General features: G+C 40.9%; 9 protein-coding genes, 1 long non-coding RNA gene and 2 pseudogenes across 13 annotated transcripts in view; 7 read left to right on the top strand and 5 right to left on the bottom strand.

Moving 5' to 3' along the window:
- Positions 1 to 1,003, bottom strand: part of LOC117212517 (cGMP-dependent 3',5'-cyclic phosphodiesterase-like) — a gene marked incomplete at its 3' end in the record, with an annotated part of 2,352 nt that extends 1,349 nt beyond the window's left edge. The window contains exon 1 of the mRNA XM_033457406.1: positions 697 to 1,003. Within this exon, the coding sequence (XP_033313297.1) occupies positions 697 to 900 (204 nt within the window). The remainder of the gene's footprint in view (positions 1 to 696) is intronic.
- A 4,601-nt stretch (positions 1,004 to 5,604) lies between these two features.
- LOC117212519 (RRP12-like protein) lies at positions 5,605 to 7,170 on the top strand. The gene is made up of 6 exons (XM_033457407.1): positions 5,605 to 5,627; positions 5,722 to 5,869; positions 6,135 to 6,360; positions 6,465 to 6,512; positions 6,645 to 6,804; positions 6,876 to 7,170. The coding sequence occupies exons 1-6, from the start codon at positions 5,605 to 5,607 to the stop codon at positions 6,964 to 6,966; spliced, it is 696 nt and encodes a 231-aa protein (XP_033313298.1). The 3' UTR covers positions 6,967 to 7,170.
- Positions 7,171 to 8,872: 1,702 nt separating this feature from the next.
- On the bottom strand, positions 8,873 to 8,994 carry LOC117212529 (annotated as a pseudogene).
- A 1,015-nt stretch (positions 8,995 to 10,009) lies between these two features.
- On the top strand, positions 10,010 to 11,419 carry LOC117212521 (annotated as a pseudogene).
- Positions 11,420 to 23,300: 11,881 nt separating this feature from the next.
- On the top strand, positions 23,301 to 23,967 carry LOC117212522. Its single transcript, XM_033457411.1, has 2 exons — positions 23,301 to 23,797; positions 23,940 to 23,967. The coding sequence occupies exons 1-2, from the start codon at positions 23,301 to 23,303 to the stop codon at positions 23,965 to 23,967; spliced, it is 525 nt and encodes a 174-aa protein (XP_033313302.1).
- A 499-nt stretch (positions 23,968 to 24,466) lies between these two features.
- On the bottom strand, positions 24,467 to 25,195 carry LOC117212523. The gene has a single exon (XM_033457412.1). The coding sequence runs from the start codon at positions 25,193 to 25,195 to the stop codon at positions 24,467 to 24,469; it is 729 nt and encodes a 242-aa protein (XP_033313303.1).
- Positions 25,196 to 25,501: 306 nt separating this feature from the next.
- LOC117212524 lies at positions 25,502 to 26,275 on the bottom strand. Its single transcript, XM_033457413.1, has one exon. It carries the CDS (start codon positions 26,273 to 26,275, stop codon positions 25,502 to 25,504), a length of 774 nt encoding a protein of 257 aa, XP_033313304.1.
- A 15,447-nt stretch (positions 26,276 to 41,722) lies between these two features.
- Positions 41,723 to 42,373, top strand: LOC117212528. The gene has a single exon (XM_033457418.1). It carries the CDS (start codon positions 41,871 to 41,873, stop codon positions 42,207 to 42,209), a length of 339 nt encoding a protein of 112 aa, XP_033313309.1. The 5' UTR covers positions 41,723 to 41,870; the 3' UTR covers positions 42,210 to 42,373.
- Positions 42,374 to 52,781: 10,408 nt separating this feature from the next.
- On the top strand, positions 52,782 to 56,134 carry LOC117212525. The gene is made up of 7 exons (XM_033457414.1): positions 52,782 to 52,948; positions 53,420 to 53,784; positions 53,891 to 54,855; positions 54,940 to 55,324; positions 55,437 to 55,548; positions 55,646 to 55,806; positions 55,905 to 56,134. The coding sequence occupies exons 1-7, from the start codon at positions 52,782 to 52,784 to the stop codon at positions 56,132 to 56,134; spliced, it is 2,385 nt and encodes a 794-aa protein (XP_033313305.1).
- Positions 56,135 to 59,432: 3,298 nt separating this feature from the next.
- On the bottom strand, positions 59,433 to 61,268 carry LOC117212518. Of its 4 annotated transcripts, XR_004488478.1 has the most exons (5): positions 61,241 to 61,268; positions 61,132 to 61,174; positions 60,642 to 60,727; positions 59,628 to 59,771; positions 59,433 to 59,549 (listed from the first exon to the last, which is right to left on the bottom strand). It is a non-coding gene; the product is annotated as an uncharacterized LOC117212518 (long non-coding RNA). The 4 variants fall into 4 exon arrangements; XR_004488477.1 differs by having other exon boundaries at positions 59,433 to 59,748; XR_004488476.1 differs by having other exon boundaries at positions 59,433 to 59,771.
- Positions 61,269 to 74,363: 13,095 nt separating this feature from the next.
- Positions 74,364 to 75,509, top strand: LOC117212526. The gene is made up of 2 exons (XM_033457415.1): positions 74,364 to 74,646; positions 75,007 to 75,509. Exons 1-2 carry the CDS (start codon positions 74,364 to 74,366, stop codon positions 75,507 to 75,509), a joined length of 786 nt encoding a protein of 261 aa, XP_033313306.1.
- Positions 75,510 to 75,940: 431 nt separating this feature from the next.
- Positions 75,941 to 83,084, top strand: LOC117212527. The gene is made up of 8 exons (XM_033457416.1): positions 75,941 to 76,122; positions 76,623 to 77,178; positions 78,081 to 78,722; positions 78,795 to 78,873; positions 79,123 to 79,568; positions 79,670 to 79,857; positions 81,657 to 82,020; positions 82,761 to 83,084. The coding sequence occupies exons 1-8, from the start codon at positions 75,941 to 75,943 to the stop codon at positions 83,082 to 83,084; spliced, it is 2,781 nt and encodes a 926-aa protein (XP_033313307.1).
- The last annotated feature ends 61,095 nt before the right edge of the window (positions 83,085 to 144,179 follow it).

Here is a 144,179-nt window from a genome sequence, read left to right on the forward strand (position 1 = left end):
GCGGCGGCTCGCCATCAGGTCGTTCGCCCATACCGGGGCCCCGTACATCACTCGGGACAGAATAACGCCCTCGTAAAGTCGGCGCACCGCGTCTCCCGCCCCGCCGATGTTCGGTACCAGGCTGCATTAGCCATTAGCGGCCACCGACACTTTCGGAATCAGGCAGTCGAAGCGTGGCTCGAACGTCCACTGGCTGTCGATGACGAGACGCAGGTATTTCATTTGCGATCTCACCTGGACGGTTTCGCCTGCCATGTTTATGCATAGGCCGGGCGGTGGGGTCCCTCGCTGCTTCTTGTCGTAGAACCAGATGGCCTCTGACTTCGCAGGGGAGACCCTCAAGCCCAGGCCGTTGCGATTTCGCCGATGAGCAGTGTCTCGTGCTAGCCACGACACCCGACCAGGACCAGGGTGTCGCCCGCGTAGCACACCATGGCCGCGCCTGGGGGCAGCGGGCATCGCAGTACCTCGTCGTACACAATGTTCCATAGTATCGATCACAGCACCGAGCCCTGCGGGACTCCGCGTTCGACAGGTCGCCTTTCCTCTCTCTCCTTGCTGCTGTAGCAAATCCACCTGTCGTCAAGGTACCTATTTTTTGTAACTAGCGTATCTGCATATAGATGGCGAGCGCGAACTCCCGTTATCATTTTCAACATTTTTGTTATAACAGTTTTGTTCTTAAAGGTAATTTACCTCCATTACAGAACCTTCAGAACTACAAAGACTAGCTAGAATCGTAGAGCGTTTAGTTTGAAATGCATTATTTGATCCTCTATGATCTATATCTATATCATGACATAAATATGACACTAGGAAAACTAAAGCTTCCAAATGTGTCATATAATTCTCATTAATAAAATTTAAATTTTGTATTAATAAGTTACCAAAATGTGCCATAGAAAATGCATGTATTCAGTTATGATATAGCGCATCCCTGTATCCTTTCTTTACATAGAATATAAATCTGTAACATTTGTATGAATTAATATTTTATGAGTTTACAATCCTCAGGAAAGTATTATAATAGTACACTCAATATTCTGGGTTATGGCTGCAGATAAATAAGAAATATATATGTCGGGTTTACACTAGAATTAGGGTTAGGGGCATGAAACGAATCTTCGTTTGGGTTACACGTTGTCGTTATGCAATAGAGAAGACATTGACTAGTGCAAATACGATTATTATAGAACCGGACAAGTAACTGTGGTAGTTAGGTACTCGAGAAACTAACGACAATGATTCTAGGTTCAATAACGAATCCGCGGTCGACGGGATGATAGATGAACGTACTCACAAAATCTAAGTCGGACGCGTAATATTCATTGGTCGTAAAGAGTTACTCCTTTCATCAATGAGATCGCGAGCGAGAATGCCTTTCCCGTCCCGATGATGCCACAGAGGAAAACTATAATGGGGTGTGTCTAAGGATACGAGATCATCGGATTCGTCGAGAAAAGCCTTCGTTCAGAAAGTAAGGGAAATTGTCGTTGCTGCTAATTGGTCAATCTCCATATCGGTGGTTAGAAAAAGATCCTAGCCGCCCTTGAGGGAAAGTTGCTAGTGGGAGACCGCGCTCGTTGAAAAATATGTCTCCCCTATCTTCCCGTAGTTGAGACAAAGACTGTTTGTCTGTTTGAAGGACTTTAGTTAACTAAACCTTAAGATTTATAACGGGCCCTCGGGCTAGCCGAACATGTACTGCGGAGACGCATCGACATCTGGCAATCATCTTACTCGAAGAATAGGGCCTGCGTGTGGCGAGCCACGGGACAGAAACCGTTGGAATATTTACTGTCGCGTGTCGCCACGAATATTTCTTTATGGAGAGCTATAGAATTACTCCGTACCTTTGTTAGGCAAAGCGTTCATCCCGTGACCGCGGCTACGTTCGGCAACTAGCTGTCGCCTCGAGCCCAAGCTCATTATCACAACTCGTGAACAATTACAATCGGATTGAATAACTACAATTGACAGAAACCGTTGGAATGTTTACTGTCGCGTGTCGCCACGAATATTTCCTTTAAGGAGAGCTATAGAATTACTCCATGCCTTTGTTAGACAAGGCGTTCATCCCGTAACCGCGGCTACGTTTGGCGACTGGCTGTCGCCTCGAGCCCAAGCTCATTATCACAACTCTCGAACAATTACAATCGGATTGAATAACTACAATTGTTTAATTACAGCTATAGTAGACTCTAGGTTACAATGTTGCGGGATTATCCAAAATTCCGAAGACTCCGGTGTTCTTTCATCTCCGACATATATGTATTTCCTTGACAAATGTTGACAAATACCTTCACATGAATCTTTGATAAATGATGGAAAATGTCTTTTAGTAGTGTAAGGACATGAAGAACATTTGTAGTACCATCGTACTCGGAGTCAAGTTGACCAATACAGAATTTTGCAATGTATGGAGTAGCTGGATGATATTGCGGTGGGCTTTCACCTTTCATGATATCAACTCCTATAATTAACATCATAATATTAAAGTTCATCAAAAATTGTCCAATTTATTTGAATAATTTCTTTATTCAAATTTGTGCTACCATTTAATGTGGCACATATTCCATGTTGTGCTGATTGTCTTAATTTTGGTTTATAGTGTATGGTAAATGATAAAATAACATCCAACACTTGCATCGTAGATGAACTAGACCATGTGGCTGCTTCTTATGCTCGAAGGAGCACAGATAAACACTGAATACACCGTGAAAAAAGATAGATAGTATGCCTTGGTGTAATATTTAAAATCATATAGAGAAATAGAATGAAAAATGATTTACATGTCGAAGTATTAAGTGTTGTTCCGACGATGCATATTTAACAAGGATACGTAAGAAAATTCCACTTGCAGCTCGAAGTTGGATATTTAAAACATTTTTTGGGACAGTTTTTAGGCCCATGCCTAATAACGAGAGCGTGGCTACGATTGACGTATCCGATCGTTTTGTTGTATCTAGCTCCCACTTAGTCCCTAATACTCTAAATGCTTTTTCTTTCGTACATTTTATTATATGATCCCTTATACGGTGATCAATGATAAGATAAAATGCTGTCTTTACTTGTCCTTTCACTATATCCTTTCACTATATGTTTAGCATATCCTGTCGGACTTGACACACCCCTAAAAATATTATGAGCTGGTGTTCTGCCAGGTTTGGAACTTGCATCTAGTTCTTTCCAAACTATTCCATCGAGCCCAGTTTCGATACGTTGTTTCTTTACTCCAATCTTACGTTCTGCTGTGAATGATAATTTCTTTCTTTTTTGCCCTGGACGTGAAAGCTCATTGATAATATTCTCGTCTTCATTATTGCGGTCTAACTATGATTCGGTTGTAAATAGCTTTTCATGTATTTCCATGCTGTTTTCAGTTGCTGGAGTTTCTTGTTCATCGCATACTGAACAGTCTTCTGCTATGCCCGTTATTTTTAATAATTTTTTTTTGCAGTCTTGACATTTTTAGGGTAAATATTTATCACAGAATAACACTATGTACGGAATACAAAATTATTGTCAAATTTTATATGCTTTACTATTTCTTTTATAACCACTTTACACAAAACACTCCGAGATACTTTCCGTCTGAGTTATAGAGATAACAAGTTTAGATGTCGACTGATTCACTAAGAAACCGACACGTATTCTGGTCGAAAGAAAGATACCAAGTAAAAATATAGTCTCTGACGGCGATATTTATATGAAAATATTGATGGGTACTGGCCATTTTCCATCAATGGTTGTTCGAGGGTGGAATTGACTGTTGAACATGGGAAAACCCCACATTTTCCGTGTTTTACCGGAATGAGCAATAACCCTAAAAACTTTTCGTCTTTTAAAATGTTTGTAACAATTGACTACAAAAATGCTAAATTTTATGGCGGTTCCTTAGGGTCATTATATGGGACTGAGTGGCCCTCTTGATTCAGGGATGAATTATGGTTTATGACAAGGTTACGTGTATAACAGTTGTTATCATTTGTTATTACTAATTTTGTTTGTCATCTGACCTTGATATATCCTTTTCTTTGCACTGATTGTATTTATTTTGAGAATAAATAGAATATTCCATCGAGCTGTCAAATTGACCGCCCACGGTAGGCAAGACAAAATACAAATTTTTCTTGGAAAAGAAAAAAGCAAACTAAAAATAAATACCGAAAAATATATTGTATGCATGTTTTAGGAAAAGTCACGAAATTTGAAGCGATTTGATAACGTTTAAATATGGTTAAATTTGAGTAGAAGTTCTGGAAGCGGTCTAAAAGACCGCGTCGGTAGATTTAGTGTTAAGTTGTCTATGTAAGTGTTCTACCATCCCATTAGACGCGGGATGATAGGCCGACGTGCGTAAGTGAGTGACGCAGAGCAACCGGCATAACTCTTCAAATAGACGCGAATCGAACTGGCGATCGGTCATTATTTTCAAGGGAATGCCGAAACGAGAAATCCAGGTCGAAAGGAGGGCCGAGGCAACGGTTGGCGCTTCCATATCGGCAATGGGAACGGCTTTAGACCAACGCGAAAAACGTTCGATGCACGTTAGACAATATCGATAAGCCTTGCGAGCATTGCATCGCGATAATGTCTAAGTGTATATGTTCGAACCGGCCTTCTAACGATTTGAACGTTCCAACTGGTGAGTATACGTGCTTGGTGACTTTATTGTGCTGACACGGTATGCATTGCCGCGTCCACATTCGACAATCTTTGTTTACGGACGGCTAGACAAAACGCGTCGTCACCAGTTTTTGCGTGGCGCGCATCCTTGGATGGGAAAGTCCATGCAGCAACCGAAATACGGTGTGTCGTAGCTGTGCCGGTACGAATGGTCTTCGGTCGAGAGATGAAAATATAATCCGACATCCTGATCGGGAAATTGCACCTTTATTAATTGCAACGCGCTAGAGCCAGACTTAATTATCTCGGTATCGTTTTGTTGCGCTGCGGCTAGCGTTTGATGATCAACTGATTTCCCGATGGTTTCGATCCGGGATAGAGTATTGGCTACATTGTTGTCTATCCCTTTTATATGCCGGGCATCGGTCGTAAATTGTCCGACGTAGTCAAGATGACAATGTCAAGATGTAACCGTCGAACTCCTGCCTGTTCACATAAGGAGAACAATATCCACTAATACACATAATGTCCTCGACGCTGATGCCAACCACTCCTCTCTTGCTGATCAGCGTCTCAGTAGACGCTTGTCGTCCATTAAAAAGAGTGACCCATAGCAATGCATCCCGGATCTTATCATTGTACCAATACGGTAATTGTTTTTACGGCTCGGATACGATCACTATGTCCACCCTGTTTTCGCACACATATTTAGCTAAAAGATCCTGCTCTAGCCTGCATCTATTCAGGTTAATCTGCAGGACCTTTATCCTCTTAGTCCCTAGTCTCCACCCTGACCATCGGGCGGGCCAGCGAGCTCGTAACGTGCCGAACATTTGCACCTTCCTTTCTGGAGCACATCGCACATCTCGGCTCCTTCGTGCAACCTTTCATTGTGTGTTCTCCACTCCCACACCTCCTGTATAGCTCCCTGCCAGGACATACCACGGTGCATCTCACCACCGTATGCCCTAGCATATGGCACCTAGCAAAGACCTATGGTCTTTGATATTATATTAAATTCTGTAATTCTCTTAGCTTCTGCGAAGCCTGGTATAACAAAGGAAAATTTAAAAAAACATAATGCTATTCAAGGGATTTGTGGCGGATCGGTACCAACAGGACGCCAACAAGTCGAGGCATTAACGTGGTCGTAACACCTCCCGGGCGATCCGGGTACCAACCGCCAACATCAGAGGGCCACTACGACGACAACGAGTCTGTCTATCCCACTAGCGGTCGAGTATACGGGCGCATGATACAAATACCGCACCTAGAGAGACTCCCTCTACGTCTAAGGCAGAGACTACCGGGCATAGCATTACTGACGAATCCACCGGTAGTCCTGGGACGAAACGCTCATTCCCTTTTCACACGGCAGTGCCATAACACTACCAAAATGAATCCAAGCCTGCATTCATGAGAATGAAGAGATCGTTGATCTCGTTGAACCTGCGGCTGCTCGAAATATATCAAGTAAGTCTAGATATTTTTCAAAATTCGATTAGTCGAAGTTGGAATTAAATTTTTTACAAAATAATTTTTTAACAACGCAACCTACAGTCGCTATAAATTCCAAAATAGTAGCTATAAAATGGAAAGATCGTGAATTCAAGGCTACGTCTGATGGCTGCCTTATTATCACAGTAGATAATGAGAAAGATAATGAACTAGAACCCAAGAGGAAGAAGAAATCTGCACTTTTGTTGCACAGTGATTCAGAAGACGATTATGGTAAGAATTGAGGTTAGATTTGGGATTAGGAATTGTAGAAAAATGTAAAGTAATTCAATGAAACAAGTGAACGAAGCCAATGAATTTTTATGTTACATGATCAGAAGATGATGTTCAGTCTGTAGCCATGTCGCAAGCAATGGATAAAAAAAGTAAATATGGCGATAGTTATGATAACATTAGCGTAAGGAGTGGATCCACATAGCAGTATCAAGGTATAATAGTAATATATAATCTATAGTAAATTTTGGTCTGTTGTTTAATAACAATTTTGGTATGCATAGCAGGAGGGTCTGGAATACATCGACCATTGAAAAGATCAAGAACAGAATGTATACCAGGAGCAGAATATAAAGCATCAAAGGCTGGAGGTGATGTGAAAAGGAAAGGAAAACCAGATCCATATGCATATGTACCTCTGTCAAGAGCAGCATTAAACAAAAGGTAATTAATGATACCATGAATTTTCATTTAAATTGAAGATACGCATTGAATTGATTCATCTTTACCTTCAGAAAAAAGAAGAAAAATGCGAGTATATTTCAGAACATTATTAAAGGAGCGAAGAGAGATGCGAAAATTGGAATGAAGCAAAGGAAAAACTAAAGTATAATATACCATAAAAAATTTTAAAAAACTATGATTTGTGGTATGAGTCTTTAATTATGATTAGGTTTCACTGGCTATAAATTTGTACATACATAAAATACATGATACAAAGATATACAGGAAATGACATTCAATTAAAAATCTGTGACGATTTATAACATATGTGGATTAATATTAACAGATAAACACTTGAGAAATTGACATATTGTTTGAAAACAAAGTGACTCCGTTATAGAGCAAAAGAATTCCTATATTATTATTTATTTGCCTTGTGCAATCTGTTGACTACAAATTAGCGCTAACAAGGAGATCCTTTTACACAGATGGTTTAATTTATTGCATATTTCCATAGAACAAATATTGAAATCCTTACAACTGATACAAAATAACTTACAAATAATTATATTTGTCAGAGAAGCGTCAGGAATAGAGTTGTGGGCATTTGCTAGACTTCCATTGGAATGGCCATTGCTGTGTCATAACGACGGTACGGCCTGATACTACGAGTATGAACACTACCGATTCGACAATCAACAGCGGCGATTAGGCAATCGCGGCACTAGTCTTAGGTTCGATAACGAATCCACGGCCAACGGGAGGGCAGCTATACTTGCTCTAACTCAAACGTGTACTGACCGTAAGGCGCTGTTCCCTTCCTCGATGAGGTCTCAATCAGGAATGCCTCTTCGTCCAAACGACGCCACCGAGACAAACTCTGGTGGAGTGTCTAAGTACCTAAGCTCCTCGGATCGACGTCGCTGTCGATTGGTCAATTTGAGACAGAAACTGCCTGTCCGTTTGCAAACCATCTTAATTGCCGAAAAACCCTAGTTTTATAGCGGGTCCTTGGGCTACCGGGACTTGTGCTGTGTACGTGCCTCAACCTCAGGTATATATTGTCCTAAGGAACCGTTAGCATGTTTTACTGTCCGATACCTCTATGGGTAGTTCCTTTAATGAGGGTCATAACACCGCTCCGCACCTTTGTTAGACGGAGCGCCCGTCCCGTTGACCGCGGCTACGTTCGGCGACTGATGGTCGCCTTGAGCCCCAGTTTATTATCACAAATCGCAAACAAGTACAATTGGGAAGAATGACGGCAAATTGTTTAATTACAACTGTAAACTTTAATTACGATTTTACGGATTTTCCCGGAGTTTCAGGGGAAGGTCCGGTGTCCTTCCATCTACGACATATTAATATAGGGACTGGTCTACTTGTTGAAAGAAATTAATTATATGACCCTTAATTATATCCGAGAATTAATTAGATCCTATAATTAAGCACTTCTATTAAGCCAAAAGTATTTAAATATTTATGTAAACAGAAACTCACGTTTCTTTTGCATTAGCTCTTCTTAGGCAACATTCTTTCCAGCTCTCCAGATTCGTTCATTTCTTTTAAAATATCCAATCCTCCAATGAGTTCTCCATTCACATATAATTAAGGATACATTGGCCAATCACTAAATTTTTTAAGTCCTTCTCTAACATCATTATCTTGTAAAATATCAAACGTCTGGTAATCTGTCTTACAAGAGTCTAAAATAGAGACTATTGTTCTTTTTTATTATATTTATATTTTTATTATTATATTTATGAGAGGAAATTCGCACGGACGCCAGGCCGCTTCTGGGGAAAGCGGCGTGGTAGTGTCGGACTCCAACAGACTAAAACCTCCACCATGACCGTCCCGGCTGCGATCGAGAGAGCCCCGGGAACCGGTGTGAGTGTCGCAACCGGGCCTCCCCGCGCGCCTAATACCACCGCTGATGGAGCGATGTGTGGCCATAGTAACACCGCGCTTCGTCGCCGGAGCCGCCGTTCCCCTACCGAATTGCTTGGCGGCCCCGAGGCGCTGAGCCGCCAGCGCCCAAGCCCGAACACCACCGGGGAGCGCGATTCGCCAACGCCACACGGAGTTCCCAGACGATCACCCATCCAAGTACTATTATCCGTGCCCGGCGCTGCGTAACTTTCGTGATCTGACGGGAACGATTGCACTCAGCGCGGCCAGGGCGTTGGCATTTCTATTTTTTACTTAACGTGTTTGTAAGTAGTTGTAGCATGACTGTAATTTGTTGTGTTTGTTGTCTGAGTACTGCATTTTGCTCACATATTTTTGTTGACATTTCAGTGTTTTGATGGATTGCTTGAGCAGTTCCTTGATTTCTGCAGCGTCGTTATTGTGGTTGTTTTGATTTTGGTTGTTTAAGGGTGGTGTTTAGTTAGTTACTTGTGCATAACTTCGGCTACCAACGGTGTTGATGGGGTAGAACTGATGCCGATGGAATTTGACGAAATCGTGATTGTGTTTAAATGTTACATTCATACATTAATTGTCGTAGAATATCGAGACTCAGTGATAAGTAACACACATTTTGAGTCGATTCGTTAATTTTCCCACGATCAATCTATTGTCACGACCGGCATACTTCAAATCCGACGGACTGACGATTGAGATAAAGATGTGGCGGCACTCGGCGACAATGTATATCGCTGAAGTGCCTAATGAACCATCAACATCCTAACGGTCCTTCCATCGAAGGTTCTAGAAGAAAGAGCACGTGGCAACGATCGCGGACGCCTAGCAAATGCATGGACGGTGGGGATGTTGAGGGATGACATAAGAAAGTAATCGGATCCGATCGAAAGTAAAATCATAAGAGTCAGTCTTAGAAAGTCACGCCTAGAGTTCGGAAGTAGATTGTAAAGTGTATTGATGTTAGAAAAAAAATTAAGTTTTCTTTTTTTATTTTTTACCTCAAATTCCTTTTTTTATTTTGTTATTTTACGTGACATTTTGGCGATCCTGCCAGGATAGTGAAAAGTGTTTGTTCGGAAACCAAAACACATTCATCATCTACGGAAGATCGAATTATTTGGGACTTCGGTCATCCGCAACAACAAAGTAACTATCACGAACCAAGTGAAGCAACAATAAAAGGTAAACTGAATTCCTTTGTACGTTACCGTGAAAGAAAATTTAGCTTCAGTAGCCAAGACTCGTCTTCGTCTGAAAATTATAAATCAGCGCAATAATGTCTAAGGCAAACGAATTTCAAACTTCAACCTCAACTGACCCAATGTTGCGAGCAATATGGGACAGTATTCAAAAACAAAACGACAACATTGCCCTTTTACGAGAGGAAATGTTACGTTTGTCTATGCAAAATGACGAAGAGAACAGACACAGGGCAGCAGAAATCGAGAATCTCGGGAAAACCGTCGCATCGCTACGGACTGGGTTCGGATCCCCTGCGACCGATGAATTTGCTTCCATTATCACCGAAGACAATGAAAGTGCGTCGACAGCAATCAATCGCACCGTGAATATGGCAAAAGCACGCAAACTGTCAGGGATAGCAGCTCCAGACACCCCACCTGTCCACCTCGACATCGAACAACCCGAGGTGGAAGAAAGAGGCTATTTTCCGCCCGCTCCTCCCACTCTACGAGCTAAGGATGCAATACGCTACATCCCAACGCTCAACGGAGATGATGATGTAGGAGTTGAAGATTTCATCAAAGAAGTGAGAAGTATGAAGGATCGCTGTATGGAGCAAGATCTATTGCTAAAAGCAATAAAAGTGGAAAAAATCGTGGGGAAAGCAGCCCAAAGTATTCGCAATAATCCTATTGAGTGTTACAGTGATCTGTACGACGCACTGAGAAATAACTTAGCAGCACAAGTGACTTCGGATGAGTACCAAGAACAATTACGAGAGTTGAGACAGGGACGCGAGGAATCAGTGCAAAGTTTTAATATTCGGTTTAGAAGAATACTCAACCGTTTGCTGTACGCAGTAACCAATGAGTACCCACAACCACTAACACGTAAAATTATGACTAAAGAAATCACGAAGAAGACTGTTCGTGTGTAATTAAAGGGACTCAGACGCGACACAGGGCGAATACTATTAAGCAGTGAACCCTTGAATCTTCCGGAAGCTGAAAAAAAGGCAGCCGATGTAGAACGCTACTTGCGAGAAGAACGACAACCTAATTGGTCATGTAATCGCTTACCTTCGGTTAGTAATCGCCCCGACAACCAGCATATGCAGGTGAAGTGCTTCAAGTGCGGAAAGCTGGGACACATTGCCAACAAGTGTCAAAATTTTCTACCACCGAGCCAGCGCGATCGACCACCCGCAAGGATTCAGGCAGTCCAGGAATGGGACGAAATACAAGAAACAACATCGAACCAGGAGATGGACGAACCGTACGAGACATACGAGTCAACATCGCCACGGGAAGACTACTCGCAATACCTTTGTCAACCCGAACCGAAGAGCGAGTATTTCTGGTCGACACAGGAGCAGGGATAAACCTGGTGAAACGTAACAAAACTGTCAACGCGATACAAATAGGGCCTAAACAAAAATTTTCTATGGGACGAGACAAATACGAAACTAACGAATACGTAACGAAACGAATTTTTGGACAAAATCAAATTTTTCACATAGTACCGAACAATTTCCCTATTATCGAAGACGGAATCATTGGGCTACCATGTTTAGAGAAATATAACTATTCAATATCCAATGACAAAATCCGATTAAACGACAAAACCATTTTATTTCAGAAACCAATACATTTGACTCCTGGAGAAAACAGAGTTCAAACAATCTATTTGGAAAGCAAACCAACTAAAGTATGTTTTATCAACACTGGTGAGCAAAACATTGAAATTTCTAGCAATATTCAAAATTCTCATGACTTTTCCAACGTATCGAAACTAAAAAGCCTAGTGAGAACAGATCACATTGAAAAACCAATCCGTGAATTCATCGAAAAGATTATTCTCCATTATATTGACATCTTTAATTTAGAAACCGATCTTTTACCCTGTACTAATTTAACTCAGCACACAATTTCGTTAACCAAAGACAAAATTATTAACACACGATCGTATAGACCACCGGAATGTCACCGTGACGAGATTTCGCGACAAATAGGAGACATGTTGAAGAAAAATATTATAGAAGAATCCGAATGCCCTTATAACTCTCCGGTATGGGTAATTCCGAAAAAATTAGACGCCTCAGGAAAACAGAAATGGAGGATAGTTATCGATTTCAGGAAACTAAATGAACTCACAGAACAAGACGCTTACCCTTTTCCTGATATAGACGACATTTTAACACAACTAGGAAACGCAAAATTCTTTTCGGCACTTGATTTATCCTCAGGATTCCATCAAATTCCAATGAACGAGAAATCTAAAAAATATACCGCTTTTTCGACACCGCAAGGGCATTTTCATTTCAATCGAATGCCATTCGGACTTAAAAACGCACCCGCTACCTTTCAAAGATTAATGGACAGAGCCTTAGCTGGACTTGTAGGAAAATACTGCTTTGTTTATTTGGATGACACAGTGATATTCGGAAAAACGATTCAAGAACATAACGAAAACCTCACGATAGTATTTCAGAGACTCAGAGAATTAGGACTTAAATTGCAACCGGACAAATGTGAATTCGTAAAACCGGAATTAGAATACTTAGGCCATGTAGTTTCATCCGAAGAAGTCAAACCAAACCCCAAGAAATTAGACGCTGTAAAAAACTTTCGATTACCCCGCAATGCCACGGACGTGAAATCATTCTTAGGTTTAGCAGGTTATTACCGCAAATTTATTCGAAACTTTTCCAAAATCGCGAAAAGCCTTACAGACTTAACAAAAAAGGACACACCATTCCATTGGACTGACAAACACCAGATTAGCTTTGATACTTTAAAAGACAAACTCTGTAATTTCCCAATATTAGCTTATCCAGACTTTAACAAAACCTTTACCTTAACTACCGACGCAAGTAACGAAGGACTAGGAGCAATACTGTCGCAAGACGGTCATCCTTGTTGTTACATTTCAAGAACTCTGAATCCACCAGAACGAAACTATACCACGACAGAAAAGGAACTCTTAGCCATCGTATGGCCCGTGAAAAGATTAAGACAATATTTGTTAGGACGACGCTTCATTATTCGAATCGACCACCAAGCTCTTAAATGGCTACACAATTCCAAAGATCCTTCTAGCAGACTGATTCGTTGGAGACTTAGACTCGAAGAATATGACTATGAAATCGAATATACAAAGGGTAAAGATAACACAGCTGCAGACGCTTTATCTAGAGTTCACGCAATAACTCGCGACGAAGTAGTTAACCTCGACCTAGTAATTGATCACACTAATTCATTCAACGCATGGAAAGACAACAACGAGAATCCGAAACTCTTAGAAATTAAACCAAATGACCAAACATTCTACCAATTAACTCGAAACGACTTAGGAGAATACGACGAGACACTTTGGATCAGAAGACTTTACAAAATTCTTAAAGATACAACAAAAATCGGCATAGGAAATAACGATTTCACTGAATTAGAGAAAACACGGATTAAACTCATGCTAATATATTTTAACGACACGTACAAGAAAATTACTTATGAACCTAATCCCATCTTAAAACTAGACGAAAACGAAATAATACAAGCAATAAAGGAAAACCATAACGACACCGTAGGACATTTAGGGATACAGAAAACGTATCAACGGATCAAGGATAAATTCAAAATTTCCGCACTTTTAGAAAGAGTAGAAAACTTTGTGAAAACATGCGACACATGTCAAAAGGAGAAACTAACACGTATCAGACCCAAAGAATCCCCACAAATCTCAGACACGCCACTTAACCCTAACGACAAAATCGCTATGGACATCATAGGACCGATGACGAAAACCAAACGCGGAAACCAATACATACTTTCAATACACGATGAACTTACGAAATATCTGATACTAGTTCCCCTTAAAACGCAACGAACTGAATCCATAATTAACGCGCTCATTGAACACTGTATTTACATATTTTCGGCACCAAAAACGATCCTAACAGATCAGGGACAAAATTTTGTTAGTGATTTAATGACGAAATTTGAAGAAGCTTTTAAAATCAAACACATCAAAACAACTTCATTTCACCCACAAAGTAACGGATCCCTCGAAAGAACGCATGTCTCAGTTAAAGATTTAATTCGTACTGCATTACACGACAATGACAAAGAATGGGATGAAGTACTTAATTTCATTTGTTCAGGGTACAACACCGCGAAACATGAAGGAACAGGATTCTCTCCCTTTGAATTGACCTTTGGGCGAAAAGCTAACTTACCTTCCGCAATATCCAAATTTCCCACACTTACCTATGATGATATGTACTCACTTTGGCAAAAACAGTTGAATAAATATTGGGAAACAGCTCACAAAACACTTATTCAGAATAAGCAACGATACAAGCGAGACCAAGAAAGAAAGATTGTTAAAACTCAGACTGTGTTTAGGAAAGGAGACTTTGTTTTAATTCACAACGACCATAAAAGAGATAAGTTGGACATTGAATGGTTAGGACCCTACAGGATTAACGATGTGAAAACTCCTTATTATATTATTTCTATCGACAATGCTAAGAAAAAGATACATGGTAACCGATTGAAAGCGTACTTTTTTCAGGATAATGCTGAACCTAGCACTAGTAACAATACCCTTAATTAGTTGCCTTAAATTCACGGGATAGGAATTACGCTTTGTAAACAAACCCAACCAATTCACGATCGAAAACTACAACATGATTACGCCTCTGAAATTAGTAGCTTCTCGAACACTAACAAATATTGTAAAATTGCTATATTTAAGATTAACGAAATAACTTTCGTACCATCACATGCAGAAAATCAATTCATTGCGATCCCTGAAAAAAAAGCGTAAACATATACTTTGATCTACATTTAAATAATTCCATTATACTACGATCTTAGAGGACCAAGATCAATCTAACCAGGGGGGTATGTCACGACCGGCATACTTCAAATCCGACGGACTGACGATTGAGATAAAGATGTGGCGGCACTCGGTGACAATGTATATCGCTGAAGTGCCTAATGAACCATCAACATCCCAACGGTCCTTCCATCGAAGGTTCTAGAAGAAAGAGCACGTGGCAACGATCGCGGACGCCTAGCAAATGCATGGACGGTGGGGATGTTGAGGGATGACATAAGAAAGTAATCGGATCCGATCGAAAGTTAAATCATAAGAGTCAGTCTTAGAAAGTCACGCCTAGAGTTCGGAAGTAGATTGTAAAGTGTATTGATGCTAGAAAAAAAAATAAAGTTTTCTTTTTTTATTTTTTACCTCAAATTCCTTTTTTTATTTTGTTATTTTACGTGACACTATCAAGTTACGAGACGAAAAATTTTTAATTTATAATAAAAATGTATGAGATTACCTTCGTTTATCTTCAGAGCGTGTACGCTTTTTCAAAGATCTGCAGCGCAAAGAACAATTCTCTCTCCAATGGTTTCTTTGGTACATATTATAGCATCGCCGAAACACTGTTTACGAAAGACCGACGAAACACATACAGTGTCGCGATAAAGCCTAGGTGCCGACAGGCCGAAAGTTTCGGGAAACTTCAATAGGCCTAATGGCCCATCGATATCCCTTTGGTCCTTCCGTCAAATAATCGGAAGAAGGCGTATATAACCAAAATAGCAGACGATTACGAACACGTGCGTATTGGGGATATTGAAAGATGACAAAGGGAAGAAAATTATTACTGAACGTCTAGGTTACATTATCGAGAATACAAAAAGGAAAAAAATATGTCCTGACCATACAGGATCTATTGACCAAGTGCTCTCTTGAAATTCCTACTGTAGCGGTTCATGGCCATAAAGAAAGTTCTAGGGTTCAAGCGCATGTGCTGGCCTGTAAAATGCGACGTCCGAGGTCAGGACGTCGTCAAAGAATAGACCTTATGACTTACAATAAAGCGTAAGTGCTTTCGATAAAGAAAACTGATTTCCTGCCCCAGAAGAAAATATTCTGTTTCAGGCACCTCGGCAACCTATATGAATGGAAACGAGGAAAGGCTAGAGAGACGCAGACCGATACAACTGATCGGTGAAGTCGAGTAAACGGTAAGTATGCGAAGAACAATACCAGTACGGCCCAGGTAACGCGTGCTGGTAAAACTGTCAGGTCCTCCTCATATAATTAATAAACTCATTGTTAAATCAATCCGCGGAATATTTCTTTGACACTCTTTTACTCTTTTCGTCGATGAGATCGCGAGAGAGAATGAATTTCCCGCCCCGATGATGCCACAGAGGAAAACTATATGGGGTGTGTCTGAGGACACGAGATCATCGGATTCGTCGAGGATACCCTTCGTTCAGAAGGTGAGAGAATTGGGCTTTGCTGCTAATTGGTCAATCTCCATATCGGTGGTTAGAAAAAGATGCTAGCCGCCCTCGATGGAAGGTTGCTAGTGGGAGACGCCGTTCGTTGAAAAATAGGTCTCTCCTATCTTCCCGTAGCTGGGACAAAGACTGTTTGTTTGAAGGACTTTAGTCAACTAAATTCTAAGATTTATGACGGGCCCTCAGGCTAGCTGAACATGTACTCCGGAGACGCATCGACATCTGGCAATCATCTTGCTCGAAGAATAGGGTCTGTGTTACGTCTCGTAACCCTCTACCTAGCCCAGGCCACACACCGCGGGCAATGTGGCAACCAGATGTCTTCGGATACTCACTGCGTACCCTCACTAGTCTCAAGTATCTTCCATAAATCTCAGGAATTTCCTAGTAGAGGTCCTTAAAACCAAACAAACGTCTATTTCCGAAGAATTTCTAAAGACTATTGTCTACCACGGCTTGACAAGGGAAAGTTAGTTTTTCTCACGGATGATGCAACTTTCATCCCACTAACCACTTTCTCTCGAGGGCGGTTAAGACCCTTCGTTTAACCAATTAACAACGAAGCCTATTCCCTCACTCTTCTTACTAAAATCGTCACCAACAAATCCGATGGTCCCGTGCGCTAGACACACCCATCCTTAGCTTTTCTCCGACACAGCATCGTCACTCAACTTCACTTCTTCTACATCGTTGGAAAAGTCAACTACTAAGTCTACCGCTAATACCCATCGGGGCAGTCTAAGCATAACGCGAAAGTCGGTCTCGGTATTGTCGTGCATACATTTCCTCTCCTAAATATCTTACAGTGCTACGTCCACTAATACATTAAATCCAATTATAAGAGCCCTGCTCTAACGTACATATATATCTTATCTTCGTGCGATAAGTGATTATCTATCTATCTATGCTCATGAGTGTAATCTAAGTGTTGGAAATATATAATTTATAATTCTGTGAATCACAGTGTTATACAAACTCAATCACCCCTATTATCTCAACGGAAATCAGGGGATCGATCAATTCGTGGTGTCGATTGTTATAATCGTAACGGGAATTTACGACTCCCGTTGACGTCTCTCCTAGCGACTACGTCTCCCCGCGATTGGTCGAATTACAGTCTGCGTGTGGCGAGCCACGGGACAAAAATCGTTGGAATGTTTACTGTCGCGTGCCGCCACAAATATTTCTTTTAAGGAGAGCTATAGAATTACTCCATAACTTTGTTAGACAAAGCGTTCATCCCGGGACCGCGGCTACGTTCGGCGACTGGCTGTCGCCTCGAGCCCAAGCTCAATATCACAACTCGCGTACAATTACAATCGGATTGAATAACTACAATTGTCTAATTACAGCTATAGTGGACTCTAGATTACAATGTTGCGGGATTATCCAAAATTCCAAAGGCTCCGGTGTTCTTTCATCTCGGACATATATTACACTCTGAAGATCTCGATAACCTTCTAACACGCACGCTTGTTGTCAAACAGACATTATTCTATTTATTCTAGATGCTTCTCATATTCTATTCATATTCTATTCATATTATTCTCATATGCCATTCATATTCTAGATGCTGCTAACAGCTACCAATAGTCTTTTGTCTCAACTAAGACCTGGACGTCCTCTGACGCTTATACACACATTCCCATGTACAGTGTAAATGTATCATTTACCTAACAGTACTACCGCACTGATACATTGTATTGTCACCTATACCGTGACTATAGCCAGTTTTCAATGGTACGAGGAGTATTGTAACTCGTCCAAGGATGACTGCAACGACATAAAAGAGGAAATGACGGAGTGCGTACTCTGCAGTCAAAGCAGTGAACTTTGTGCTCCTGTTTAGCAACTGGAGGTCAAGTTACGCGAATTGCATTTTTCTGTACAAGAAAATGCAAATACGTCTGTAGTAAATGCCGCATATTCATCTAAAAGTAGGTTGTGCATAAGATTATCAATTTTCAAATATTTTTGAAGTGTTCATTAGTTCTCTTCAAGAAGTTTTTGCATCTTACAACCTTTTCCATCGATTGCGACCTCACTGTGTATAGTTTTGTTTGTATTACATAAGCAAATGTGTCATTTGTTCGTTTATGCAAATTGAAACTTGATATTATGTTATATTATTGTTACTATATTCCATTACACAATCCTTGTATTAAGAGAGACAAGTTAAAATTCTGCATATAGTTTCCTTACAAATAAAGCATGATTCTACATTCGAAGTATACAAATGTATTCGTTTGTGAAATAAGGAGGACGTCGTCTTCGTGATTAGGAAATTGATGGGCTGCATCGCGTATCTGACAAAAATAATTGGGTCCATTTCCTTGTGTAAAGTTGTTACAAAACTGTGTGCTATTCACGCGATTATGTGATTTGAGTGCACGAACGAAAGATTAGAATCGTTATAGTTTTCTTCTTTTTATATATGTATCTGTATATAATTCTGCATGTTTTAAGCGAATCACGTTGTTCATCTTTTTCCCCTTACTGTGTTAAACTTCAAACCGCAAATTTTTTCTTTTATTTTTTACTAATAATTATTTACGAGTCTGCCAAATTATTCAAATTCCCCGTCACATAAATATATGTTGGGTTAATATTAGAATTTGAGGCGCGTAGCGATTCTTCGTTTGAATTAGCCATTGTTTTACAAAACAGAGATTATATTTACGCGTATATACAAGATTTTACAAAATATTATGAATATTGAGTTTAATGAATAATAAGATTAACAAACAATAAGTTTAACTAACGATTAGATTAAAAAATAATAAGTTTAACGAATAATAAGTTTAACGAATTATAAGATTAACGAATAATATGTTTTACGAATAATAAGTGTAACGAATAATGAGATTAACGAATAATAGGTTTAACGGATGATAAGTTTAACGAATAATGAGTTTAATAAACGCTATTAACAATGTTCTTGAGTTCAAACGAATCCACGGTCAACGGGATAACTCTTTACTATGCGTAGAATAATTTTAGACACAAAAATACGAATGCTGAGACACTCGGTAAATTGCTCAATGTATCACTTCCCAAGGCGATCACACGAATGAATAGCTGATGAAAATCTTTCTCGCTGTACGACTGCATTTGTTTGTTAAATACTCGCTGGAAGCATCGAGAAGGTTCCAATCGCCGTTGCTAGGCAGTTTCTGCCAAGAGTTTGTTGTATACTCTTTGGAAGTATCGAGGAAGTTCCAACGCCGTTCTGTCTGGAGTTTGATTCTTAATACAACGTGTGTCCCATTATATCGACATCTCCAAAGTACAATTCTATGTGGCCAGGCCCGTTCTTGAGGCCGTATGCCTCCACAACCACATTTCCATGGAGAACTATACAACCGATTCACACCTCCGTCAGGCAAAACGTTTATCCCGTGACCGTGGCTACGTTCGACGTAAATGGTCGGCGACCAGTTGTCACCTCGAACCCAATTTCGCTATCACAAATCTCGAACAATTACAATCAGATCGAATGACAACAATTGCTTAATTACAGCATTGATAAAGTCTAACCTAAAGCATTAGAGGACTTTTCCCAAAATTGCAAAGGGAAGGCTCCGATTTTCCTTTCATCTCCGACATATATATCACAAGTTCAAAACGTGCTGTGTCATTGTCCAATCTGCATAGAGTTTTCGACGATATAATGTCCAATATCTATATCTTTAGATTTGTTATAGATATCTCCAACATATGTCGATATACGATAAATTACAATATAGTAGATAATATATTGTTGGCTAGGAACTTCCTGAATATTCTACAATTCCGTTCAACTAGACGGATTGCATTTCTTTAATGTTTTCTACATTGTATACTGTACAAGTATGTTATGCATTGTATACTGTACAAGTATGCATTGTATACTGTACAAGTTATGAACTCTATACGTTTTTCTTTACGTTGAGATGTGAATGAAATCTAAGGTCGTAGCGTTGCATGTTGCAAATGCTTATATCGCTGCATACAATGCAAACTACATTGTACGGTTTATCGCAAGACCTACTATTTTAGCGAATCCTTTTTTGCCAATGAGACTGCTCTCTGCTCTTTCTTGTTTTATATTTTGTAGCACTTCTAAGCAATTACGTTGCTATCTTTCCATTCCTACTAACAAATTTTGTAACTTCTATAACGGTGTAATTGTTTACTGTAATTGCAGAATTCTGTCAATTTCATTATTATTTAAAAATTTTTCCTTGAAGGGACACTTACTTACTTGCAAATTTAGTAAGAAATAAAAGAATCAAATTTTGTGTAGACTTGTACTCTATTAGTTTGCTTTCAAAATACCTCAGCAGTAATTAATAAAAAATGTAATAGGATTCCCTCTATAACTTTAGATTTTCTTTTATAATTTTCATAATTAATTACAGCGTTTTTCCACATGCTTTGCGCGACACACATAACTTATAGAATATAAACTTGTAAAACTTATGTAAATATTAAGCATGTTCTGTATCATCAATTGTAATGCCAGTTTATAACATAACCAAGAAAAGTGTGTCGAAAAAAAAAGAATGGGAAATGCAAATGAACAATGGAAAAAGGTAAGATATCTCTTGTAAATACAACACAACCCCTACACGTAATCTGCTGTTTCAGTGATCGTACTTTTACATATGAGAAGCAGTTACGATTAATTGCAACCCATTAGAAGGAAATAATTACCTAACCATACAGAATGATTTATACAGAGACTCGCATCTAAAATCGTCCTGTGTGATGCAAAAAATATTTCTAATTGTCTACTCATAAAATATTGTGAATAAAGGTAAAAGGCAAAATGAAGACTTAAAAACTTAAACACATGGCTTAAGTACTGCATGGACCATATTAATTAGCAATAAAGTTAGAAAGATTTGCCGAATAGACATACTGTAAGGTATTAATAGTAAGGTATTAATAATAATATAAGGTAGTAATTAAATAAATAAATAAAAAAAATATATCTGTTGCGGCACATGAGTTACAGAACGATTCGAATTGATACTCATGTTCGATACTCATGTTGTTGTTTTGCCTCGGAGTATCAAGACCGTTAGGTTCCAAGTAATGTAAGAACAAATAAACTCCGGACAAAACAATGTCGCCGCTACATACAACCGTCAAACGTAGACCAATTCGAATTTTCCGGTTCTCCCCGGACCAGTATAAATAAACGGACGCAATCACGAGCGAGAGAGTTCATCGAACAGAGTGGAAGAGCATTAACGTGTAAACAATTATTGAAGTGATTTACAAAGTTTCTCCGAGTATTTATCGGGTATTCATTTCGTAATTTATTTTTGTACCAGCCACTCACAATTCGTCTGTAATTTATTTATTTATTTGAAAATATATTTAACGGATTGCGAAAGCAATATTTCGCTTTCGTTATTTCGCTCAACCAAATAAAGACTAATCCTCCACATTGGTGACCCCGACGTGATCTTGAGATAGCGAAATTAATATTGTGAGTCTGAGCGCGTTAAGGATGTCCAAACAATACGACTACGGTTACGACTTCGCAAATCATCCGCGTGCCACCGCTGAAGCCGCAGAAGATCGTATTTTGGTTCTCTTTATTTGAGAGACAGCTCGCGGCGGCGGGAGACAAGAATGATGAAGAAAAAGCCACCGCCCTGCTCGGGTGCCTCGAACCGGAGTACATAGAGCGAATTGAGCATATTGCATTGGATCTCCCGGCCGGCGGTTAGTATGACCGGTTAAAAGACGAGCTAATACGGAGCCTGGCCGAGTCCGACAGCGAACGGGTAAAGAGGCTGGTAGAAAACGAAATGATGGGCGACAGGAAGCCGTCCCAATTCTACTATGATCTAAAGAAGCTTGCCCGTCTCTTTGCGTCGGAGCAGTTTATCCTCACTCTCTGCAAAAACTGGCTACCCGATCGCATACGGCATGTTTTGGCGGTGATAGACGACATAAAATCTTTTTTTTGCGCGCGAGGAGAGGAAAATGTTGTTACGCATGCCCAGTGACCCGTATCACTGGGTTATGTGGGACTCGGGCAGATGTCGACGCCATACCCACTAAAAAGCCCTCCTCCTTCTTCATCTTCTTCTTGGTCAGACAACCCCGGCAAGACCTTACGACATTCATCAGGATTGTCCTTATCATACCCGTTTATACCTTCCTCTTCGAGCAGTTACTACTCACATCCTTTTCTTAGCCACTTCAGAATAGTTGGCTGTCCTCCTTCTTCCGCACTCGGCTGCCTTATGGCTGCGCTATTCATGCCACGCGTGGTTGTAGCACTCATCCTCTTCCTGGCCGCTTCCATGGCCATCTCTATCTCCCTCCTGTGAGACATGACGGTCTTACAAAATAGTCTAAATTTGTTCCAGTTCTCGTCCTTGGCGGTCACCGTGGCCATGAGGTTGCCCACGCTTATCTTCTCGCCAAGGCCGAGAGGTTCTCTAGTTCGATCCTTCCGTCAGTCCCCTTCGGACAGGTGAAGAGGACGTGCTCAGCGTCGTCGTTGGGATCTCCGCAGTCAGGACATTTACTTTTGGTGTCCTTCCCAATTCTCCTCCTATATGCATCAAAAATTCCATGCCCAGTTAGTAGCTGCATGGTATAGTGGTCGATGTTCTTCTTCTTCTTGGCAAATAGGAGTGCGTTTGGTATTAACTTCTTTGTGAAGTTATCCTTCTTGTACTCATCCCACTCCCTTTGCCATTCGTCAAACGCTTTCATTTGAATAATCTCCAACTCGTTCTTAATCGTACTGTCGTCTCCTACGCCGATCCTGGTCTTATGGATCCTAGTTCTCAGATATATTTCTCTCAACATCTTCACTTTTATGTGGATGGGTAAGTTACCAGTCAACACACATAGCGCTGCGTGGGAGACAGTGCGGTACGCAGCCGATGTTATACACAGGGGTGTTCTTTGTGCCCTTTTTAGCGTTTTCTTGTTTCTGTTGATGTCAGCCGCACCCGCCCACACCGGTGCACCATAGGTCACGATGGATTCCGTCATACGTTGTAGTAGAGCCTACGAGCCAAGCTGGGCGGCCCGTTGATGTTCGGTAGGATGCCCCTAAGGGGGAGCCCAGATAAGCCAGTCAGCTTATCTGCTTTACTACAAACCATCTCGATGTGTATGTCGAATTTCCTATGGGTATCGATCGTGACACCGAGGTATTTGATGTGCTCGCCCGTTACGGTGTCCGAGGAACCCAAATTAAGTCCGATGACTCTCGGCGCCCTCATCCCGGTGAGAAGCATTACCTTCGTCTTTTTTGTCGCCAGCGTGAGACCGACACTCTTGCACCAGTCCTTGACGGTCTTCAGCATGGCGTTGACTTTGGTGGACGCCCCTTCGTTCTTCTCGACGGCACACGTAATGGCCAGGTCGTCCGCGAAGGCTGTTGCCCTGACCATTACCATGTTTTCGAACCTCTCGAGTAGTGGATCATATACCAAATTCCACAGGAGTGGTACGAGAACAGATACCTGTGGAACTCCAGCCGTCACTTCGTGTTCTACTGTGCCATACTGGTTGCTTAGTATAATCCTTCTTTTAGAGAGGTAGTTGCCAATCAGTCTTCTAATCTTCCATGGCAACTTCCTCCTGTCGAACTCCTTGATGATACTCTCCCAACTGAGCGAGTTGAAGGCATTGCTGATGTCCAGTGCGATCATCACGCAGATTACCCTCCTCTGTTTGCAGGTGTCGGCAAACTTCATCACCTGCGTGATGGCACCCACCGTACTCCTCTTTTTTCGAAAGCCGTACTGCCTTCGATGAAACGGATCCTCTCCGATGCATCTTTCTATGATCTTTTTGAAGCATTTCTCCCAGATCTTGCTCATGACTGGGAGTATACTTTATGCCAATACGCGTTAGGAAGTCTAAGATCCTTATCCGGCTTCCTTAGCAATATTACCCTAGCCGTCTTCCAGCACTCGGGGATCCGTCCTGTGTCGGTGATGCCGTTCATCACGCTGGCCACCAACTCGCTCCTGCGGCTCCCTATGAGCCTCGCGATCTCACATGGGACGCCGTCTACTCCTGCAGCCTTCTTCGTATTAATTCTTCGGGCGATGTCTTCGACTTCCTTCGTGGTCCTCATAGCGCGACGGTCCATGTCCTATGGTGAACAGTCTTTTTGTGACCGTTTCCACCATATCGATTGGCATGTCATTGGCCGGCCCCTTGCTCTTACATCTTTTCATGACCGTACAATAGGGTTTGCCTCAAGGGTCACCCTCGAGAATCTTACAAAAATCTGCCCATGCTCTGGCTTTGCTGTGGGCAATCTCCATCTTCAGTTGTTTTCTGATTCTCTTGTTTGTGGTGACGAGGAGATCGGTATTGCCGAAATCTTTCTTTCTCTCTCTCGTCGCCTTCCTTAATGCCTTGTGGGTCTGTGTTCTGAGTTCCGCGATTTTCGCGTTCCACCAATAGTTCGCGTACTTCCTATTGGTCGCACCGCTTACCTTCTTTAACATCACATCGCACGTTCTCTCGATGCTCTTCTGCAAGAGCTCGGCCCTGTCCATTCTGTTATCCTTTTCTTGGTCTATCACCTCCACAATGTCGTCAAACCCATTTAGAAACTCGTCTGGCGCTAGGTTCTTCGTTACATATCTGAAGAACTTTGACGCCCTTCTTGTTGTCCTCAATTTAAAACTATGCATTATATATAGATGGTCAGAGACCGAATACTTGTCCGAGACCACGCTTTCCACGTGCATCTCATTGACCTTATTCAATACACTAATTATGTCAGGACAACTCGTCCTCCCGTTCTTACTGAAGGTATATTTTTCCTTGAGTCTCAGTGGAAACACTCCATAACCGCAGAGTGCCTCCATCAAGACTCTCCCCCTTTTGTCCGTGGTCGTTCCTCCCCAAGAGGTCGACTTTGAGTTGAAATCGCCGGCTACGACAACCTTGTCGTGTCTCCTGGCACCATCCTTCATTACCGATGACAATGTGTCTTATGTATGACGACACATAGTCCTGTTTGCTTAAGTTAGGCGAGCAGTATCCGCTGATGCAGAAGACGTCTCCAACGCATATGCCTACGATTCAGTTATTCTTGACCGCCGTAGTCTCGTCCAGAAGTTCACCGTTAAAAAGGGTGCCCCATATGGGCGCGTCTCCTTTAGTATCGTTAATCCAATACGGAAGCTGTTTGTTTGGCTCGGATATTACCACGATATCCGGTCTATATTCGATCGCGCATTGGTGCATCAGGTCCTGCGCCAGCTTGCATCTGTTGAGATTTATCTGTAAGATCTTCTTTCATATTCTGGGCAAGCTAGCGACCCGGTCACGTGATCAAATCTGATTCCTTCGACCTTGCTGCATATGGCGCAGCACGGCGCGTTAGTGCAGGCAGCTATCGTGTGTTCTTTGCTCCCGCACTTACTACATAGTTCCTTCCCGGAACTTATCGCCGTGCATTTGTTCGCGATATGACTAAACGTATGACATTTGCAGCATTTCACTAAGTTTGGTAGCGCCTTTATCGTGGCTATCGTCAAGCCGGTTCTGATCTTACGGCTTGACACACCCTTGTTTAGGTAAACGTTCGGCAGCGTTACTATTGCCGACTGGGTGCCCCACAGTGCCATTCTTAAGGGTTTCACTTCCATCTCACTGCTATCTTTGATGCCAAGTTGGACTTCTAGCTCCCTGGCTAGTTCCTCCTTGGTCATGAGGGGATCTACTTCTTTTACCTCTGCTGAGGTCTTATCCAGCATTGGTTGCGCTCTCAGTTTTCCTCCTAACGCTATGTTAAGATCCGCCGCAGTCTTGCTGACATCGCATCGTGTCTTCATTTCGATAAGAATGTCATCTAGTTTTGTTTTCCTGATAGCATTACTTTCTCTTAGGGCATTCTTCGCCCCCATCATCTCTTTGTAGGCCTGGATCCATTCCTTATCCTGTCCTACCTTGACAGGGATGGCTTCGGGCTTATTACGCACCCTCTTCAGCCTCTCCATTTTCTTAGGCTTGGCCTTAGGCGCCTTGTCCTCTTTGGCACCTCTATCCATTTCTGTATCGTCCCTTCTTCTTTCTTCTTCTCTCGGACGACGGCCCAATCTTCTCTACCGTCACTATCCGTGTGGTACTCTTTTGCTTTCACCGAACCCTGGACGGCACAAACTTCGGCGTAGGAAACTTCCCTATTCGCCGGTCTCCTCCTTTTGTTATCGTCCTTCGAATCGATGGACGATATCTCCTTCCTCTTGTCTTTCTTCTCTTTTTTTCGATCGGCAGCAGTCGTCGTTCTGATGATTCTAATCGTCCTAGCCCGCTTTTTACTCCTAACTTCATTCAGCATAGCATTTAGTTTGTCTGCCTTGTCCTTGATGGCTTCACTCCTTTTTTTAATATTGGCGTCTTTCTTCGCCATGAGGTACAGCCTATCAGCCAGACCATGTATTTCCAGGAAGACTTCACTGATGATCTACGTCATCGCCCTCCATTCGCTGAGTTTTATGACGATATTGTCTTCCTCTTCTTCATTGTTCTCGGGCCCTGCTCTGTTTACAATGGCCTTTACCCTTATCTGTTCCCTTACTCCGGTTACTTCGCTGCCGCTTTCCGAGACTTCTGCCTGTGTGTCCATCTCCGAGGTGCTGGAAGCTCCTTCCTTCACGTCCTTCGGTGGGCTTCTGGTCAGACTTCTCGTTGGCCTGAACGCCATTTCCTCCTCTGGCGTTCTTTTTCAAGTATTTGACGATTCCATCGCCTTTCAAGGTTTCCTCCTTGACGATTCGGAACGCTTTTTCGCGGGGGTGTTATTCCTTTTGCTGCTTGCGAAGGGGCCTCAATTTCTTCGATGATTTCCGTTATATCCTCATCGAATTCTAGGAATGTCATTTTGGGGATCCTTTTCCCTTCTCCTCTTTAACGAAGCGTATTGCTCCTTGATCCCCGGTCGTGGTTACCGAACGAGAGGAGGCCCTGGGATCGACCTTCCCCTCGCCGTTCGTCCAGTCGCCAGATGACCGTCGAGTCGAGCCTGGGACGCTACTCGAGTCACCGACGGGGCCTGGAGGCTCCGAAACCCCCTGAGCTGTAAGTTTTTACTTTTATTGACTTTATCCATATTTATTATCCAAACAAAGTCCGTAAACGTAGCCAGTCGTCGTAAGGTCTTTATAAGTCCTTCCAAATGTTCCCAGAGTGGAGGAAGCCTGCACTGGAGGTAACCGGCGCGTGTCAGGCATCTCAGCCGTTAGCAGACGAGAGGTACAAAACATCGGTTCGGCCGATTTTATCAGCGCATTCCGCGAAAAAATGAGGCAAATTCATTCGAGAATTGATGCGCTGAGCATTAACGACCGTCGACGAGCACGCTCACGATCTCCTGGAAGACGTCGCCGTCGTTCGAGATCTCGAGACGATCTTTGTTATTACCACGCGTTGTACCGCGAACGTGCGCGAAAGTGTAGAAAGTGCACGTAGAAGCAGGGAAACGGGTCCAGCCGTCCGTAAACGCGGAGAACGTCGACGGCTTGGGAACCCGCGGCATTTTTATTCGGGACCAGCGAACGAAAGTCGCTTATTTAATAGACACTGGTGCGGACACGTGCGTCTTTCGACGCAACAGGGTACGTGGACCTGCGAACAAAAGCGATTACAAACTGTTCGCGGCGAATGAAACCTGTATCGCGACTATGGGACTATGCGGGCAACGTCAGTGAGCATGTACAGTCGGCTCGATGTTAGTTCCTAGTTTTAAGGAATAAAGTCGGGCCGGACCAGATATATTTATTTAGTTTATTTATTTGTTTACACGAGCCGCACTAAGTTCCTTGGAACGAATAAATAAGTAATGGTGTGCCGTGTCATGAGGAGGCTCTGGGACTTACGTGGCGATTAGTAGGTTGGAATATGTAGCGGTTGGATGTAATGCACCGCTTTAATATGTTAATATTTTTATTTATTTTATTTATTCTTTTATTTTATTTTATTTATTTATAATTTTGTATTTATTAACTAGTAGTGCTTTATTTGTTTTATTTATTTATTGTCTATTATTTTAAATTATTTATTTAGTTAGTTATTATTTATTATTTTATATTTATGCATTTATTTATTTATTCTTTGTTGGTTATTTATTTACTTATTTATTCATCTGCCTACATGACTATTTATTTTATTTATTTTTATTGATTTATTTTATTCTTTATTATTTATTGTTCATTATTTAGTATATATTGTTTTGTTATTTATCTATATTGTGGCGTTTGGGCGCGCATCATCGGGTCTTTAGCAGAATGCAGGCGTTAGATAGACAAGTGAATCGCAAATAGCACAATATTACTGTATTTATACTATCATCTGATTGGCTTATTTGTTGACGACATGGCGAGTTTATGGACAACGTTTGGATACTTTCGGGCGGTATATGGGCAGGATGTTGATTAGTTGGCGATGTCTATGGACTATTCAACTATATATAATATGGACAAGGTGAATAAACTTAATAAACGTACGGCGCAGGGGGTTTCGGAGCCCTCCGGCCTCGTCGGGAACACGAGTGGCTTACCAGGCTCGACGCGACGGGCATCAAGTTACTGGAAGAACGGCGGGGGGGAGGGGGAACCCCAAGCACCCCCTTGTGCGGTAAGAGCTACTGGGGAGAAGGAGAAGGAGAAGGAAAAAGAGAAGGAGCAGGGCAAGTTGAAGAAGGTGATAGTGGAAGGAGAGAAACCGAGGATGATTTCTGATGTAAAACTGAATGAGAGTGTGACAATCTCGGTTATTCCGAGGAAAGATGGGGGGGGGGAAGAAAGTGAGGATTTCTGTCCCTTTAAACCGAGAAGGAGGCTTCAGAGGAGCCCTACGATTAGTGAAAGGACGGAGGTAGGAGTGGTCGAGGAATCGGAGGGTTCCTTTGGAATTAGAGGGAGCGACCACAGTACGCCGGTAACAGGGAAAGGACTGGCCTACGCTAGATTCTGGCCAGGAGGGTGGTTGAGAGGAACGTAAGCGCGAAATCTGCGAGATCGACTGTGGCTAGCGAAGCCGAAGATAGTGCAAGAGACGATACGCAGACGAGTGACGTCGACGATGAGGACGTCATGAGTTCCAGGGCTGAGCTGAAAGGATTCACGAAAGCCCTGGCAGGAGCGGTCCAAATTATTAATGTGGTTGTTAAAAAATTAAAGTTGGACAAAGACAAGGATGAGGGGATTAGGGAGATAGGCAATTTGATAAAAGGTATCCTGTCTTCCTTGAAACAATGTGGAGAGCATAAGGATAGAAGGAGAAACAGAAGGAGAGAGCCTGCCGATATAGGAAGAAAGGCAGACAGGACAGAAACGAAGAAGGAAGCGACGATGGCTAAAGACGGATACCCAAAGAGGAAAGTGGTATCGCCAGCTGAAATAACGAGAGTGGAGGAGCTTAAGAGACCCCGAAGAGGAGAGGTCACATCCGCCGAAGCGTGTGGAAGGGAGACCAGAACGACAAGGGGTGAACAGGACTTCAGCGAGAATTCCGAAGGATGGATGAGGGTAGAAAGAAGGAAGAGGGAGAGGAGAGTTCCCTTAGAGCAAGCTACCCCGATGGTGCGTTCGGAAAACAACCGACAGGTTGGTACCGAAGGGAGAGGCGTACCAAGAAATAGGAGGAGGAAGGAAGCCATTTTAGTCAAAGTGGAAGGAGGATGCGAATGGCTTCAAGTATACAAGAAGATAATGGCAGTGAGGAACACATTGGAGGGAGCCACGGGGGTCCGTAGGACGAGAGCGGGCCACATCCTGATCGAACTTGAAAGGACGGTGGTGGTTAGCGAGGCGGCGGCCAAGTTGAGGGCCGCTTTGAGGGATACTACGGAGGTCGCTGCCCTGGTGAACAGGACGACCCTGCAGATAAAAAATATCAATCCCCTCACTAGCAAGGAAGAGCTGGTGGGCGATATTGGGGCGCAATGTGGAATTGTATGCCTTGGTCTGGATTCATCGTCAGATTTGTCGTCGTCAGGTTTACTATGCAAAACGGAAGTGGTTGGACCTTGCTGCTTGGAGCCATATTTTGGCTAAAATATTGGATGAATAATAGCTTGTGTTTTTATAACAGAAGAATACTTTGATATTGTTTGTAATGTTACCTGCGATGTAATCATCTGATCCTCCTTATTCTGTTTCGCTAATAAAATTTTTTTCGCCTTTTCAACCGATCTTCGTGCTAATTTTTGAACAATGGCTTTCTCCGCAATCTTTCCTTTTCCGAAGATTCTGTTTTTCTTCGAGATTTTCAAGTTGCCCGTTCAAATGCCTCAATTCTCCTTTTTACGGACACTTTGGCGTCTGAATCGAATAGAAAATTCGATTTATACGCATTTCTTTTCATTTCATTTTTAATTTCCTGTTTCGTAACATTTACATTAAACATTTCCCCTTCAGGGGATGGTTCATCTTCTGTGAGTAATTGTTCGAACTCTGTGACTCTCATCGCTTCTTTCAGCTGCTGAATCATCTCCTGCAATGTTATTGACGACCGTGATGTAAATTTATATGGTTTTGTTGAAACGTCAAGTGTTGCATCTTTACTCGATCTCGCAGATCTGTTCTGCCGCTTTTAAAAATCTTGTTTCTTAATATTTGCTTGAAACTTTTTCATTTCAAGGTATGACTCATCCTCTCCTTTTAGCTGCTGCATCTTCGTTTTTGCACTCCGTGAAAAAATTCTCCTTCTATTGCTATTTCTTGTTGTCATTGAAAACTTTTTTGGCTGTATTGCATCTTCTGTTATAGAAAGATGATCCTGTGAATGTGTCTGTGAAGTACCCGCGATCCTCCTTGAAATCAAATAGAGAAATAAAGAATAAAGAAGAAATAATGTAGATGTCGCTGCTGAGGTACTGTCGCATTTTCTTCCTATAATATAGAAGGAAAGGACAATCAAAATATAAAATAAAAAAGTACCGTTTTTAAATGGCTTAAATTAAATTACAAACTGTAATATTAAAAACGTAAACCCAATACAAAATATGGTATGTCTACGTCGTACCGTGGCGTAACGGTACTTTTGCCAAAACCACTTACAAACAGAAATTCATTGTTTATTGTTAATACACATATGTAATTTATATTTTTCTTGGACAATAAACATTATATAAGGCGGGTTGCTTTATGATTAAGGTTGGGGTTAGGGGCGTGAAACGAATCTTCATTTGGATTAGTCATTGTTGTTATGCAATAGGGAAGATATTCAATAGTGCAAATACGAGTATTATAGAGTTTGACAAATAACCGTGGTAATTAGATACTCGAGATGATAGTAATAATGATCCTAGGTTCAGTAACGAATCCGCGGTCAAGGGGATAGCGAACTTATGATTTTCGTCAAAGTCTAAGTTGGACTATATGTGACGTGAGACGTCACAGATATTGATGACGTGAGATATTCACAGATCGCACCACGTAATTCGCTGATGAGATCGTACGAGAGAGAGTTTCTCCGTCCCGGTGACGCTGCAGAGGAAGACTATATGGGGTATGTGCAAGGACACGAGATACTCGGATTCGTCGAGGAAAGCCTTCGTTTGGAAGGTGAGGGAAATTGACCTTGCTGTTAATTGGTCAATTTCTATATCGGTGGTTAGAAAAGGATGCTAGCCGCCCTTGAGGGAAAATTGCTAGCGGGAAGCGCTATTAAATATGAACTCTCCACTCTTGAATTGAATACTATCATTAAAATTGTGCATTTAATAGAAATCAATCTTTTATTACTTTGGGCTTACAAAATAATTAACATTGTCATTAAGAACAAATTATGATATTTTATGTGTTGTTCTAGAAGGGATTAAACTAAGGCTTTCTCGAGTCACAATATTGATGATTATTAATGGTATTAATGGTATAAATTAATGGTAAATCGCATCGAATTGCGAGTAGAATGCATGCTGGTTTCTTGGACTCATTCAATCATGTTATAAACTAATAGATCTGAATCGACATGAGTAACTGATGGAATTACGCAGAATTTTTTAACAGAATCACTGTTGCTATTTATTACACTCATGCGTGTAACCTGAGTGTACACTTTCGAGTGGTGCGGTAATGATTATTATTGGCCTCGGTCGCGTCCATACGAGTGTAAACGCGATCGTCGATTCGATAAATCTAAAGAAAGTGTGTGTGTGTGTGAATGAACGACGAACCAATAAGTACTAAGAATAAGTCGCACTTTCTTTATGGGTTTTTCCTTCTCTTTGATACTGTAAATAAGAGTGTACTCCTATCCATAGTAGCCGAATCTCTCTCTCTCTCTCTCTCTCTCTCTGTATAGCTATCCTCTTTACACACTTTTCAGGTAATCCAGAGTGAACGTAACCAGGACAGGACCAATAAAGTTAGAATCCACAGTAAGAATGATAAAGATGCCTGTACATTACATTCAGAAAAATTTGTACGAGTAAGATAATGCAGATAAATAGTGTATGTACATATGATTGGCAATTACAGAACATACACATATTCATTGTAATTATTTGTAAAATAAAATTATACTAAATATGACATTTATTTATAAAGAAAAAGTGCAGTTGCTTTTTTCTGATGCACCGATGCACAAAAGTGTATAAAATTATGCACCACCTGATACCATTCAATTTTCATTTACGACATCCACTTCTATCCTTAACCGTTTAGAAGAGACAGCCTAATCCATTTGCGTGGGACACTCTGTATATGTGTACATATTTAATATGGATGTTGTAACATTCTTAAACATTTTTATTGGAAATTGTAATACATATTTATCAATGGCTCATGATTAATATGTATTTAAACAGTATTTATCAGCACCAAATGAAATACTGTACATGTAAGTGTTATAAATAAATCGAGATTTTATATAATAACTTTGCTGCATCAATAAAAGAAAGTTAGTAACATTATCATTTCCGCGATATCTATAATCTTATCGATTAAATCTAAAAGAACAAGAAATGGGCTAGATGGGGGAATAAAACCATGAATTATGATTTCTGGTCTCATTTGTACTGATTTATCGTATTTCAAAAGAAAATATCATAAAGGACATAAAATCCAAGAAAGACCGAATAGATATTTTTTCACCGCTAGAACATACAAGTCTCCTAACTTCGTTCAATTAACCTACGTTCTTATTCGATAATTACCATCTCATATTACCATCTGATATAAAATTATCTTTTCTTTTCGATCAACTGTTTGCTTATCACATTTGGCAGTAGCTCAATCTTTCGAAAGCAATTTAACATTAATCATTGGTTCAGTTTGATATAATTTGTTCTATTTACACATTTCAATGTTTTGGTTTTATAAATATTCGAGGAAATTTTGGTGGCATTGATGATTGATGATCGATGCAATGCAAATGTGATGACATTTTATTTACTTTAATTAAACAAATATATTTAGAAGTTTGTTTCTTCTTTCGAGTAGATAATTAATCATGTTTATTAATTCTATATACATCATTAACAAATAATTCATAATATTAACTCCATTAATACGGAATAAGACAAAATTATAAATAATTTTTATGATTTATTAAGAGCACTAAGATGGAGAAAGGCAGAATTAATCACTTCTCTCCATTTCGAATACATTGAAAGAGACAATATTGAGACATATAATCTAGCAAGCACATGGGGCGAGAAGTTCTGTTCTATTGTAAAGAAAATTCTCACAAAATTATTGATTCCAATACATTAGGATATACAAAACCTTATCAGATTATTTTTTGTTGAAAGTTTCTGTTGCAAGTAATTATATAATGCGAACAATATATGGCTCTTAACTTTTGTCGCAAAATTTCCCGATTCAGTATTAATCTTACACGAGTCTAACCAAAAAAAAAAAAAACGTTTATGATAGCAATTTCATATGTCATATAACACTGTCATCTTCTTACACTATATTTAATTTCGTCCAATATATCTCAGAAAATAAAAAATACACAGTAATATGAAAGCGATCACAATGTTTCTCAACTTCTGACTATAAGTGTATATCAAATTTATTTTTATTGCTCAACTCTGGTCCATATATCAATCTCTCAAGAGCTTGCATTATCAAACATATACATTTAAGTTTCCCGGACACCAAACAGGAGAGATAAAGTTGCAGATTCCGCCATTGCTATACCGACGAACAAGAGCAATAATGGGAGCGCAGGCCCATTAATTAATTTAAAAGCATGTACAAGACGTTGAAAACTGAAAGAGTGCAGTTCTTTACATTCAAACCACAGGAGAACCATATAAATGAGATTGTAAAATGTATGTGTGAGAAGCACTTCCCGCAAAACGTCTTCGAAGAACTAGTTTTATCATTATTCAGGTCAAAGTTATTAAAGTGGACAGATTTGAAACTAACCATCTTCAACAAAACAATACAAAACTCGACACGTTTATCATGAAACTATCACTTGGAAGTGCGCTAATGAGTCTGTTCCAGAGGCACTATATGCTCGGCAACATAGTGACATGAGATATATATAAAGGAAATCCTACAGACTACAATGCAAGAACAATGGATTACGTTGCAGTGAACTGCAATAGTAAAAGAATAGAATAAGGTGCATAAAGTGTGATGGGCGATCACGCTCCGAACTCATGCCCGATAAACAGATATACAGTTGTGAGCCAACAAACGAAGAACAGGAAGTCAGGTCCTATACAGAAGATACTCGATTCATTTAAAAATCAAGAAGCGTGATGAAATGACAGAGAAGCGGAAGAAGAGTAAAATAAAATCCTTCAACAACTTCGTAAACCCGCCAAAGTCCTTCACGCGTTTTCACCCGTTTACGAACAATACACCTGATCAAGGTATTCCCTTGTCTCAGTAGAGCACACGATGAGTATGGACAACATGGTGAACCTGATGGACAGCATAGACCCCTTCAAGGAATTGTTCCATGTTCATTTGACGGAGATGAACGCATTATCGCTAAGATGGCACGAATAAACTCTGACAGATTTATCACAAGTGACGTCTAACAAACTTCGAAATTCCGAAATCCAATACCAATCCGCTTGTCTCTAATAATCGTAGGTTACTATTGCTGCAGCCCCTGCAAGCTCTCTCGTTTGAAGTGGTCCTGCTGGCAAAGACGAAGCTCACGGAGAGGCATAAGGTTCCGTTCAATGGTCTTCGTTTCGAAAGGCCGTGACCACTTGAACTCGAAGTTCGAGGGCGGAACGGCTTTATCATATAATTCATTTCGATTAACATGGCATTTAACTTTGAAGCGATAGTCACTAAACACGTACAGATATCACGATAAACCTAGCAAACAACGCGGCTTTTCATATATTCTATTTTCGTTGCAGGCTCTTAAGCTTGTGTCTTGTCACAACGTCTTTGCCGAAAAATGAGACGCGCGTTTCACAAAACTCAATCTGTGCGGTACAATTTTATTATTCCCGGTGGTGCTTATAACGCGAGACACGTTCCCTGGTGCAGCACGTTAAATAATAGTAGGTACGAGAACCTGTGACACTGATTTAACGAGTGACAGGTGGATCTGGTCGTCCAGTTCAGTGACACTGATTTTGATGGCATTTGATTTGTCAAGGCGTAGTCGTTCTTGGATTTGGTACTCGCGGAAAAGCTGAATATTTTTCTGCACCGAGCTGTCAGAATTTGTTATCTCTGTCCACGAGGATAGGAACACTGAGATAACAGTCAGTAGTATACAGTCAGCAGAAGTAGAGATCGTCTTCCAGACCATAAATAATAAATATTCCTTCGGCCCTAGAAGCTTCCATTCCAGTTCTCATATAGGAATTTAATTGCTTTGAGAGATGTCTGGATTCCCGCATCGGAGGTTTGCTTCAAAACAAACACAGAATCTCCCACATTTTAAATCGGCTGAAGAAGCGCTTTGGCACACTATGTTACTCTATCCGATCGTTCATGGAACACGGCAAGTGCTATAGAGCCATAAAAAGGCGTATCAGGAAGGCCCCTGATAGATTCACGAGTTCTCTGGATCCAAAGAATTAAAGATTCCAAAAGCATGTTGCCGCAAATTAGACGAATGCTGGGCAACAGGGCTAACCTCATGATCTCCCTCTCAAATGTTCTTCACAGGATTCTCACCATCTTTCACAGATGAACATTTCCTCCTCGCCTAGTGTTACACAGCAGAAGATGCATCGTTACTGGTAACAAGCCGACAAAGAAGTCGAGATCATGACGTCTCCGCTGCCGCTGGCTCCCTAGAACTTACTAGTAACGCGATGAGACGCCAAGAATAAACGTGTACGCAACACGTGCTTCTGTTATTCACGATTGTATGCCGTAATTTCCTTTGAAATTATGAACTGTTCTTTGTACAGGTCCTTAATTACTATTGCACTCGCGTGTTATTTCATCACTTTAAACTTTTTAAACTTTTATCACTCGTTACAATAGCACTTGTTATTTGTATGCAGCGAAGCATTCTTTCTCCGGTCCAAAGCTACTGGGGACAAACTTTGAATGTGTGCGCCGAAATGCGTGTGGAGATATTCTCAGATTCCCAAATTTCATAACCTTGAAAATACAGATCTTCCTTGAATCGGGGCCGCTGGAACAAGGTCTGTTCCTTCACCGGAGGAAACAGCGCTAGTAACCGCTCTGGCTCCGATGTCTTAGAGAACTATTTCACATCGGTAGATTCATTAACTATTCCATTTACATTTCTGAATGGGAAAAGGTTATCTGGCTTGAATATCTTCAACGCAGTACCAATATAGCTCCCGCAAAGGTACACATTCTTCTTCTCCTTGATCATCGATGATCTCTTGAACCTACTTTTCCTAAGATATGGAAGATGGGGAAAGTGGTTCCCTTGCTAGGGAAGGATAAGAACAAACCAAATCCAGCCAGATATAGATCAATGAGTTTCCTGTTTGCAGAGTATCCATTAGTAAGGTCTCTGAGAGGGCGATACAGAGACTCATACTGTTTCATTGTAAAGAGGCTTCCATTCTTTCCGATCATCAATTTGGCTTCCGGGTCAAATACAGTAAGGTCTACGCAATAATAAAATCTGTGTCAGACGTCTGGTGGTAGGAAAACTCTCCTCATAGACCTAGAAAGGGCTTTTGACATATTTCGATCGAGCGGTTTGCCATAAAAGCTAATACGATACGGTTTTCCCAAACATCTATTTCAGATGATTTGGTTTATAATCTCCGGAAGATGTCTCATTGGATGGCAAGTTCGAATGTCGCCTTCGGGCTGCAACAGAGAACGTTCAACATCTCCATCCTGTTTAATTTATAATTTAGTCATGCTTTGAGCCTCCTCCATCTCAATAGCGGTCTTAACCCATGTGCGTTGGTATTTGCTGATGACTTCCCGATTTACGTGGCGGCAATGTATTTGTCAAAAATTAAGTCCAAGCCACAGAAACTTTTCGATCGAATTATGGTTTACTGTGGTAACTGAAAGTTCCGTATAAATACTAGAAAGTGCGAGTCTATTCCTTTCGGGCTGTACATGTCTAGATATTTTAATTTCAATCGTGATGTGACTCGACATTCTCGCTGATTTCTTATCGCCAGCAATAGCCCCTATCCGTTCCGCATAAGAAAATGGTCAAATATCTCGATATATATTTATATTGAAGATTACAGATTTCACAGCATATTAAAACGCAAATGTAAAATAAATCAGAAGACTCTTATAGCAAATAATGGTTCGTTCATCTCAAAGCATCTCTGCGTGAAGTGTAGTCTTCTGCTGTACAAATTGCTGGCAATAATCCTATGCCGACTTATGCCTGTCCGATTTGGTTCAATGTCACAACATGCTAGATGGACCAGCTCAGGAGTTTCAAACGGAAATGCCCGAGGAATTGCATGGGACCGTACCGCTCGAACTATTATACATATCAATACAAATATTTTACATAATTTTATATATTATATATAAATTGCACATCGCTTTTAAATTCCTTGTATCTGTAGGACGCGGCGAGAGTGCCATGGACTCTTAGTTGTCCTGTTCATGTTAGAATTAGCGAAGAATCATGGAGCCAAAGTACGTCTAATCGTCGTTCAACTTTGAAGGCGATTTATCTGATCCAGATCATTACTTATATCATTTTTTTAAATGAATTCAAAGTAAACTATGCACCATCTATATTCTTCTTCGGGATTAATATTTCAATAAAACCGCGAACATGTATAAACTACGATAAATAATTTACGACTGGAACTATAATGCATTTTTATATGCTACTAAAAATACCTACACTTCCTTATATACAGTGTGATGGATCCTCGTGAAAGAGATGGCATTTGTCAGTTATTTGTTATTTGTATCAGTATAAAAGTGTAACGACACTAGTGGTTTAGTACGGGAACTCCTGGAAATTTTAAGAATAATCACCATTTTGAGCAACTTGTCTGAAAGCTAATTTCTCTACGATTTGGATGATATTGAAATATGTTGCGAGGCTCAACGTAGTGGACAATTTTTTCCAATACATAGAACTGGCGATCGTTATTTTACAAATTATATGTCGGGTTATCATTAGGATTTAAGGCGCGTAATGATTCTTCGTTTGAATTAGCCATTTTTTTACAAAACAGAGATTATATTTACGCGTATATACAAGATTTTACAAAATATTATGAATATTGAGTTTAATGAACAATAAGATTAACAAACAATAAGTTTAACTAATAATTAGATTAAAGAACAATAAGTTTAACGAACAATAAGAGGAACGAATAATATGTCTTACGAATAATAAATTTAACAAATAATGAGATTAACGATTGATAGGTTTTACGAATAATGAATTTAATTAACGCTATTAACAATGTTCCGGGGTCCAAACGAATCCACGGTCAACGGGATAACTCCTTACTATGCGTAGAATAATTTTAAACACAAAAATACGATTGCTGAGACACTCGGTAAATTGCTCGATGTATCACTTTCCGAGGCGATCACAAGAATGAATATCTGATGAAAATCTTTTTCGCTATACGACTGCATTTGTTTGTTATATGCTCGCTGGAAACATCGAGAAGGTTCCAATCGTTGTTGCTAGGCAATTTCTGTCAAAAGTTTGTTGTATACTCTTTGGAAACATCGAGAAAGATCCAAACGCCGTTACTAGGCAGTTTCTGTCTGGAGATTGATTCCTAATACAACGTGTGTCCCATTATATCGATATCTCTAAAGTACAATTCTATGTGATTTCTAGGGAGAACAATACAACCGATCCACACCTTCGTCAGGCAAAACGTTTATCCGTGACCGTGGCTACGTTCGGCGACCAGTTGTCACCTCGAACCCACTTTCGCTTTCACAAATATCAAACAATTACAAATGACAATTGCTTAATTACAGTTATGATAAAATCTAGGCTAAAGCATTAGAAGGCTTCCTTAAAATTGCAAAGGGAAGGCTCCGGTTTTCCTTTCATCTCCGACATATATATAAAAAATGTACAGACGAAACTACCGATCAGCTTTGCTAATAGGTAATATTAACCCTTTTGCTCTTAATGCCAGATATATCCGGCATGTACGATGTGACGCAATAAAATCGCTTGTTCTTTGCGACTGCAAGACGGGTTACATTCAAGACTTTCTTATTTATACGGAGGCTGGTACTACTACAGGATCCGAACATAAGGACTGTGGTAAATCAGGAAGTATTGTAATGTTTCTCGTAGAACCATATATAGGTAAAGGGCATACCCTTTACGTCCACAATTGGTACGCAAGCCCCGTATTATTTGGTATATTACATAAAAATTTTACAAATGTGTGTGACACTGTAAAAGAGAGGAGAGAAGGATTACCAGAAATGAAAAATCACAAAAAGGAGAGATGTGCTTTCGCTATGTCTGCAAATATATTAGCCATAATATGGCACGATAAAAAAGAGATTTTCATAGTTTCAACAATACATAAAGAAGAATTTGTGGATGTATCAAAACACTACAGTGCACACAAAATTTTACAGAAACCATCTCGTGTACACGACTATAATAAATTGATGGGTGCTGTATACAGGACCGACATGGTCATCAGCATTATAAATTTTACTCGCAAAACAACGAAATGGTACAAAAGAATATTTCTTCCATTATATTGATATGTATTTATGGAATTCATATTGTTTGTACAAATTGAACACCAACAAAACAATATCAATTGGGAAATTTCAACTGAAATTAATAGATCAAATTTTAATGAAATAACAGAAAAAACAAGCCAACGCCCTATTACATCCGGAAATAATCACTCATCAAGACTCAACGGAAGATATTTTCCTTCACTTTATGAAGCTACAGGAACAAATAGATCACGAAGATGTGTTGGGTGTGCGAAAAACGATAAGAGACGAGAATCTCGTTATCAATGCCAATAATGTGATATTGGCTTGTACGTGTTTGCATGTTTCAAAACATATACAGTGATTAATAATTTCATTCAGTATGATATGTTTTGAAACATGTCGTCAGCGAAGGCCAGGATGGGGATTTCGGTCCGCCGTAGCACCACGACTGAATTGGTCCCTGCGCCGAAAGCGTACGCACTGCACGTGGACAGTTTATCTCGGAAGAAAAGGGACTTTTCTTTACAAAAATATACCCATAACTTAAAGGATATAAACTTATTTAATGGGTATGAAGAGTCTGATTAACGATTAAAAATAGCGAATGAATAATATACAGCGATTAATAATTTAATTCAATATGATATTATTCATTCAATCTAACCCCATCCTGACCGTCGCTGACAACATTGTTTTGCTTGGTGAAGATGAGAGGGTACCGCCGGTAACGTGTACGCAGCGTCAGCGTGGGGAATGGTCCCCCGAACGCGGCGTTCATGGCTAAACGGAGTGTGGCGACGAAGGAGTGGAAGACATTATAATACTTAGAATCGGCTTGCCAACTTAACGGTATCATACCGTGAATATAATGAACCTAAATTTACATAACGGTTGCCAATAACTCTGCAGGAGAAGATTCAGCAGCTGAAAGAAGCGACGAGAAACAAAGAGTTTGATGAATTACTCACAGAATACACAGACTCACAGAAGAAACAGGAAATTAAAAAACGACAAAAGCGGCAGAACAGATCTGCGAGATCGAGTAAAAATGCAACACTCGACGTTTCAACAAAACCATATAAATTTACATCACCATCGTCAATAACATTGCAGGAGATGATTCAGCAACTGAAGGAAGCGATGAGACTCACAGAGTTCGAACAATTACTCACAGAAGATGAGCCATCCCCTGAAGGGAAAATGTTTAATGTAAATGTTACGAAACAGGAAATTAAAAATGAAATGAAAAGAAATGCGTATAAATCGAATTTTCTATTCGATTCAGACGCCAAAGTGTCCGTAAAAAGGAGAATTGAGGCATTTGAACGGACAACTTGAAAATCTCGAAGAAAAACAGAATCTTCGGAAAAAGGACAGATTGCGGAGAAAGCCATTGTTCAAAAATTAGCACGAAGATCGGTTGAAAAGGCGAAAAAAATTTTATTAGCGAAACAGAATAAGGAGGATCAGATGATTACATCGCAGGTAACATTACAAACAATATCAAAGTATTCTTCTGTTATAAAAACACAAGCTATTATTCATTCAATATTTTAGCCAAAATATGGCCCCAAGCAGCAAGGTCCAACCACTTCCGTTTTGCATAGTAAACCTGACGACGACAAATCTGACGATGAATCCAGACCAAGGCATACAATTCCACATTAGGCACAATGTAAGAATTGTTTTACTTAATGAGTTAATAAATATTAGAATGCATGGAGTACTCGAATTTTTATCAATTTTAGCGTACATACGTGAAAATGAACTTGCAATGCAACGATACATTCCGGAGAAAGCAGTCTATAAATTCTTTGATAGGAGAAATTGCACACCAGATTTAACTGAAATGTTTGAAAATATAGATAGGAGTAGATTAAAACTCACGTCCAGTGCAATATGAAAGACACCACCACGTTATTCCATGATGGAAAACGAATAAAAGGTATAATTTGGTAAACTGAATGTTGTTGATTTCAAATTGTGCCTTAGAGCAGGAATACTTGTCATACCTTACGTGTAATATAGAAATGATGTTACATTGCAACTATCACTAAAATATGTATGTGTTCTCAATATATCAATGAACGTAAGACTATTATACTTTTTCTATTTTAGGATGATCATAGGCATATATTATTTTTATTATACTAATCAAATTTTACCATTTTTTCTTATTTATATGTATCTTCTTAAGAATTAATAAATAATTGTTCTGGTACGACTTTTTAATGAAAAGTAAATTTTATTGGATTTGACTTATTATCACTATTGTGTAATAATTCGCGAGATACCAAACTTTAATGTATCCAGCATGGTGTCATAAATTTTTTTAAATGGACTTACTCTCCAATCATATTTTCTGGCTTTATCTTTCCTTTCATATTAAATATTTTGTCGTAACAAAGTATCACGTTACATACAAAAAGTAATCTTATAATAGATAAATAAATAATGTTGTAGAAATTAAATGCATTCCTTTTTTACCTGTTACAAGGAAATGATTTTTAGAATCAGTTGCTAATGCTAATACATAATCACGTTTAGAATGAATAACTGAGAAGGCTTGTAGAAATCCCGCATCAGGGTGATGAGTCCACTCTTGTACATATCCTGAATCAAGAGAAACTAACAATGTTCCAACATCAGGCCTAACCGTCCGAGCATTTAAGAATATCATAGCTCATAAACATTTATCATTATGATTCAGATCTTTTTTTAGAAAAGTACAATTACAATATCATGTTTCGAAATGAATTCTTTCGTAACTTGTTCAGGTTTTTTTATTTTATACGTTATTTCATCTTTGTGGTATCTTATCCTAAATCTATATAACAGTGATAAGTTAGCATTGTTTATTACAGCACGTTATTTCTAGAAGTGTAATTTTTATATTATTTTAACATTTCTCATATTATTCTAGATCTTACCTTGACATTGGTTCGTTAATTTTATATTTTCGATACGGTTGACCCATTTCTAGTCTCTAAAGTGTTATTTCTCTATAAAAAGTTGCACCACGAGTGCTTTTGTTTCGTCTATCCGAGTCCGAGCTAGCTATGGTCGGTCTTGGTGGACTGGCCAAATTCTCCAGGGACCTGGCATTTCTTAAACTCCCTCGCCGGAGAATTTCTCTCTATAAGGTGTCCTGCTCCCAGGGGTCATCGATGTTGAAGCTGTTCGACGTAGAACCGCTATCGATGCCACCCATGTTCTGCGGCGCTTCTTCCTCAAACTGGGGGGGGGGCGGAACCGTTGCTACTCGGTTGCTTCTGTTCCTCTGTTCTACCAGATTCTGAAGCCCGACGTCGCCCAAAAAGCCCTCCAGAAACCTAGACCTTCGATGAGACGTCTACGTTCCAAGCATCAATTCGAACGCGTCTCGGCTGTTCGACTGAGTGTTCGACATATCGCAAAGGCCATGCAGATACAGATTCCTCGTGCTAATCTCTGTCGACGAGATATGAGGCAGAGGATCGGTAGATTTTACCCTCCTCAGAGTATCGGTTTCGTAAAAGTTCTTCTTGTCCACGAGGTCGACTTTGTTGTCGCCCAACCGACAAGTTGTCAACTCAGCCGAGTTGACAAGTCGGTTTCCTGAATTCGGCTGCTATTCACCTAGCCTCGTCTATGTCATCAACTTGAATATGTCTGGGCATTTGCCTGGAAATTGGATTTACGCCCAAATTCTGATATTGTTTGTAATGTTACCTGCGATGTAATCATCTGATCCTCCTTATTCTGTTTCGCTAATAAAATTTTTTTCGCCTTTTCAACCGATCTTCGTGCTAATTTTTGAACAATGGCTTTCTCCGCAATCTTTCCTTTTTCCGAAGATTCTGTTTTTCTTCGAGATTTTCAAGTTGCCCGTTCAAATGCCTCAATTCTCCTTTTTACGGACACTTTGGCGTCTGGATCGTATAGAAAATTCGATTTATACGCATTTCTTTTCATTTCATTGTTAATTTCCTGTTTCGTAACATTTACATTAGACATTTCCCCTTCAGGGGATGGCTCATCTTCTATGAGTAATTGTTCGAACTCTGTGACTCTCATCGCTTCTGTAGTTGTATTCTTTTCCTTCGAAGATGGATTTATGGGTATGAAGAGTCCGAGTAACGATTAAAAATAGTGAATGAATAATATACAGTGATTAATAATTTAATTCAGTATGATATTATTCATTTAATCTAACCCCATCCTGACCGTCGCTGACAACATTGTTTTGCTTGGTGAAGATGAGAGGGTACCGCCGGTAACGTGTGCGCAGCGTCGGCGTGGGGAATAGTCCCCCGGACGCGGCGTTCATGGCTAAACGGAGTGTGGCGACGAAGGAGTGGAAGACATTATAATACTTAGAATCGGCTTGCCAACTTAACGGTCTCATACCGTGAATATAAGGATTGTAACACTTATGTATAAATAAAGGAATCCGTTCCTTTGGTATCTGTTGAAGACCTGGCAATGAAACGGATTATGAGTTGGAATAATTGGACTAATGTATAGATCGCACATAAAAATTAATGTCGGAATCGCAAGTTTGAATAATGCCTCGGATGCAGCGCTTCTCGGTCCTAGAATCATGGCGCAGCTGGTGGGTGGCAGGGTTGCTTGTCCGGCCTGTGAGAAAAGGGAAGTTCATCTTTTCTTCATGACGCTATCGTAGTGGCATATGAGACCATCTGGTCACTTCTGTCGATACCAATTTTTCCATTATTATATGCAATTACTGCCAAAGGTTTCTGTTTCGAAGGACATCCGTGATATGTAGAATTTGAACTTGAAATTTTTGAAGTGGTCACCACTTCTAAGAAAACTTTACATCTGGTCTTTTTTAGTTTTCTCAAGCACTGAAGCCATCGACAGCGTGTAGACAAAAGATTGCGACGAAGACAGACCATAAACAGTAGACAGGCGACTTTGGCTTCGGGGTTTTCAGTTATTAGGTAACACAGCTAGCGTGCGGATCTAGACCAGCTCAAATTGTATTGTTACCTATAATTACACTTCTATTTAAATATATTTTCTACCTTACAATTTATCCACGAATGTTCTCTGTTTACATATCGAATAACCTCAACAGGTTATGGGCCCAGGGCTGTAAATTTGTAAGGCAGCAACGTGAAGTGAATAAATTTTTAAAGTGTTGTGCTTAGTAAAGTAAGGGATAGTGTTAAAATGGAATCAGCAAGTGCGAAGATCGAGATGTTACGTGGCGAAGAAAACTGGCTCCAGTGGCGTTTTGTTATGCGTACACTTTTGGAGGAAGATGACGACCTGATCAACGTGTGCGAAGGGAATCTATGCCATCCAGTTAACAGCGCGGAGAAAGAAATCGCTAGTGAAAGATTTTTGAAGGCAGATCGGTTAGCGAGAAAATTAATTGTGACCTCAGTAGGAAGGAAACCGTTGGATCTTCTTTTATGTTGCACAACAGCACAACATTTCGAACATCTCTCCATTTGAGGATCACAGTACCGTTCTTATGTTCTCGTGCTATCATTTCACCTTTCTTCAACGGGTATAACATTACGGAATGGGGCATATATTTTTTGTTGTGCCGTACAGTTCCAACGACATGCGTCCTAAAATTTCAAAATTTGACTGCTAACTGGTAGCTGGTATAAAAGTTGTCGACGAACAGAGTTCGTCTTTCATTTAGCAATTTATCTGCAAGTTCAATGCAGACGTTTTCAGCTATACCAACTTACTTATTTCCGGTGATTTCTCGTCCAGAATATACTTTTACAGACCATGTGTAACCTTCGGTAGAACACAGTTTGAATAGTTTTATACCACACCTATGTGATTTCGTCGGTATGTATTGCCGGAATATTAGTCGTCCCCTTCAAGTAACCATTGTCTCGTCGACTACAATATCTTTGCCTGGTGAAAAAATTTGTTGGTAATTGTCTGTCAATATGTTTATGAGTGGTAAAACTTTTCCAAGTCTGTTACTCTGTTCTATAGTATCGTTATTTGCAAAATGCAAGTTTGCCAATAGCAATTCGAAATGATTACGGGACATTCTGCAGCGTGGAAACGGAAAATTGTAAAGACGGTTCGTTAACCAACATATAATAAGCGGTGTCTGTACTAGACCCATACAAACCATTAGCTCGATAAATTTTATCATTTCTTCGGAAGTGGTTGGTTTCCACGTCTGTTGCGTCGGGCAACACTCTACCTAAACCAGGCCACACACCGCAGGCAAGATGGCAGCCAGAAGTCTTCGGATCCTTACTGCGTACCCTTAATAGTCTCAAGTACCCTCCATAAAGCTCAGGAATTTCCTGGTCAAAGTCCTTCAGATCGAACAGATATTCTTTCGCTGAATTGTTTCCTAAAGTTTATGGTCCACCACGGGTTGACCCGGGAAAGTTGCCTTTTCTCACGTATGAAGGCCTCCCATTAGCAACTTTATCTCGAGGGCGGTTAGCATCCTTCCTCGCCCACCACCATAGCAAATAGCCAATTAACAACGAAGCCTATTTCCCTCACTCTTTTAGCCAAAATCGTCATCAACAAATCCGATGGTCCCGTGTACTAGACACACCCATCCTTAGCTTTTCTCCGCCACAGCATCGTCACCGAACTTCACTGATTTTCCATCTTTCAAACAGTCAACATCCTTTTGACCAGGTTTACACCCGTAGATCAGTCACTCACTTATCTTATACATACGCACCAGCGTAACTATCTTCTTTACAAAGTTGTTGGAATAAACTGTGATTTATAACTTGTTATATCAGTGTCGTATTCAATTAAACCACCTCTATTATCCTAACCAAAATAGGAGATCGATCATTCTGTGGCGTCGATTATCTAATCGTAACGGAAATTTTACGACTCCCGTTGACGTGCTTCCTCGCGATCGCGTCTCTCCGCGAGTGGTCGAAACAATCTCTTATGTCGAGTTTGACCGGTCACTTCATGTTGGTGTAATTTTGCTCTGCATATCTATTAGTCTCTGTAACTAAAAGGCTTATCACTTTTTCTTTAACGAATAACGAAAACACTTCACTTGCGCTAATGTTAGACGGCAAATCCATCAGAAGTCTGCTTTTTCCGATGAACGAATGGATGTCTGTTGCCTGTTAGCGAATTCATTCCATTCAATATCGTTCAACGAATTATCAATAAAGTCGAATTTCTCTTCTTCGTTTATAGCAAGTTCTTCCAACATGTACCAAAATATGTACTAGAATTGTAAAACAAAGATAAAAGATAAAGATAATATAGGGGTCGAGATCGAACTCCTTAGGGGAGTTAAGCAGGCTCACCCTCTGTCACCGCTGCTATTTAATCTGTGTCTGGAACCGTTGCTGGATGAAATAGAGGAGAAAACCAGAGGCATAAATATAAATGATAAAAATAAAGTCCCAATCTTGGCTTTCGCTGACGACATCGTTTTGTTGGGTGAAGATGAGAGGGAGGCACAATGTCAGGTGGATACGCTCCACAAATACCTGAAGAGCCTGGGAATGTCTATCTCCTGAGAAAAAAGTCCAGCGTTCCAGGTGGTCGCTAAAAAGGACACCTGGTTCGCCAAAGACCCTAAAATAAAATTAGAAAAAGCTCAGATACCAACCATTGACCCGGAGGAAGCCTTCAGATATTTAGGTGCCAAAATGGGGTCTTGGAGGGTATCCATTGTGGCATAATAGTGCCGGAAATTCTGAGCGCGGTGAGAAGAGTCAGAAAGCTCTCTCTTAAGCCATGCCAGAAAATAGAATTAATTGTGAATTACATCTTCACTCGCTACATTTATAATCTGTTGAATAATTCACCAAGCGACGGTGTCTTGAGAATATTGAATAGCGAAGTCAGGCAAGAAATTAAGGCCATGCTATATCTGGTGCCTTCGACAGCCACTGGTTTCTTCTATACTCCGAAAGCATGCGGAGGATTAGGGTTACCAAGGTTTGAACACATTGTGAATCTCGGTATCCTAAACAGCGCAAAAGAACTCACAGGATCCAGCGGCGTCTATCTTGATAAGCGACGAGGAAGATAAAAATTAAAGAAAATAGCGAACTCCCTAAAGATTAATTGGCCGGCCAGTTCTGAGGACATTGAAAAAGCGAAAAAGAGGCTAAAGAGAGAACACGTAAAGCAGTGGCCTGAATTGAAGAGTCAGGGCCAAGGAGTCAAAGACTTCTCAAGAGAAAAGATCGACAATATGTGGTTGATAGAGTATAATTTGTTCAAGCCATCAAGGTTTATAGATGCACTGAGACTAAGGACGAACATATTTGGTACAAAAACTGTATTGGCACCGGCCGAGAAAAGAATGCACGTAGCTTGCAAGAGGTGTCGCGCCCAACCAGGAAACCTAGGACACATCTTAGGGTTGTGCCAATACACCAAAGGTCTAAGAATGAGGAGACACGATGAGGTGAAGTCTCACCTCGCGAATAAATTAAGTAAGAAGAATGAAGTATTTGTCGAGCCTACGATAAATGTAGGAGGTAATCTGTATAAGCCGGACCTCGTAGTTAAAAACGAGGAACGGATTCTCATGGAGATTGCTTCCTTAAAGCGGAGGAGAAGATCGACAAATACTTCACACACCTGAACCACCTAATTGAAAAATACAGTGTGGACGATGGAGAGATTTTACCCGTGGTCTTGGACAATAGAGGGGCCATAACGCCAAAAGCCGTCGAAATTTTAAGGGAACATGGCGTCACGAAAAGTGAAATGAACACGATTGTTATGAATGTTTTAAGAAGCTCTATAGAGATGTGCAACGTATTTTTAGATGGATGAGCAAAATATTATTATTTATTTACTTGTTTATTATTATTTATTTTAAATGTTAAATTATTATTATTATTATTATTTATTTATTTATTTATCATTAACTATTATCATTAACTACTTCTAACTACGAATAGCTGAAGACGCAACTATTCAGGAACTGAGCAAGAATATCTGCTGATATGCTCTGCTATTTTCAACTTTACCTTTCAAGAGCTGCATTTGCCTCACCGACCATCGACTCTTAATTGGAACAATTTCAGTCGAACGATCCACTCAAAACAAGACTCACGCAGCTACCAGAAAAAGAAATCCACTTCAGATTCAGACGAACATGAGAGAAAATTTGAAAATCTCCGTGATGGACGATCCACACAACCAATACTACGGTATCTATATACGGTATTTACCAGAAGCAGGCTCGATATTTGGATGACACTAGACGGTATCTTACGCGTCAAAAAACTTCTTTTATGACCAATGGCCTTAAAGTTCATTTTCTTTTCGAATTCTTACATCTATTTAAGAATAGTTCACTAAAAATAATTTCTTAAATGATGGAACCTTAGTTTTGTGATACGATATGGCTTCATTCTGAAGTTTAGAGAAAGATAAAGACACAGAAGCGTGAAATTCGTAGAACAATACAAACATTACTGTGATCCACGTGAGACTTCAAAGGGAGTAAAATTGCGGATGTTTCTTCTCTATTATTAGCTTATGGTGCCATTTTTTAATAGTTTGAAATCAAAAATCTATTGGACTTGCACATAATAATGCAACTCTTGTATAGAGAACTAATAGAAAGAATAGAACTGAGTTGCTATCAGTTGCTGTGCAAGGTGCAAAAATTGTAGAAATAAGAATCAAATAAAACGCCGTTTTATTTGCTAGATAACTTTTGCGAGAACTAATAAACATTTGAGGCTTGATTTTCGCACACTTTTCAAAATTAAGAAAAGTCATATTTCCAAAAACCTTCAAGTTCGTATACTCAATTGTATATAAATATGTAGCGGCACATGAGTAGAGGACAATTCAAATCACGTTGTTGTTTTGCCTCGGAGTGTCAACATCGTTAGGACACCAGTAATGTAAGAACAAATAGACTCTGGGCAAAACAATGTCGCCGCTACGCATAACCATCGAACAAAGACGAATTTGAATCTTCCGACTTCCCCCCGGACCAATATAAATAAACCGATGCAACCGAAAAGAGTTGAGTATCTACGACTATCTTTCTGTTTCGACGTGCTATCTAAGTGTTATCACGACTTATCTACCGAGTTATCGACGAGCATTTATCGAGTATTTATCCGCGATTTTATTTTGCGATTTATACTCTGTACTAACGATTCAGCAATTATAGGCTGTATATTAATTTATTATTTTTAAATATATTCGACGGTTACGACAACAAATGATAACCTCCAATAAATCTCGCGGTTAAACATCCTATATACCTGCCCTCTACAAAATAAACGAACGCGATCGTAACGTGACCAGTTTTTCAATCTCACTCTCGAGCGATCTTAATAACGATCGACACATAGTCTTAGCGAATCAGTTAGTATCGAGCGTCTTAGCGAACATTCACTGTACCTATTACTTTAAAATATATTTGACGGTTTTCAATATCAAGATATCTCGTCACTTAAAACACGCTACCAATCATCTTCTACAACTGTGTGAGACGGGTTACTGGGTATGCGTAATAGCATTTTCCCCTCCTTGTGAAAAAAATAGGTAATATGTATAAGATACAGACCGAGTGCCGAGTCGAATTGGTAAAACGGCCAACGTGGAAATTCGTATGTGACTCAGGCATAAACAACCAAAAGGAGCAGCGAAACACACGCTCTCAGGACAACAGGTGCTGAATCTTAGTTCAAGATTCAGAACACAGAAGTAAATTCAACCAAGAGGAAACCGTCATGCAAATGGAAGAATAGCCTGCTGTTCGCCCATTCAACCGATGAAAATATCAGTGACTGATACCAAATGTTACTCTCAAGAGAATCAAGAAATCAAATGAAGGTACTCCAACCTATGAGCGGCAATCCGAATTTGAAATATCGCTAAAAAAAGTAACAGCAAACACAAAGAAATTCGTTTCGAGAGATTTCTGTCGCGCTTTATTTTTTCGTCAGTAGTGTACTACATTATTTCCTAACATTTGAGATCGTATTTCAACTAAAATATATAATTCTAGCATTTAGTTTTGGTCAAGTGTAGCACATTGCTTCTATTTTCATATTCAAAACTGGCAATCCTTTTCTCTCACACCGAAAATCGAGGAAAACACCGCAGTAGGGAATAAGCCGTTGCATTCGACTGTCTGTGATGATGATTCTCGGAAAAGAGGGATTTTTCTTCATTATTTGGACTCGATATGTTTATTGGGAAATACAGGAATGTGTAGCGGCACGCTAATAAATTCAAATCTTATTGTTGTTTTGCCTCGGAGCATCAATATCGTAGGACACACACATATTGTATTAATAATCAAACTCCGAGGCAAAACAATGTCGCCGTTACTTTCAACCGTCAAACGCAGTCGAGTTCAAATTTTCCGACTGTCCCCCGACCGATATAAATAAACGAGCGAAATGACGAGCGAGAGTTTATCAAGCGAGAGAGTTTAGCAATCGAAGATATCAGCGCATCAAAGTGTATACGAAGTTTTTCGACAAACGCGCGTATTTATCACGATTAATATTAGACCAGGACTCGTGCTTTGTATCAAGGCATTACAAATAAAGTGCTCACGACACTTAGAATATTATATCGATATTTGAACTACCTCATCCTCTACAAATGAAATACTCGATCCAATTGTAAAATCTGCTTTCTGACGCTCACTGTATTATTGGAAGGAAAGGGAGGAAACTCCAGACCATAAAAAATGAAAGGAAACAGATACTTATGAATGTTCTGTCAACCACGGGAGAAACGTGCAGGAAAATTGAGGGTAGACGCCGTGACTGAAACATTTCGTTTTTGCTTTCAGAAAAATTACATGGCGTGAAATACGTGAATCATATCGATACAAAGGCATTTAAAACATTAAGCGCGAAGCTGATTTTGATGTGCTCTCCGTTCAAGCAGTGTGCAGACGTGGCAGCGGGAGGTGCGAGTTTAAGTATAAGCAGACGATAATACATACATCGCGGTGACGATTTAGTTTCATTTTATACAAATTATAAATGGAAAATAACGAGATGGGGAACTCATTTCAAGTGTGAAAATGAAGTTAAGAGAGCAGTGAAGTTGTTTATCAAAAGTTTACTAGAAGCATCCAGCAAAATTTTTCGCTGACGGAATGAAGAAACTCGTCACGCGTTGCCATGTATGACGCCGACAAACGGCGTGCCGTGGGTAATAAGAGTGTCATAGTTACTCGGGGGAAGGCGAGACCTTGGTCTTGGGTAGGAGTGCCCAAATCGCACTCCTACCTCCCAGTAGTACCACCGGTAACATGCTAAGTCGCATCAGCGCGGGGAATAGTCCCTCAGATGCGGCTGGCATGGCTAAACGGAGTGCGACGAAGCAGGAGCGAAAGACAACCCATTGAATGTCGGTTTGCCTATTAACAGTTGATTAAACCGTGAATTGGATATAAATCGTGAATGTAAATTTATTTAAAAAGGGGAACTCGTTCCCGGGTTGGACATATGACAACAGGCTTGTTATGGTTAAGATTTGGATACGGATGGAGAAATTTAATGATAGCAAACAAATATTGCGAAACAAATTGGATTCGAATAATAATAATGCCTCCGATGCAGCGTCTCCCGGTCCCGGAGGCGCTGTGGCGCATTTATCCGCTTTGGAGGGGACTGTTGATGACGAACCGGCAATGCCCCTGAACATGAATTTGTATCTTTTTCTCGATTGAATCTTAGTTCCATTGATGGGGAATAAAGTTGCCTGTCCAGTCTGCGAAAAGAGGGAAATCCACCTGCTTTTCACGACGTTGCAGGATCTGGACAGACATCTTAATGAACATCACGTAGAGACCCCCATTTAAAGGGGCTGCGGTAGATGTAGCAAAAGCTTCCCTAAGCTCCATGATGCACAGTGTCACATTCCTAAGTGTCGGGACGCCACGGAGCATCGTGAGGGTCAATTCAAGTGTGACGCTTGCCCCAGGAACTTCGGATCCCAAAGAGGTCTTTCGACCCATGAGCGACACGCACTCCCTGCGAGTTAGAAATATTAAAAGGAGGGGAACGCCCCCCCCCCCAACAAATGTGCAAGTGGTCGAGTTTGGAAAGTGGAGGAGATTGCTCCCCTGAAGGAGCTAAATTTAATTTACAAGGATTATAAGTTCCCCAACATACAAATCAGAAAAATTTTGACGACGAAAACAGCGGAACAAATTAGGAACAAAAGGAAAGCATTAAAGATTGGTACTGTTGAAGGAGACCTTCAGAAGGAAGCCTCTGCGACAGAGAGCGGTTGCGATCTCGGTGAACCGTCCATGGTGTCTCCGCGCCAGGAAAGAAGCGTTAATAGCGAAGAAACGGTTCACGAATGGAGGCATTGCCTCGCCGAAGAAATCGAAAGACAAGCCGAGGTGTCCCCTGTTTTAAGGAATGCTTATACTCGGCTGAGAGAGATTTGGGAGAAGGAGAGAAACAATAGGTCAGAATTGATTAAGCTAGTCGATCGATATATTTATACAATTTTAAATGCAGCTCTTAAAAATAAGAGTAGTAGAAAGAACAGCCCTTAGAGAAACAAAAGAACCAAAGATAGGGTGGTGGAAAAAGGAATAATAAGAATAGAACAAAAAGGAACTCCTACGCACGTTGCCAGGAGATCTTTGCCCCAGAAAGTTGGCTGATGCCATAATCAATGATGATCTGGCTTATCTGGAACCAACCAGAAAGCCACCAGATGCGGTGGATGTGAAACAGTTATATGAAGCTCTGTGGGGAAGAACTGGGCCCACAAATTTGGAACTGCCTTCAGAACTGGAGAGAGCTTCAGAACTGTCCTTGAACAGCTATTTTATGCCCGTTACCATCGAAGAGATTGAGGGTAAAATAAAAAGAATGAGAAGTAAAATAGCGGCAGGGCCAGACGGACTGTTGAAAGAAAATTTGTTAATGCCCAGCCTGCCTGTAATATTGGCTAAGTTGTTTAATATATTGTGGTCTAGTTCCTACTTTCCTACCGCACGGAAGGAAAATAGGACAACTTTAATACCCAAAGCCAATAAAAACGGAAATATGGTCGAGAACTGGCGACCAATTACGGTCAGCCCAATTTTGGGTAGAATCTTCTCATCAATCCTCGATGGACGGCTAAGACGGGGTGTAGACCAGAGCTCGAGACAGAAAGGCTTTATATCCGAAAGCGGATGTAAGATTAACATTGAACTACTTAATGCGGCTCTAAACTATAGCAAGAGAAATCGAGGGGGAGTGTTCACAATAGTGGACACTCCTAAAACATTCGACACTATACCCCATTCTGCAATAAAACCGTGTCTGGCTAGAAAAGCCGTTCCAACTCCCATAATGGAATTAATAAGCGAAATGTACAATGGAAATAAGACAACTATTAAACCGAATAATAATAAAGGGGTTGAGGTAGAAATTCTCAGAGGAGCTAAGCAGGGCGATCCTTTGTCGCCACTGCTTTTTAATCTATGTCTTGAGCCGCTGCTTGAAACAAACGAGAAAAATACCGGTGACATTAATATCAATGAAGCAAACAAAGTCTCGGTACTGGCCTTCGCAGATGATAACGTCTTGCTTGGGGAAGATGAAAGGGAGGCACAAAGCCAGATGGACGAGCTTCACAGATACCTGGAGAGGCTTGGCATGAATATATCAGCCCATAAAAGTTAAACATTCCAGGCGATAACCAAGAAGGATACCTGGCTTATCAAAGACCCCGCAGTTAAAGTCGATAACGAAAGGATATCTGGTATAAATCCAGACCAAGCCTTCAGGTATTTGGGCGCTACGGTAGGGCCTTGGAAAGGCGTTCATTGCGGCATTATAATGCCCGAGATTCTGAGCATGGTGAGGAGAGTAAGGAAGCTCTCCTTAAAGCCATACCAGAAGATAGAACTGCTAACAAAATATATATTCCCTCGATACATACATAATCTGCTAATAAATCCCCCGAGTGAAGGCGTTTTAAAACTTATGGATAAGGAGGTCAGGCAAGAAATAAAAGCTATACTGCATCTATTACCATCTATTGCCACCGGGAGATTTGAACACATAGTGAAGCTCGGTACCCTTAGGAGCGCTTTAAAAATCAAACCCTCACTAGACCCAGTAGCGGCCAGTTTAATTGGAGACGATGAAGAGAAATAATTAAAGAAAATTGCGAACAAATTGGGCAGCCAACTTGGAAGATGTGGAGAAGGCAAAGAGAAGATTAAAAGCAGAGCACATTAAGGAGTGGGCAGGATTAAAAAGTCAGGGCCAGGGTGTCGCTGACTTTGCGAAAAAAAAGTGAGCAACGTGTGGCTTAGAGAGTACCATTTGCTAAAGCCACCCCGCTTCATCGATGCCTTGCGTTTGAGAACGAACACCTTTGGTGAACATGCAGAAGGTGCCATGCCCAGCCGGAAAGCTTGGCACATGTGCTAGGACTATGCCAGTTTACAAAGAGCCTACGCATTAAAAGGCACGATGAAGTAAAGGACTTACTGGCCAATAAATTAAGAGAACAAAATGAGGTGTTTGTCAAACCAACAGTAATAGTGAGGGGTAATCGTTACAAGCCGGACCTTGTAGTTAGAAACGAGGAACGACTTCTCGTAGTCGACGTTACCGTCCGCTATGAGAATAATTACCCCAAAAAGCAGTCAAAGAAAAGGTGGACAAGTACTCTTCTTGTCTAAAAGAATTAAAGAAAAGATATGGCGTCGGTAATGGAGCCGTTCTGCCGGCGGTGCTAGGCAGTAGAGGAGCAATAACGCCGGAAACAGTTAATAATTTTAAAATGATGGGAATTCCCAATAAAGATACAAAAACGATAGTTTTGAATGTGTTGAGAAGCTCTGTGGAGATGTGCAACTTATTTTTAGATGAATGAAAAATAATCTATTTATTTAATTATTTATTTACTTATTATGTATTTATTTATTGCTGTATGCATTGATGCAAATGGCAATTATATCGAAAAACAATTAACATATTTTATAGGTAATGAATTGAATTTTCATTTCCTTTCTATTTCATTTCAATCAACCGAGTTCTGCCCGAGCAGTCGAGCTATACGGTCAGTGCTTCCGTAAGTACGACAAGTGCGAAAACAAAGTGACTTATAATAGAACCAATCGCTAAAGGATGGAAAACATGCAAAAAATACCACCAATAAAAATTCTAAATAAAGGCGAAACATATTCAATAAACAGAGCTGTAGACAAAACAAACACAAATAAACCAACAAGCGAAGTTCAGGATTACTCAGCTATAAATGAAATAGAAATGGAAATTACACAAAATAATGACGAAAAGAGCAAAATCAACAACGATCTACCACAATAGAACCAACGCTGGAAGACTGTAACTCCCAGCAAAAAACGAAAGATAACTTCAAACACAAATGCTAGGAGGGCTATGGAAACAGAAAGGCAACAATGGCTACAGGAAATTCCTCGACAAAACTCCTTCAGCTCATTGCCAGAAGAGATGGATTCAGACCCAGCTGAAAAACCAATAACACACATTCCCAAACCACCATCAATCTACATAGATGCTAAAATAATAGACCCCCTCGTCGATCTGCTAAAGAGCACGGCAAGAAAAGAAAATTACACCATTAAACAACTTAAATTAGATCAGGTAAAAGTACAAACTAATACCCCAGAAATCTTTAGGAAAGTGACAAAAGTACTAAATGAAAAAACGCTGGGTATCATACTTACCAACCCAAAACTGATAAAAGCTACAAAGCAGTAATCAGAGGTTTACACCCAAAGACAAACACAAGTAACATATGCGAGGAATTAGCCAAAATCGGACATCAGGTACGAACAATAAATAATATAACCAGATTTGATACTAAACAACCATTACCGCTATTTATAATAGAGCTTGAACCTAAAAATAATAACAAGGGAATTTTCCGGCAATGTATGCGGTGTCAACAATATGGACATACAAGAAATTACTGCAACAGAAACCAGGAAAGCACCTAACAATGAATTGCCCACACACGGGAAAGATAAATGATGTAAAATGCTACAATTGCGGTGGAAACCAAACGTACAGCATGTAATGAACATCAACCATAATAATCACAACACCTTTGGTAGCCGAAGCTACGCGCAAGTAGCCAAACAATCAATCCTTAGATAACCAAAACCAGAACAATAACATCAACGATGCTACAGAAATCAAAGAACTGTTAAAGCAATCAATCAAAAACATGGAAATGTTAACAAAAATGATAAGCGAACAAAATGCAGCCCTCAGACAGCAAACGCAACAAATAAAACTCATGCTGCAATGACTTACAAACATGCTAAGCAAAAAATAAAAATGGACACGCTTAAAATAGCAGCCTGGAACTCTAACGGCCTACAACAAAGGGCCCTAGAAACTAAAACATTCCTGTACAACAATAATATCGATATACTACTTGTTTCAGAAACACACTTCACTATAAAAAACTATTTAAAAATACCGTACTACACCATATATGATACCAAGCATCCCTCAGGAGAAGCACACGGAGGGACCGCAGTAATAATAAGAAACGACATCAAACACCATTTACACAGCCAAGTTAGTAAGGATTATATCCAAGCAACCATCGTTACAGTACAGACTAGCAGCAACCATTTACAGTTGTCAGCAGTATACGTACCACCGCGACACAAAATTACATCACAGGTGAGGGAAGAGTACTTTCAACATTTAGGTGTCACGTATATTGCAGCGGGAGACTACAATTCAAAGCACACATTATGGGGATTAAGAATCACTATACCTCGAGGTACAACCTTGGAAAATACATTAGAAACAATAGCTTCAATATATTATTCACAGGAAGACCGACATACTGACCGACAGACCTGAGCAAAATACCTGACCAACTAGATTTTGCAGTTACAAAGGGACTAAACGCAAATAAACTAAATATAGCACTTGATTTGACTTGATCAATGGAAAAATCTTAGAAAACCTTCCCCCAAAGGCAATAAAACTAACAACGAAAACATCCAACGCAATTCTAAGAATATAGTACTTTCCTGCACTATGGAAAATAACACAGATCGCAATGTTCTCACGTGTTACGCCACGAGGCTTACCACAGGCTGTATTTCTAACCGTCGCTCGCGGTCCTACAGTGTCGCAGACAGATCGTCTTATCTGCCCGACGGAAAATATACAATGTATCGACGAGCGTGTGACATTAATCTCATCTCAACCATAAGATATCGACTCGGGTTTCGGACTCCTTTGGATACATCACCACCTTATCATCATAGCCTACACCAAGCCTGTGACGCACCTTAGTCCACATCATAGATAAAGGCTTCGACCCCTGACATTGGACGCATCACCGGCTACACAGAAGCTATGACACACCTTAGTCCACATCATAGATAAGACATCGACCCCAGACCTTCGGACACTTTTCACATCATAACCTACGTCGAGCCCCTTCAACATCCTCAAACCAAAAACGTATATAAACCGAGGCTTCACCCAGCTCGGACGGTTCTTGTTCTAGTTGCTGTTCTCATACCAACCCCTTTTCTCCGGTTCAGTGTTATTCTTGTAAGTGTTAAAATTTATAGTAAAGTTTTATAAAGGAAACTTAGCAGTTGGGGTTACGACTCAGTCTTCTTACTGCAATCCAAGTATCAACTTTACATGACAAGCGCATAGTTGTCACCAAGCAGCGAGTTCTAGAAACGTCGATTTCGGTCCGTTATTTCATACACATAAAGAAGGTGGCAGACATGAGCATAGGCGCGAACGGTGGCGTGATCCGAGCGTGTGGGGGTCGTCTCCCAGAGAAGACAACGAAAAGGATCGAAGGGCAATTAGCCCCTTTTGAAGAGTCAAACGTTATACATCGAGAGGTCTGACGATCAAAATTAAAGTCGCATAGTCTAACGAACTCATTGAGAGATATCGTAAAGTCATATATTTATTTTAAAGTTTATTTATGTTTAAAGATATGTTTCTGTAACACATTAACTGTATTCATCGCTGAGTAATTTGTGACGTTTTTATTATTACATTCATTATTGTTAAATATACAAGCTATATTAACCTGTTAATACAGTGTTAAATTTATTGAACCACCTTTGTTATTTTAATCGAAACAGGGGAACGACTAATTCGCGGCGTCGATTATCAGAATCGTAGCGAGAATTTACGCCTCTCGCTGACGCGTTTTCCTCGCGACCGCGTCTCTCCGCGAACGGTCGTAACACATACATTAAAGGAAGAGGTTTGAAACAGGCGGATTTTTCGGCTACATTTTTATACTACAATATAAATATACGTAACAATAAGCATAGTTAATAACTATATCAAAACGATATATATAAACAATATATACATACGTTCATCGCGGAAAGTATGCTCACATCCTACAACGTGACCTGTTTGATGAGAGATTCGGAGGTAAACGAAAGGCTCGTCCTTCCGAATCGATTCTTTCTTGTTATTATTCTTTTCTTCTATCTACCAATCAGTCGAAACTCGTGCTTTGTAAGCAACAGTGGTGTAACCGATATCATAACGTTTCATATCATATACAAAAGTATTAACCTATTTATGTCGAAAAGCTGTTAGTTTAGATTATATCTTAAGTTTAATTTGTCGTATGAAAGATAAGCATAGGACACGAAGCGGTGTTGTATTTATATTAAAACAAACGAAAGACAAGGACAACGTAAACACAAGAGTACCGTTTCGCGCCCTTACCTGTTTCTCATACGACGAATTCAAGTTAAGATATCTGGTGAACTAACAGTTCCTTTTAATTTTTTCATAAGAAATACGAAGATAGATCGATGAATTATTATGAATGAATTATATTAAAAAATATATGGTTCCATTTGCAAAAATGAAGTTGAAATGGGACTTTACCACTGGATCTATAAAAAAAGTAATTTGCACCGTATGTGATGTCTTCTTTCGAACTAAACAATTTTTGTTAAAACTATTTTTGATGGCATCAATATTACGTGAGATATTCTACCGCTTATTGTTTCACCATTGGTTAAATATTGAGACTAGGTTTCTATGTATAATAAATTTCTATGTGTAATAAAATATCTACACATAGGGCACATAGAAAAATAGAGTTTTAGACGATTTTGTAGATATCAGATATCGGTATATTATTTAAATCATGTCCATATCTAATTGTAATGACTTGCAACAGAATCTGAGAACTGAGATTTGTATTTTTTCATTCATAATTTTTGGTTAATAAATAGCAAAGATAACGAATGAATATACTGTATCGCGTTTCTTAAATGAAAGAATGCATTTTGCGATTAAAATGCAGACATTATAGCAAATAATACAGTAATAGTAGATAATAAAAAAGAAGTAGGGAAAAAACTTACCTTAACAACATGGAAACGAATTTATGAAGAATTGTGTTACTGGAATAAGCTTCTTTGTGTATCACGAAGTGCATCAGAGAAGGATTCTTAAACAAATTTCGTAAAAAATTACTATCTATCAGATAAATATAATACGAGATTCGAAAAATAATCAATATTTACAAAAACATAATTATTTTATAAGAACATAATATTCAATTATAGAAATAATTATGCGTTAAGTTCTGTAATTAGTAACCATTATCGATGACCGACTTTATTCTTGGTTCTCAATAAGCATTACTTTTGATGAAAACATTTTTTAGCGGAAGAAAATAAAATAGGAAGAACGACCTAACTTTTATATAAAAAGATATAATAAATACGTTTAATTAAAACTAAAACATAAATATGTATATCATCACTCTTACGTTAATATAAATGAAAAATATAATAAAAATAAAAAAAAAGAAAAATAAATAAGAAAACTGTGTTGGTTTCTACGACTTACTTCCACATGTGGAATAGTCTATCTGGTTGCCATATGACCCATCCTAGGGACAGAACAAAGTTATTAGATTAAAATAATCCACAGAAAGTTTTTAATTCATAAAATTTACAGGTACAAAGTGTTTATCCCGAATAAATCCTTTTTTAGAAAATTGCAAGTCAACTTTCGAATAACCAGATTTTATATTTTATCTAGCAACTAGCACATCTTATTGCACAAACACTTGCTAAACACAAAAATTGTAACGTTTAAATTTCGTAGCGCGAAATATTTACCTCCACACTCCCGCGTTTCGAATATGAAAGACTGTTGAACAATACCGTCCCTAATAAAGGCAGATTCGTACTGCTTGTTCATTGTCTACGCTTCTGGACTGCAAGCGAATCCTGTACGCTGCGCAAATGTCTCTGCGCCGATTATATAAGGTTGTCCGAAAAGTGTCTTTTCTTTACAGTCACGTCTTTTACAACAACGCATTTTTATACAAACATAAAACCTAATGCCACAAACGTTGTGATTTTTATCGTGATAAAACAAAATGGATCGTACGTAATTCGATAAAATAATATAAAACGAAAGATGTTGTGCATCCATTATTTCCTTATAAAACGAAACAAATTTTTCGGACGACCTAATATTTCTATATTACTACATATAACGACAATAACGACTTTACATTTCGAAAATTGTCATTATTACGCGGCTGATTTTTATATAAATGTTATCTATCAAAGTGGATAAAATATGTAAATGCAAAATATATTCAAACTATGTAATAATTGTACAATATTTTACAGAAAATAGTTAATTTAATGATTGTTCTCCCGTGAAGCGTAAGTAATGCTAGAGATATTTGGCAAAAAATGGAGGCTATAACTGCAATCGCCACTGAAAATTGTGTAACCGCTACACACATACGTAAGTATAATACATAGCATAAACCGCTACAATGCTTATAGCTATATCGAAGAAGATACTCTATACGTAACTATTCTCTAATTTCCACATGACCAAACTATGACCCTGGGGAACAGTGTATATAAAGCTGTATTATACATGTACGATGTATATATACATATTTTGCTCACTGTCAACAATATACAAGAAGGGTACTTTTACGTATCCACACGACAATTTTTTAAAAGCAATTTTTGTATCTCAATACTTCAGATACTGGAGGTAATACCAGAATTCTATTAGATATTTTGTTGTACGTAACAAATATAGCAGGGACAGATTTAGCAAACAAGAAAAAATGTTTATATAAATATACATATACGTGATGTGATCTTACTTTCGAGTTATTTATGGTTTATTCTGCCACTATTCATTTTTACCAGTTGTAGAGATACCATTGAAATCAATTCATAAGTGAGAATTTTTTATTGCATAAAGACGAATAAAAATTTTCTCTATAATGTATCGAACATGATAATTTAGAAAAAAAACGGACGAATAAATGTTCTTTAAAAAAAAAATTAATGAATAATGAATAAGAATGAGAATAAAATTTTAAATAATAAATTATTTAAGAAGTTGCCGACAGCTTGAATTTCCATGATATGTTGTAGAAATCAACATTTTCAACAACTTCTTCCTTGGCATTTTACCACCGCTCGGTCTTAGTTTCCGAGATATTCGCAAAAACTGTCGGTAACACTACATGTATATCTCTAACAGAGTCGCAAGCATAGCTGACACGTTCGCCGCTTTGTTCGTCGTATTGCTTGGCGATTTGTTTATTTCCATTCATTAGACATTGATGCTTTTGTCTTTGAACTCTACTTTCCAAATCCAACAATAATTAATTACTTAAAACTGCGTATTCGAGACTGTAAGAATCATTGTTGATATTGGCTGAAATGTATTTGGGTTGAAATAAGAACAATAAAATATAAAGCTCGATATAAACTGTAATTTAAAAGACAGATTATTCTAAACCTAACTCATACCATTAATAATAATAATAATTTTTATTACGCAGTTCTGCAAGCGGCTATAATTCGAAGGATCCGTGGAATACCCAAGTTCGTCCAGTCTTCTTTTATATGTCGGATGAGCACAGAGTAAGGTTGTGGGCATCAAATGAATCTCCACGGGAATTAGCCATTGATGCGGCACAACACAGGTGTAGTTTATTGCAATAATGGGATTGTTACAGTTCTGACAATTAATCACGGCGATTAGGCACTCGCGACACCAGTGACAATGGCCTCAGGTTTGATAACGAATTCGCAGTCAACGGGATGATAGATGAACGTTCTCACAAAATTTAAGTCTGACTCTTTGTTAGCAAAACATGAAATAATCACTGATGTTACCCTTTAGTCGATGAGATCGCGAGAGAGAATGATTTTCCGTCCCGATGATGCCATAGAGAAAACTATATGGGGTGTGTCTAAGGACACGAGATCCTCGGATTCGCCGAGGAAAACCTTCGTTCGGAAGGTGAGGGAAATTGACGTTGCTGCTAATTGGTCAATCTCCATATCGGTGGTTAGAAAAAGATGTTAGCCGCCATCGAGGGGAAGTTGTTAGTGGGAGACGTCGTTCGTTGAAAAAGATAGATCTCCCCTATCTTCCCATAATTGGGACAAAGACTGTTGTTTGTCTGTTTGAAGAACTTTAGTCAACTAAATCTTAAGATTTATAACGGCCCTCGGTCTAGCTGATCACGTACTGTGGAGACGCGTCGGCATCTGGTAACCATCATACCCAAAGAATAGGATCTGCGTGTGGCGAGCCACGGGACAGAAACCATTGGAATGTTTACTGTCGCGTGCCGCTACAAATATTTCTTTTAAGGAGAGCTATATAATTACTCCATACCTTTGTTAGACAAAGCGTTCATCCCGTGACCGCGGCTACGTTCGGCGATTGATTGTCGCCTAGAGCCCAAGTTCATTATCACAAATCTCGAACAATTACAATCGAACTGGGTGATTACAATTGTTTAATTACAGCTATGGTAGATTCTAGATTACAATGTTACGGGATTTTCCCAAAATTTCAAATGGAAGGCTCCGGTGTTCTTTCATCTCCGACATATATATTGGATGTAAATGGAAGATGACAGTTAGGTTCACATTAGCTTTTTAAATTCGGCCACCGCAAAGTAGTTGACAAACAATACGAACATATACGGTGCTACAGACACACAGTTATATGTATCATTCACCGTAGTGATGGTACTGAAAGATTTTTGCAAAGATCTTGCAAAGCAAGGCCGAGTAATGGTAACATGTAAAGGAAAATGTTGTTCAAAACGTCGATTTCTACGACATAGTGAAAAATCACCGAAACCCACGCTGCCAGAAGTTTTCTATATAATAATCAAATTTTATTCGTTATTCCTTATTCGATAGACTACCGATTTTAGGATCCTGATGTACAGAGCATCCCAATTTAACCTATAAATGCGAATTGCTCGTAAACTGCCCGCCGTGTAAGTAATATGTTGAGACAGGAATTTAATGGTTTCGCGAGTGTAATTAATCTTTCCGTAAATAAACGTATAGAGGTCACATTTCCTATAAAAAATGAATATCCTATACATGTAAATTCTATAGAATTTAGAACACCAACCGACAGTTTAACTTTTCCTGTGTTTACTGCGAGTCGGTAGAACGATATAAATAGAGGAGGACGGGTACTTAGGGGAGGGAGAATAAAACAGGACTTCGAGAAGCGAAGATGGAGAACAAAGAAAAAGAAAACCAAGTTAAGAGTTAGAAAGAGAAAGAGAAGAGGGATTAGAAGCGGAGAGTTTTTAGGAGATACGGAAGAAGAATTAAAAAATCGATTCTTGAGTTTTCACGAATCGATCGCCTGATTTCCAAAAATATTACAACATTACGAATCGATTTTCTCCACACCATGCCGTTAAAGGTTATTCTCCGTATCACCATTAACGAAGACACGAAAGGTGAAAAAAAAATACGAAAGGTATTACGTTTAGTTTTGAAAACAACCTTTATAAAGCTTTTTTTTCATCCAATTTTTAGGCTCAAACGCGCAAAAGAGTAAATTAATATTAAATTACTTCCCAAGATATACCAGTATTCCAGTATATTAATAGATTTAAATAATAAAAATAACAGTCTTAATAAAACAACTTTTCCTGAAACATTGCATTTTATAAAATGCTTAATATTTTAAAATACCAATAAAACGTAGAAGTCCCTCTTGTGGTGAGTCCCTCCCTTAATAAAAAGTATGTTAAAACGACTTAATCTGGTTCAGCAAATTAAAGGATTTTGGACACAGTAATAGAAACATTTTTAAAGATAAAAAGTTATAATGTTAAAAATATTGTGCAAAACAATGAATACTTTTTGTTACATATGAGTAAAATGGAATTCAAAACTTTTGAAAATTGTTTATGGTAACTTAACCTTTACAAAATGTTATTTTTATGCTTTCTTCTTATATACGTTACTGTTCATGATATTAAATAAAGATTTATACGAAACCTTCGATTATCGGTTTTGATTTTCTTTTCACTATAAACGTATCGTGGCACGGGCATGTAATATAATCTTGACCGTAGATAAACATAAAGCAAACCTAAGCGGCATCTAGCCCACATCAAAGTGCAAATGTAAAAACATTTTTCATGGATACCTCGAAATCTAAAACCGAGCCAAGGTTATATGTATAGGAAAGGTGTGCAAAATTATGATTGTGACAATACATTCAAATATCACCGAAATCGATGATGCGGGCCTTAATCTGTATAATTGCTGTAGCGGCACTCGACAACAAAACTTTCGACAACAAATTTCAAATTTAGTATTTATGTTACATTGCATTTTACGTGTTAAAGATATGTATAACACTATTATTTTTTATAACAGTTTGCATAATGCACATATAATATTAAATACATTAATTAAACACAGATGTATCAATTTTCTCTATGTAAGTGCATATTCAACAAATTTCTCCTGCATGCACATTGTATATGTCGGAGATGATAGGACACCGGGACCTTCCTTTGGAATTTTTCGGAAAACCCCCAATATTTTGCCTCTATAACTTAACTGGATTATAATTGTTTGAGATTTGTGATAAGGAGCTTGGGCTCGGGGGGACAATCAGTTGCCGAATGTAGCCGCGGTCACGGGATGAATACTTTGTCTAACAAAGGTATGGAGTAATTCTATAGCTCTCATTAAAAGAAATATTTGTGGCGGCACGCGACAGTAAACATTCCAACGGTTTCTGTCCCGTGGCTCGCCACACGCAGACCCTATTCTTCGAGTAAGATGATTGCCAGATATCGATGCGTCTCCGCAGTACATGTTCAACTAGCCCGAGTGCCGTTATAAACACTAGGATCTAGTTACCTAAAGTCCTTCAAACAGACAAACAGTTTTTGTCCCAACTACGGGAAGATAGGGGAGATCTATTTTTTCAACGAACGACGTCTCCCACTAACAACTTTCTCTTGAGGGTGACTAACGTCTTTTTCTAACCACCGATATGGAGATTGACCAATTAGCAGCAACGTCAATTTTCCTTACTCGGAAAGTCATTCTCTCTTGCGATCTCATCGACGAAAAGAGTAACGCCTTACGATCGGTGACTTTTACGCGTTTTATTAAGAAACAGTCCAACTTAAATTTTGTGAGTACGTACATCTATCATCCCGTTGACCCCGGATTCGTTGTCGAACCTAAGGCCATTGTCACTAGTGTCGCGAGCGCCTAATCGCCGTGGTTGATTGTCAAGTCTGTGGTATCCATACTTGTGTTAATAAACCGTACCTTTGTTATACAATAACGATGGCTGATTCTAATGAAGATTCACCAAACACCCCCAACCCTATCCACAACGCCACCCCGACATATATACGTATATCTTGCATAGCACCGTGCATATTTACTGTATATTGTAATGCATAAACTTCTGCAACCTAACAAGGAGAGGTCACAGTCGTTTGGACATCGGTTCTGACAAAAATTTTGCTTATAAATCTAGGACAAAAATAAACCGATTCATATTCTGATGTTTTAGTCAATACCCATTATTTGGCAAGGTAATAAATATAATCACTCCATATTGTGGAAACAATAAGTTCTATGGAGGACTTGTGTAGAGGAAGTTTGATCGTGAGATTTATTAAACGTTATTGTTCGTGTCGTAACCGTCGAATATATTTAAAATGATAAATTAGTATACAGATAATGTTCGCTGAGATGCTCGTACAGAGTATAAATCGCAAAGTAAAATTGCTAATTAATACTCAGTAAATACTCGCTAGATAATCGTCGATAACTCGGTAGATAGCTCATCATTACAGAAAGATACTAGATACTCGATGCTCGTAATCACTCGTAAAATACTCGTAAAATACTGAGCTCTTTTCTGAAATTCGTACTCTTACAAATGACGATGGAAATTATATATAAATATCAGAAATTATTCCGTCACATTGTGGTTCCTATTACTATCTCTATGACATTTACTTTTACCACCAAGTACACTTTCTATGAACAGATTATAAAATTCGCAATTTATAAATATCAAGTGAATTCCCGAAAGATGTTAATTAAACAAATGTTACCGTTAATTTTTTATTATTTTATTAAATACTATGAATATTCATACATTTAATTGTTAATTTTCCTATTAATCCAAGATAGAATGCAGCAGTTTATTATAGTATTAGTATGTAGCGACACATGAATCATAGGACGATTTGAACCGGGAGCGATTCATATTGTTGTACCTGGAAGTATTAACGCTGTTTTGGATTTGCGAAGTTCTAGGATTACCGTGGTATTGTGTTTCATAAATTTTTATCACAATACGTTACGATCCATAGAGAATACTATTTGAGCGTTTCACGTCGATTGTACGAAGCAATTCCAAGGATTTGTGAAACGATCACTCGTAGAGATTGTACTACTAAAACACATCAGCTTATGCGTCACTACTGACTCGGGAGTTTCTCGCAAAAAATAACATCTACAGTTACGATATTTACCTTGTGGAGGTTTATGTATAGAGGATAGTTAGTACGTAAGGTTTAAAGGACGAGATTGCCCGTTGTTGAAACCATCGAATGTATCTAAAATAATAAATTAATGTACAGCCTGTATACGTAAGTCGTTAGTACAAAGTATAAATCGCAAAATAAAATCGCGGATAAATACTCGTTAATGCTCGTCGCGTAACTCGGTAGATACTCGTGATACTCGGAGATACTGTAGATATTGCAGATACTTTGGTGGTAGTAGTCACACACAACAGCTATACATATATATTACACTCTGGAGACCTCGATAACATTCAAACACGCACGCTTGTTGTCAACCAGACTATTCTAGAAGCTTCTCCCATCTAACAACAGTCTTTTGTCTCAACTAAGACCTGGACGTCCTCTGACGCTTACACACACTCCCATATACCGTGGAAATGTATCATCTACCTAACACGCCTCCTTACATTTATACTGTACACTTAATTGTATTTACATAACTTGTCGAATTAAGTAACAGAAAATTTAACACTTATTACTTTACTTACATTCCTCCTATTTCACATTCATCCATGACCTAAACCTCTCGAATTTTTCCTTACACAGTGCTTTCGTAAAAATATCCGCGGTATTTTCGTCTGTACTTACTTTAATTATATTTATCTTATTTTCCTTTAAGCACTCGTGAATGTAGTGGTATTGAACTTCAATGTGTTTACAATTTTTTATGAAATTTCCGTACTTTGCTATACTTATCGCTCCAGAGTTATCCTCATAAAGTTTTACAGCGTTATCGTCTAGATTTACATTGAAGAGTTTCATAATTTCTCTAATAGACATTAATTCATTTACCGCTTCCGATAGGGCTACATACTCTGCATACGTCGAGGCTTTTGTCACACACCTTTGTTTTTTAGACTTCCAACTGATTACATTTCCATACAATCTAATTACATATCGAGAAGTAGATTTCCTATCTACATGATCTCCTGCCCAATCAGCGTCCACATAACAATCTATCGTTTCACATTTTTCATTCCTTTTATAATGTAACCTTAAATCTCTAGTCAGATACAAATATTTCAATATTCGCAAAACATATTTCAAATGTGTCTCGCTACAACAATCTTGAAGTCAACTTAGATAATTTACACTATAACTTATATCGGGTCTAGTATTTGTACTAATATACAGTAATGCACCAATTAAATTCTTGTATCCAATATCCTTTCTATTTATCTTAGCTTTTTCAATTTTTAAATTTGTCTCCATAGGTGTATAGTACAATTTGCTGTCTTGTAATTTATATTTCTTTGCTAATGATTCAATGTATTTTGTTTGGCTTATATATGTCAGAGATGAAAGAACACCGGAGCCTTCCCTTTGGAACTTCGGGAAAATCCCCTAACACCGTAATCTAGATTTTATCATAGGTTCTATCAAACAATTGTCGTTTTTCGATCCGATTGTATTCGTTCGAGATTTGTGATAATGAGCTTGGGCTCGAGGCAACAGCCAGTCGCCGAACGTAGCCGCGGTCACGGGATGAACGCTTTGTCTAACAAAGGTACGGAGTAATTCTATAGCTCTCCTTAAAAGAAATATTTGTAGCGGCACGTGACAGTAAACATTTCAACGGTTTCTGTCCTGTGGCTCGCCACACGCAGATCCTATTCTTCGGGCATGATGATTGCCAGATGTCGATGCGTCTCCGCACTACATGTTCAGCTAGCCCGAAGGCCAGTTATAAATCTTAAGATTCAGCTAACTAAAGTCCTTCAAACAAACAACTACGAGAAGATAGAGGAGACCTATTTTTCAACGAACGACGTCTCCCGAGCAACTATCCCTCGAGGGCGGCTAGCATCTTTTTCTAACCACCGATATAGAAATTGACCAATTAGCAGCAACGCCAATTTCCCTTACTTTCTAAACGAAGGCTATCCTCGGCGAATCCGACGATCTCGTGTCCTTAGACACACCCCATCATAGCTTTCCTCTGTGGCATCGTCGGGACGGAAAGTCATTCTTTCTTGCGGTCCCATTGACGAATACAGTAACACCTTACGATCAGTGAATATTACGCGCCCGATTTAGATTTTGTGAGCACGTTCATCTATCATCCCGTCGACCGCGGATTCGTTATTGAACCTAAGATCATTGTCATTAGTTTCTCGAGTATCTAATTACCACGGTTACTTGTCCGGTTCTATGATAATCGTATTTGCACTAGTCAATGTCTTCTCTATTGTATAACGACAACGTGTGATCTAAACGAAGATTCATTTCATGCCCCTAACCCTAATTCTAATGTAAACCCGACATATAAATGTGTGCATATGCAAAATATATTACATGTGTGTGTACCTACATTCAAAACACATAACAGTTATACAATATTCTAGATTACGAATTTGGTTTTTATCGTTCATTATGTTCTTTTATTATAATTTAGTTGTCAGTTGCAAATTGATTCATAAGATTCATAAGGGAAGGATCTTTTTATTGCAAATAGACTAATGGAAAGTTTTTCTCTAAAATCAATTGCAAATAATAATTTTGAATAAAAATGGAAGAATAAATGTCTTTCCTAAAGGAAGAAAAATGAATAAGGTATGAAAATCTAATAGCTGATAAAATTTTATTCGTTATTCCTTATTGACTGTCGATATTAGACCTTGATATTTCGTGTCAGGTATCCTTATCTCTGACATTCAATAAGAAAGGAGAAGATTTATTTAGAACTTTACGTCCTCGAGAATGTTTGTAGTCTCATAAGAACAGTTTTTATAAGCAAAATCTTATTTTTAAAAACACAGCCGCTGCTACAAACTGCGGAGCGCGGAACAAGTCTCGCTCTGACAAAATAATATTATTATACACACGTATAGTATTACAAATTAGAAACAGAAAAGACATGTACCTCTGTAGCTCATAACTTTCTTTGACGAAAATTTATTCCTATTCTAATTAGAAAGTTTTTATTAATAACAATAACAAAATAATGACTCGATGATTGAGTACATATTAACAAAAATACCCGTATCTGAAATGTTTATTATTTTGAAACTTAGTGAAGTACAATTATTTCATAAAGTTTATTATTCTCGCTTTGTTTCGTGCAAAATCAATAATTATATCTTCGTAATTTCAATTTTCACATAACTTATTCAAATTAAATAATCAATTAGATAGTCTTCCCTGAAACATGATAGTATGTATATAATTTTTAATAAATTTTAATCTAGAGAAAGTACGCCCTGCAGAAGCGATTGGAATAATTAGTAATATTCTTAAAGTATCATGAAATTGGAAAATAAATCCTTTACTTTATGTATCATATTCGAACATTGCATTGGTGTTATATAGGACAAATTTTTACTGTATATGTCACAAAATATTTTTATTTCATTAAGCAAGTCGCTTCTATCTATATTTCGATGATTTTCATTTTCTAAACTAATGTCCAAATTCATACGGTGTGTTACGCCATGCGGCTTACCATAGGTCATATTCTTAACCGTCGATCGTGGCACTATAATGTCGCAGACGGATCATCGCGTCTGCCCGGCAAACAAACATTGTAGTGGCAAGCGCGTGGTTCATTAAGCAGGGCGACTTCCAGAAACGTCGACTCGTGGCCCGTATTTTACCTCGCAGTAAAAGAATGTGGCGTGATCCGAACGTAGTGGGGGTCGCCTTCCAGAAAAAACGAAAAAAATCGAAAGGCGTTCAGAACTTTTCGAGAAGTCGAACCGTCAACACATGTGGTATGTCGCTCATTACTTATCAACCAAAACGCAGTTACATTTTGTTTTTGTTCCATTTATCTCTCTCTAGATAATAAGTTGCTGAAATAAACATTAATTTATTTGTGTTAATTCTGTGGAATTTCATTGAACTACCCTTATTATCATAATCGAAATAAGGGGATCGATCAGTTCGTGGCGTCGATTATTTAATCGTAAAGAGAACTTACAACTCTCGTTGACATGCTATCTCGCGATCGCGTCTCTCCGCGAACGGTCGAAACACGGTGTTTAATCGGTTCCTCTGCTTTCATATATTTTAGTATTGTTATGTTATATAAAAATCTGAATGGTACAGAATCATGCTCAATGCTCAATTTACCTGAACCTTTCTCCGATTAAAAATATTCTCTGATCAACAATAACTAAAAAGTGTTTCCCGAAAAAGATAACCGGTGTTATGCGAACGTGTATCTCCGCTTCATCGGCATAACAAATTTTCGTTTTCTTAATACGACATCTTAAAAATTTAATGAAATGTCATTATTAGAGCAGGTGAACCTGTCGAAGGAGTTCGGTTCAGGACGCGATGGGGAGCGGACGTGTTGACGGGTTGCTCCCGCTGGTCGAGTGTATGTACGAGGACGTAGGAGCGTTTGAGTTTCGTGTGATTCTTATAGGGTGTAAGGGGTCAATGAGGCGGGAAGGGTAGTGTAATAATAATTGTGAGGAGTAGTGAAATGAAATGAAGGGTATGAGTGGACTGAAGTGGCAGGAGAATGCATGGAAGTGAAATAGTATTGGGAGATGCGGGGGAGAGAGAATGAGTGTGTGGAAATGGAAATAGAGTTGGCATGTATGATGATTGAGGGGGTGAGCAACAAGACGTTTGTGTGTAATGGGGTGATAATATCCTCACTGAACAAGAAAAGTAAGTGGAGGATATAATAGGAAGTGTGCGAGAAACGAAAAGTACGGTAGTAATCGTTAATTTGAATTTATCCGATATTGGCGACCTCGGATAAAGTCAAGTAAACATCTAGATAAGACCTCATCGACTATAATGGCAGATTCACGCGTCACGGTAATTAGTCGTTTATATACATACGCGTTAGAGGATAACTGCAAATAAATAAATAATAATGTGAGTATGTACGGTCGACTCGAAGTAAGTTCCTATTTTTGAGGAATAAAGTCGGGACGGCCGGGGTTTTTACATTTATAATATTTATTTGGCCATTTATTTATTGTGACACGAGCCGAACTAAGTACCTTGGAATAAATAAATAAGTAATGGGGTGCCGAGTAATGGGGCGGCTGTAGGAGTTACGTGGTGATTAGTACGTTGGAGTATGTAGCGGTTGGATGTATGCACCGCTATAATGTTATAATATTTTACTATTTTATTTATTCTTTTAGTTTATGATATTTATTTATTTATAGTTTGTATTGATTAACTAGTAATTGTTTTATTCGATTTAATTATTTATTATTTATTATTTAAATGATTTATTTATTTATTTATTTTTATTTAGTTATTACGTATTATTTACTATTTATTATTTATTACTTGTTTATTGATTTATGGTATTTATTACTTATTGTTCATTATTTATCTATATTGTGGCGTTCTGGGAGCGCATCATCGGATCTTTAGCAATATGTAGGTGTTTGACAGGGGAAACTTAGATAGCACAATTACTGTAAATATTATCATTTGGTGACTACCTGGCGAGTTTATGGACAATGATTGAATACTTTTGGACGGTATATGGGCAGGATGTTGACGACTTGGCGATGTTTATGGGCTTGCTTTTTACATACAATATGGACAGACGGTCTAAGGTTAACAAACGTACGGCGCAGGGGGTTTCGGATCCCCCAGGCCCCGTCGGGAACACGAGTGGCTTACCAGGCTCGACCCGACGGTTATCAAGTTACTGGAAGAAGAACGGCGGGGGGGGAGGTGGAACCCCAGGCACCCCCTTGTGCGGTAATAGCTACTGGAGAAAAAGAAAAGGAAAAGGAGAAGGGCAAGCTAAAGGAGACGACAGCGGGAGGAGAGAAGCCGAGGATGGAGTCTGACACGAAGCCGAATGAGAATGTGATAATCTCGGTTATTCCGAGGAAGGGTGGGGGGGAGGGAGGATTTCTGCCCCTTTAAACCGAGTAAGAGGCTTCAGAGGAGCCCTATGATTAGTGCACGGATGGAGGTTGGAGAGGTTGAGGAATCGGAGGGTTCCTTTGGGACTAGAGGGAGCGACCACAGTAGGACGGTAGCAGGGAAAGGGCTGGCCTACGCCAGAATGCTGGCCAGGAGAGTGGTCGAGAGGAACGTCAGTGTGAAATCCGCGCGATCGGCTATGGATAGCGAAGCCGAGGATAGTGCGAGAGACGATACGCAGATTAGCGATGATGACGACAAGAATCTTCTGATCTCCAGGGCTGAGTTGTAGGGGCTCACACAAGCCATGGCAGGGATGGTTAAAATGTTCAACATGGTGCTGAAGAGGCTAAAGTTGGACAAAGAGAAGGAAGCAGGGATAAGGGAGATAGGCAACATGATGAAAGGTATCCTGTCTACCTTAGAGCAGTGTGGGGAACACAAGGAGAGAAGAAGAAGAAAAAGGAGAGAGACTGCCGAGGTTGTGAAAAGGGCAGACAGGGCAGAGTTGCAGAGGGAAGTGACGATAGCCAAGGGCGGATACTCAAAAAGAAAGGTGGTATTTCCGGCTGAAGGTATGAGAGCTGTGGAGTATAAGAGACCCCGAAGAGGAGAAGGTACATAAGCTGAGGCGTGTGGGAGGGAGAATAGAGTGATAAGGGGTGACAACAGCGAGGGGGGTGGGTAGAAAAAAGAAGGAGGGAGAGGAGAGCTCCCGTAGAGCAAGCTACCACGATCGTGCGCCCGGGAAGCAACCAGCGGGTTGGTACTGAAGAGAGAGGCATACCAAGAAACAGGAGGAAGGTTGTGAGTGGCTTCAGGCGTATAAGAGGATAATTGCGGTGAGGAGTTCATTAGAAGGAGCCACGGGGGTCCGTAGGACGAGAGCGGGCCATATCCTGATTGAATTCGACAGGACGGTGGTGGTCAGCGAGGCGGCGGTTAAATTGAGAGCCGTCTTGAGTGATAATATGGAGGCGGCCGCTCTGATGAACAGGGCGACTCTACAAATAAGGAACATCGACCCCTCACCAGCAGGGAAGAGCTGGTGGAAGGAATCAGGTCGCAGTGGGGAATCGAGGAGAGTGGGGAGGTGGAAATTAAATCTATAAAGGCGGCACCATGGGGCACGCAAGAAGCGGTAGTGGTCCTCCCGGTGAGTGTAGTGCCTGGTGACGAGAGAGAAAGGAGACTGAGAACTGCGCTAACGATAGCCTCGGTTAGGCAGTTAGCTAATGTTCGGCGCTGTTACAGGTGCCACATGTGGGGGCATGTGGCGGCAAGGTGTACTGTTGCGTGTCCTGGCAGAGAGTTGTGTAGGAGGTGCGGCAGCGCTGAGCATATAATGAGAGATTGTGATAAAGAGCCGAGATGCGCAATGTGTCTGAAACATGGTGGCATAAATGCAAGGCATGTAACGGGTTCGTTGGCGTGCCCTATGGAGCGTTTAGGTGTTAGGAATAGACGGGGGCCCAGTTAGGGTTCTACAAATAAATCTAAATAGATGCAGGCTTGCGCAAGATCTAATGATGCAGTGCGTATGCGAAAGCAGGGTGGACATTGTGGTCATCTCCGAGCCCTATAGGCAGTTGCCATTTTGGTTTAATGACGAGGGTGGGGATGCATCGATATGGGTCACGCTGTTTAATGGAAAACATGCGGCGAGCGAGACCCTGATAAGAAATGTAGGGACTGTAGGGGTCAGGGCTGGTGATGTGCTTTGCGTTAGTGTGTATTGTTCCCCCTGTTGGAATACAACGATATCAGTCGCATGCGGATAGAGTGTTTGATCGTACAGATTCTTCCATTCATTGCCCAGCGCCATCCCCACTAGCGTACGTTCGTTAGATGTACCGCGGCGGCTGGCGCGTGCATGCTCTTCCGAGAACTCGGCGGAAGAAACGTAAGGATATGGATGGAACATTGGGCACGTCGGTGTCGCGCCTTGACAGCGTAGCGCTTTGTATCGAGAAGCTGCTAGAAAGTTCCGTGGCACGTGACGTTACACAGACATCTACTCAGGTCACACTCATTATAGAGAGTGGGGGTTCAAAATCTTTACAAGCGCCACAGGTCACTAAGGCAGTCAGTCTGTGAATAACTAGCCAACTGTCTACATTCCAGAACGCACATTTATAACTCTCGAAATAATTGTTTAATAAATATCACATTATATTATTTCAACATAAACATTGTGTCTTCCACAGAATATTAATCCTAATTCCAAGATTAAATTCTAACACCCCCAATAAGGGCAGGGACCAGTTCAACGATTACTTGAAGGAACTGGAAGGGGTCATAAAGAAGGGGAGGAAAAGAGAACCGGCGATTATGGTTGCAGGTGACTTTAATGCGAAATCCTCGGTGTGGGGGGGGCCTCTAAGACGGAACAGAGGGGAACATGCCTACTCGATGTTATAACGAGGAATGAGCTTATACCTATTAGGACGATGGGAAGCTACTCCTTCCTGAGAAATGGAGGGACTAGCTTCCCGGATATAATTAGTGTTAATAGAGGAATGAGGCTGAGTTGTAGGGGGAGTAGGGTTCTAGGTTGGTACTCAGCCTCTGACCATTTTTATATTGAATATAGGTTCAAGGATAATATTAAGCGGGTGGAGGGTGGCTCTTTTAGATACCTGACGAAGGAGATAGATGTAGAGGCTTTTATAAAGAAATTTGACGGAGTATATAACGGAAGTGGCTTTAAATTTGACGAGGCGGCATGCGGCGAACAACTGCAGAAGAGTTTGGAGCATACGTGTGCCGTGGACTTAAAAAGGAGATACCCGGCGAGTGCGAAGAGGAGCGCCATCTATTGGTGGAACGACGAGCTCGCTACGTTCAGGAGCGAAACTCTAAGAGCTAGTAGAAGAGCCCAGCGAGTGGTGGCGGCCCGCAAGGTTGATGCCGAGGTCCTGGTGACTGAATTCAAGGATGTTAGGAGGCGACTGAAAAGGGCGATCGGGCGTAGCAAGGCGGAGAGTTGGAAGGGGTTCTGCGCCACCTTGGATCAGGATCCATGGGGCAGGCCGTATCGTGTAGTGAGGAAGAGAATGATGCGGTCGGCGCCAATCGAGCTCCTTGGAAGAGATAAAGTGGAGGGAATCCTGGACGACCTCTGTAGTTTCGACCAATCGCGGGGAGACGTAATCGCGAGGAGAGACGTCAACGGGAGTCGTAAATTGCCGTTACGATTATAACAATCGACACCACGAATTGATCGATCCCCTGATTTCCGTTGAGATAATAGGGGTAATTCAGTTTGTATAACACTGTGAATCACAGAATTATAAGTTATATATTTCCAACATTTAGATTACGCTGTTGAGTAGGGATAAATAGATAACAACTTATCGCACGAAGATAAGATAGATATGTACGCTAGAGCAAGGCTCTTATAATTGAATTTAGTGTATTAGTGGACGTAGCACTATAATATATTTAGTAGAAGAGATGTATGTTCGACAATACCGAGAACCGGCTAAAATAGTTTACGTAAACTATGCTATTCTAACGTTAAACTTAGACTGCCACGTTAGGCGTTAGCGTTAGACTGTCGTAGAACTAGTTGACTTTTCCAACGGTGTAGAAGAAGTGAAGTGGAGTGACGATGCTGAGTCGGAGGAAAGCTAGTGATGGGTGTGTCTAGCGCACGGGACCATCGGATTTGTTGGTGACGATTTAGGCTAAGAGAATGAGGGAAATAGACTTCTTTGTTAATTGGTTAAACAAAGGTTGGCGGACTAGGAAGGGTCTTAGCTGCTCTCGATAGAAAGTTGTTATTAGGAAGCATCGTACGTGAAAAAACCCAACTTTCCCTTGGCAAGCCGTGGTAGACAACAGTCTTTAAAAGTGATTGAGAAAAGGACGTTTGTTGGGTCTGGAGGACCTTAGCAAGCAAATTACTCGGATTTATGACGGGTGCTTAAGGCTATTGAGGGGTACGTCGTAAGGATGAGCGGACGTCTGGTGTCCGTCTGGCCCGCGGTGTATGACTAGGGCCAGGTAGAGAGTCGCCCTGCGTAACAACCTCTTTGTCACCAGGCAGGAACTGCGACCACCTACACAGGAAGAGATATCGATCCTACCAGGCGAAGAAGGAGAATTTGGCATCGAAGAAGCAGACATGAGGATAGCTGTTGGGAAATGTGATCCCAGGAAGGCGGCTGGAGTGGATGGAATTCCTGGCACTGTAATGAGATTATTGGCGGAGCAAAGACCTAGTGTGCTCCTGACAGTGCTCAAAGGAATAAATATCGGTGGAAAAATACCGGCGGTATGGAAAGAGACTAGGTTGGTATTAATACTCAAGCCTGGCAAAGAATCTGGGCCATCGTCGGCGTATAGGCCCATTAGCATACTGCCGGTGTTGAGCAAGGTGTGGGAGCACACGCTGAAAATGCTCATAGAGAGGAGCATTGGTCAGGATCCCTTCCATAGAGATCAGTATGACTTCAGGAGAAAGAGGGGGACTCTTGAAGCCCTGGATAGGACAGTCGCAGTTGCTGAAGAGTGTAGAAGGACGGGCCTGGTGTGTATTCTGGTTGCCCTTGATGTGAAGAACGTCTTCAACGCTCTAAGGAGAGAGAGGATAATGGAGGAGATTCGAAGGAGACGGCTACCGGGACGGCTACAGGAGGAGTTAGAGACTATCTATCTGAGAGGAGAATATTGGTACACTGTCGGGACGGTGTCGTAAGGAGGAACGTCTACGCAGGGGTCCCGCAGGGGTTGGTCTTAAGACCATTACTGTGTTATCTAGTGTATGAGGGGTGCTGGAAGCGCTAGACCGGGAGAAGGATACCGAAGCAGCAGGCGACGATCTGACGGTTCTACTCAAGGTTAGAGGGTCCCACGACATTAATCAAAGGATGAAGGCGGTCATAGTCTTGGCCACCAGGTGGTGCTGCGAGGCTGGATTGTACCTGGCCAGGGAGAAGACGGAGGTTATCCTCTTAACAAGGAATAGGATTCCGAAGATTTTTAATGTTGACGTGGGGGGTGGGGGGAGATTTCCACTAGCCGTGTTGTGAAGTACCTAGGGGTAGTATTGGATAGTGCTAGGAGATTCTCCCCCCACCTCAAAGCAGTTTGTGAGAAAGCGGAACGATTCTTGGGCGTCATACGGCACCTATTCCCAAACGTCGGTGGGCCCAACGATTTAGTCAGGAGACTGTATTATGGGGTCTGGGAGTCTGTGGTAGTATATGGTGCACCGATATGGGCCTCCTTTCTGGGAAGAGAAACGAATAGGACGATCATGAGAAGGGCGCAAGGGGCAGCGTTGATCCGTACGTCTACCGCCTACCATACGGTGTCACATGGGGCTTTGTGTGTGCCTACCGGTAGCATGCCGATTTACATCAAGGCATGGTTGCGGTGGAAGCAGTATGGAGTGAAGAGGCGGATTAAGGAGAGCCCTGAAGAAGCGGCACATGCTGAGCAGGAAGAAATGAAGGTTTTGGAGATAGAGGCAGAGGACAGGTGGAGATTGGAGTGGGCGCTCCACAGCCCCTACAATTCGACTAGGAGACTCGTAGGAGATCTGTTGATCTTCTACAAAATAAGGAGGAGGATCAACTACCATACGACGCAGATCCTTACGGGACACGATATCTTTAACTGTTACCGTCATAGGATCGCAAAGAGTCGCACACCAGCTGTTGGGATTGTGGTGCGGTGATGGATGATGCCGAGCATGTGCTATTTTGGTGCCCTAGATGGACGGAGGAAAGAACGGAGTTTGAAGTCGAGATCGGTGAAGATTTTAAATTGGAGAACCGAGTCGTTGAGAAGATGGCAGCAGAGCAGCGGTTGTGGAACAGGTTTCATGACTTTTATACAAAGGCGATGAAATGCCGGCTTTCTAAGGAAAGGGTGGTGGAGGACAGGAGAAGAAGGGAAGGAAGGAGGAGAACAATGACCGAAGTCGAGGAGAGAGGATAAAGGATTGGGTACGTGGTGTAGAGGCCAACCTGAAGTAATGTCGAATGACTGTACCGGGTTGGTGCCTCGAGTACCGTAGCAGAGGGAGAATGAGGAGGGGTTTTTAGTGGGTATGGCGATGTCATCTGCCGAGTCCTACATAACCCGGAGACGCCGGTCTTTGGGTATGCGTAAAAGCATTTTCCCCTCCTCGCTAATAAAAAAAAAGCTACTTTGTCATCGATTTCGATGCCCTTGAAATATGTCGCGAGATCATGATTCTGAACTTTTTCTTATAGACACGAATGCTCGGTCTTAGTTTTCGTTATATTCATGCAAAAGTATATTTGGTATCATGAACGTATAAATCTTCCTTAATAAAAAATTAAGAAAATGATGTTTGACATATTATTTGTAAATAACATAGCAGACGGTATTATTTCTTTTTCTAATGTCAACCAGCAATTTTCTCTTAATGTCCCTTTAAGATGTCTTAGAATCAATAATTTGTTCTACATCGGTCAACACATATTGCCTTAATCGTGACCTAAATCATGATAACTCTGTTTATTCGAAGATAGATCTACTTCGGCAAATCACAGTCTCCTTAAAGCACTTGCTGGAACGTTTATTTTAATTTATTTGTATGCTTGTATCTATATTTATTATATGATGATTAGGATTAGGGCCGTGTAACGAATCTTCATTTGGATTAGACATTGTCGTTATGCAATAGAGAAGATATTTACTAGTACAAATATGATTATTACAGAATTTGACAAAAAGCCGTAGTAATTAGTTACTCGAGATGCTAATGACAATGATCCTAGGTTCAATAACGAATCCACGGTAAACGGGATAACAAAATGCTCTTTCTTCCAAAGTCCAAGTTGTACTCAACTTGCTTGTCTACGGTACAAGTATAACTAAACTAACTTTTTGTTAAAACGTGGAATATCCATCGAGCGTAAAGACGCTCAGTAACTCACTATTACGACCTTACGAGAGAAAGACTTTCCGTCGCGATGATGCTGCAGAGGAAAACTATGATGGGGTGTGTCTAAGGACACGAGATCATCGGATTCGTGGAGAGATGACTTCGTTCGGAATGCGAGGGAAATTGACGTTGCTGTTAATTGGTCAATTTCCATGTCACAGTTTCCTGTTGAGTGCTGAAGCGTTCAGATGTGTGTCTAGTGTCCTGTGAAGTTCACAAAAAAACACCTGACGCCCATCCGTCGAAAGTGAATCGAAGCAGACTCAATCCAAGTGTTTCTTAACTAACTAGTGGAAAATTCAACGCTGCTAACCTCTGATCCGAATCATAGCCTCTCGACTAGTTATTTCAAATTGAATTAACTAAATCGATGATGGCCCAAGTATCTCGACCAGACTCTTTTGAGAAAAACCACAACTGCACCGCTCCACCGCCTCCGTGGCGAAAGGACAATATATCCCTCCTAACAATCGACACTAAAAACGTTAAAAAGCGTAAACTAGAACCAGTTAAAACAAACACAAACACTAGCCAGAACGAACAGTCGATAAGCGGTGTAACTGCCTATAATAGATATGCAATACTAGAATCCATAAACGACTCCATGGATATAGCTGAAACACCAACTAACCAACTTCCCTGGTCTGGGTAGATACGTTTAGTAAGACCATGACAGTACGTTTAGTAAGACCATGACTGTAGGGCTCAGAGAAGTGCCTTAATAAGTACCTCTACGGCCTACAGGACGGTTTCGCATGCGGCGTTGTGCGTGTTGACTGGGACCATGCCCATTCATATCAGGGTCCGGTGGCGAGGGAGAATCTACGAGGTTAGGAAGAAATTAGCTCGACCAGATCTCGGTGGTCCTGATGTGCTCCTAAATGAGCTCCATCTGTACGAAGAAGAAGCGGCGGAGGAGTGGAGAAGGGAATGGACTAAGTCCAATGCGAATAATTGGACGAGGAGGTTGATTGAAGATGCAGCCACCTTCCGGAAGAGGAAGAGAAACATTGATCACTATACCATGCAGCTGTTGACTGGACATGGTATCTTCAACACGTACAGGGTTAGGATTAACAGGGAAACCGTTGACAAATGTTGAAATTGCGATGCGTGTTCAGATGACGCTGTGCACGCCCACTGAAGTGTCCAAGATGGGCATTCCAGCGTACCACTCTGGAGAATGTTGTTGGCGACACGTTTACAGTGAATAATATAATCTCATTGGTGTTGGCCGACGACCATACCTAGGGCTGTTCCGGAGCTTCTGCGGGACAGTGATAAAGGCGAGATAGGCGCAAGAAAGCGCCAAAGGTGGAGCTACCAGAAGAAGCTACTAGAAGAAGGAGCTACACGCAGGGTCTGCGTGTGGCGAGCCACGGGACAGAAACCGTTGGAATGTTTACTGTCGCGTGCCGCCACATGTATTTCTTTTAAGGGGAGCTATAGAATTATACCATACCTTTGTTAGACAAAGCGTTCATCCCGTGACCGCGGCTACGTTCGGCGACTGGCTGTCGCCTCGAGCCCAAGCTCATTATCACAACACGCGAACAATTACAATCGGATTGAATAACTACAATTGTTTAATTACAGCTATAGTAAACTCTAGATTACAATGTTGCGGGGTTATCCAAAATTCCAAAGACTCCGATGTTCTTTCATCTCCGACATATATATGTATAGCTGTTGTGTGTGAAATAAAGTAAACTATTTGTATTTCTAAATCCTCTTTATACTTTAACAAAACCTAAATAGGTGCAAGCTTGCACAAGAGTTATTAATGCACTGCGGATGTGAGAATAGGGTAGACGTAGTATTCAACTCCGAACCGTATATACATCCTATTGGTGCAATAATACGGTCGGAGATGCACCACTATGGGTTACCCTATTCAATGGAAGGCATGCGGCAAGGGAGACATTGGTTAGCAAGGAGGGATTGGTCGGCATTAAAGTGGAGGACACGATGTGTATCAGTGGGTATTGTTCTCCCAATGCGAGTAAGCAGGAGTTTGACGGATACATAGGGGAACTGGAGGTGGTGATAAGGGACAGTAGGAGAAGAGCTCCGAAGCTGTTAGTGGCCGGTGATTTTAACGCGAAATCCATGACCTGGGGTGGTAGATGAACAGAGCCTAGAGGGACATATCTGCAGGATATGCTGACAAGGAACGAGTTGATGCCGATTAGGACGACGGGGTTGTACTTCTTCGTTAGGAATAGATGTACTGGCTTCCCAGACATTTTAAATGTTAATAGACGAATGAGTTAGAGTTGGAAAAAGATTTCTGTTATGTTAAGTTAAGATACTGGTACTCTGCCTCTGATCACCTGTATTTATTACATGAATTTTCGAGTAATTGCAAGAAGCCAGCGCGGGGTAGTTTTAGATATTCGACAAAGAATATTGACGAGGGAAAATTCCTGAGGAGGTTCGACGGTAACTTGAACTTTATGGCGAATGACGAGGCGACACACGGCGTTCATGTCCAGAGATGTCTGGAGCGAATGTGTACCGATGAGTTGAAAAGGATACCTATGGAGCTGGGCGCGTACTACGGTGTATCGAGAGCCATATAATAAGATGCATTGTTAAGAGTATTATTCTCTTTTTTTTTATTGGCCCATCGCCCTGTTAGTTTCAGATTGGGAGAGTGAGTCAATTGCAATCACAAGGGTCAGTAGCATGGAATAAATTGGAATAGGAGGAATTTACTAAGCGAAAGTTCCCGACAAAATGGCTGTTTGCCAAGTTTGGTTCTCGAGACGCCATGTTGCTGTACGGGTCGATATGTCTCCAGGCGCGATGCTCGAGTTCCACTCGCAACCTCGAGTAGAGGTCGCCACATTACAGATCCCTTGTTTGTTGACATAAATAGAGGCTGCTCTAAGTAAGTTCCATTGTTGGGCTGTTACTTTGGAGATGTTTTTTGGGGATTTCCGAAATTTTCTCGCGGTTCAAATTTATTTCAGATAATGCCTTATAGTGCCAGCTATCTACTTGCTAAGTCGCGTTTGAGGACAAAACCTAGAAGCACGGAAAATTACTTGAACTCTGAGTCAGTTGGCCTGATATAGTGGGCTACCCGAAAGTTCCGTTATGATATTTCATTTATAAGGGGGGCAAGCGCTGTTTTCTCTTAAATTTTTTGGTTGATTGCAAAGATTGTCAAGGAACAAGACATAGCTTAATAATGAATACACAGATGTAGCTTCCTATTGGCTACACGTGGCGGTAGGATATGTTTGGAAATCTTGAATGCTGCGAGCGATGCTCTGTTCTCACCGCCGAGTTACTGGACTCGTCTAGGAGACCATCGCCCTATTATTTAGTGAAGTGAGAGGAGCCGGTTCACTGTTGAGCTATGTTACTACGGTATAAGCGTGAAGATTTCCCCTATAAGCGTAGAGTTTGAACTCTGGGTGATCTTCGCCAAGGACGGGGTTAAGGTTGTGGCTCGTATTTAGCCATTAGATATATCGCGATAAAATAAGGGAATACAGGGTCTGGGACAATTATCCAGTTTATTATTCGATGGAATTTGCTTGCAAGTAATTTTTGAGTCACTTGTTTTACGAACCAATCGTATTTATTTGTTTCGCTCTTCCAAATTCTCTTTTGCCGTCACCTTTTTAACACTAATAATAAGCGTTGAGAGCAATCTTGATGTGAACAGGATGACCAAAATTTTTACACGACACCCAACAAGATTGATTTGTGTTATCCTCGCTTTCTTCGGTACAGGAATCTGGGTCAATACTTGCATCTGGATCGTAATTCATCGTTGAATTTAACGCTGCAGCAGTCTGTTGCAATTAAAAGCAACATGGCCTAAATGTTAGCAGGTCTTACATTGTATTTCGTTTTTCACATCTAATTTCTGATGAAAAGTCGAAGGCAAAATACTGAAAATCAGCCGAAGATCAGAAATTGAAGAAAATTTCTGGCTGGCTTTTGACACTAATCTCACCAGGCCCGGTCAAATAACTGGTTTTAAAAGTTGAGAAATAAATTAATCAGAGAATATAAAAATTCACATAAAGCTAGGTGAACAAAAGAAATAACGATAAATGTACAATTCTAAATTAGATTTTTAAACCAGTTATTTGACTAGGGCTGGTGAGGTTAGTGTTAATTAAATTGTTTAGTAGTCGTTGCGCGACATTTTGAATACTCATTCGTATAATAATTAGCACAATAACTTTTCTTCGTTGATTCCTCCGCCATAATTAATTTCCATTATTTATATCCTTCATTACATATTTCTTAATACTCCGTATTCAAGATATTTCTAAGAATAAAAATCATTGGATCGGTCAAAATTTCAGGTACTACGTCGTGATAATAAAAATGATATAGAGAAAATATCAATGGACTTCAAATTTTCAACCGTGAGAAAATTATTCTCTTACTACATTTTGCACTTAGGAATAAATAACGTTTCTCTTTTAATATTTTTATATTAGTATTAAAAGCGAATACGCACTCAAAAAGAGGTTAAGACTTCATCTGCATACTGGGTCATTGCCGAACAGTAATTTTAAGTACATTTTTCATTTTCTTCATGCTGTTGTTTAAATCATGCTTTGTTTAACGAAATTCAAGTACTAAAGTAAGGTACGTAAGGTAATAAGTTAGGCAAATGTGTCTGTGATGTTGCCAGTAAGGCTACGGATTACTGTACGATGTTTGTAAATATCGATGTAGCGAAAGATTTCTGCTGCGTAATTCGAAAGGACGTGCCTTGTAGAAGATGAATATTTTTGTTGATGTATACATTTCTTTGTCTAGATCGTTAATCTGTAACTACGTAGAATCGTTAACTGCTTAGCTGCTTGTGCCATCGGCTCATGTGTCCCCCCCTTCCTCCGCCACTTTGTAAGTTACTCGGCGAAACTAAGGTACAATGAGTCATTTCGTCATCTTATTTCGTACCGATAACATGGATCGCATTGCGTCAGGTTTGCAATGTATTGTAACGTATTGGCGGCGTCGGTCTTTTATTACTCCAATAATTTAATCCAATTAAATAATCACACGCAAAAGTAATAAAATTTTATCAAATAATTTTGTACGCGATGTTAGAGTTCTTGTTCGCCGATTATAATTTTAACGATCGCGGTAATGAGATCCTATTTCATATTCCTTTGAATATTCTTTTTCGGTATTACAGTCAGTGCATCTCTCAAGAGGACAAAGCTTCTGCAGCTCAAGAATGTAAGTAGTTTTACACATTGTATATCATTTTGTTCTCTTTATTATATTTTGTTTGAATTACTGTTAATTATACAATAAAAATGATTGATAATTTAGAAAACTGTAAATGTCCTCTTTAATTGAAATAAAGTCTTAAAGTCTTAACATTAAAGTACAATAAAGCTGTCTGATACGCATCAAAAATCATTGAATGTTTTGTTCTCAAACTTTTATATTAGAGTTCCAAGTTCCTTATTTATTAGAGTTTAGTCTTTATTGTTGCTAAAGTTTCAAGTTTGTTAATATTTATTACCGATATTAATGATACCTCATGTCTTGTAAATATTACGGGCATTCTCGAACCTAGGTTAAGGGTTCGTTTATTTCACTTCTCCTAGAATTTAAAATATCAGTTAATCAAAGCAATAGTTTTGAACACTGCTTCTGCATTTTCGATTATGTGCTTTGATAAAGAGATTATCTGAGATTATTTCTTTCTTATCTATTTCGTTCCTCGCAGATATTTCACCTTTCCTGCTTCTATCTTCGTCATTACCCTTCTCCAATTTTCTATTTCTTTTTCTCTTCTTATAATTTTCTTTATTCTTACCATCTTCACTATTTTCATAACAAATCGCCTCCTCAAATGTACAAAGGATATCTACTCTACAATAATTTGCGTGAATCTCACGCTGTTTTCCTTTTCTGGATACCTTATTGGAGTTCTCTTATTACGTGTAGATCTCCTAGGAATCTTTAAGCTTTCAGTACTACTATCATTTTCATCTTCTCTATTTTCTAACTCTTGCTTATTCATGCTGTCCAATAAATAATTACCTTTACTATCATCACTATCTGCCTCTGATGAATTTTCCTCAAAACCGATACATTTAGTGTCTGTTTCTATGACCTCTACATGTCTAGCAACTGTTATTTTTCCACCTAATAGAACTCTGTAATCTACTTCACTATATCCTAACAGAATTCCCATATCTGCCTCTTTATCCCTTTTAGAAACTCTTTTTTGTTCTGGCCTTCTTACAAAAACTTTACTTCCATACAGATATAAATTTTTAACACTTGGTTTTCTCCCGAAAAATATTTCAAAAGGAGTCTTTCTCTCTACAGTGTTTGCTAGTATTCGATTTTTCAAGTATGCCGCTGTACATACTATTTCCGGCCAATATTTTTTATGTACTTTCGCTTCCTTTAACAAACAACGCGCCATGTCCATCACTGTTCTATTATATCTTTCCGCTGTTCCGTTTAATTCATGTACGTAGGTAGGACAATTATTTATTATTATACCTTTATCTCTAGCAAATTTATAAATTCGATTGTTTAGGTATTCTCTTCCATTATCGCATCTTAATATTTTTAACCTCTTGCCCGTTAAGTTCTCAACTTCATTTACAAACTGTACGAGAGAATCAAAGACCTCATCTTTTGATTTTATACAATAGATCCTAGCTACTTTACTACAATCATCGACAAATGAAATAAGATATTTCTCTCCATTTAATCCGGTAGTCTTAAAGGGACCGCACACGCCCGTATGAATAATTTCCATTATCTCCCTAGCCTTAGTTCGATTATTTTTGAAAGGTAAATTATGCATTTTACTTTCTATATGTAAATTCGCACGTTCACGGAGAGACGCGATCTCGAAGAAGCGCGCCAACGGGAGTCATAAATTCCTGTTAAGATTGACTAATCGACGCCACGAATCGTTCGATCCCTTATTTCTTGTGGGATAATAAGGATAGTTAACTTGAATATAACGCTGCTGTTAACAGGTATTATATATTTGCACAATCCAACAACTTCGGTGTAATACAAGTGAATGGTTGATATAAACTGACTACGAATGAGTACGATCTGAGACTCTGTTCGTGTTGTCGCGTATGATGATGTGTTGTGCCGACTGACTGTATTCGACTGACCTGAGTGGCTCCTTGGTGAAGACTGACTTGTACTGACTTGAACTGATCCTTGGTGAAGACTGACTTGTACTCCTGATGTCGTAGTAGAAGTAGTTGATTTGACTGATGTCGGGCGTATACCCGGTCCAAGGATGTTGACTGTACGAAGGATGGGAAATCAGTGCTGTTCGGTGACGATGCTGTGTCGGATGTAAACATCCGCGATGCCGACTGGGTATGACCCATGCGAATGCAGAAGGAGATGAGGAAGTCTCCCACCAACCTGGGTCGGAGGTGATTTCATTCCTGGGAAAAACCAGTCGTTTTCGGTGGACATGTGTTGGGGTTTCCCAGTCTACCTGCTTTTTCCATTATTTTTAAGAGCCTAATAAAATCAAGGACTTTTCCTAAATCCGGACATAAACCGAAAATACTTCTAGACAAATAGATTGCTTGGCAACATGTAGAAACAATTAAGCTAGAAGTTGATGGTTTATAGTGGGTCCTTGAGTTTATTGAGGGTTGGGAAGAAGGTAGGTCGGCCGCTGGCTGCCAGGTAACGTCGGCTAGGGTGCAGATGCTCCATGCGACTTAACACTATACACATCTTACATTTCAAAAATTCCTTTTCAAATTTATTCGGTATACCTGTCACTAGCTGCTCTTTACTCAAAATATTTAAGTATTTAAATTTTACGTGTCCTAGCATCCTATGCCATCTTTCTTTTTTACTTATACCACTACGTTCGGCATTGTTTACTAAGTGCTTCCCTTTCAATATACTTTTCATTTTATATGTTCCGTTGTCTTTGACAGCTACAGCTGTAAGTTTATTGTTTTCATCTATTATTTTTGCAATATTGCCTTTTGAAATAACCATATTATTATTATCCGCTAACTTGCCTAAACTGATCAAATGTGCGAACATTTCTTTCGCATAAAAACTTTATTCGTATTTATTTTATTTCGCTTTTCAAATGCTTCAAAATAGCTTATAACATTTCCTACTTTTGTTGCCTTTATCGATCTATTATCGCCCAAATATATATTTACCGGTTCTTTAAGGTCGATAGATTTGTCAAAATCGGTACAATCGCTATCTAATAGCCACATAATTTCATTATTAATCATCTCGCTGCTGTGTGCTGCATGCGCCGTTGCCATCCATGTGCCTGCTCCTGAATTGCCATACGCGCTCGTGCCGGTTGCTGATTGACGATGGAAGTTTCCACGCTCGTATAGCCTTTGTTTCCTCTTCCTCTGCTGCTACCACGTGTTGACTCATGCCGATAACTGGTACTGCTTCCCGCTTGGACGCCATTTTGACACTCTCTTGCAAAGTGTCCCACTCTTCCGCATTTGAAGCATTCATTTTTTGCAGCAAAAACTTTAGTTTTCATTTCTCCTCGATTTGATTTATCTTTCTTTTCCGTTATTTCTATCTTATTCCTCACGTACGCTACCGTTTGATTCTCTTCTTTTACTGCGTCTATTACATCCGCTATGTAGCTATACTCTTCGGGTAACGCATTTAGCATGTAATTCAGCTTTTCCGTCTCACTCACTTGTGCGCCAGCACTTTTTAATTCATTTATTAATTTTTCAAAATCGCTAAAGAATGATGCCGAATCACTGTATTTATCGAGACTTACCCTCTCCAATTTCCGTCTGCACACGATCTGTAGTGCCGTCGATTCTCTTAAGTACATTTCATCAAACTTTCTCATTATTTCATACGCCGTTTTTTCTTCGCTAATATATTCTAATTGTCTATTCATTTGCTTATCAAGCAAATACAACTAAGCCCCAGCGACATATTGCTTATAAAGCGTCACTAACTGGATGACGAGGCCTTTGGAAATTCCTGTGGAACCTCAATAGAGGCTCCATAATTCCGAGGTACCCTCTCGTAGGGTTAAAATTATATCGGTTGACTTTAAATTGACAAAGTCAATAGAAAAGCCACCGAAATAAATAATTCAATATGTACAATTTATAATAATAATTTAAATAAATAAATAAATAGATACATGATTAAAATGGTTATTCGTCTAAAAATGTATTGCACATCTCTACGGAACTTCTTAATGCGTTTAAAACGATAATTTTAATATCTTTGTTTGGGGTTAAGTTTGATATGTCCATGATTTTTAGATTCTTTATAGTTTCAAGCGTAACTGCACCTCTACTACCGAGAACCACCTGCAGAACCGCCCCCTCACTAACGCCGTATTTTCTCATTAATATTTTAAGGCAAGATGAGTACTTGTCTACCTTCTCCTTGGTCGCTTTCTGGAGATAATCTCTATTCTCGTAGCAGACAGTAACGTCTACCACGAGAATCCGATCCTCGTTTTTCACTACGAGGTCCGGTTTTAGCAGATTTCCTCCAACTTTAATGGAAGGCTCGACAAACACCTCATTCTTGTCTCTTAGCTTTTCGGTGAGGAGAGTTTCTACCTCGTCATGCCTCTTTATTCTTAAGCCTTTCGTGTGTTGGCAGAGCCCTAAAATATGCCCTAGGGTCTCGGGCTGGGCACCTCCGGCACATTACATTTATTTTCTTATCGGCCCTTGCTAGTGCAACTTTAGTGCCGAGGGTATTAGTTCTCAATCTTAAAGCGTCAATGTATCGGAACGGCTTCAACAGGTGGTACTCTTTAAGCCACACATTGCCTATTTTCTCTCTTGCAAAGGCAACCACGTCGTAGCCTTGACTGCGCAGGTCGACCCATTGTTTTGTGTGATCATTCTTTAGTCTCCTTTTTGCCTTTTCGATGTCTTCAGAAGTGGCGGGCCAATTAATCCTCAGGGAGTTGATGATCTTTTTTAGCTTCAACTCTGATTGTTCATTTATTAAGTTAGACGCTGCTGTATCTAAGGAATCTTTTATTTTAATTGCACTTCTAAGGATACCAAATTTCACTAAGTGTTACGACCGTTCGCGGAGAGACGCGGTCGCGAGGAAAACGCGTCAGCGAGAGGCGTAAATTCTCGCTACGATTCGGTGAATCGACTCCGCGAAGTAGTCGTTCCCCTGTTTCGGTTAAGATAACAGAGGTGGTTAAATGAATATGACACAGTAGAGTAAGTTATATTTCACCGTTTATTCCAACAACTTATAACGAAGGCAGTTACGCTGGTGCGTATGTACGAGATGAGTGAGTGACTGATCTACGGGTGTGTATATACCCGCTCGAAGGATGTTGACCGTTCGAAGGATGTAAAATCAGTACTGTCTTGGGAGACGATGCTGTGTCGGAGGAAAGCTAAGGATGGGTGTGTCTAGCGCACGGGACCATCGGATTTGTTGGTGCCGATGTTAGTTAAGAGAGTGAGGGAATAGGCTTCGTCGTTAATTGGTTAAACGAAGGATCTTAACCGCCCTCGAGAGAAAGTGGGTAGTAGGAGGAAAGTTGCATCATACGTGAGAAAAACTAACTTTCCCTTGTCCAGCCGTGGTAGACAATAGTCTTTAGAAATTCCTCGGAAACAAATGTTTGTTTGGTTTGAAGGACCTTTTCTAGGAAATCTATGAGATTTATGGAAGGTACTTGAAACTATGGAGGATACGCTGCGAGTATCCGAAGACATCTGGTTGCCATATTGCCCGCGGTGTGTGGCCTGGGCTAGGTAGAGGGTTACGCGACGTAACACTAAGTGTTCAAACCCTGGTAACCCTAAACCACCATTATTTTTAGGCGTGTAGAAAAATCCAACCGTCGTTGAAGGTGTTAAATGCAAAATAGCTTTGGCCACTTGTCTGATTTCATTGTCCAGGAGTTTAAGTACTCCCTCGCGTGGTGGGTTTATCAGTAAATTGAAAATGTAGCGGGGGAATATGTACTTCTCCAGAAGCTCCATTTTCTGGCTTGGTTTCAAAGATAACTTTCTAATTCTTTTAATTGTACAATTCAGGTACAATTACCCAAACTGCAGGCCTTTCCAAGGTCCAATTTTTGCACCAAGGTACCTGAAGGCCTTCTCGGGAGCGGCGTACGGTATCTTTCTTTTATTAATTTCAATCTCTGGATTTTTCACATACCAGGTGTCCTTCTTAGAGACCACCTGGAATGTCTGACTTTTCTCTCCAGAGATTGTCATCCCGAGGCCCTCCAAGTATTTTTGGACCATCGATAGTTGTTTCTGGGCTTCTTTGCCACTTTTGCCTAATAGGACAATGTCATCAGCAAAGGCCAAAATAGGGATCTTATAATTATTGTTTATTTTGATCCCTTCGGTGGATTCTTCTACCGCTTCCAGCAGCGGTTCTATACATACATTCAAAAGTAGTGGTGATAGGGGATCGCCTTGTTTAACGCCCCTGAGGATTTTTAAATCAATCATCTTGCCCTCTTTACATTTTATACTTGTATTAATACCTTGATACATTTTCTGAATTAGACTAATAACAGGCATTGTTATTTCTTTTCTTGCCAGACATAGTTTGATCGCTAAATGGGACACTGTATCAAAAGCTTTGGAGATGTCAATAATGGAAACGACACCACCCTTATCCCTTTTACAATTTTCAAAGGCTGCATTGAAGATTTCTACATTTATTTTACATCCGTTTTCGGATGTAAAATAAGCCCTTTTGCCTTAGGTTTTGCACAGTGCCCCTTCTAATTCTCCCGTCAAGAGCGGAGGAAAAACTTCTCGCTAATATAGGACCGATAGTTATAGGTCGCCAGTTCTCGGCCTTATTTAAATCTTTGTTACGCTTGGGTATCAATACAGTCCTATTTTTCCTCCAACTCTCCGGATAGTGAGAGATGTAAAACAGCATATTAAATAATAACGCCAGAACAATATCCAGGCCCGGAATCGCCAGGTGTTTCTTTTCTATTCCATCCGGGCCTGTTACTGTTTTATTCTTTATCTTCTTGACTCTCTCAACTATTTCCTCAGCGATGACCGGAGGAAAATATTCGTGTAATAACCCTCCCGAGGCACTGTTTGGCGGTATAGGAGGATCAGAAGGACCCTCTTTACTCCATAAATTTTTATAAAGCTTGTCTATTTCATTAGCTCCGGGAGGTTATCTGGCAGGAGCCAAGTATGATATATCATCATTCACAACTACATCCGCCAGCTTCTTCGGACATTCTTTGAACATATCTTGGCAACGTGCGTAGAGATAACGTCGCCTGAGATTCCTGTCTACTTTATTCTTTTTGTAATTGTATCTATCTTAATTCTGAGCACTTATATTTTTGTCAGGGATCCTGTTTCATTTTTTGGCATTATCTTTAAATAATAGCTTCTGTAAAGATGTGCGGACGAATTTATCAATTTTGGCTGCTAAAATATTTGGTACGTCTTTTAAATTTTCCCACACATTTTTTAATTCATTATAAACTTTTTGTGTGGGTGGGGGGACTTCGGATGTCTTTTCACTAGCTATTTTCAAGCAACGACGCCACTCGTTAATAGATTCTTCTTCAAGGAATACATTAACATTTGTTTCTGGCGCGTTGCCTAAAGTAACGGGATCACACCCTCCCTCTGTTTCCTGAGTAATCTCCTGAGAGCTCGTTTCCTCACCACTTGCCTTAATTGCCAATCTCTTTATCTTAATTTGTTCCACCATTTGCGTGGTGAGGATTTTACTTATTTCCACATTGGGAAATCGATGGTCTTTATAAATTTCGTTAAGCTCCCTCAGGAGGTTAACTTCTTCTTTCCATATTCTAGTACTTGGGGAGTAAGCTCCCCTTCTTTTAACATTTCGTATGGCAGGGTGCGTATGTGGGATAGCCCTCTCCGGGTGCCGAAGCTCATGGGACAGGCTTCGCATTTAAATAAACCTTCTGTACTTGTACTGGCGCCTTTACATTTTGGTAAATGACACCTTGCCCCATGAAGCTTCGTAAACGATCTTCGGCAATTTATGCACCTCATTGGATTTGGGCATCCACATGATGAAGACTAAGGTGCCCGTCTATGTCTGTTAGTGTCCTAAAGTAGAGGTGAACTTCTCTGTTCTCACAGAGCGGACACGCAACCTTGTCCCCCACCAGCGGCACCATAATTTTCGAACTCACTTCCATAGACATAGCCAGGTCTTCAGCCATGGTCCCCTCCAAAACGGATAAATCGGCCATAGCGCCTCCGGAACTGAGGGACGCTGTGTCCGAGGCATTACAGTTGTGGCAAATGAAAAGAGAGTTTTGCGTTTCGTCCCGGGACTACCGGTGGACTCGTCAGTAAGGCTATGCCCGGTAGTCCCTGCCCTAGACGTAGAGGGAGTATCGCTAGGTGTGGTATTTGTAACATTCTTCCGTATATTCGACCACCAGCGAGTTAGACAGACAGACTCGTTGTCGTCGTAGCCCTCTCTCTAGTGTTGGCGGTTGGTACCCGCGGCTCGACCTGTCGGCGTCCTATTGATACTGATCCGCCACAAAACAGTCTTTGTCCCAACTACGGGAAAATAGGGGAGACCTATTTTTCAACGAGCGGCGTCTCCCACTAGCTAATTTCCCTCGAGGGCGGCTAGCATCTTTTTCTAACCACCGATATGGAGATTGACCAATTAGCAGCAACGCCAATTTCCCTTACTTTCTGAACGAAGGCTTTTCTCGACGAATCTGATGATCCCGTGTCCTTAGACACACCCCATTATAGTTTTCCTCTGTGGCATGATCGGGACGGGAAAGTCATTCTCGCTCGCGATCTCATCGACGAAAAGAGTAATCCTTTACGACCAGTGAAGATTACGCGTCCGACTAGATTTTGTGAGCATGTTCATCTATCATCCCGTCGACCGCGGATTCGTTATTGAACCTAGGATCATTGTCATTAGTTTCTCGAGTTTCTAATTACCATGGTTACTTGTCCGGTTCTTTGATAATCGTATTTGCACTAGCCAATGTCTTCTCTATTGCATAACGACGACGTGTAATCCAAACGAAGATTCGTTTCACGCCCCTAACCCTAGTTCTAATGTAAACCCGACATATATATAAAATAAAGTATAGTAAAATAAAATAAAATAAAAGGTTTGTTTTCGGAGCGTGAAGGTTACATGTGAGGATTTCTTTTCGTTGATTTTGAAGCCCCACTTGTGAAACCACTTTTCCATGGAGTCAAGACTTCGCTGGAGAGTGGATGAGGCTATTACCGGGTCTGCGTGGGTAGCTAATAGCGCTGTGTCGTCTGCAAATGTCGCCATTGTTATCTCGTTTGATATAGGTAGGTCGGCAGTGTAGATGGAGTACAGTAGGGGTCCGAGGACACTACCTTGGGGTATGCCGGATTCTATTGGGAATGTTGCGGAAGTGGCGTCTAGGCATTTAACCATGAATTGTCTATTGGTTAGGTAGGATTTTAGGATGGAGTAGTAGGGGTGAGGTGGGATCTTTTTAAGCTTGTATAGTAGCCCTTCATGCAATACTTTGTCGAATGCCTGTTGGATGTCTAGAAAAACCGCTGAGCAATATTTTTTCTTTTCGAGTGTTTGGCTGATCGTATGAGTTATGCGGTGGATTTGCTCTACTGTTGAATGTTGTTTTCGGAAGCCGCATTGGTGATCTGGGAGTGTTTTCAAGTTCTCTAGGAGTGGAAGGAGTCGGTTCGTGAGCATCTTCTCGAATAGTTTGGACAGGGTAGGTAAAAGACTGATTGGGCGATAGGAGCTGGTTTCGTATATCGGTTTACCGGGTTTAGGGATGAGGGTAATCAATGAGATTTTTCAGGCCTTAGGATAGTGTTCAAGGCGAAAGATAGCATTAAAAATCGATGTGATGAGTCCCTTTTATGGGAAGTTCATTGATTGCTTTATTGCCTATTAGGTCGTGTCCTCCTCCTTTCTTGGGGTTTAGGCGACTGATTGTTTCTATAGTCTCTGCAGAAGTGAAGGGTTCGATAGGAGGGGAAATTTGGAAGGGGGTGTGCAAGTGTTCAGTAACGTCCGCGGCAGCTTTGGGGGAATGGGGTTTGAATACTTCGGACATGTATTTAGCAAACAGGGCGGCTTTTTCTATAGGGCTTCGCGCCCATCCATCTTGCGGACGGCGGATAGGTGGGATTATTTGTGGGGGGCGTGTGGTAGGTGTGGAGGCCTTCCATAGTGAGTAGTTGGAGTCGGCTGTGGGGGATAAGCTGGCGAGGTATTTTTGGAAACAGTTGTTTTTATAATTTTTTATGGTTTTGGATAGCTTTCTAGTTGCGTTGTTTAGTTTGCGTTTGTCATCCGGTGTTCTTCTATGGGTCTGCCATACTCTTCTTAGTCTACGTTTTTCTGCTATTTTTTTTTAGTATGTATTGGGGATATTCTTGTTTGCTGATAGACGTCTTTGTCGGTGTGGAGAGGCGGATTGCGTTTATTATGCTCGTGTTTAAGTATTCCGTGGCTGCTTCGATTTCTTCCTTTGTTTTTAGTGGAGTTAAGGCTGAAGTTGAGTGTGTAAAGACTTCTCTAATGAGCTGCCAGTTGGTGTGTTGGTTGTGAATGGAGCCATTAGGTGTATTCTCGATGATTGTTGAACTGACTGTTGCTATCACAGGGGAATGATCATAGGAGAGATCGGCCGAGGAGTTGATCTGGACGTGTCTTGATCAGATATTTTTAGTTACGAAGAAGTCGAGAAGGTCGGGTATTTTGTTGGTGTCAGTGGGCAAGTATGTGGGTTCGTATGTGGTGAGGTAGTTGAGGTTGTCGTTTATTATGCTGTTTAAGAGGTTTTTGCCTCTTGCTGTAACCAGTCTGCTGCCCCATTGGATGTGCTTGGCGTTATAGTCTCCTCCAGCTATGAATCTATTGCCCAGGGTGTCCAGGAAGTTATCAAAGTCTTCTTTGGCGATGGAGTGTCTGGGAGGGCTGTATACTGCTGAGGTGGTGATTGTGCGATGACAGTCTTCTATTGCTACGTTTGTTGCTTGGAGGTAGTCTTTCTGGAATGATGGAAGTTCGTAGTGCTTAATACTTGCTTTGATTATTATTCCGGTTCCACCGTGGGCCTTCCGCTGGGGTGATGGGTATGGTAGAATTTGTAACCATTTATTTTCAGGTAGTTTTTGTCGGTGAAATGGGTTTCCGATACGAGCATTACGTCGATTTGCTGGTGTTTTAGGAAGAGTTCTAGTTCAAGTTTGTGTTGAGCTAGACCGTTGGCGTTCCAAAGAGCTATGCGCCTTGGTTTTATTTTGCGTCGGGGCGTACTAATTTATCCATGATGAGTGTTAGTAGCGATAGCAAGTTATTCATTTGCTCTGACTGTTTCTCTATTAGCTTTTCAAGCCTAGAGAAGTTGTCTGTGTTAGGTGGGTTGGGGACACTATTTTGGGGAAGATTCCTTTGGCTATTCGGGTTATTTTGGATGCCTTGTACTGCTTGGTCATAGGAGGTTGAGGTGGTGATGAATTTGGTAGGACTGGGTGTTTGGTTGGTTGAGGGGGTTGGGGTAGTCGTGAATTTCGGCGGGCTGGGTGTTTGGTTGGTTACCTCTTTTGCTCTGAGTTTAGGGTATCTGTTTGTGTATAGTGTTTTATAGGCTGAGCAGCCTTTGTAGTTGGCAGGATGGTCCCCTTGACAGTGGATGCATTTCGCTGGGGTTTCCGGTGATTTGGCGCACTGGTCAGTGGAGTGAGTGCCTGCACATTTAACGCAGCGGAAAGTATGGTTGCAGTATTTCTGCGTATGAGCGTACCTTTGGCACCTTTTGCATTGCACTATTTCTTTTTTCAGAAGCGGTGGTTCGAATTTTACTATCGCGTTCATTAGGCGACTGATATTGTAGATTTCCTTATTGTTAGGCTTTTGTTTTATGTCTAAGAAGAATAAGGATAACGGGTCTTTCGAGACTCTATGCCTTATATTACTTACGTTGATGACTTCGTGGCCGAGTTTTGAGAGTTCGTATTTGAGTTCGTCTATGTCTGCTGAGTGGTGGATGTTTCGTAAGAGCCCGTTATAAATCTTAAGATTTAGCCAACTAAAGTCCTTCAAACAGTCAAACTGTGACGGATGAAAAGAGAGAGAGAGTTGTGCGTTTCGTCCCGGGACTACCGGTGGACTCGTCAGTAAGGCTGTGCCCGGGTGTCCCTGCCTTAGACGTAGAGCGAGTCTCGCTAGGTGCGGTATTTATATCAATCGCTCGTATATTCGACCACCAGCGAGTTAGACAGACAGACTCGTTGTCGTCGTAGCCCCCTAGTGTTGGCGGTTGGTACCAGCGGATCGCCCGGGAGGTGTTGCGCCGCGTTGATGCCTCGACCTGTCGGCGTCCTGTTGATACCGATCCGCCACATATTAAAAAGATAAAGAGAAAGATTCTTTGTTCAAATAAAGTTCTGGAAACCTCTCTTGACCGCTTCTCTGTTTCATTTCAAAAATATTGCCGGCATAAAGGTTTCCCGATAAAAAGGATCCACGCAAGGGCTGTTTGATCAACGTAAAACAAATGAAATTTTTATTGTAAAGAAAGTTTGCCAAAGATCGAAATAAATGTCGAGAGAATATAGTTGCCGGTCTCGTATCCTTGTTCCTTTTATTCCCTGTTCGATATTGATTGCAGCAGAATATCGCAAGAACCGTAGAAACATGGAATCAAAAGGACGAGAAGATCAAAGAAGAGAAAACTTATACTCTCTTACGGCATGAATAACTCGAAAAATATTTTTCACGCGGTGAAAGTGACGTACAATTTCCTAAGCCGGATTAAGGAAAGTCGACACGCGTTTACACGAAGTCGAATTCGATTTAAACAGAATATTCGTAGTCCGTGAGACGAGAGTGGCTCGAATCGCAATTTCGAGCGCAAATTCAACCGCTTTGTCATTTTCGATTTCCTGAAATCTTTATGATGTATATAGATATCCCTCAGGCTGCTGGTTGGTGCACGATTTTCGATGGATTTCGATTGACGCGAAGATTGATCGCAAAATGTCAAGGATTTCAACTGGCAAAGATATTCAGTTCGGTGGAAATGTCCAATTTATTGGAATATAATCTATCTGACTGACATGACCAGATTTTTTAACCGCTTTGAATAATACGCGGAAGTGGAAAACTCTTACGAAGTCTGCGCCGATTTGCGCAGGTCGAGCGTAAAAAATATCGACTCGTGATCCGCTTAGTGAATATAGAAGGTTTTTGAATTGAAAATATGATATGTTCGCCTTTTAAAACAAAACATTAAAAATTTCTTCGTTGGTTGGAAAAGTGCCCCGAAGAAACTGTAGCGGCACATGAGTTAGAGGTCAATTCAAATCATGTTGTTTTGCCTCGGAGTATCAAGATCGTTAATATACACGTAATGTAAGAATAAATAAACTCCGAGCAAAACAATGTCGCTACGTGCAACCGTCGAACAAAGACGAATTTGAATATTCCGACTCTCCCCCGAGCAGTGTAAATAAGCGGACGCGATCGCAAGGAACTGAGTTACAGTCAGTTGTCGATTAGTTATCAATCAGTTATCAACGGATTATCAGTGATCTAATTAACGAGTCATTAGCGATCCTATTTTACGACTTATACATTGTCTTAGCGAATCCATTAAATCATCCTGTACACATAAACCTCTAGAAATTGGTAACCTCGACGTGAGTTGAACACGACTAAACAACCTCTACATTGGTGACACCGACGTGCGAAAAATGAACATTCATAATGGCGAGTAGCAACAGATAACTTCGTACAGAATTCGCAAACTCCAACGGTTCAAGACTGCACTAGGAGTTCCAGAACGAAGAAATGGGCGATAGAACGCCGTCTCAATTCTATACAGATCTGAGGAAGCTTGCCGCCTCGTCAGTCTTCGACGACTTAGTGCTGGCGGCCTAGGAGAAACACCTCCCGGCGGATACTCAATACGTACTAACGGCGCTTTTCATCGGTGTGGACTTCTTAAGCCACTACGGGTTATTGCTCGACCCTCGAAATCGACACCATAGCGATGAAACCAGTAACCTAGCGACAACACGATACACGGATACGACAGAGGCTGTATCGAGCAAAACAATCGACGTATCACCAACTTCTCGCCGAATTGTCGGACGCGACTCGTCCACTCGTTCGGTAGAGACGAAATACGACACAGTGCGGTACTTTATATTGAAAACCACGCCAAGCTGTATGTATGTATGTACAGCAAGAAAACTACAGGCAAGTTAGGCATCGTAAATTGTCGGATCAGGTGTATCGGTAATTTTTTTAAAAAATAACGACGACCCAAGAAAAACACTGTAAATACCTTAAAAGTATAACTTGTTAAAAAATGTTATTACTGGTAGGGGGTAATGCAGCGGCACAGGAGTCAAAGGACGACGCGAGTCGAGAGCGACTCGTGCTGTTGTTTTGCCTCAGGACATTGACTCAACCTTGACGCAGAAATGTAATGATAAACAAACTCCGGGCAAATCAATGTCGCCGCTACAAAATCATAAATCGGAATAACACGTTTGAAAGTGGAAATTCGCGTTAGATATGAACAAATCACATGGAGTTTAGAATATCGCTAACCACAATATCTTGTTCGTCTTCGAACACGACTGGCTGCCAATTTGTTCTGTCCGCTGCAAGAGCCTAACTGGCGCGTAAATATTCCATGAGGTGGATCGGTTGTAGCACGAATAGGTTAAAAACAGCCTGTACATACGAAGGACGGAACTAAACAAATTCCACCTCCCCCGGCACTGACCGAGATATTCCAGGTCGTATGTAAATTTTCAGCTGTGCTCTGGAACCGCGTGCCGCGAGAGTCAAGGCAGAAAAAGACGCACCGAGATCCTAGGCGAAAGAGGAAATACAGGGAATAGAAAGAGAGAGAGAGAGAGAGAGAGATGGAAGAAAAGATGAAAAAAGCGGGAGGAGATTCGAGAAAGACAAACACTTGCGACAACGCGGAGAACGCTAGTTAGACCCCACAAACTATTCACATTTACCTCCTTTCGAGTATGTTTACGTGGGTAATCATAATCGGTGGAAGGAGGAAGCCGGCTCAACTGCAGATGTCGAAAGCAGGTTGAACGCGAGATAAAGCAGGAACAGAAGAGAGAAAACTTAGCGGAAGGTTGACGAGCTCTAGGCCAGCTATTGATCACTCGGGCTTGATTCGTCGCATGCTGTACAATCAATTTTTTAAGCGAATAAACGCCGATGGCAGAGATGTTTCGGTATTCACGCTGAAAAACGGATAGCTCCTTCTCGTTTGAGTAAAACAGAGAGCGTTTTAATATTTTGAGAGAAACTTCATAAGATTAAAATTTGAAATATTTCTTCTGTTCTTTCTAAGACATTCAAATATAAATGCAAACAATTCGTTTATTATGAACTCACATTTTATTCGTTAAAATACGGACAACAGATATCTGTTGAAAAATGACATATATATATATATATATATATGTCGGATCAGGATTCGAATTGTGGGCGCGCGACGACTCTTCATGTGGACTAGCCATCGTTTCACAAAGCCGAGATTTTATTTACACGTATATACAGGTCTATCACTAAGCTTAACAAATAATAAGTACAACTAATAATAAGTCTAACAAACACTAAGCCTAATAAATAATACGATCTACGAATAATTAAATTAAATAATACTATTAGCAATGTTTGAGTTCAAACGAATCCACGGTCACCGGGATAACTCCTTACTAAGCGAAACTAACTTAGACGCAAATGCGATCCTCGAAAACGCTCGATGTATCACTCTCCAAGGCAATCGCAAGAATGCCAGCCTCGTGGAGATTTTTCTCCCTGTACGATTGCATTTTGTTTTCTATCCCCGTTTGGAAGCATCGAGAAGGTTCCAAACGCCGTTGCTAGGCACACTCGTTGGAAGCATCGAGAGAGTTCCAAACGCCGTTGCTAGGCAGTTTCTGCCTGGAGTTTTGGTTACTAAATACAATGTATGTCCCATTGCATCGGCACCTCCGAGGCAACATCACACGTGGCTCGGCCCGCTCTCGAGGCCGCATGCCGCCACAACCACACTTCTCGGAAAACACATACAACCACTCCAGACCTCCGTTAGATAAAACATCCATCCCGTGACCGTGGCTACGTTCAGCGACCGATTGTCACCTCGAACCCAATCTCGCTTATTACAAATCTTAAACAATTACAACTATAATAAAATCTAGGCTAAGGTACTAGAGGATGTTCCCAAAATTTCCAAGGAAGGGCTTCGGCTTTCCTTTCATCTCCGACACGGCCATCCTGACTATCACACGTCCTCGGGTGTACCTTCGTCAACAAAACAAAAGGAAACAAGATTAGTGTCATTGTGATTAGCATTCAAAGTGCCAGTTGCATTCTGCGTGCTTTCAGTCGGGTCGTAATGACATGACGGACCATTCTCGATTTCACACCCAAATGGGTCTCATCCTTCGAATCGCACATACTCTCAAAGTTCGTTACATAACCAGCTTCGTAACACGATCGCTGTCAACACTAGACCGCCTCCAGCCTCGTGACATTGTCACTGTCGGTACTAGACCAGCTCCAGCTTCGTGACATCGTCGCTGTCGGTACTAGACCAGCTCCAAATCCGTGACATTGTCGCTGTCGGTACTAGACCAGCTCCAACCTCGTGACATTGTCGCTATCGGTACTAAACCAGCTCCAACCTCGTGGCATTGTCGCTGTCGGTACTAAACCGGCTCCCAGCTTCGTGACATCGTCGCTGTCGGTACTAAACCGGCTCCCAGCTTCGTGACATCGTCGCTGTCGGTACTAAACCGGCTCCCAGCTTCGTGACATCGTCACTCCCAGTGCCTGACCGCACTGAACTCCGTCCCATGGCCGCACCTGGGCTCATATAATTCTACGATCCTCTGGGATCGGGGTACTCACATCGCCATGGTCACTGTTCTCGTCATCACAACAGACATCCAACTCCGCAGGAATGCGACTATCCGGCATTTTCCTTAACCTGTCATGACTGTACTTGTATGACCTTTTCCCATCCAGTGTTTTCAAGGTATATCGGTCTCCTTCCAGGACCTCCGATATCACAAACGGACCCCTGAATTTTGGATCCAATTTTGTCTGGTTCCTTTCTTCATTTTGGCGTAGTACCAAATCACCAGGATTAAACCTAACTACTTTAGCTTTGGTTTTATCGAATCTCTCTTTGTCATACCTAGCACTAGTTTCCATCTCTTTTATTGCCTGTTGTCTTACACTGGAGATATCTATTTCTTTTTCCTCAATATTATCAGGTAGTAATAAGTCATACGGTCTTGCTGCTCTACCAATCAATAACTCTAAAGGACTCGATTTGGTTACGCGGTTGATGGTGCAATTCAAAGCCAATTGCATCTCCCCGATCGCGTCTTGCCATGAACGCCCGGTCGTTTCTACCGTTGTGAACATATTTTTTAACGTGCTCATAACACGTTCTACTTGCCCATTGGCCCTACTTGCACCGGTCGCGATCAAATGAACTTTGATTTGTTTGCTTGCACAGAATTCTTGAAATTCCCGGCCCGTGAAACATCTACCCTGATCTGCTATTATCCGACAGGGACTACCGAACAAAAACACGGCGGACTTAAGTGCCTGGATAACGCTGAGCGAATCCAATTTGCGTGTGTGATATAAGTGCACGAATTTCGTAAAGGCATCGATCAAGACGACGACATACTCTTTCGAGTCATTCTTGCCACTCAGCTTGCCCGTTATGTCCATATGCACCGTATGCCACGGTATGCCGGTCTTAGGTATAGGATGCAGTTCAGCCTGTATTTTACCTGAACTAGCCTTCGAAACTCTACAAGCATGGCAGTTCTCGACAAATTTGCGAACATACTTCGCCATTCCCTCGAACCAATAATACTCATAGAGCTTCTCGAGCGTTTTATCCCACCTAAGTGCATAATTGACTGATGCACATGGTTGATGACGGACCATCTAAAACCTCTCGGAACAATGGGTAAGCAAAGGGTTCTGCCCTTTCGTTGTACTTTACGGTAAAGTGTACCGGATCGCAGTTCGTAGGTATTCGCGATATCTTCCGCGAGCTCTTCGTTCTGTAATTTATTAACGATTTCGGAGATTTGCGGATCGCGACGTTGTTCCGCTAATAGCCAGTCTTCGGAGATCTCGGCCAGATTAATCTCTTTCTCTGCGACCTTGTCTATCATACGGCGATTCAAGTCTACGGGGTTTCGCGAAAAGAAATCTACGTGGGCCATTCGTTTACCCTCTCGATACATGATGTCAAAATCGAATGTTTGCAAATAAGCCCACCACCTATAAACCCGGTCGTTTAAGTTTACTTTGTTGCTGGAGGCTTTCAAAGAATTACAGTCCGTAACTACTAAGAATTTCCGTCCATGTAAGTAGTGTCGGAAATGCTTAACGGCGCTTACTACTGCTAGTGTCTCCAGTTCGTACGGATGATACCTAGATTCCGCGGGACTGGTCCTTTTACTATAATATTCGATGACTCTGTTTTCCTTTTCGACTCTATGCATTAAAATAGCTCCATACCCCTCCGAACTAGCGTCGGTATGTAGCTCTATGGGCCGATTGGGATCAAATATCATTAACACCGGCGCGTCGGTCAGAACGGAAATTATCTGTTGTCTTATCTTTTCGTGCCTGTCCGTCCAAGTTATGTGCTTGTTACTAGAAGTGAGTGCGTACAAAGGTTTCATCACTTGCGAAAATTTAGGAATAAATTTTCGGAAGTAAGAGGCCAAACCTATAAACTGCCTAAGCTGTGTGACGGTCGACGGTGCAGGTAAAGAATTCAAAGCTTGTATTTTTCCCGGGTTTGGACGAACTTCTCCGTTACGAATTACATATCCCAAATAAAGTACCGACGTCTTCAGAAAAGAACATTTAGCGAAATTGAAAGAAAATCCGGCGTTTACGAGAGTGTTTAGTACAGTGTGCAACCTTTCTAGAGCTTGATCTATTGAGTCGGCGATTATTAGAACGTCGTCCAAATAAACAACGACATACGAATAAGCGAGGTCGCCTAAGGCCTTGAAAATGGCTCTCTGGAAAACGGCTGGTGCATTTTTCAACCCAAACGGCATCGTCACGTATTCGTATTGACCGTCGGGGGTAACGAACGCAGTATATTCCGTCGAGTTAGGGTGAATGGGGATCTGGTGAAATCCGCTAGCCATGTCCAGGCTAATGAAGTACCTCGCACTCTGCAATCTCGCGATTTGGTCAGCAATAAGGGGTAAGGGATACCGATCCGCGACCGTATTTTTATTCAGCGCTCGAAAATCTACGCACAATCTGTCTGAGCCGTCCTTCTTCTTCACGAGTATTATAGGGCTCGCGAACGGCGAATTACTAGGTTTTACAATTTGTGCTTTAATTAACTCGTCTATCCTCTCGCGTACTATTCTTCGCTCTTCCACGCTAAGCCTGTAAGGGCTTCTCTGCACGGTGACGTTGGGATCGATTAGCCGTATTTCCAACTGGCCAGTACTGACGCGAGTACGCGGGAAACCCGTAATGAATGATTCTTTAAATTGTTCGAGAACAGAGATTAATCGATCTTTATAGTTACCGATCACATCAGTGTCAACCTCGTTAATGTTGACCGCATCTTCCGCGACTTTACCACAAGCGTTAACGACCTTTGTTTTACAAATAACAAGGCTATCTTGCGCGATATTTACGTCGAATCCCTGGCTCAAAATCTCGCGACCAATCATGATGTCGTATTTTAGGTAATCGTCAGCAAGGACATGGAAAACTATCTCCAATGTAAGATCGTTAATACGAACAGTGGACAAAATCTGAAGTGTACTCTTAACACAAGTATTCCCGATCCCCCGCATCACTACCACATCGGTTATTCTTTTACCCGAAAATTTCGAGGCTAGGGACTCTTTGATTAACGAACACTCGGCCCCAGAATCAAAGTAAAATGGATACGACTCACCCAGATGGCTTAATCTACCAGCCGGAGCTTCTACTACACAGGAGTCGATCCGGCGTTCGTCAATGGAATCGTAGTTTCTTTTCCGCGATGATGGGCAATTAGGCGCGATATGTCCCTCCTCGTGGCATTTGAAGCAGGTCACCTTCGACGATGCGGCTGGTCGTTTTTCCTTCGGGTTTCGTATATCCAGCTCCTTCCCCGTTTGTGTTTGCAGGCGACACTCCGTTCTCCTATGCCCGTGAGCACCACAGCGGTAGCACTTAATCCGAGGAACTGATAGCCTGCTGCGTTTAGCTTCAGGTTCCGTTAGTGAATTTCTTGGCGAAAATGTCGGCTGATCGTTGTAAGGGAGAATCCTCATTTCATCATGAAATTGGTCCTCCGTCCTGATATTATTCGCGAGCGTTAGTCGCCGAAAGCGTCGATCTTGTGAACTCAGCATATAAAGGGCGAGGGCATTGATCACTTCGGGCATCGTTAGATCTTGCAACTTCATCTGCAGCATGGAGCGGAGGCGACTACCGTACGCTCCCGGAGATTCAGTCTCCGACGGTCGTTCTCTGGATATCCTTATTAACGCCGAAGCGGCTGTCTCTCTGCCACCAAAACGCGAAAGAAATTGTTCCTTGAACGTTGGCCAGGTAAGCTTTCCACCGCGTACCATTTGTGAAAGCCAATGCGCAGCAGAACCCCTTAGGGCGCGATTTAGAGCGGAAAGTAACGCACTCTCTTGCATCGGGTGGTCTTTCAAAATCAGATCAGCATGAGAGCACCACGCGGATGGATCGGCGCCCGCGCCTTCGGGGTCAAAACGTGGTAACGTTGCATCCTTAGATTCCGTACTCGGTCGTTGCTCCCCCGCTTTGTGCGCTAGCGTCTGAATTAACTCGCGCACAAGGTCCATTTGCTCTTGTAGCACTTTAAACGGTACTGATCCCACTTCTGATGTCGGATCAGGATTCGAATTGTGGGCGCGCGACGACTCTTCATGTGGACTAGCCATCGTTTCACAAAGCCGAGATTTTATTTACACGTATATACAGGTCTATCACTAAGCTTAACAAATAATAAGTACAACTAATAATAAGTCTAACAAACACTAAGCCTAATAAATAATACGATCTACGAATAATTAAATTAAATAATACTATTAGCAATGTTTGAGTTCAAACGAATCCACGGTCACCGGGATAACTCCTTACTAAGCGAAACTAACTTAGACGCAAATGCGATCCTCGAAAACGCTCGATGTATCACTCTCCAAGGCAATCGCAAGAATGCCAGCCTCGTGGAGATTTTTCTCCCTGTACGATTGCATTTTGTTTTCTATCCCCGTTTGGAAGCATCGAGAAGGTTCCAAACGCCGTTGCTAGGCACACTCGTTGGAAGCATCGAGAGAGTTCCAAACGCCGTTGCTAGGCAGTTTCTGCCTGGAGTTTTGGTTACTAAATACAATGTATGTCCCATTGCATCGGCACCTCCGAGGCAACATCACACGTGGCTCGGCCCGCTCTCGAGGCCGCATGCCGCCACAACCACACTTCTCGGAAAACACATACAACCACTCCAGACCTCCGTTAGATAAAACATCCATCCCGTGACCGTGGCTACGTTCAGCGACCGATTGTCACCTCGAACCCAATCTCGCTTATTACAAATCTTAAACAATTACAACTATAATAAAATCTAGGCTAAGGTACTAGAGGATGTTCCCAAAATTTCCAAGGAAGGGCTTCGGCTTTCCTTTCATCTCCGACATATATATATATATATATATATATATGTCGGATCTTCACTGGGAATGGGGTTGTGGGCGTCAAAGGAATCTTCTCGAGGATTAGCCATTGATACAGTACACACAGGCGTAGTTTATTGCAATGATAGAATTATTACAGTCTTAACAGTTGATCACAGCGGTTCGGCACTCGCGACGCTAGTGACGATGTTCTCGGGCTCAATAACGAATCCGCGGCCAACGGGATGACGACAGAACGTTCACACAAAGTCTAAGTCTCAAAATAATCACTGATCGCGAAGGCGTTACTCCTTGATCGATGAGATCGCGAGCCAGAATGCCTTTCCTGTCTCGATGATGCCACAGAGGAAAACTATAATGGGGTGTGTCTAAGGACACGAGATCATCGGATTCGTCGAGAAAAGCCTTCGTTCAGAAAGTAAGGGAAATTGGTGTTGCTGCTAATTGGTCAATCTCTATATCGGTGGTTAGAAAAGGATGTTAGCCGCCCTCGAGGGAAAGTTGCTAGTGGGAGACGCCGTTCGTTAAAAAATATGTCTCCCCTATCTTCCCGTAGCTGGGACAAAGACTGTTTGTCTGTTTGAAGGACTTTAGTTAACTAAACCTTAAGATTTATTACGGGCCCTCGGGCTAGCCGAACATGTACTGCGGAGACGCATCGACATCTGGCAATCATCTTACTCGAAGAATAGGGTCTGCGTGTGGCGAGCCACGGGACAGAAACCGTTGGAATGTTTACTGTCGCGTGTCGCCACGAATATTTCTTTTAAGGAGAGCTATAGAATTACTCCATACCTTGTTAGGCAAAACGTTCATCCCGTGACCGCGGCTACGTTCGGCGACTGACTGTCGCCTCGAGCCCAAGCTCACTATCACAATTCTCGAATAATTACAATCGGGTTGAATAACTACAATTGTTTGATTACAGCTATAGTAGACTCTAGGTTACAATGTTGCGGGGTTATCCAAAATTCCAAAGGCTCCGGTGTTCTTTTCATCTCCGACACGGCCATCCTGACTATCACACGTCCTCGTGTGTGACTAAAATATCGTATTTCTTACATTAGATTCGCTACAACCGACATTGTTTACGATTTAACTAAATGTCTAAGTAAGTCAAGGGTCCAGTGCAATAACAAAGTTTCGTTCGGAGGTTTGACAACGGAAAAATAAAAGAGAATAGGAATTTGTAATGTTATAATTTGTACTCAAAGTGTCAGGTGCGTTCTGTGAGTCGCCAGTCAGACCGTAATGACACAACAGATCATTTTCGATTTCGTACACTGGTGAACCTCAGTTTGTTGGATCATATTGCCACGTTGGGTGCATTACACCGAGAAAGTACGTAAGCCCACTCAACGGGTTACAACAAAAGCACGTAACCCCACTCAACGGGTTACAACAAAAGCACGTAACCCCACTCAACGGGTTACAACAAAAGCATATCAACCCACTCAACGGGTTACAACAAAAGCACATCAACCCACTCAACGGGTTACAACAAAAGCACATCAACCCACTCAACGGGTTACAACAAAAGCACATCAACCCACTCAACGGGTTACAACAAAAGCACATCAACCCACTCACCGGGTTACAACAAAAGCACATCAACCCACTCAACGGGTTACAACAAAAGCACATCAACCCACTCAACGGGTTACAACAAAAGCACATCAACCCACTCACCGGGTGACAACAAAAGCACATAAAACCACTCGGTGTATTGCTATGACCACAACGCAGTGTTAATGATCCCCTGAGGCCAGTGCACTTGCATCGTTATTATCACCGCCGTCGTCATCACCGCAGACGTCTAACTCAGCAGGGACGCAACCTTCTGGCATCTTTCTCAGTCTGTCGTGTCTGTCCTTATATGATCGTTTGCCGTCTAAGGTTTTTAGGGTATATCTATCTCCTTCCAAAATCTCTGCTATTACGAACGGACCCCTGAATTTCGGATCTAACTTCGTCTGGTTCCGTTCCTCGTTCTTGCGTAATACGAAATCGCCAAGGTTGAACCTAACTATTTTAGCTTTGTTTTCGTCGAACCTATCCTTATCGTATTTGGCGCTTGCTTCTATATTCTTTATCGCCTGCTGTCTTACATGGGAGATATTTACCTCTCTTTCTTCGATACTGTCGGGTAGGGATAAGCCGTAGGGTCTCGCTGTTTTACCGATTAGTAGTTCCAACGGGCTTGACTTAGTCACGCGGTTGGTGGTACAATTCAAGGCCAGTTGTATTTCCCCGATCGCGTCTTGCCAGGACCGCCCGGTGGTTTCTATTGTTGTGAACATGTTTTTTAGCGTACTCATAATACGCTCTACCTGTCCGTTGGCCCTACTAGCTCCGGTCGCAATTAAATGGAGTTTTATGTGTTTACTTTGACAAAAGTCACGAAATTCTTTGCCCGTAAAACATCTTCCCTGATCCGCTATTATCCGGCAGGGACTGCCGAACAATAATATAGCGGACTTAAGCGCTTTAATGGTGTTAATGGAGTCTATCTTACGGGTATGGTGCAAGTATACGAACTTAGTAAAGGCGTCGACCAACACAATGACGTATTCCTTCGAATCGTTTTTACCGCTTAGTTTGCCCGTTATGTCCATATGAACCGTATGCCAAGGTATACTGGTCTTAGGTATGGGGTGTAATTCGGCTTGTACTCTACCCGAACTTGCCTTTGAAACTCGACAAGCATGACAATTCTCTACGAATATGTGAACATACTTCGCCATTCCTTCGAACCAGTAATACTCGTACAGTTTCTCAAGCGTTTTATCCCAACCTAAGTGCATAATGGACTGGTGCACATGGTTAATAACAGACCACCTAAACCCTCTCGGAACGACGGGCAGGCAGAGAGTTCTATCTTTTCTCTGTATTTTACGATGAAGGGTGCCGGACCGTAACTCATACGTATTCGCGACGTCTTCCGCGAGCTCTTCGTTCTGCAATTTATCGACGATCTCAGCAATTTGTGGGTCGCGACGTTGTTCCGCTAGTAGCCAATCGTCGGAGATTTCGGTTAGGTTAATTTCTTTCTCTACAATTTTGCTGAACGTACTGCGATCCAAGTCTACGGGATTTCGCGAAAAGAAATCTACGTGGGCCATTCGTTTACCTTCCCGGTACATAATGTCAAAGGTAAAAGTTTGCAGGTAAGCCCACCATCTGTAAACCCTGTCGTTCAAGTGTACCTTACTACTGGATGCTTTCAGGGAGTTGCAATCGGTGACGACGAGAAATTCTCGTCCGTGTAAGTAATGACGGAAGTGTTTGACGGCGTTTACAACCGCTAACGTTTCCAATTCGTAGGAATGATACCTAGATTCCGCAGGGCTAGTCCTTTTGCTATAATACTCCACTACTCGATTTTTGCCTTCGACCCTGTGCATTAGAATGGCTCCATATCCTTCCGAGCTAGCGTCCGTATGTAGTTCTATGGGGTAATTGGGGTCAAATATCATCAGAACCGGCGCGTCAGTCAGGACGGAAATTACCTTTTGTCTTATCTGTTCGTGCCTATCCGTCCAAGGTATATTCTTGTTACTCGAGGTAAGTGCGTACAGGGGTTTCATTACTTGTGAAAATTTGGGAATGAAGCTTCGGAAATAAGAGGCCAAACCTATGAATTGTCTAAGTTGTGTGACGGTCGACGGTGCAGGTAAAGAACTCAAGGCTTGTATTTTACCCGGGTTTGGACGGACTTCTCCGTTACGGATTACGTATCCCAAGTAGAGTACCGATGTCTTTAAAAAGGAGCATTTCGAAAAGTTAAAGGAGAATCCGGCTTTCACGAGGGTATCTAATACGGTGCTTAACCTTTCTAGAGCTTGATCTATTGAGTCGGCGATAATTAGGACGTCGTCCAAGTAAACAACAACGAACGAATACGCGAGGTCGCCTAAGGCGTTGAGAATGGCCCTTTGGAAAACGGACGGTGCGTTTTTCAAACCGAACGGCATAGTCACGTATTCGTATTGCCCGTCGGGTGTAACGAACGCCGTATATTCCGTCGAATTAGGATGAATGGGAATTTGATGGAATCCGCTGGCCATGTCCAGGCTAATGAAGTATCTCGCCTTCTGCAATCTCGCGATTTGATCAGCAATAAGGGGTAAGGGATACCGATCCGCGACCGTATTTTTATTCAGCGCTCGAAAATCTACGCACAATCTGTCTGAGCCGTCCTTCTTCTTCACGAGTATTATAGGGCTCGCGAACGGCGAATTACTAGGTTTTACAATTTGTGCTTTAATTAACTCGTCTATCCTCTCGCGTACTATTCTTCGCTCTTCCACGCTAAGCCTGTAAGGGCTTCTCTGCACGGTGACGTTGGGATCGATTAGCCGTATTTCCAACTGGCCCGTACTGACGCGAGTACGCGGGAAACCCGTAATGAATGATTCTTTAAATCTTTCGAGAACAGAGATTAATCGATCTTTATAGTTACCGATCACATCAGTGTCAACCTCGTTAATGTTGACCGCATCTTCCGCGACTTTACCACAAGCGTTAACGACCTTTGTTTTACAAATAACGAGGCTATCTTGCGCGATATTTACGTCGAATCCCTGGCTCAAAATCTCGCGACCAATCATGATGTCGTATTTTAGGTAATCGTCAGCAAGGACATGAAAAACTATCTCCAATGTAAGATCGTTAATACGAACAGTGGACAAAATCTGAAGTGTACTCTTAACACAAGTATTCCCGATCCCCCGCATCACTACCACATCGGTTATTCTTTTACCCGAAAATCTCGAGGCTAGGGACTCTTTGATTAACGAACACTCGGCCCCAGAATCAAAGTAAAATGGATACGACTCACCCAGATGGCTTAATCTACCAGCCGGAGCTCCTACTACACAGGAGTCGATCCGGCGTTCGTCAATGGAATCGTAGTTTCTTTTCCGCGATGATGGGCAATTAGGCGCGATATGTCCCTCCTCGTGGCATTTGAAGCAGGTCACCTTCGACGATGCGGCTGGTCGTTTTTCCTTCGGGTTTCGTATACCCTGCTCCTTCCCCGTTTGTGTTTGCAGGCGACACTCCGTTTTCCTATGCCCGTGAGCACCACAGCGGTAGCACTTAATCCGAGGAACTGATAGCCTGCTGCGTTTAGCTTCAGGTTCCGTTAGTGAATTTCTTGGCGAAAATGTCGGCTGATCGTTGTAAGGGAGAATCCTCATTTCATCATGAAATTGGTCCTCCGTCCTGATATTATTCGCGAGCGTTAGTCGCCGAAAGCGTCGATCTTGTGAACTCAGCATATAAAGGGCGAAGGCATTGATCACTTCGGGCATCGTTAGATCTTGCAACTTCATCTGCAGCATGGAGCGGAGGCGACTACCGTACGCTCCCGGAGATTCAGTCTCCGACGGTCGTTCTCTGGATATCCTTATTAACGCCGAAGCGGCTGTCTCTCTGCCACCAAAACGCGAAAGAAATTGTTCCTTGAACGTTGGCCAGGTAAGCTTTCCACCGCGTACCATTTGTGAAAGCCAATGCGCAGCAGAACCCCTTAGGGCGCGATTTAGAGCGGAAAGTAACGCACTCTCTTGCATCGGGTGGTCTTTCAAAATCAGATCAGCATGAGAGCACCACGCGGATGGATCGGCGCCCGCGCCTTCGGGGTCAAAACGTGGTAACGTTGCATCCTTAGATTCCGTACTCGGTCGTTGCTCCCCCGCTTTGTGCGCTAGCGTCTGAATTAACTCGCGCACAAGGTCCATTTGCTCTTGTAGCACTTTAAACGGTACTGATCCCACTTCTGATGTCGGATCTTCACTGGGAATGGGGTTGTGGGCGTCAAAGGAATCTTCTCGAGGATTAGCCATTGATACAGTACACACAGGCGTAGTTTATTGCAATGATAGAATTATTACAGTCTTAACAGTTGATCACAGCGGTTCGGCACTCGCGACGCTAGTGACGATGTTCTCGGGCTCAATAACGAATCCGCGGCCAACGGGATGACGACAGAACGTTCACACAAAGTCTAAGTCTCAAAATAATCACTGATCGCGAAGGCGTTACTCCTTGATCGATGAGATCGCGAGCCAGAATGCCTTTCCTGTCTCGATGATGCCACAGAGGAAAACTATAATGGGGTGTGTCTAAGGACACGAGATCATCGGATTCGTCGAGAAAAGCCTTCGTTCAGAAAGTAAGGGAAATTGGTGTTGCTGCTAATTGGTCAATCTCTATATCGGTGGTTAGAAAAGGATGTTAGCCGCCCTCGAGGGAAAGTTGCTAGTGGGAGACGCCGTTCGTTAAAAAATATGTCTCCCCTATCTTCCCGTAGCTGGGACAAAGACTGTTTGTCTGTTTGAAGGACTTTAGTTAACTAAACCTTAAGATTTATTACGGGCCCTCGGGCTAGCCGAACATGTACTGCGGAGACGCATCGACATCTGGCAATCATCTTACTCGAAGAATAGGGTCTGCGTGTGGCGAGCCACGGGACAGAAACCGTTGGAATGTTTACTGTCGCGTGTCGCCACGAATATTTCTTTTAAGGAGAGCTATAGAATTACTCCATACCTTGTTAGGCAAAACGTTCATCCCGTGACCGCGGCTACGTTCGGCGACTGACTGTCGCCTCGAGCCCAAGCTCACTATCACAATTCTCGAATAATTACAATCGGGTTGAATAACTACAATTGTTTGATTACAGCTATAGTAGACTCTAGGTTACAATGTTGCGGGGTTATCCAAAATTCCAAAGGCTCCGGTGTTCTTTTCATCTCCGACATATATATATATATATATATATATATATATATATATGTCCGAGATGAAAGGAAAAACCGGAAAAAAACAATTGTCATTTGTAATTGTTTGATATTTGTGAAAACGAAAGAGGGTTCGAGGTGACAACTGGTCGCCGAAAGCAGCCACGGTCACGGGATAAACGTTTTGCCTGACGAAGGTATGGATCGGTTGTATTGTTCTCCCTAGAAATCACATAGAATTGTACTTTAGAGATGTCGATATAATGGGACACACGTTGTATTAGGAATCAATCTCCAGACAGAAACTGCCTAGCAACGGCGTTTGGATCTTTCTCGATGTTTCCAAAGAGTATACAACAAACTTTTGACAGAAATTGCCTAGCAACAACGATTGGAACCTTCTCGATGCCTCCAGCGAGCATATAACAAACAAATGCAGTCGTATAGCGAAAAAGATTTTCATCAGATATTCATTCGTGTGATTGCCTTGGAAAGTGATACATGGAGCAATTTACCGAGTGTCTCAGCAATCGTATTTTTGTGTTTAAAATTATTCTACGCATAGTAAAGAGTTATCCCGTTGACCGTGGATTTGTTTGAACCCCGGAACATTGTTAATAGCGTTAATTAGATTCATTATTCGTAAAACCTATCCATCGTTAATCTCATTATTCGTTAAATTTATTATTCGTAAGACATATTATTCGTTCCTCTTATTGTTCGTTAAACTTATTATTCTTTAATCTAATTATTAGTTAAACTTATCGTTTGTTAATCTTATCATTTATTAAACTCGTTATTCATAATATTTTGTAAAATCTTGTTTATTCGCGTAAATATAATCTCTGTTTCGTAAAACAATGGCTAATTCAAACGAAGAATCATTACGCTCCTTAAATCCTAATGATAACCTGACAAACATTAACGTACATTTCCGAACCAAAGCTTTTCTCAACGAATCCGATGCCCTCGCATCCTTAGGCACATCCCAACACAGTCTTCTTTCGCAGCAGCATCGTGACGGAAAGTCAGTCAGTTACAGCGAGTCGACACACAACGGTCGTTACACTTACACGTCCGAGTCGAATAATTACCTAAGCCCTCGACGTCTCGTGCAATCATTTTCCGCACTCGTAGCGCATCTCGAATCATAGCTATTCGAGCTCTAACTTGTAACCGCGCATTCGCGAACCGAATATAATCGTGAGTCTTGCGTCAAGTGTACTCATCGACATTACAGTGAATAAACATTTATCGTTGAATACATCTGAGTTTTCTTTCCGACCCTATCACGACATATCACCTCAATTATTATTCTTAAAAAAGCGAAATAAAAGTACAAAAAACAATTTATATTAGATGAAACATGATTATTTTACAAGAAGATCATACGAAAGGAGAAATGTAACATGTAACGTATTCTCTCAACGTACAATTGCGAAGAGATTTACTTACACTGTATTTCATTTCCAAGCTTCCTCGTTTCCATACAGTCATAGCAGTTCAGGACTATTTTATGAAAATTAAGAATTTGCTACATCAAATTATTTGATTTGCAAGATCTCATATATTTCTAAATTACTCACACAAAATTAGTACAGCCTGTGAACAATGCAAACATTAAAAGAAATAAGCAATACAGTAACCCAAACAAAGGCAAAGGTTGAAATAAGATATCAAAAATAGCAGTTATTATTCAAATTTGTATAAAAAGTCGTTGAGAAAGATAAATTCTTCTTTAAATGAAAGACGGTTATGTATATGGAAATCAAAAATGTAATGAAAATACAAAAAACATAAAAGAAGAAAACTGTCTGTTTATTATTACGACTTACTTTTGCATGTAGAATAATTTCCTTTTCGGTTACTGTACTACCCCTGTTATTAAATAGGTTTTGGAGTTCGATATTTAATTGATTCACATAGATTCAGTTTTTATATTCTGTATTTCACCACCATGAACAGACATATGAACACACCGGATACTCTCAGATACTTAACACGTGGCGGAAGCCAAAACAAAAGAGCGTTGTTAGAAGTCGTACCAACTTCGCATGTAGGAACTAATGATCATACCAACCTAATATTTTCCTCAACAACCCTATCCATCCAAGAACACATATTTAGGTTAAAATTATTTATACAAAACTAATATGTATTCGAATATTTTTGTTTTATAAAATTGTATGTATAAAATATTTACCTTCGCTAAATCTCTCTTTACAGAAACTTTGCAGCTCAAGTTTCTAATTAAATTTAATTCTTCACTTAGTATTCATTGGAAAGTAATGCTTCGTAAGTTAAAAAATTATAACGTTCAGTAAAGTTTTATACGATTTACACTCTACCTTGACTTGAATACGAAAGACGATTATGTTATTACATAGGTTTGGGGTTTGATATTTAATTGATTCACACAGATTAGTTTTGTATATTCTGTACTTCACCACCTTATGCAGTCATTTACAACACACCGGATACTCTGGTAAAAAAAAAAAGACGTGGCGCACGGTGAAAAACAGAAGAGAATCGCAAGCAGTCGTACAAACTCTGGATGTAGGAACTAGTGGTCATACCAACATGACATTTATCTCAACAGATTAAACAGTACTGAATTCTATAATGATGCGTTAGCATGATATAATGTCGACGATGAGGTAGCGTTGTTTGCTGATCGGTTATACTTCAGGACTACAAGTGGGACCTCTGTACGATCGCTGGTTAAATCGGTCACTTTGCGATATGTTTATGAAATCTAAATGTAATTCTTTTATTAACATTTTCATAATTGTACTTCAATTTTAGGATTAATTAAACAAATATTTAATAATTATTTTAATATCGATTATTATAAATAACGATTATTACAGTGCGAAATTTTATGTGTATATAGTATGTTAAAATATGTAAATGTATGTAAAATAAAATATATAAATGTGTGCATATGCAGAATATATTACATTTGTGTGTACGTACATTCAAAATACGTAACAGTTATACAATATTTTACATTACGAATTTGGTTTTTATCGTTCACTATGTTCTTTTATTACAATTTAGTTGTCAGTTGCAAATCTATTCATAAGATTCATAAGGGAAGGATCTTTTTATTGCAAATAGACTAATAGAAGGTTTTTGTCTAAAATCAATTGCAAATAATAATTTTGAATAAAAACGGAATGTATTTTCGATCAATCGCGGGCAGACGCAATCGCGAAGAGAGATATTAATGGGAGTCGTAAATTCCCGTTACGATTATAATAATCGACACCACGAGTTCATCGATCCCCTTATTTCCGTTAAGATAATAGGGGTGGTTGAGAGAGTATAACACTGTGATTCACAGAGTTATAAATTATATATTTTTTCCACTTAAGTTACACCGTTGCTTATAACATATATCGTCGACGATGAGTTAGCATATAGAGATGCGATACACTGGCACAATATTCGCTAGTGATCGAGCAAGGCTCTTAGAGTTTTTGTTATAGTTGACTATTCTAGCGTTGTAGAATAAGAAGTTGACTTTTCTAGCGGTGTAGAAGAAGTAAGGTACAGTGACGATGCTATGTCGGAGGAAAGCTAGCGATGGGTGCGTCTAGCGCACGGGACCATCAGATTTGCTCATGACATTTTTGGTCAGAAAAGTGAAGGCAGTATACATTGCTCCTGATTAGATAAACGAAGGTTGGTGGACTAGGAAGGGTCTTAACCGCCCTCGATAGAAAGTTGCTAGTAGGAAGCATCGTACGTGAGAAAAACTAACTTTCCCTTGTCAAGCCGTAGTAGACAATAGTCTTTAGAAAATGATTTTTTTTATTTATTTATTAAAATTACAGTCAATTCTCGTGTTGAGAATTTTCAATAATTTTTCTGGCGTGGCACAGTGACATGGCCGATTATTTATAATAAGTTAATACTTATTATACATAAGAATAATTTATAAGTAAGTGTTATAAATAAGTGAATATTACTTAATTTAGTTAACTAATTGAATCTAGCGTTTAGGTCTAGCGGGTAGTGCCTCTTCAGCCTGCGAATCTGGTCCGTCGTATCAAGTAGCTCAGTGATTAGGGGGTTTCGGTGTTTGTTGACTCTTTTGCTATATCTGTCGCTATATTCTGCTATTTCCTCTTTGACTGTGGATATCTTGAGGTCGCGATGTATTGTTTCATTGGTTACATACCAAGGTGCATCAATTAGGAATCTTAGCGTTTTCTATTGGAAGCGTTGGAGTATTTCAATGTTGTAGTTATTTGCTGTTCCCCATAGTTGGATTCCGTAGGTCCAGACAGGTTTTATTACGGTCTTGTAGAGGCTAATTTTATTCTGTATGTTTAGTTTGGAGCGTCGGCCCGTGAGCCAATAGAATTTTTTTAGTTTGTCCTTTAGTTGCTTCGTTTTATCTGAGATGTGTTTTTTCCACGTTAGTCTCCTGTCCAGGGTCATGCCCAGGTATCGGACTGCGTCCCTGCTAGGAACTGTTGCATTGTTGATGGTGACCTGGGGGCAGGTTTGTTCTCGGAGCGTGAAGGTTACATGTGGGGATTTCTTTTCGTTAATTTTGAAGCCCCATTTATGAAACCACTTTTCCATGGAGTCGAGACATCGCTGGAGAGTGGATGAAGCAATTACCGGGTCTGCGTGGGTAGCTAATAGCGCTGTGTCATCAGCAAATGTTGCTATTGTTATCTCGTTTGATATAGGTAAGTCGCCAGTGTAGATGAAGTACAGTAGGGGTCCGAGGACACTACCTTGTGGTATGCCGGATTCTATTGGGAATGTTGCGGAAGTGGCGTCTAGGCATTTAACCATGAATTGTCTATTGGTTAGGTAGGATTTTAGGATGGAGTAGTAGGGGTTAGAAAATGATTTGGAAAAACGATATTTGTTCGGTCTGAAGGACCTTAGCTAGCAAATTCCTCAGATTTACGACTAAGATGGGTCCTTAAGACTATTGAGTGTACGCGGTAAGGATGAGCGGACATCTGGTTCCCGTCTGGCCCGCGGTGTGTGGCCTGGTCTAGGTAGAGTGTCGCCCGACGTAACACGGAATAATAAATGTCTCTCCTAAAGGAAGAAAAATGAATAAGGTATGAAAATCTAATAGCTGATAAAATTTTATTCGTTATTCCTTATTGACTGTCGATATTAGACCTTGATATTTCGTGTCAGGTATCCTTATCTCTGACATTCAATAAAAAAGGAGAACATTTGTTTAGAACTTTATGTCCTCGAGAATGTTTCTAGTCCCACAACAAACAGTTTTTGTAAACAAAATCTTATTTTTAAAATCACAGCCGCCACTAGAGACTGCGGAGCGCGGAACAAGTCTCGCTCTGACACAATAATATTATTATACACATGTATAGCATTACAGTATTGCCCGAGCAGTCGAGCTAATTGAACGTGCAAAGTAGTGCTTCAGAAAAGTGCGGCAAGTGGGGAAGAGAAATTTAAGAACGGTTACGCCTATAGCCAAACGGTGGAAACCCGTGTTTTCTATTAAGAAGACTAGCAAACCTACCATGAAAAATATTGCACCAATAAAAATTATAAACAAACAAGATCAATACTACATATACAAAACAACAGATACATCAAAAACAAGTTAACCAACAAACCGAGGACAGGACTACTCAGCCACAATTGAAGTTGACATGGAAATCAACAAAGTAACAACTCAACAGGACGAAAGTTGGAAATTAGCCAGCTATAACAAAAAAAGAAAAATAACAGGTAATTTAGATACCGAAAAGCAGCGATGGCTGCAAGAATTACCGCTAAGAAACTCCTTCAGCTCGCTAACAGAAGAATTAGACGACGACTCAACAAGCAATATCACAACTGAATCAACACACATTACAAAACCTCCACCAATATTTGTTGAGGCGCAAATAATAGACCCGCTTATTGATCAACTAAACAATATTGTTGGAAAGGATAATTACACAATAAAACAAACAAAATTAGAACAGGTAAAAATCCAAACAAACACACCAGAAAATTATAGGAAAGTTATAAAAGAATTAAGGGGAAGAATGCTATATACCACACGTACCAGCTCAAAACGGAAAGGAGCTACAAAGTAGTTATAAGAGGACTGCATCCAAAAATTAACACAAAAAAGTGACGAATTAGTAAATATTGGCCATCAAACAAGAGCTATAAACAATATTACAAGGTACGATACGAAGCAACCACTACCGCTATTCTTAATAGAGTTAGAACCTAAAAATAACAACAAGGAAATTTTCGATATTAAAAAAATTTTAAACACATTAATTACAGTCGAGCCACCCAGGCACAAAAAAGACATACCACAATGCATGAGGTGTCAACAATATGGACACAATAAAAATTACTGCAACAGGAACCCGGCGTGTGTCAAATGCGCAGGAAAGCACCTTACAGTAAACTGCCCACACACGGGAAAAATAAATGATGTAAAATGTTACAATTGCGGTGGAAATCGCCCAGCTAGTTACAAAGGCTGTTTAGTAAGAAAACAACTTCAAGGTAAACTTTTTCCGCCGCTTCGTAACAGGATATACACTAACTCTCACACACATCAGGATAGCACAGTAACTGAAACATCAACAAACATACAGCATATAATGAACATCAACCATAATAATACCAACATCTTTGGTAGTCGAAGCTACGCGCAAGTAGCCAAACAGTCAATACCCTTAGATAATCAAATCCAGAAGAATAACATCGACGACGCTACAGAAATCAAAAAACTGATAAAGCTATCCATTAAAAACACGGAAATGTTAGCAAAAATGATAAGTGAACAAAACGCAATCTTTAAACAGCAAGCGCAACAAATCACACTCATGCTACAGCTACTCACAAACACGCTAAGCAAAAAATAAAAATGGACACGCTTAAAATAGCAGCCTGGAACTCTAACGGCCTACAACAAAGGGCCCTAGAAACTGAAACATTCATAATACATGGGCAAGAAGCAACGAAGGACAAGCTGAAGAATTTTCCAACCTCCTAAGCAACATATTTACATCACATAGCAACAATAATAGCAACCACAATTGTCATACCGATGAGGATACGTTAACCACTAGTACCTCAACTGACAAACACTATATCACACCTAAAACAACAGGACAAGAAATTAGAAACATAATCGAGAAAACAAAAAACAATAAAGCACCAGGGATCGTGTTAGAATTTAATCTTGGAATTAGGATTAATATTCTGTGGAACTTCTAACTTCGTCTGCTAGTAGTACAAAACCCTTTTCATCTGGATTGAAGCTGCTGAAAAAGTTTCTGTCTGCCGTCATGTGGCTCGTGGCCCCTGAGTCAATAATCCATGCATGCGTACGTCTTGTATCTTTATCACTCATTCTGAGGCAAAGTTCTTGGGAAATTTTCTCAGATGCTCTATGTTCTGTACTCACGAAAGCTTGCTGTTCTTCATCGGATCTATATTCCATTACCTTATTCACTTTATCCTTCTTTGTTTTCCATGTGGCGTATATACGGCAATCCTTCTTCATGTGCCCGGGTTTTTTACAAAAGAAGCATTTCGTATTATTACTTCTACCATCACTTACTTTCATTACCGTCTCATTTTGGTCTGTTGTCCATCCTGAACCTCTGCGCCGCTTATATTCGTCGATAAGCTTTCCTTTGATGAATTCCATAGTGAGATCTGATTCCGGTCTACTTTCCAGGCTGCTAATTAGGGGACTGTATGACTCTGGTAGACTACGTAGAATCATTGCTACCGATATCTCCTCATCCAAGGGTTTTCCTAATGCTGTTAGCCGATCGAACATGTTCAACATTTCTGTTAAGTGTTCTTCCAAATTTCCGCCTTCAGCTAACTTCATTCGACATATATCCTTGAGCAGAAATACTTTATTCGATAATGATGCTTTCTGATGATAGTTCTTCAGGGCCTCCCATGCTTGCTTCGCCGATCTTGCGCCTCGAATGTGAATAAGCTGACTATCCTCGACAAGTAACCCTATTGTCGCACGAGCCTGTTCGTCTTTATCTAGCCAATTTTGATCCATCTTGTCGGGCGCTGGAGTTGGATCTCTGATCACTGTCCAAACTTTATCTTTAATTAATAACAATTCGAGTTTATCTCTCCACGTCTCTGGCACTACCTGCCATTGTTATTTTGCTTTAGTCCGCACTTATAAACTTATACACTTATATCTCACTGTAATACTTTATGTTAATTGTTTAATATTAACTTTAGTCACGAACTTACTTCAACACTAGCACATTGGGTCTGGGCCCATAACCTGTTAGAATTTAATCTTGGAATTAGGATTAATATTCTGTGGAAGACACAATGTTTATGTTGAAATAATACAATGTGATATTTATTAAACAATTATTTCGAGAGTTATAAATGTGCGTTCTGGAATGTAGACAATTGGCTAGTTATTCACAGACTGGCTTAGTGACCCATGGCCCTTGAAAAGGTTTAGAGCCCCACTCTCTATGCAGTAATGAGTGTGACCTGTGTGGGTGTCTGTGTGGCGTCACATGTGGCACAGAACCTTCTAGTAGCTTCTCGACGTGCCCATCTAGAATGTTCCATCCATATCCTCACGCTTCTTCCGGCGTCCTTTTGAAAAAGCATGCACGTGCTAACTGCCGTGGTGCATCTCACGAACGCACGCTGGTGGGGATGGCGCTGGGCAACGAATGGAAGAATCTGTACGATCAAACACTCTATCCGCATGCGACTGATATCGTTGTATTCCAACAGATCGACCTAATCAATGGTAAAATTTTAAAAAACCTTCCTCCAAAAGCGATACGACTAATCACAGTAATTTACAACGCAATATTAAGAATCCAATACTATCCTAAACTATGGAAACTAGCACAGATCATAATGTTACCTAAGCCAGGCAAAGACCCACACCAAACAACATCCTATAGACCAATATCACTACTTCCCGTGTTTTCCAAAATACTAGAAAAAATAATTTACGCCCGCTTAAAACCAATAATAGAGAAGGAAAAATTAATACCCGATCACCAATTTGGATTCAGAAACAAACACTCCACGATAGAGCAAATGCACAGACTTACAAATGAAATAATTCTAGCAGTAGATAACAAACAATACTGCACAGCCCTCTTTATGGACATGGGGAAAGCATTTGACAAAATGAACCACGAAAGTCTACTTCAATCAATCAGAAAATAATTCCCGGAGCAGATATACCATTTAATTAAATCTTACTTAAGCAGCAGAACCTTCGTAGTAAAAATTAAAGACACATACTCTGAACTTAAAGACATCAAGGCAGGGGTTCCGCAAGGTAGCGTCTTAGGACCAATACTATACACACTATACACGGCCAACATACCAACAACTACCAATAGCAAAATACTGACATTCGCGGACGACACAGCGGTACTAGTCAGGTACACTAACCCTGTAACAGCAGTCACACTACTACAAGAACATATCACAAAAATGAAGAAGTGGCTACAAGTTAACCAAATTAAAGCAAATCCCAAAGTAAATGCAACCATATTACATTCACACTGCCAATGAAAACAGATGCCACCAAACATACTAAATACTAAATATTAAATACATACTAAATCAATAATAGACAAAATACAGATAACAAGGAGACAAATGTATTGGTTAACAGGTCGAAAATCCAAACTAAGCATAGAAAACAAACTAAAAATATACGATATATATATAAAATATATAACGATCATAAAACCAATTTAGACGTACGGAATTCCACTTTGGGGAACAGCAGCAATGAGCCATATAAGCAAAATAGAGACAATCCAAGCTAAAATTCTTAGATCAATTGTAAACGCCCCATGGTACGTTAGAAACGAGGACATACGGAAAGGCCTTGGAATACGAAAGGTCAAGGAAGAGATTAGCAGATTCGCAAGAAGGTACAGAGAAAGAATACCAACGCACCCGAACCGCCTGGCAGCGGAAACGATCAACACAACCATAGAAAGGAGACTAAAAAGGAAACACCCAGCAGACCTCACAAAGGATATATCTTAACAAACACGAAGATGGCACACCATTGGGGGTAGCCACCCACATGATAATCACACAGATAAAAAATTCTACCAAATGTCCAAATTGGTCAAATTGTGAATGTGAAATTTTAAATAAAAAAAATGTATAGCATTACAAATTAGAAACAGAAAAGACATGTACCTCTGTAGCTCATAACTTTCTTTGACGAAAATTTATTCCTATTCTAATTAGAAAGTTTTTATTAATAACAATAACAAAATAATGACTCGATGATACTCGATGAGTACATATTAACAAAAATACCCGTATCTGAAATGTTTATTATTTTGAAACTTAGTGAAGTACAGTTATTTCATAAAGTTTATTATTCTCGCTTTGTTTCGTGCAAAATCAATAATTATATCTTCGTAATTTCAATTTTCACGTAACTTATTCAAATTAAATAATCAATTAGATAGTCTACCTGAGACATAGTAGTATGTATATAATTTTTAATTAATTTTAATCTAGAGAAAGTACGCCCTGTAGAAGCGATTGGAATAATTAGTAATATTCTCAAAGTAACATAAAATTGGAAAATAAATCCTTAATTTTATGTATCATATTCGAACATTGCATTGGTGTTATATACAACAAATTTTTACTGTATATATGTCACAAAATATTTTTATTTCATTAAGCATGTCGCTTCTATCTACATTTCGATGATTTTCATGTTCTAAAATAATGTCCAAATTCATACGGTGTTTAATCGGTTCCTCTGCTTTCATATTTTTTAGTATTGTTATGTTATATACAAATCTGAATGGTACAGAATCATGCTCAATGCTCAATTTGCCTGAACCTTTCTTCGACTGAAAATATTCTCCGATCAGCAATAACTAAAAAGTGCTTTTTGAAAGAGATAACTTCGGTGTTATGCGAACGTATATCTCCGCTTCATAGGCACAACAAATTTTCGTTTTCTTAATACGACGTCTTAAAAATTTGATGAAATGCCATTATTAGAGCAGGTGAACCTGTCGAAGAGCTACTTGCTCATCGATTTCGATGCCCTTGAAATATATCGTGAGATCATGATCCTGAACAACATTTTCTTATATAGATACGAATGTTCGGTCTTAGTTTTCGTTATATTCATACATGTTGAGAATTGTGGATCTTTGAGGCCGAAATAATGTTATAGGAACACTAAATTTATACTGAGGATTAATATTGAAACAATGATATATTTATTTCGTGGACGATTCCTTATATATTTATCGATACACACTTGCACGCGTCTCAGCACTTTCTTGTATACCCGACTGTAAACCGACTCTTCGACGACTCTTATCCGACCCTTCGACGGACCTTAACCGACTGAAGAGTTTACATTCATCTGTTTTCGAGACGCTTCGGTCACACAAACTTCCACACACTGATATTCACATACAAGTATATCTACTACGCATTTAACCTAGTCCAGCACAGAAAATTATACATACCTCAACAATGCAAAAGTATGTTTGGTAACACAAACATATAAATCCTTTTTTCATATTTTATACAAAATTAAGAGAATAATGTTTGACATCTTATTTGTAAATAAAATAGTAGACGGTATTATTTCTTCTTCTACTGTCAACCAGCAATTTTCTCTTAATGTCTCATTAAGATGTCTTAGAACCAACAATTTATTCTACACCAGTCAAAACATATTGCTTTAATCGTGAGCTAAATCATGCTAACTTCTTTTATTCGAAGATAGATCAACTTTGGCAAATCACAGTCTCCTTAAAACACTTGCTGGAACGATTATTTTAATAAATTTGTATGTTTGTATCTATGGTTAATATATATATATGTCGGATCACGATTCGAATTTTGGGCGCGCGACGACTCTTCATGTGGACTAGCCATCGTTTCACAAAGCCGAGATTTTATTTACACGTATATACAGGTCTATCACTAAGCTTAACAAATAATAAGTACAACTAATAATAAGTCTAACAAACACTAAGCCTAATGAATAATACGATCTACGAATAATTAAATTAAATAATACTATTAGCAATGTTTGAGTTCAAACGAATCCACGGTCACCGGGATAACTCCTTACTAAGCGAAACTAACTTAGACGCAAATGCGATCGTCGAAAATGCTCGATGTAACACTCTCCAAGGCAATCGCAAGAATGCCAGCCTCGTGGAGATTTTTCTACCTGTACGATTGCATTTTGTTTTCTATACCCGTTTGGAAGCATCGAGAAGGTTCCAAACGCCGTTGCTAGGCACACTCGTTGGAAGCATCGAGAAAGTTCCAAACGCCGTTGCTAGGCAGTTTCTGCCTGGAGTTTTGATTACTAATACAATGTATGTCCCATTGCATCGGCACCTCCGAGGCAACATCACACGTGGCTAGGCCCGCTCTCGAGGCCGCATGCCGCCACAACCACATTTCTCGGAAAACACATACAACCACTCCAGACCTCCGATAGATAAAACATCCATCCCGTGACCATGGCTACGTTCAGCGACCGATTGTCACCTCGAACCCAATCTCGCTTATTACAAATCTTAAGCAATTACAACTATAATAAAATCTAGGCTAAGGTACTAGAGGATGTTCCCAAAATTTCCAAGGAAAGGCTTCGGCTTTATATATATATATACGTCGGAGATGAAAGGACACCGGAACCTTCGGATAGCCCCGCAACATTGCAATCTAAAGTCTACTATAACTGTAACTAAACTATTGTAGTTATTCAATCCAATTGTAATTGTTCGAGATTAGTGACGGTGAGCTTTGGCTTGAAGCGACAGTCTGTCGCCCAACGTAGCCGCGGTCAAGGGATGAACGCCTTGTCTAACAAAGGCATGGAGTAATTCTATAGCTCTCCTTAAAAAGGAAATAGTTGTAACACTCGACAGTAAACATTCCAACAGTCTCTGTCCCGTAGCTCGCCACACGCAGACTCTATTCTTCGAGTAAGATGATTGCCAGATGTCGATGCGTCTCCGCAGTACACGTTGAGCTTGCCCGAGGGCCCGTTATAAATCTTAAGACTTAGCTAGCGAAAGTCCTTCAAATAGACAATCAGTCTTTGTCCCAACTACGGGAGAATAAGGGAGATCCATTTTCAACGAGCGGCGTCTCCCACTAGCAACTTTCCCTCGAGGGCGGCTAGCATCTTTTTCTAACCACCGATATGGAGATTGACCAATTAGCAGCAACGTCAATTTCCCTTACTTCCTAAACGAAGGCTTTTCTCGACGAATCCGATGATCTCGTGTCCTTTGACACACCCCATTATAGTTTTCCTCTGTGGCATCATCGGGACGGGACAGGCATTCTTTTTCGCGATCCTGTCGACTAAAGAGTAACGTCTTTACGCTCAGCAATTATTTTTACGAGTCAGACTTAGATTCAGCGAGAACGCCCATCTGTCATCCCGTTGGCCGTGGATTCGTTATCGAACCTGAGACCACTGTCACTAGTGTCGCGGACGTCTCACCGCCGTGGTAGATTGTCAAACCTGTGTTATCCGTACCTGTGTCAATAAATCGTATCTTCGTTACACCGCAACGATGGCTACCTTCAATGAAGACCCCTCAAACACGGACAACCCTATCCTCAACGCCATTCCGACATATATGTCGGGTTATCATTAGGATTTAAGGCGCGTAACGATTCTTGGTTTGAATTAGCCATTGTTTTACGAAACAGAGAATATATTTACGCGAATAAACAAGATTTTACAAAATATTATGAATAACGAGTTTAATAAATGATAAGATTAACAAACGATAAGTTTAACTAATAATTAGATTAAAGAATAATAAGTTTAACGAATAATAAGAGGAACGAATAATATGTCTTACGAATAATAAATTTAACAAATAATGAGATTAACGATTGATAGGTTTTACGAATAATGAATTTAATTAACGCTATTAACAATGTTCCGGGGTCCAAACGAATCCACGGTCAACGGGATAACTCCTAACTATGCGTAGAATAATTTTAAACACAAAAATACGATTGCTGAGACACTCGGTAAATTGCTCGATGCATCACTTTCCGAGGCGATCACAAGAATGAATATCTGATGAAAATCTTTTTCGCTATACGACTGCATTTGTTTGTTATATGCTCGCTGGAAACATCGAGAAGGTTCCAATCGTTGTTGCTAGGCAATTTCTGTCAAAAGTTTGTTGTATACTCTTTGGAAACATCGAGAAAGATCCAAACGCCGTTACTAGGCAGTTTCTGTCTGGAGATTGATTCCTAATACAACGTGTGTCCCATTATATCGATATCTCTAAAGTACAATTCTATGTGATTTCTAGGGAGAACAATACAACCGATCCACACCTTCGTCAGGCAAAACGTTTATCCGTGACCGTGGCTACGTTCGGCGACCAGTTGTCACCTCGAACCCACTTTCGCTTTCACAAATATCAAACAATTACAAATGACAATTGCTTAATTACAGTTATGATAAAATCTAGGCTAAAGCATTAGAAGGCTTCCTCAAAATTGCAAAGGGAAGGCTCCGGTTTTCCTTTCATCTCCGACATATATTATTTCTGGCATATATATTTCGGGTTCACATTATGATTAGGGTTAGGTGCGTGTAACGAATCTTCATTTGGATTAGCCATTGTTGTTATGTAACAGAGAAGATATTTACTAGTACAGATATGATTATTACAAAATTTGACAAGTAGCCGTAGTAATTAAATACTCGAGATGCTAATGACAATAATCCTGCGTTTAATAATGAATCCGCGGTCAGCGGAATAACAAAATGCGCTTCCTTCCAAAGTCCAAGTTATACTCAACTTGCTTGTCTACGGTACAAGTATTACTAAACTAACTCTTTGTTAAAAGGTAGAATATTCACCGAGCGTAAAGACACTATGTAACTCGCTACTGAGACATCACGAGAGAGAATGACTTTACGTCAGGATGATGCTGCAGAGGAAAACTGTGATGGGGTGTGTCTAAGGACACGACATCCTCGGATTCGTCGAGAAAAGCCCTTGTTCGGAAAGTGAGGGAAATTGACGTTGCTGTTAATTGGTCAATTTCCATGTTGGTATCGAGAAAAGGATGCTAGCCGCCCTTGAGGGAAGGTTGCTAGTGGGAAGCGTCGTTCGTGAGAAAAATACATTTCCCCTATCTTCACGTAGTTGGAACAAAAACTCTTTGTCTGTTTGAAGGACTTTAGTAAACTAAATCTTAAAATTTATAACGGGTTCTCAAGCTAGCTGAACATGTACTGTGGAGATGCATCGACATCTGGTAATCATCTTACCCGGAGAATAGGGTCTGCGTGTGGCGAGCCACGGGACAGAAACCGTTGGAATGTTTACTGTCGAGTGCCGCCACAATTATTTCTTTTAAGGAGAGCTATAGAATTTCTCTATACCTCTGTTAGAGAAAGCGTTCATCCCTTGACCGCGGCTACATTCGGCGACTGATTGTCGCCTTGAGCCCAAGTTCATTATCACAAATCTCGAACAAATACAATCGGATTGAATAACAACAATTGCTTAATTGCGGCTATAGTAGAATCTGGATTAAAGTGTTAAGGGGTTTTCCCAAAATTCCAAAGGGAAGGCTTCGGTGTCCTTTTATCTCCGACATATACATATAAATGTGATATAAATTATATCGTGTTTGGCCTCATTTTAATCAGAAAAATCTCACAAAAAAGTCAGTAAAAATTTAATTTAAGAAAATTAAACATAAAGTTTAACCATTGACTGATGGATAATTAGTATTCTTTCATGGACGATTGAATTCGGATCATTTTACACTACTCAACCGTCGAACTTCGCGGCGTGTTAAAGGGAACACTAGGGCCCTGTAGATTGATTTCCCCCCAGTAACGGGAATGACGACCGATTAATTGCGATCAATTATACAGAAAATATAACAAATTGATTATAAAAATACTATGCTAATATATAATTGATATTGTTTTACGGAAAGAATAACTGTTAGCGTTTTATGCAAGCGTTGGATCAAAAAGACCGACATTCTTTGACCGATATTTATCTTATTAAGCCTACTCTCACACCTTTTTCTGTTTCGCTTGCGCTGTCTTTTCTAAGTAATTCACTACTGTACAAAACTCTACTGTAATTCATCGCCAAGGAGACACGATTTTCGAACAATTATAGAGACAATACGTGTATGTGACTTTACGTATAATTGTTCGTGAAGATGAACGATGCGCATACGTCCACCCAAATGTATGAAGTTTTGCTCCGGTGGCTACACCTTTTAGGCCAAACGGTGTTCCATTGAATTCATAGTGAAAACGGGCTGTAGAAAAAACAGCTAAACGTCTCTGTTTCGAAGAAAAGTTGTGCCATTGTAGATTTTGGACTCGTGTTTGAAAGATTATCTCATCACGTTGTTTATATCACAAAACTTGTGCTGTTTGGTTGGTTGGTTGGTAGCAAGTAATATCAACTTTATGCGCATAATTAATTTATGGTGTTACTGGTTTATTTAATCAACTATGTTATATCCGTTGTTTTTCATGATATCCGTTGCGTTATCATGAAAGAGACTGGATTTGATTAGGAAAAGAAAACCAAGCTGTTTATGTTTCTTCCATCCAAAAACTTTTACAACGACCAGAACGTACAGTAATTAGTATGGTTTCACCTTCTTTGTCTTTTTAACGTGAAAGTAAATATTCACTTAAACCACGAATGGCATAATGGATTAGACGTATGTAATGAATATTCGGTATCGAGTTTGCTATATGTTAACAAATTTATTATGTCGTCATCAGTGGAATAAAAATTGGAATAAATATAAATAGCCGTTTTGTGCAAACGGCGGCCATAGAGTGTCGAAAGTAAAAACTACTGCAGGAACCAGTGTAATAGATGCATAGATAATTGGTGCGTTAAATCTATTGTGCAGTTCATGAATTATAGCGCACAGTACTGGTGTATAATGTACATGAAATTACACTTACGTGCTAGACAACAATTTATAAGTAGTACGTGATTCAGCAATAGTCTATTGACTTTCAAACAAACGTACTTGAATGTATAACGAATAACCACGACATTGACATACGCTATAATACTAAAAGTATATTTTTAACGCGATGTACATGACCATAAATTATTAAGAAAAATAGGAAGAATTGGAAAAAATTAAAAAAAGTCAACACCACACGGAGTTCCCAAGCGGTCACCCATCTAAGTACTATCCGTGCCCTACGTTGCTTAACTTTCGTGATCGGACGAGAACGAGTGCTTTTTTTTTTAATGTTTATTTAAACCCAATATACAATTATAAATACATTATGGTGTTCACAATAAACAGTGAATTTATATAATGGTATCTTAGGCAAAGGTACCGATACGCAACGGTACGACGTAGCCATGCTGTAATATGTGTCGACGCTTTACATTTTTCGTGTTGAATATAATCTTTTGGTTTAAGCCGCTGGAGGAGCGGAGCTTCTATGTGATTTTGTTTTTACTTGTTTTTACTGTCCTGGAAACTGGGTCGCAAAAACAGGACGCTTCGGTAGTATATTTTTGGGTGCTGCGGAATTTTGGGGAGGGGTGGGATGAGGGGGAGGGGGAGGGGGATGTTAAATAAGTTTCTTTTAAAAGAAGGAGAATTACAATAGTTACAATATTTGCACCTGTGTTGTACGGGGGCAGAATTGAGTTTTATTGGTTTAATGGATTTTCTCTCTTATTTTATTATGGATTCAGTATCCACTAATACTTTTTTGTATTTTTTCTATGTTTGTCTTTAGTGTTTTTCAGAGGGAGGGCCATGTTGTATCTCCATCTAGTGTCTGCGGTCTGTCCATTTATGTTTTCTTCGTAAAGTATAGTTTTGATCCCTATTTTTCTTTTTATGTGATAAATTATTGGAATATTATTTTGGTCCTGGAAGTAGTTTTTTTCGTCAAGGTATAGGAAAGCTTCTAGTGGGATGTAGCCTGTTGTCAGAGTGTTTTTGTAATATGCGTCATTTGGAAATAAGCAACTGAAGATTAAACTATTTTCTTTTATCTTTGCCGCTTGAGCGAAGTGGTTTCTTATTAGCTTTAGGATGTGACAGTCTATGCGGTGGATGTTGGCTAGGTCTTATATCATTTTGTTTTTTACATATCTTTTGAATCCGCTGTGTTCGGATCTGTAAGTACTCAAGTAAGCCCTGATGCATTTTCTTTCGAAGATGCGAATTTTTTCCATTTGGGAAGCTGATATGTTGTACCAGATTGGGCAGCCGTAGGTTATGATCGGTCTGATTAGTGCTTGATAGCATAGAATTTTTACTTTGCTGTCGAGACGTTTGGAGAGGAATAGTTTTTTTATTTTCCAGAATGCTTTATTGGCCTTAGTAAGTTGAATTTCGGTGTGCTGCTTGTAGTTTAATTTATAGTCTATGTTTACTCCTAGGTATTTTACGCAATTTTTGTGTGTTATGAGAGCCCCTTTGTCTGTTTTTTCTCTTAGTTGAAATTTTTGCAGTATTCTCTTTCTATTGGGCCGATTTCACTTGACTTGGGTCTAAACAGTATGGTTTCGCATTTGCTTATGTTGATTTTTAGTTTCCATGCGTGGTAATAGTCGTTTATTTTCTCAAAAATTTCTTGGAGTTCCGTTTTTATTGTTTTGGTTTTGCGGCCTGTTACGTCGTGATTAGGTCGTCTGCGAAGGCTATGGAGCGTTTATGGGTGGATGTATTGAGATCAAAGAGGTTTAGTAAGTCACTGTTGTAAATACTGAAAAGTAACGGGGAATTTACTGTACCTTGTTGTAGACCGTTTTTTATGGAGAATTCTTTGCTTGATGAGTGTGAACCTTCAGTCATTACGAATGTTCTGCTTGTGATCATGTCCCAGACTATTTTAATCAGGTATTTAGGAAAATTTTTCTTGATCAATTTGTATATGAGACCTGGAATCCAGACTGTGTCGAAAGCTTTTTCGAGGTCTATTAAGCAGGCGGCTACTCGTTGTTTTGCGTTTAGAGCCCAGCAGATGTCCGACGTAAGTTTGTTTATTGCGTGAATTGTGGAGTGTTTATGTCGGAAGCCGAATTGGTTCTCTGGGATTATGTCATTTTTTGTGCAGAAGGAAGTTAGGGGGTTGTTTATGATTATGATGTCTACTGTATTCGCAACGATAGTATATCTTCGCCCGCGGGAAACCCGACTCGTACATAATGATCGCTAATATGTGTCACTCGGTATATTCTGATGCAAGCGATCGCGTCCGTTTATTTATACTGGTCGGGCGGAAGTTTGAATCGGAAAATTTGAATTCGTTTTCATTCGACGGTCGGACGTAGCGGCGGCATTGTTTTGCTCGGAGTCTATTTGTTCTTACATTACTTGTAACTTAACGATCTTGATACTCCGTGGCGAGACAACAACATGATTTGAATTGTCCTCTGACTCATGTGCCGCTACAACTGTATTTACTAAAGTAGTATCATAACTTTAAACCGTCATCAATCATAAAATATCAGAAACAATTGACAACGCATAATTTTGCTTCATACTCGTGCAGCAATGAATCGCACAAATCACAATTATCCTCTTTTAACAGCAAACTGGGTAAATTAACTGCTATTTCTGGGACGTTATTCTTCAAAAAATAGGCGTACAAAAGTTCGGCGGCCCAACTCTATTTGTTTATTCGACTATTCGCGGAGAGACGCGATCGCGAGAAAGTACGTCAACGGGAGTCGTAAATTCCCGTTACGATTAGATAATCGACACGATAATCTAGGTGAACTAGAAAGGCTCTTAGCCGCTCTCGATAGAACGTTGCTAGTGGGAAGCATCGTACGTGAGAAAAACTAATTTTCTCGTGTCTTCTCGTAGTAAACAATAAACGTAAAGAACACTTGAAATAAAAGATATTTGTTCGGTCTGAAGGACCTTCGCTAGAAAATTCCTGAGACTTATGGTGGGTCCTTAAGGCTATTGAGGCTACGCAGTAAGTTGCCATGTTGCCCGCTGTGTGTGGCCTGGTTTAGGTAAATAGTCGTCCGACGTAACATCATCTCCCCGTTGAGAGGATACCGATAAAAAGTTCTGTAGCAGTGAAATTAATTAGTTCTGCTATCCAACTCCTTGTCGATTGCTGGCTATCCGTATTGTGTTGGATCGGGTTGGCTCGGTAATGTAACGGGCCGCGTGGCACCTCGATCCAAGATGCTCGTTGCCGTATTAACTGTGGCTGTCTGGATGATGCCGTCCTCGCCAGGGTGAATTCGATGATGCGGCCGAAGGGCCGTTGCGTTAAGGGTACGTTGTCTGCCTTGCAATCTGGATCGCCGTGGTCTTCGGCATCGCCAACAGCTTGGCTCATGAAGTATCGTGGAACAGGAAGTATCGGCTCAGGAGGTGTCGTTATACATCTCGTCGATTTCACAAAGGCAAGTGAAAAGTGAAGATGTCTACGGTTGATTGAGGGACAGGGCTCTCCCGCTGACCCATCCGTATCACGCCTTCTTGATAATGCTTGGTGGTTGTACCGGCTTGGCCTAAGACAAATTAAAGACTTCTTACCCTCCGTCTGGCTAGATTCTTTCCACACGGCTGGGTGCCGTGGATTAGGAGTTACCGTTCTGGATTAGGTTTAACGGGTTCTGTACCGTTCTTCTGTAGCAATTAAGCGATTAGTCACGGTGGCAATAACATGTAGATTGTTCCGATTCCGACCACTCGCAGGTGTGACCCCTCTCGGCCATGACGAAGGAGGAGTCTTCACGTTATGTCCCGGAGAATCAGTATCCGATAGATATTTTCCGTCGGCGGAGTTGTTGTCCTGGACGAGATTCAGTCCCTTCCGGTCCAGAGGACGTAGTGCTAGTGATACTGACGCGCTGAGTATATAAATTTTAGTAGAAAGGCGGCGGGAAGTATAATAAACTTGTGTGGAAAGTAGTGGTTAAAACCGTTAGAGTTTTAGATTAGGTGTGCGTACGCTAGTGCGCGTGTGCGGTAGGGCGTGTGCGCAGTAGAGCGCGCGCGCGGGTGCGCGCGCAAGGTATTGAGCACTAAAGCGCGTGCGCGAAGTGCGCGCGCAGGTGACTGAACGAAGCGAGCGCGCGTGCGCGAGGTGCGCGCGCAGGTGACTAATCGAGGCGAGTGCGCGTGCGCGAGGTGCGCGCGTAGGTGAGATAAACAAAGCGAGTGCGCGTGCACGAGTGCGCGCGCAAGGAGGTGCGCGCGCAGGTAGGCGAGCTATTGCGCAGGCGCGAGGTGCGCGCGCACGTAGTTGCGTGCATAGGCCCAGTGTGAGTTAGTGCGCGTGTGCGGAAGAGAGCGCAGGCGCGGCGCGCCTTTTAAGTGTGCGTAAGCTAATTTTGAGCTATTACGCGTACGAGTGACGCCACATTCAGTGGAGGGACTGCACACGACGCCGCAAGATTGTCTACACACGAATTATCGACGGAAGCCTTACTTGCCGACTGAGGGTAGGGTAACCGACAGCGATCGAGGTTACCAACAATCGGTAAGTTTATCGACTGCGATAGTATTTACCGACCGCCGGTAGGGTTACCGACGGTGATAGCGCTTACCGACCGTCGGTGCGCTAATCCATCTGTATCTGTGTATCTGTGTATCTGTAAATCACAACCGTGCATATCGACCGCGGTAAACAGGATAACAGTTGCGACCGAATTTATAAGACGATAGTGGCGAATATTTTTTGGACATGATTGGGAACATTGGGAAGGACGAACATAGTTAGGGTGACGATTGGCTACGAACACGGACTCTCTTTTGTTTATATCAAATATGGAGAAGTTAACGAAAGGAACGAGAATTACGGCGCAGGGGGTTTCGGAGTCCCCAAGCCCCGTAGGTGACTCGAGTAGCGTCTCAGGCTCGACCCGACGGTCATCTAGCGACTGGATGAACGGCGAGGGAAAGGTCGGTCACAGGGCCTCCTCTCGTTCGGTAATGGCGTCCGGGGAACAAGGTGCAACACGCTCCGCTAAGGAGGAGAAGGGGGAAGGAACCCCTACTAGGAGACTTCTGGAGTTCGACGAGGACATACAGGAGCTCGCCGAGGAAGTCGAAGTTACCGCAGGAGCAGCGGAAAGAATAACGCCCGCCGGTGGAAAGGCGATCCGAGTCGTCAAGGAGGAAACCCTGAGAGGCGACAGGATCGTCAAGTACCTCAGGAAGACGCCCGAGGAGGAAATGGCGTTCAGGCCAAGAAGAAGCTTGGCTAGAAGCCCGTTGAAGGACGCGAAAGACGGAGCGGTCAGCACCTCTGAGATGGACACTCAGGCAGAGGTGTCGGACAGCGGCAGCGAAGTGGCGGCGAGAAGGGAACTGATAAGGAAAAAGGCCGCCGTGAGTAGGGAAAATAACGAGGAGGAGGACGATAGGATCGTCATAAGACTGAGCGAGTGGAAGGCGATGACCGAGATCATCGGAGAAGTCTTCCTCGAAATACATGGGCTGGCCGACAGGTTGTACTTCGTGGCGAAGAAAGAAGCCAGTATCAAGAAAAGGAGGGAAGCCATAAAAGACAAGGCGGACAAGCTGAATGCCTTGTTGAACGAGGTCAGGAGCAAAAAAGGGGCTAGGATGGTCAGAGCCGGCAGAACGGCGGTAGCATCCGATAGGAAAGAGGAGAAGAAAGGAAAGAGGAAGGAGATATCGCCCCTCGAAGCGAAGGACGACAACAAAAGGAGGAGACCGGCGAACAAGGAAGTTGTTCCTACGCCGAAGTTTGCGCCGTCCAGGGTGCGACGAGACCGAAGGAGGGCCAGGTAGACAGCGATGGCAGGGAAAGCTGGACCGTCGTCCGAGGGCGTAAGGAGGGAAGGAGGAACAACCCTGGAACAGGGAAAGGGGTTGTGGCGGAGAAGGCTCCAGCGGCGGACTGGCCGGAACGAACCGGAAGGCCAAAGAGGAGTAGGAACAGGCCTGAAGCCATCCTTGTCAAGGTGGGACAAGGAAAGGAGTGGCTCCAGGTCTACAGAGACGTGATGGGGGTCAGGGAAACGCTGAGCGCCAGCTGTGGTATCAGGAGGACCAGAGCCGGTGATATCCTCATCGAGTTGAAGGCGGGAAGCGACGCCAAGAAGATCGGGGCGGAGCTGAACGCAGCCCTAGACGGGAAGGCGAACGCGGTACCGATGCGGGATAAGACCTCCGCGGAAATCAAGGAAATAGATCCCTTGATGAGTAAAGAGGAGCTAGCGATGGAGCTAGCGGAGCAGTTGGTGATCGACGACGTCAGCGAGGTCGAGGTGAGGGCACTGAGGCCGTGGGGCACGCAGACGGCGATAGCAACGTTGCCGAAGGCGTACCTCGCCAAGGATGGGTCGAGCCGGAAGATCAGGACCGGCTCGACGATAGCCACGCTAAGGGCCCTGCCAAACGTAGTCAAGTGTTATGCGTGTGCAAGCGCGTGTAGGCGATAAGTTGCGAGCATGAAAAGTTTTCTGATTCAAGGCGTTTGATAGAATTGAATCTGATTGTTGACATAATAAGGCGAATTTGGTTGTTATCAAGGCGCGTGTAGGTGACGAGCTACCGTGCAATGAGCCGCGCGTGTCATGCAACGAGATCCGCGTGTCACGCGACGCTAGATTCGATGAAATATTTTGCCGTCGGCGGAATATGATCATTGGTACTGTGGTTATTGAAATTATTCTTACGTCCCTAGTGTAGTATCGTGGACGAGGGGCCTAGGGGGCTGTCGTGCGAACTGTAAACGAGCGGTTGCTGAGAGTGTGCATGATGGGGTTTAAACAAAACATATCAGACAAAAGACAAAGGGACATAAGAAACATGCTAAGAGACATAAACGAATTAACGGCAGTATGAGTTGAGAAGCCAGAGAGTGTGGATTGCGTTGTCGAGATAGTGTTATTAGCGTTGTTGAGAGAGAGAGTTGAATCTGTGTTGACGAGAGTTGTTAATTAATTATAATACGTTGTTACGATTAATTCATGTTAAAGAACCATTGTTTTCTATTTAATCCATTTATTATTAATGTTGAGAATTGTGGATCTTTGAGGCCGAAATAATGTTATAGGAACACTAAATTTATACTGAGGATTAATATTAAAATAATGAGATATTTATTTCATGAACGATTCCTTATATATTCATCGATACACACTTGCACGCGTCTCAGCATTTTCTTCTATACCCAACTGTAAACCGACTCTTCGACGACTCTTAACCGACTCTTCGACGGACCTTAACCGACTGAGGAGTTTACATTTGTTTGTTTTCGAGACGCTTCGGACACACATACTTCCACACACTGATATTCACATACAAGTATCTCTACTACGCATTTAACCTAGTCCAGCACAGAAAATTATACATATCTCAACAATTAATAAATTAATTATTATTATATTTACGATACTACACTAGAAATGGTTTACTTTACGATATCTCTCAATGAATTCGTTAGACTATGCGATTTTAATTTTGCTCGTTAGACCTCTCGACGTGTAACGTTTGACTCGTCAGAAGGGACTGATTGCCCTGCGATCATTTCTTTGCCCCACTATGCTCGGGTCACGCCACCGTTCGCGCGTATGATCACGTATGCCGCCTTCTTCTGTGGAAAACGTAACGGACAAAAATCGACGTTTCTAGATCCCTCTGCTTGACGACAACTATGCGCTCGTCGATAGATTGTATGTTCCGTCGGGCAGATAAGATGATCTGCCTGCGACACTGTAGGACCGCGAGCGACGATTAGAAATACAGTCTGTGGTAAGCCTCGTGGCGTAACAAAAGTTGTTGGAATTCGTTACGTTGATGATTGTCCTGCTGCGGCAAGAGGATACGTGGTTGCGTTCTCTTGCCGATGGATGCTTCTTCGAAGGTGACGCTTTTGACGTCACTGGCTTCGCAGTAGTGATAACATTATCGCTGCTGGTTTTGATGTGTTCACTTGGCACTATGTGGTCACTGGTAAGTGTACTTTTCACTGACACGCGATCCAACTCGAAGGACCATGTTTATTCGACCATTCGCGAAGAGACACGAACGCGAGAAAGCACGTCAACGGGAGTCGTAAATTACCGTTGCGATTAAATAATCGACGCTACGAACTGATCGATCCCCTTATTTCTGTTTCTCGATATGTCATAGGCGACCGTCGTCCTCTGGTGATTTACTATGACACGCCTGTAAAATTGAATTCTTCATCGCGTTCCAGCCAATTTCGGTAATTGCTACGAAATTGTGGTAAAAACTGGGTCAAATCGTTGATCGTACGGCTACTGCGACTGATCAAGGTCGGTCTGTCGGATTTTCGTGTTCCTGCTGATTGTTTCAACGCGTTAAATGCTGTACATGATCAGCCACTTTGACAAGTGCCGGTATTTATTAAGCCCGTGAACGATCGTTTCACTTCGCGGCTATTATCGACAATAAGCGTGGATTCCCGTGTATTCACAAATCGTCGCGATTTCTCTTTAACACCGAATCTCAGGTCCAACGATTAACGTTATATCACGAGCGATCATGTTGAGGTTAATCGCGTCGTTTCGTGACCGTACGGATCATTCACACGAATAATCTACAACACACAATCGACTCGCGAGAGCTTCGTATTACGCTAAAGAACCCTTCAACCTTCTTATAAGATAGCAGATATCAACAGATATACAAACGCAACAACAGATTGCCAAGCGACAAGAAACCAATCTTCCTTCTTTAAATACATCTACTCGTTTCACCGCGAAAGGAACGACAGTGGCATACGACGAAACGGACACCATCAATGGTACGTCGCTTCGTGGATATGTTCTACTTAACGTGGAAATTCTTATTATCGCACGGCCTTCTTCGACCAACCTTTTCGCCTCGACGATCGTCGCCGATTATATCTCTCCTCTATAGAACAGCAGTACTCGTCTTGCGAATAATTCCACCGTTTCACCGTCCATTCACGCCCACCCCGTGGGATAACTTGGTCTTTCGATGGCAATTCATGCCTTGTTTGGACGATCTCCAAACTTTGTTCTCAGACGTTTGATTGTTCAAAACCACGGATTTGTTGTTGGGTTCCGACGGTACCCGCGGATCGTACGACGGATATTGAAACTAAAGCATTACATGAGTTACACGACGGTTTATTTACAATTCGAGAGTTCCCTCTCTGACGGGAAACTTCGATGTTGCAAGCTGAAGGATGGCTTAATTTTACGAAGAGAGAGGATCGAAATAATTCGAAGCAAACAGAGGTGAGGTGGAAGCGACGAATGGAGGCGAGAGCTCTCGTTTATCCGTCAGTAATCTCCGCGAGGAACTAGGCGAGATCGACGGGAGTCGCGGCTAACCAATACACTCATCGACGGTTCTTGGCATCTTACATTTATTCGCGTTAAGAATACGAATCGTACAAAACAACTATTAACGCACGTTCGTTGCTCCATCGACCTTGTTGATCTACGTTTCGCCCTTCCGCCTTTACAAAATTCTCCACTATACACGATACGTGCCGTTTTTTTTCAACCGCGAGCAAACCATAGCCGAATTTTCGTAGGGGATAAATTCTTCGAAGGAACTTCAAGACACGAGTAGTACCAGTCGATGGCGAATAACTCGCGCCTGTTCTCTCGGAACGAAATCCACATAAATATCAAAGGGCGGGACGAAAAGGAGACGTCTGCCGTCGGAAAGTTTCGCCATCAGCCGGTACTCCAGCGGAGATCAACGTCCACGAACTCTTTAAAGTCGCTTTCGTTCGACGTTACGAAACTTTTAGCCACGATACAACAACTTTACTTGGTCCTCGGTTCTTCCAAACCTTCCTTCGTCTTGTCCATTTTCTTCCCTCTTTATTTATATCCAGGAGGAAGGAAGTTCGTCTGTCGCGGCGGCGTGGAAGAGAGGTCGAAACCCCAGGGTCAGTCGATTCTCCGTGGTAGAGCGAACGAGCGGCAGTTGGTCAGTAATTGATTAGCTTTCTCTGCTAAGGTCCTCCGAAATCGAGCGTTCAATCAGAGACTTCTTTCAGCTTAGCCCGTAGATACATCCACTCGCTCTCTTATATTCTCTCTCTCTCTCTTTTTCCCTTTCTCTCGTACTCTTTCGTTCGTTACATAGCGGTTTTTTTTCATTTTCTTCTTTAGTTTAGGTAGATAGGTTTAATCGGTTACTTAGGGGCGTTGATTAGTTACGACTCCCAGCAGCGGAAATTCCTCCGCTTCTTTCTAGCCTATTTGTTGCGTCGTTACCCGGTTTATATTATACTTTCTTTATGTCTCTCCCGACGAAGAGTGTCTGCACAACTCGCTCGCACACCGTCCTAAACGTCGTCGTTTCGATGGAAATAAAGAAGAGCGTAGTTGTCCTAAAATAGGAATATCGCGATCTCCGGATGGAAATTGAAGGTGAAAGTTCGCAAATGTCTCTTCCTCTGGTCCCTCGAATAATTTTTTCTTCCTCGTTCCTGCGTATCCTGCATACCACCACCCTCTTTTCCTCTCTCCTCCTCTTCCTATCTTCCGTCTTATGTTTCTGGGCAATTCGAGGAGCTCAGTGAAGGAAGATGCTGGTGACGGACGTGGTGGTGTGGGGCGGCAGGTCGGGTACCTCCTTGGGTTCCCCTCGTACTCCTATACGCTCAGGCCAAGCTGGTGGATCTTCGCCGAGAGAAAGTTGTGGAAGACGAACACGATCGGCACGGGACAGCTCTCGAGGTCCAGCTCAATGTCGCCATCCTCGCCGTTAAAGTCGAGCCACAGTTGACGCGCCCCGTCTCCAGAGAGGAGTCGGAGATGAGCTTGGACTCGCCCCTTTATCTCCTACGCCTTTGGTTCCAGCTGCGTACAACGCCAAACCGTCTTCGTGGTTCACGACCAGTTGACTGGCTTTTCCTTGCCACGTGCACCAAACTGTATATTCACGTAACGAGTGAGCTGCCTGGATTAGGTAGAGTCGTCCGGCGTAACACAGTATATATATTATATAAATTTGTAAGTATGGGGCGCGGAAAAAGATTGAACGAGTCTGAAAAAAGAGCAAATTTTAGAACTAAAACAGCAACAGGTATCAGTAGCAAAAATATCGAAAGTAATAATAAGAAGTCGTAAAGTAATACACAATTTCTTTAAAAATGTTGATGATTATGGCAGAAAGAAAAGTTCTGGGCGGCCGTTATCGTTATCCGATCGTGATAAGCGAACAATTTTACGTGTATCTTCCAACTCGCACTTAACGCAAACAATTAACGAAGCAAATAATGGAAAAATCTAGTATTAGTGTCAGTGTTTCAAGTGTTCGTCGAGTTCTACTATCCTGAAAAAATAGTAAGAGGCTAAAATTGAAAAAGAAACCTTCGTTAAGAACGAAACACAAAAAAAGAACTTTGCAAAAGAAAGAATGCATTGGAAAAATAAATGGAGAATGGTACCATTTTCAGACGAAAAATATTCAACTTGGATGGTCTCGTTGGGTTCCAATATTATTTTCATGACACAAGAAAAGAGACAATGTCGGCAATTCAACGACAAATGGGAGGAGGCAACGTGATGGTTTGGGCCGGCATCGGTTATTTCGGCAAGACAAGTATCAAGTTCACCGTTAGGAGAATGAGTAGTGTCCGATACATAAATTTAATCAAAGAACAAATAAATAATCATGAACAACGCGTTTCTGGTCCTGATTGCGTCTTTCAACAAGATAATGCACCTGTACACACACCAAGATTGCTCCAATCATACTTTAATGAAAATAATATATCTATTTTGTCGTGGCCTCCACGCTTCCCGGACCTTAATATTATTGAAAATTGATGTGCAGAACTTGTTCACGGCGTACACGCGAATGGAAAGCAGTATCAACACGTACAACAATTAAAAAGTGCAATTGTACGCGAATGGGATACGTTAAGTCAAAATTACATCCAGAAACTATATAAATCGATAGCAAATCGTACAATAGAAATAATAGAAAATAAAGGGGGATGTACCCATTATTAAATAAGTATATACGTTTAATAAGCAATTATTGTTGGTTACAATTTATGTACAATTTTTTTTGTTATACACTAAACCTCATAATATTTTTAATTATTTTCAACGAACTGCATTGTTAGGACCGTTCGCGGAGAGACGCGGTCGCTAAGAAAACGCGTCAGCGAGAGGCGTAAATTCTCGCTACGATTCGGTTAATCGACGCCGCGAAATAGTCGTTCCCCTGTTTCAGTTAAAATAACAGAGGTGGTTAAATGAATGTAACACTGTATAATAAGTTATATATCACCGTTTATTCTAACAACTTGTAAAGAAGACAGTTACGCTGGTGCGTATGTATACGATGAGTGAGTGACTGATTTACGGGTGTATTCCCGGTCAAAGGATGTTGACAGTTCGAAGAATGTAAAATCAGTGATGTTCGGAGACGATGCTGTGGCGGAGGAAAGCTAAGGATGGGTGTGTCTAGCGCACGGGACCATCGAATTTGTTGGTGACGATTTTGGCTAAGAGAGTGAGGGAAATAGGCTTCGTTGATAATTGGTTAAACGAAGGTTGGTGGACTAGGAAGGGTCTTAGCCGCCCTCGATAGAAAGATAGGAGGAAAGTTGCATCGTACGTTAGAAAAACTAACTTTCCCTTGTCGAGCTGTAGTAGACAATGGTCTTTAGAAATGCTTCGGAAACAGATGTTTGTTCGATTTGAAGGACCTCGACTAGGAAATTTCTGAGATTTATGGAA

Source organism: Bombus bifarius, unplaced genomic scaffold (genome assembly GCF_011952205.1).
Source record: "Bombus bifarius isolate JDL3187 unplaced genomic scaffold, Bbif_JDL3187 scf7180000008312, whole genome shotgun sequence".
In the NCBI taxonomy this organism is placed as follows: Eukaryota; Metazoa; Arthropoda; class Insecta; order Hymenoptera; family Apidae; genus Bombus; species Bombus bifarius.

What these genes read in the sequence shown, in the direction of transcription:
- LOC117212522 (XM_033457411.1), top strand. Translation starts at nt 23,301, where the DNA reads ATGCCCCTAAGGGGGAGCCCAGATAAGCCAGTCAGCTTATCTGCTTTA. An exon ending in ATAATCCTTCTTTTAGAGAG is followed by an intron (nt 23,798 to 23,939) that starts GTAGTTGCCAAT and finishes CTCTGTTTGCAG; the next exon opens with GTGTCGGCAAACTTCATCAC.
- LOC117212526 (XM_033457415.1), top strand. Translation starts at nt 74,364, where the DNA reads ATGGTGCTGAAGAGGCTAAAGTTGGACAAAGAGAAGGAAGCAGGGATA. An exon ending in GAGACCCCGAAGAGGAGAAG is followed by an intron (nt 74,647 to 75,006) that starts GTACATAAGCTG and finishes GATAATATGGAG; the next exon opens with GCGGCCGCTCTGATGAACAG.
- LOC117212528 (XM_033457418.1), top strand. Translation starts at nt 41,871, where the DNA reads ATGGCCCCAAGCAGCAAGGTCCAACCACTTCCGTTTTGCATAGTAAAC.
- LOC117212527 (XM_033457416.1), top strand. Translation starts at nt 75,941, where the DNA reads ATGGATGGAACATTGGGCACGTCGGTGTCGCGCCTTGACAGCGTAGCG. An exon ending in GTCACTAAGGCAGTCAGTCT is followed by an intron (nt 76,123 to 76,622) that starts GTGAATAACTAG and finishes TATTGAATATAG; the next exon opens with GTTCAAGGATAATATTAAGC. An exon ending in GTATCTTCAACACGTACAGG is followed by an intron (nt 82,021 to 82,760) that starts GTTAGGATTAAC and finishes ATGTGAGAATAG; the next exon opens with GGTAGACGTAGTATTCAACT.
- LOC117212519 (XM_033457407.1), top strand. Translation starts at nt 5,605, where the DNA reads ATGGCACCTAGCAAAGACCTATG. An exon ending in GCACCTAGCAAAGACCTATG is followed by an intron (nt 5,628 to 5,721) that starts GTCTTTGATATT and finishes ATGCTATTCAAG; the next exon opens with GGATTTGTGGCGGATCGGTA. An exon ending in TCTATCCCACTAGCGGTCGA is followed by an intron (nt 5,870 to 6,134) that starts GTATACGGGCGC and finishes AAATTCGATTAG; the next exon opens with TCGAAGTTGGAATTAAATTT.
- LOC117212525 (XM_033457414.1), top strand. Translation starts at nt 52,782, where the DNA reads ATGGAGAAATTTAATGATAGCAAACAAATATTGCGAAACAAATTGGAT. An exon ending in ATGCCCCTGAACATGAATTT is followed by an intron (nt 52,949 to 53,419) that starts GTATCTTTTTCT and finishes CATACAAATCAG; the next exon opens with AAAAATTTTGACGACGAAAA. An exon ending in TGCAGCTCTTAAAAATAAGA is followed by an intron (nt 53,785 to 53,890) that starts GTAGTAGAAAGA and finishes GCACGTTGCCAG; the next exon opens with GAGATCTTTGCCCCAGAAAG.
- LOC117212523 (XM_033457412.1), bottom strand. Translation starts at nt 25,195, where the DNA reads ATGAAGGATGGTGCCAGGAGACACGACAAGGTTGTCGTAGCCGGCGAT.
- LOC117212524 (XM_033457413.1), bottom strand. Translation starts at nt 26,275, where the DNA reads ATGGATAGAGGTGCCAAAGAGGACAAGGCGCCTAAGGCCAAGCCTAAG.